This window comes from Cololabis saira, chromosome 10 (assembly GCF_033807715.1).
Source record: "Cololabis saira isolate AMF1-May2022 chromosome 10, fColSai1.1, whole genome shotgun sequence".
Taxonomy (NCBI): Eukaryota; Metazoa; Chordata; class Actinopteri; order Beloniformes; family Belonidae; genus Cololabis; species Cololabis saira.
The window spans coordinates 21308949-21430500 of NC_084596.1; the positions used below are offsets into that span (position 1 = coordinate 21308949).

At 41.7% G+C, this 121552-nt stretch overlaps 3 protein-coding genes across 4 annotated transcripts; 2 read left to right on the top strand and 1 right to left on the bottom strand.

The window, feature by feature from the left end:
* Positions 1 to 16315: 16315 nt before the first annotated feature.
* On the bottom strand, positions 16316 to 23720 carry cryz (crystallin, zeta (quinone reductase)). The gene is made up of 8 exons (XM_061731068.1): positions 23511 to 23720; positions 20844 to 20996; positions 20545 to 20708; positions 18825 to 18876; positions 18539 to 18688; positions 17566 to 17667; positions 17364 to 17459; positions 16316 to 17253 (listed from the first exon to the last, which is right to left on the bottom strand). Exons 1-8 carry the CDS (start codon positions 23616 to 23618, stop codon positions 17092 to 17094), a joined length of 987 nt encoding a protein of 328 aa, XP_061587052.1. The 5' UTR covers positions 23619 to 23720; the 3' UTR covers positions 16316 to 17091.
* Positions 23721 to 28710: 4990 nt separating this feature from the next.
* On the top strand, positions 28711 to 42950 carry dars2 (aspartyl-tRNA synthetase 2, mitochondrial). The gene is made up of 17 exons (XM_061731069.1): positions 28711 to 29201; positions 30340 to 30439; positions 33582 to 33648; positions 33812 to 33913; positions 35286 to 35381; positions 35468 to 35591; positions 35694 to 35740; positions 35827 to 35933; positions 36173 to 36242; positions 37288 to 37467; positions 38378 to 38485; positions 38683 to 38745; positions 39013 to 39165; positions 39289 to 39507; positions 40323 to 40433; positions 40551 to 40626; positions 42373 to 42950. The coding sequence occupies exons 1-17, from the start codon at positions 28934 to 28936 to the stop codon at positions 42564 to 42566; spliced, it is 2085 nt and encodes a 694-aa protein (XP_061587053.1). The 5' UTR covers positions 28711 to 28933; the 3' UTR covers positions 42567 to 42950.
* Positions 42951 to 46049: 3099 nt separating this feature from the next.
* Positions 46050 to 118680, top strand: LOC133452589 (SPRY domain-containing SOCS box protein 4-like). Of its 2 annotated transcripts, none has more exons than XM_061732002.1 (3): positions 46050 to 46200; positions 87991 to 88954; positions 116385 to 118680. In XM_061732002.1, the coding sequence occupies exons 2-3, from the start codon at positions 88222 to 88224 to the stop codon at positions 116510 to 116512; spliced, it is 861 nt and encodes a 286-aa protein (XP_061587986.1). In that variant the 5' UTR covers positions 46050 to 46200; positions 87991 to 88221; the 3' UTR covers positions 116513 to 118680. The 2 variants fall into 2 exon arrangements, with proteins under 2 accessions (XP_061587986.1, XP_061587987.1); XM_061732003.1 differs by lacking the exon at positions 46050 to 46200 and adding an exon at positions 76981 to 77134.
* Positions 118681 to 121552: the final 2872 nt, after the last annotated feature.

Here is a 121552-nt window from a genome sequence, read left to right on the forward strand (position 1 = left end):
ATTATGCGTAAAAAGAGGGTTGCAAATGTTTCCCTCTTTGAAATTCCAGTTAAACATGTGACATACACAGAGGGTTTGATTGTCTTTAACAGCATTACTGAATACCGAAACTTAAATGTTGACATAAGATAACAGATGTGACAAATGTACGATAACAATGCGAGTGGGGAAAAAAGCCATCATCTTTCAGCTGATTGTTTTAGTTTAACAGTCATGAAAAACCTGACGGACACGATGAGTAGCTGTCACAATCCAGGACTGTTTGGTACCTGAAAGATAGATTTATTTAGTCTAGAACAGAGCCAAAAAACAAAAAAGTAAATAATTATGAGGCTTAGTTGTGACTAAAACTGAATGGTAATAAGACACAAATAAAGGGTAATTTTTATTGCTACTAAGAAACAAAGCCTGTGGTGCTAAACTCAGCCGTGGCACCTTCAAACCTGCGTTTGGTAAAAGCAACATTTCTTAGGTTTTCACTTAATAAACTTAATAAACGTATTAAACATAGCCGCTCCGAAGCACTGACGCTCAGGATCTGACCTGCATTTATTCCCAGCATGATTATTCATTACTGTTGTGATTAACACTAACTGCTGCCATGATTAGTAATCAATTAGTCTGTATCCGTGCACTTATGTAGCGTAACAAGAGTGTCTGACAGAGCTGAATGGAAAGTAGCTTTGACAAATCATTTTACATTTCCATTTTTCAGAAGAAACAAGCTTCTGCAGGGTGTGGGGGCGAGTCGGAGCCATAATGAAAACAGAACCACCAGACATTTCTGCTGTGACTTCTTGCACTTGCATTTCACACAGATGCCTGCAGTTACAGTTGTATATTAACAGCATAATGTCCTGGCGGTGGGGAAGTCCAGCTACTGCGGTCTCTTCTGTTACTTCATGTTGCTCTCTAACCCATATCTGTCTTGATTTTTTGCAAATATTCCTGAAGCATCTTCCCTGACAAGATGAATCTCCTTTGGTCTGCTGGCTGTGACAGTAGTTAAATCTCCATTCCTGACTGTTTAGAAAACATCTGGCTGCACACAACAAAGGTTCCCTGCTTTGTCTATGCTGCTCCTTTTCTTATCAAATGTCATAAATTGGTAAGAATCTGTTCTGTCTGACTCAGATTCATTTTTGTTAACTCCAGAATTCATCTAAATCCGTGATAATATAAGCCCTTAACTATCAAGCAGATTCGGGTATTTATCTTCAGGGGTAATTACGTCTTTTTTCAAAAGTCTATCCCAGTTTAAATCAAAATATGTGCTGAGGATCAGGCTGCCTCCTCCTGTGGAGAGACACACTGCCCCCTAACGACCCATAAGAGAACTGCAACCAGTTTACATTTCCTTTATAACATTTGCTTATATTGTCATGCTGTCTTAATCCATCTCTTTGTCCTTCCCCTTGAGCTGATTTTAGTATCATGGGGTTTAATGTATTAAAGAGCCTTTTGTTTGACTGAAGTGCAATTCCCTGGGCAATGTGGCTGAGAACCATTAAAGCTGCACATATTAATGTTAATCATTAAAATTGAAAGGAAGAAAATAACACGTTCTGTCAGCTTAAAGTGTCTTGTTTTGTTCATTAATGAGGTAAAAAAAAAAAAAACCTATGTCCCCATCTGCCTGATATCCTTTTTTCTTGCCTCCAAAACAGCTCTAATCTGTTTGAAGATCCTGAGACCTGATTACAGCGAGTTGGTGTTGACATGGGTCTGTCGGATTTGTTCCAGCACATCCCACTCCGTCAAGTTGTGACATAACTCGACATGTGATGCGATAATCAGGATTACCTCCGTCTTCCCTGAGAGCTGTCATCTCAACCCTTAAAAAACCCAAGAATACAGATTTTTTTAATTAAATATTTCCTTCACAATCTGATTTAATTCCAGCAATGAAACACGAGAAAAACACAGTAAATGTGACAGCAATGTTCAGACAGGAAAGACTGGGTCAGAGATGTTGGGGATTACAATGACTCACAGTTGTGCACCGCAGAGGGAGGAAAGCTCAGATGGTAAAGCTTTGGTAAATGTGAGCTTAACCCTCTGTGGGCAGCACTTATAGAACTGCAATGTGACAAACGAAACCTGACACACAGCAAACAGCCGTCCCGTCGTCAGGGCTGAAACACAATCATGCAGTGACGCACTAGAAATCCAGGAACCAGCAAACTTACTACTGATTCTTGATTATTGAGCTTTCATTTTAGTCTGCATTTTTTTTTTTTATCTATGCACGTTCACATTTCCTTACAAAAGAACCAACCCCTCTCCAGGATCTTTTTAGGAGTAATCCTGAACATATATTTCATAAAGAGACACCCTTATGTCATGTCACCCATTGGTGCTATCTTGGCACAAGCCGACTGTGTTAAAACACCCAGTACATTTTTTTTTTTTTAAAGGAAAAAAAAAAAAAAAGAGTAACTAGACAGAATAAATAAGCCAAGCAGCTGGAGAAACAGGCCCATCTCACCTCAGTTATTTCAGAAGTTGCTACTAAAACGAGGCCTGGCGGCCCTGGCTCCACCCGGTCCTCCGACTAGCCACCCTCTGGTTCTGAAGCTGGTCCTGGACATCCTTTTTTTTCTTTTTAATTACCAGCACAACAAATCATAATATTGAAATATGAATGATTGATTTTCGACTTGTTTTTGACATCCAGCCACGAAACATGTTAAACTACAATGCTGCCGTCACCTAAAAAGCAGCCCAGCATGATTACCTTTGTATCTTTCTATAATTTTCACTAATGATATCCCAAACATAAACTTCCCCAGTACAATTATAACAGCTGGGAATTCTGGCTATGCAGACCAAATCTGCTTTTAGTGCCCGGCTGGAAAAAGGTCTGTTACTTTGTGCTGCAGAAGTGGACCAGACTATAAATATGGCTGCTTGCTGATGTCCGCTAACGTCATCTTAAAAACACTGATAAAATCTTCATCCGACGTCTGGACTGCAGATATTTAGAAAGCAGCACTACTGGAGTAGACACCAGGACTGGTGGAGGTCTTTTTGAGCACCAGTGGGTCCCATGATAAGCTGATGCTCGGCACCGTTTTGGTCCACGTGGCTGTCTGGGATGCTAATAAGTGTTAGCTTACATTCACAAACTTTTCATTTTTGTTAACGCTAGTATAACAACATTTGAAAGTGGTACTGCTAGAGCTGAAATGAGGACTCGTTCTGCCGCTGCAGGAGCAGTTGTTGGGAGTATTGCCTGCAGCCTTTGGGTGCTCCGGCCTTTTCAGAGCTGGTCCTGCTGACGATCTGAGCTGCTGCCAGTGAGCTAGAGGTCATTCACAGGATTGTACAGTTCAGAGCACAACACACCCGTTAACCACTAAACATACCATTAAAATAATAACAGCTGAAGACAGTCAGGTCTTTATTCACAGCTCAGAAGTCAAGATGTATAAACGTGTTGCTTTAGTTTCATCTCATGTGGTACATACAAATCTAAAGCCCCTATAGATGTCATAGAACAATACCGTTTTGTAAACCAGGCTGTAAATATATTTATTTCTGCTACAAACTAGGACACTTTTACATTAGGGTCAATGAAGACTGACTCACTGGGGGTCACTGTAGGACCCGGCCCCTACTGGTCATTCAAGGGACTGCAAGTTGTTGTACTTCCACAATAACTTCAGAGATTAAAGGGTAGGTTGTCCTTCGATTGTGGGGCTCTCATTTTATTTAGTATTTATCGCACCGGAGATCAAGGAATTAAAAAGGAAGTATTGTTTTTGCTCGGTCTATTTATGAATATCATGGTTTTTCCAGTGGAGCTGCTAAACTGACCTCAGGAAAACTTATTTTCACCTTGGATTTTAAGACGGACAAGAGTGCTCTGAAAAAACAAAAACAACAATAATTTAGCCAACCATGTTCCTTTGACAACTTCACAAAATGTCATGTTTGGATGAACGAATTCATGAAAATAGAGCAAAGCTATTAGATCAATCTCAAGGCTTTTTTATGTTTCCAAAAAGTCGGGGTTATAACTACTCTACTAACTTATAAAAATAATATAAAACATTTGTAAAATGCTCTGAAATGTGAAGATGAACATCTTAATGGCATTTCAAAGCATCACATTAATAGTGAACAGGAATGACGGTATCAGTGTCTGCTTTAGTGTAAATGTGATACAGTCTACTCTTTATTCAAATCTCTACCCTAAAGAAAGCTCTGATGGGAGCTGCTAGCGTATTTTCTTCTCCAGCGCGGTGGGGGGATGGCTGGATGTCTTTTCAGGGAGGACCAGCCTGAGCTTCCTCCTCGGGGAGGAGCCTCCCTGCTCCGGCAGGTACTGCTGCTGCAGAGCGGCCTCTACAGAGGAGCCATTGTGCGCCGCCGCGTCTCCAGATGGAGGCACGCCCACTTCCTGCCTGCTCTGTGCGTACCCCTCCACTGCAGGTCTCTCGTTTGGGGCCACGCCCCAAGGGCCACACTCGGCCACCTGACTGGTGTGTTTCAGCACAGATCTGAGGTCCTGGGGCGTCGCCTCCGACGTGTCCTGACCCGGGTCACAAGGGCTCTCGTCGTTCAAACGTGCTTGAGACTGAGGAGGCAGCTGAACTGCAGCTACATGAGAACTGTCAAGAGGCTTGAGGCTCTGAGACGAGAGCTGAACATGTGCTGGATAAGGAGCTGGCTCTGCCAAACTCAAGGGAAGTCCTTCAGTGTGAGATAAATGTAGAGCTGTGTCTATAGCACTTGTTTTCATAGGAGTAGCATGTGTCGTGTTAGCGAGAAGAGAAGGAGCTGAAGACGTAAGTCCTCCTGCTGTTTGTCTGCCGAGGCCTTCGGCGGCATCTCCCGGAGCCGTGCAGGGCACACTTGTTCCCGTCCCAGGAGCGACGGGATTACCTGGCTCTCCCAGGAGCAGCGTGTTAGATCCTGAGGTGGTGCTGTTGAGCAAGGGATTCCCTGTTTTGAGAGGGAGAGTGCTGCCAGCTAGCTGCGAACCAGCGGCTCCCTCCAGGGAGGAAGCGGTGGTCCTGTCAGCAGCACTGGAGGAGGAGGGATGCTGGGTGGGGAGCTGAGCACTGCTGAGAGTCAGTCCAGCTCCCTGCTGGTCCCCCTGCAGGCTCTGAGCAGCCACGACAGCTGAGGCTGACGGGTCTGCGGTGCCGCTCTGGGACGACTGAGAGCAAACCGGGTGTGTGCTCTCGCCCTGGTCCTGACCATCTTGCTCATCTCTGGAGGTTGTTTTTTTCTGATTAGCTGGAGTTTTGCTTCCCGGACCTTTCCCTCCTCTTGACTCCTCTTCATCTTCCTGCGCCAGTGATTCGGTCTTTGAGGACTTCTTCATTTTCTTGCTTTCATTCTTAATTTTCTTGTCAGATTTTCCCTTTGTTTCCTTCTTTTCTCCCTTCTTTCTATGCTCCCTTTTCCCTTTATTCTTCTTGGAACTGCTCATCTCTGCGGGCCCCTGCTCATTTTTCCTCCTCGGATGGACTTTGCCTTTTCGGAGTGGGTTAAGTTTCACTTTCATTGATTGGTTGTATTGGACCTTGTGTGTCCTCTCTCTTCCTCTTTCCTTGTCTCTGGACATTGATGCTTCCTCCTCCAGCCCCTCTTTGAAGTGACTGACTCTCAAATTCTCCAGATCAAATCTTACGTTTCTCATTTCTCTCCTCACCGCCATGTTCTTATCAGACTGATGATGACCATTTCTTCTGTTGTCTTTCAGTGCAGAAGAGTCTCTGGAGATGGAGTGAATCTTCTTCTGTCTTACTTTCTGCTCCCGTTGTCTGTGCGCCTTGTGACAGCCCTCGCCGTGTAGAGTCTTGTTGGTGCTCATCCTCATTTCCATATCAGCCCTCTGGTTGTTTACGTGTCTGCCGGTGTGATATGGCAAGGTCTCAGTTCTCACATGGTGCGTTTCTCTCAGTGGATGAGAGTTCATGTTTCCATGAGGATGAAGCTTGTGAGGGACATCCATGAGGAAGTTGCCTTGCTGAAGGCCCGTCCACCTCTCCTCTACCCTCATCATCCTCATCCTCCTCCTCTCCCGATCCTCCTCCGTCTCAGTCCATCCATTCATCCAGTTTTCCTTCCTGCCTGGGGTTGGCATTAACCCTTCAGTGTTGCAGTGAGGACACTGTAAACATCCACTGGTCTCGTGAGCCCTGGACCTAAACTGGCCCCCGTCGTTCCTCGTATCCGAGATCATGGCTTCCTCGTTCCACGGCTGACCGCTGTCGGCTCGCAAGAAAAACCCTCGTGTCCTCTCTCTCACATTTAGGTGACTGATGCTCTCCTCCTCTTCTTTCAGCCTTTGACCTCCTTTCAGATTTTTCCATTGAGATACTTGCTGGTGGACGAGGACGGCCAGCAGGGTCAAACCAACGCCGCCTTGGGAACAACAGCACAGACATCAAGTTATTTATATCCATTATAGCACGTACATTCGCCCCAGAAGCGTCCTGACACCGAGCATGTTTTCACAGACGGCAATACTCCGATAAACACCATAATCAAAGTAGGACGTACTTTTGGAGTCGTCATGGCATTTTGCAGCGGGTACACACATACGACAGTTTCAAAACATTGGAGAACAAGATCAAAAATCAATACAACAAAAACTAGAAAGCTGCACTTTAAGTGTTTGATAAATCAGGAACAAAACACTCTGAGTGGCGTATGGTATCATTATGTCGACAGACTCGCCTGGTGTTTCCTTTATGTAGCTCAGACGGAGAAACAGAGCAGTTCAAGCAGATCTTTTGGTAGTTGGAGCTGATATATGTTGAAGAACAGTGATTTTTTTTTTACTGACATTGGAGCAATCTCTCTTTTTTCTGCTTTGAAAAAGAAAGAAGAAGCAGGAGCAAAAATAAAATACCAAAATACCAGGTGAACCCATTTGTTGTGGTCGTGTCATAACAATTCTGGACAGGTGCATGTCAGGCTACGGTGCAGGTGACGGCGTAAAGGTCCCACCTACGCTGGAAATACATCATTGATTCAGTGGAGAAGAATAAAAAGGTACAGAGACCTCAGGATGCCTTATTTATCAAACTATGCTCTTTAAAATGTAAATCCAGAATATGAAATTAATATTCTTAAAGAAACAAACACCTTAATCAGAAGACTCCCTTAAGTAGATTGAGGTCAATAATCAAAGCAACGCCGTCCTTGCAGACGTAGCCACTGGGACTGATTTTAAATGGATCATGTTGTGTCAAAGTCATGAAGACTAACACAGGATTTTTTTAGACAACAGTTAAGGAAATGTAACCAAACAGGAGACGGGAAAAGTCTGGATGGGTTTTATCTCCTAGGGCTCTGATAATGGATTAGCTCGTGGAGATCATCTGGAGCTAATCTTGTGCAGAAGGCCATCAACTTAAATGGGATGCTTAGCGTTTTGTCCCGTGTTTCAAAAGTGCCCGACTTGTTTTTAATGTGCTAGTTTTACAGGCCTGTACTCTCACTATCTGAACTAACCAGATGTGGGTCAGCAGGTTAGCAGAGTTCAGGTGGCGGATTTGTTTTACTAGCTCGTCCGTATGTTGTAAAATAAACTCTCCGTCTGGTTTGTAGAGCGGCCTGTAATTAACTGGGGCTTTTTGGTGTGTCCTGCAGTGCATGATGACATGGCAGAGATCGTTTTAAATAATTAAACCATTTTCTTTCACTGTTCCGCTCGTCCGTCTCACCAATAAAGCAGATGACTGCAGTGACGGCCAGATCTCGAGCGTAGAGTTGAGGCGTCACGCCGTCTCTCGTCTCTATCTGCACCGTGATGTTCTGATTGGACGGGACACAGTTGGCCTCGGTCAGCTCCAGCACCGTGGTCACCGCCGGGTTGTCAGCGCTCACACACACCATCCTGCGGCCGTTATAGAGGGTCTGAGAGCAGCAGGGGAGCAGCATGTTCAGTGTGGTTGACGGTGATGGCCGAGGGAAATGTGATCGTACTTTCTTCATATGAAACTGGTAGAACTCCCTCAACAACAGATGTCATCTGTGTACTTTTTGTTTGTATTGAATTTTATGTGATAGTTAAGGAAAAATCAATAGGATAATTTGCAAAGGTCAAAGATCAAGGAAGTATACAGGACTGTCTCAGAAAATTAGAATATTGTGATGAATTCCTTTATTTTCTGTAATAAATGTCATACATTCTGGATTCATTACAAATCAACTGAAATATTGCAAGCCTTTTATTATCTTAATATTGCTGATCATGGCTTACAGTTTAAGAAAACTCAAATATCCTATCTCAAAAAATTGTAATATTCTGGGAAACTTAATCTTAAACTGTAAACCATAATCAGCAATATTAAAATAATAAAAGGCTTGCAATATTTCAGTTGATTTGTAATGAATCCAGAATGTATGACATTTTTGTTTTTTTAATTGCATTACAGAAAATAAAGAACTTTATCACAATATTCAAATTTTTTGAGACAGTCCTGTAGTTACAGTGAATATTTAAAAGCAACACATCTGTCCTTTACAATCCAAATAAATAAAGATTTAACAACTATAAGGAATAGCAATGCATTTCTTAAAACAAAAACAAAATAAATGAGAATGGATTCATATCGAGATAGAAAACGGAGCAGTTTTTTCAGATGTAAATGGTCTGTCTGGGTGTCATACTAGCGGAAAGTCAAAGAGGAAGAGGGAGAGACATGGACACGTGATGGAGATCTCATTCACCTTGTCAGGATGCTGAACGAAGCTGGCCAGGACGGCAGCCAGCTCCAGCAGCTCGCAGGAGCAGTTCCACGAGTTCAGGTCCAGGTTGAGGTCCGTCAGCCAGCCCAGGTATGAAAACGCTTCAGCAGGAGCAGAACTGAGCCGGTTCCTGGAGAGATCCAGTGTCCGCAAGCTCCCCAACCCACGGAAACTAAGACCACAGGGGGACATCGTGCTAGAAATATGTTCTTTAAAAATAAAATTATTTCAGGTGTAGATCAACTAGAAAAGAATATTACATGATGAAAAAAAGACCTGTTTCTATCTAGAAGCTCAATCAGATTATCTGACAGGTCCAGGCTCTCCAGCTGCTGGAGATCAGTCAGAGGGAAGAAGCCATCGTCCAGACTGGTGAGCAGGTTTCCCTCCAGTTTCAGGCTCAGCAGAGCTCTGGTGCCTTTAAACCAGCTGGCCTTGATCTGCACAGAAACATATATACGTTTTCTTTTCTTAGATTGTTACTATTTCAAAATCATTAAAAACCCAAAGCTATAATTCTATGTAGTTGAGAATCTGCACATGCAAACTCATGAACTCGATGCAGTTCAATGTAAAGAACAAAAAAACAGGGATTTAATAAGCAAGTTTAAAGGAGCATGAGGCAGGATTGAGGCAGGATTTATGAAAAAAATTTGTATATGTTTTAAGTTTTCTAGTAATAATGTCAGATAAAGCATTCCAAACCAAAAAGAACGAGCCCTCTAGTGTATCTCTCCTTTGCCTTGAACAGGCTGTGTGCTGCAAAATGTGCTGCAATTCCGGGCCGGAATTTCCCGCGCTGTCCTGCGGATGTGACGTCAAATGACGCTGCATGCGCGTTCTCCCCGTTCTCCCGTGCCGGCTTCACAGTTGGCTGCAGTACCCCCGACGGCCGTCGGGGCAAAGGGTGGCGCTAGAGAGTCTCATTTCTTAAAAGGAGCCTCATGCTCCTTTAAAGTGCAACTTAATATGGGAGGAACCTGGAGATAACACACAGGACCTGGGAAAGAACGAAGAAAAGCTAAGAGCACGTACTGATTAGTAAAATAACTGTCAAGATGAACGTAGATCAGTTCCTTACAGTACACATGGGAAGCAAAACTATATGTATTAAAGCAACACTGGATTAATATTAGAAGTTATACAGTAACTGTAGCGCTGCAGGCTAAGAGAGTCCTCTTTGAATGTGACCTTTGGTATAAAAGCACTTTGAGAGGTCAACAACACTAGAAAAACACTACATAAATACCGTCCGCTATCATTTACCCTTTTAATTGCTGCTGCAAGTTGAGATATCAGTCAATATGGGAGCTCAACATCCTATCTGATCCTGCAGAACCAGGAGTGACTCAAATGGTGGAAGATGAAGCAGGAACCAAACAGCTACTATGCTGCACGTACTGTAGATGCAACAACCATCCCGTTTGCAATAAATATACCTCAGCTATGGACACTTTTAAAAAGAGAAATTAGATGTTTTCCTTGAGTTTTGGGGGATGCCTACCTACCACACTGATGTGGTTATGGCCCAGGGCCAGAACCTTCAGCTGGGTGAGACCGGCCAGCGCCCCCCCCTGCAGAGCCTGACTGGTCAGCAGGTTGTGGTCCAGCAGTAAGGTGTGCAGGAACGCCAGGTTTCTGAAAGCCCCCTCATCCAGCTCTGAGATGTGGTTACGACTCAGGCCTGCATGACAGACGCGCTGCGATGAAATTCAACATTTTGAAACTGCTGCTCGTACCATGCGGTGCCAGGGAGATCCCCTTTACTCTGACCTAGAACGGTGATGTTGCTGAGCTCCGACAGTGACGACGGGACCGAGGAGATGGAGCCCTCTGTCAGCAGCAGAGCCTGGGTCGAATCAGGAGCATCTGGTAAACCCACAACACCACTGGACCATTTAGTAGCTCAGCCCATGCCGACATGCTGACTCAGAGAAAGCTCTTCATTTCACTTTTAGGTTGCACTGAGATGAGAGCTGCAGCTCAGCATCGGTTTATCGCTTCCTGGGCTGTGTAACGTTATTCAGTGATGTGACAGAGTGTGTTTTACCAATAACGTGAGCCAGTCGTTGACAGATGACGGCGTCCTCAGAACAAACCACACAGTGAACAGGACACGATGGTGCTGGAGAAACACGCTGGACTCTGACGACCGGCACCAGCAACATCAGCAGAATACCTCGATAGGAAAGTTAAAGGTATTGTGACATGAAAAACACATTTTTCTTGATTTTTTGTGTTTTGTTGGGTGTCTTGACATCAATTACACCCAAAAAACAAAGAACTTTTAACATTCAGTGTATTGTGTGCTTTCTGGGATTTCCGCATAACTATGCAAAAACGGCGCATGTGGTTTGGTGGCGGGCCGTGACGTCAAGGCCCGCTAAATCACCGCCCCCTCCACCCAGCTCCCTGTCTCCTCTCCTCTCCAACGCACCATAAAGGCTGATTTATGGTTCCGCGTTACACCGACGCAGAGCCTACGGCGTAGGGTTTACGCGGCGACGCGCACCGTACGCTGAACCCTACGGCGTAGGCTCTGCGTCGATTTAACGCAGAACCATAAATGAGGCTTAACACGGAGCTGTTTAGAGCCTCTTTTGTTCTAATCACCAGAGGAAAACTGCTAAGAAGACCCGCGGCCACTGACTGGACTTAAGATAAGGTGACACTGCTGCTTGCATGCCTTTATTTTTATGATTGTTTGCTGTGGTTCGCCCTCCTGCTTTTCCGTGCATGCTTCGCCTGTCGCTCCCGGCTTAACTCTCCGACGCCGCTGTGAGCGTATGGTTGGGTTGGAGGAGGTTTGGAGGAGGAGCGGCGCAATGATTGACAGGAAAGGGGGAAAAGGAAGCGTTTTTCACGGCGCAAAAAAACACTGTCATAAAAAGGACAGAATGGAGTACTAGAGTGAAGTTTTTCTTGTTACACTCTTTTAGACACATTTGAGGGATGTTGGCCAAGACTTTTAATAGTGTTAAAAGCATGTTAAAAATGATGTCACAATACCTTTAAGAGAGTGTTTGAGAAAACCTTTCCTTTAGTCTGGTGTTGCCTGAACTCAAGTCTGTCAAAGTTTCAACAGCATTTACTGCAGGTAACTGAAATAAGTCTGGTTCCTCTTCCACTCAGTAGACCCCCCCTTACAGCCAATCAAATCTGTTCCTGCTCAGTTCTCAGCCGAAGCTGAAACTCTGACAGTCCCACCAACATGTGCCATTGCATTTGCTGCAACTTCACTGTCTGATGGTTGAAAACTTGAACTTTACTCAACTCCGGAGGTTCTGACGGGAACAACGCTTCCACTGCCACACAAATAACCCACAATGCAGTTCAGCACCGTTAACATCACCTTATTCAGTCAATACACAGTTCACAGTTTCTATGCGTGTGAGTGAGTAAGAGGAAGTTTTGATATTCCTATTTTTATTACTTTAGATATTGATTGTAACACCTGAACTCCCAATCTTGCAGACAGGCAGGCTGCAGATATTTTCACACACAGTTTTGATCATCTATTACTTTGATAAGTGGTGGTAATCCTTCCTGTATAACACTCACTGGTCATGTTGTGTTAGACCGGAGGCAGCATGGTGATGGAGCTCCTCTTCCAGGAGGCTGTAACCCGAGACAGCTCCATTATCATCATCAGAACCATCATTTGTCTGTAAACACAACATTAAACACTGAAATGACTTCTCTGCACAGCTGAATGCAGATGTCTGATCCCTCGCCACCCTGAATGGCAGTGATGATGGACGATTGAAGGCAAACGCACAAAGATTTACTGTCACCTTCACCTGCTGTGACATGCGGTGTGTGAGATTACATCACATTCATTCGGCAGACACTTGTATCCAAATTGAATAACAAGTGAGGAAAAACATAGAAGGTCAAGGTGGGTTTCAGAATTGCGTCCAAGGACACTGGAGACGTTTTGAATCAAACCATAAACCATGCAGATGAAAAATGCTCACGTCCTCTTGAACGACAGCTGCTCCCTGAATAAAAACACATCCTGACAACAGTCTTCTTACCCACATCTAAAATCAGCTGCATATTTTCACATTTAGTTGAATCAGGTGTCACGGACCATTATGATGAGGGCTCAGGCCTGAATGTCATTTAGATGTCAAGATTCAGCTTGTAAATATTCATGCGTGGCCTTGGATCAAAGTTTAGGCGTCTTTTTAACGTCACGTTTATCCCAAGTTGCTAGAGGACGAACAAGGCCACGTGTGTTGGCAACACAGAAACACTTAAAGATGTGTATCTGAGTGCGAGTGGTGTCGTCGGGTAAGGTAGACGTCGTCCCCAGGGGACGGTAGCCGATGGACGACAGCCAGGCGTCGTGGCAGAGCGAGGCCTATCGTGTTTCTGCTGACGCTCTTTCACTAACAGACTTTGCTCTAGAGTTTTATCACGAGCAAGTTGTTCATATTGTCCACAACAATCCCCGGCCAGAGCGGATCATCTGAATGACCCGGAGAAAACAGCTTTATTACACAGTTTGATATAGTTTTTTTAATCTACTATTTATTTCAGTGACCTAAACACAGATTCCCTGACCTTAACAGTTACATTACCTACGATTTATACTCCAACTCACAATATCGAGTAAAATGATGTGATTAAAGACTATTTTTGTAATTGATTAAATATTAATCTATCATTTTGGTGAGAAAAATATACATGATGATGCAAAGTGGCACATTAAAGAAGGATTGTGCAGCGATGGACCACCTACTTATAGCATAGCAAGAGGTCAGTGGCGGTGTCGTCTGAACTCAACACAGGAACAAGAAACTGAATATCAGGACGGTTGGATCACAGACGAGAGAAGAACCACTTAGACCAGTGTTTCCCAACCAGAGATCTCTGGGGGGGGCGCAAAACTTTGTCTGCTGAAATTATGCAGTTGTAAAAATTATATTTGTGAATGAGTAATTCATAAGACATTGTTAGGAATAATTTATGAATGTCTTGAATATTATGTGTTTTTTTATACACTGGTGACAAACACAGGAAATGATTTAATTCCTTTTTATTATATCATTACTCAACATTTAATCTACTCCGACAGGTTATTAAAGGAAAAATGTTATAAAATGTTGGTCTCATATTAAAAGAGACATTTTTCAGAAATATCTTTATGTCCTTTTGTGTCCTTTTGTGCATATTTTATACATTGGTGACATTGGAGAAAAACAAAGTCATATGTATACAGAGTAAACCAAAGAGAAATGTATCAAAAAAACATAATTAATATTAATTTCTTTCAATTAAAGACTCTTTTGGTGCTAGTACGTACGGGTTGGGGGGCCCGGGTGGTCTTAGACACAAGTAGGGGGGGCTCCATGGAAAAAGGGTTGGGAACCACTGACCTAGACGTTGGAGCAGACCAGGGGAACATTGTCATTACCATCGGGTGTCCCGTACATGGGAACTTGGTTTGTCTTGTAATTATTTTGCACACAGTTCACTAATGATCCAAACTGCTTCTTTCCGACGGGAACACACCCCTCATTAACGTAAGACCAAGACTACTCGGCCCGATGGGTGTCCACGTGTCTCTAGTCAGGAGGAGCACAACGGCTCGCTCTGAGAGGGATGGTGATAAGGAGATCAAAACAAAACTAAGATGCTATTAAAACTATAATACATGCAGCTGAACGTGTTGTTCACTTGGGTGAAAAAGACAGTTTACTTGTCAGCTGTGAGTTGACGAACTTCTGCTGATGAAATACTACAGAAACATTAGTGCGTCTTTGATTTAAGCGGCGTGTCCCATTGCAGCTTTTCACATAACACATAATAAAACTGTTATGTCCTCTGCCAGATCCCAGACACCATGTCCATGTGGGCCCCATCTGGGTTTAAAGTGGCCTATTTGGGTGCAGATTGAGCCCAATGATAGTAACTCAAATAGCATGAGTCCCTGATGGTTTTAGTATGATGGCTCCTAAATTGGAAACTTTTGTGGGCAAATATATTAGGCCGATGAGGGATAAGTGTGTATTTAATGTGTATGGGCCTCATATAGACACATATGCCTCACATTAGGAAATTAGCCAGTTGGGGCCCCACATAAAAACCAGGTGGCTCCTGCCCGGCCCACATGACTCCAGTCCTCCAGGCCAGCGGTCCTGCATGTCTTAGATGTTTCTCTGCTCCAACACACCCTGACGAAGAAGGCCTGCGTCAGTGACAGACTTGTGCAGACCTTGGTGACATGCTGAGGATGATCCATTCATTTGAATGTCATGTTTGTCATGTTTTGGGTCTCTGGAAAGCGCCTAGAGACAACTTCTGTTGCAATAAATGCTGATGACCGGCACCAGCAACATCAGCAAAATACCTCCAGGGAAAGTTAAGAGAGTGTTTAAGAAACCCTTTCCTTTATCTATTGTAAGGTTATTCGCTATATAAATAAAATTGAATTTAATCAGGTGCGATGAAGCAGAGAAACATCTAATGGCGCTTTTCCACTAGAGGTCTAACCGTGCCGAGTAGATACTTTTCTGTAACTACTTCATAGCTGCTCACGGCTACCAACGGACTTTTCAGCAGTGCGAAGACAAGCTAAAAAAAATTAAAACACCTCGCCGCTTGAAGCTTATCTCACTCTGATTTTTTAGCTTGATATTGAACAGAAGCATAGACCCAGCAGCACATATACAATCTCCTTCCTTCTTCATGTGTGTCACACACTCAAGTACGTCACAGCAGCTTCGCTCCAACCCGCCTACTTCTGCTGCAGGTACTGGATTGTAGTGGAAAAGAAACTAGGTCAAGTTGAGCAGAGTTGAGATGAGTAGAGCCGAGTAGGTACTAGTGCAAAAGCACCATAAAAACAGGTAGAAGGGTGACCCTCGAGAACCAGAGTTCAACACCTGTAACGTATGAGTAAACACAGGTGGAGCTTATAGTGGTCAGAATGTGGCGCCCTGATTTAAAAAAAAATGGCTATTCCTGGATATTGGAGTGTGACCCACCTCAAACTCTACTCTGTCACCTTTGGTTAAGTCAGTGTAGAGGTTGTCAGGTTTCTAGGATCACCTTTGTGAGTCCCCGTCATGTTTACAGCAGCAAAGTTTATCTGCAGCTTTCTATTCATTTCTTAAAGATCCTACTTAAAGTTAAAGAAACCTTTTTAATTAATTTGCTTTGTAGGAATAATTACCGTTAGCTTTTGTAAATCTCTATACAATATTAAATCAAACAACTATGGTGCTCAGATCAGTGGAACACCACCCCCAGATAACATTTCCAGCAGCTTACCTTTTGAATCATCAAGAGTCGCCCCTGCTGAAGATCTCCAACACGCCACTCATGTCGATCCAAAACAACGCTGTGGTTCTGTTGGATTATTAAAGTCCAAAATGGCATCACCTGTAGTTTGCTGCAGGGCTCCAGCATGTCCCGTGTATGAGCGTGCCAAGCTTAGGTTACCTGGCTGACTTCTGAGCATGCTCAGTACAGCAGACCGTCACCTGAGAGCCACAGGTGTTGGAAGTCAGACAAGTTTGATCCAAAATGTGACTCCTTTCATGTAGATTTCAGCTGTGTAATACAAATATAAATGATAGTAACTCAAGTATGTTTTTAGATCACAGTCATTTATTTTCATTCACAATCAATACAAATGCTTTTGAAATAAAAAATACTGATGCTTTTTTAACAGGGACATAAAAAAACCTTTTTCTATTCTTGTGACAAAGTCCTTTTCCTGCCATGTCTGGGACAGTCCAGGTCAGGGAGTTTGTCAATCCCTGAGTTCCCAACTTTTGTAATCCATCTGTCTCTCATCAACCTCAAAAAATACAATCTAATCAATAATCCACATCATCACAAATCTAAAACTCAATACCGCACCGTCAATCTGTCGCCATCAAAACCTCAGCCCATGGTCAAAATCTCTCAAACCCTGAGCTGATGTCACGTCTAAGTGTTTCACCTACACAACGCTGCGTCCCTGGAAGCAGCAGAGCCTCCGTCATGCGACACCGCTGACCTGGACTACGCTTTGGAGTTGTATTTCAAAACGTCTGCGCTTCTCAGGCACAACACAGATTCAAAACATCAGTTTCAATTGTCACGGTAACGGCTGGGAACTGGTTGCCATTGTGAGCAACAACTATCATATCTTCATTAAAACATATCATTTGCATTTCATTAAGATATCAGATTTAAAAAAAAGAGAGTTCATAATAGCTCTCTGTTAGTCTAAAATCAAAATAACAGCTGTCGTCAACACCCAGACAAAGCAAACACGGCTTTGTAGGGTACTGTAGTGGTTTACAGCCGACATCTGTGAGGTTGACTGGATGGAGAGGATGTGTTTGGCGCTCAGCTGGAAACCCGTTACTGATGTCATCACATGGTCAGGACCATCTTCCCTGCAGCGCCGGGAGACTCCACGATGTCGTGGTGGGCCTCGGCGGCCTTGTCCAGTGGATACAGGGGACCCACAACGGGGCGCAGCCAACCGGCTTTCATCCCAGCGTAAAGCAGCGCCGCACACTCCCTCTTCTCCGCCTGAGAGATCGAAAAGAAAAAGGTCTGCGTGAAGAAGTGGAACTTTGTATTTAGCTCTAGCCAGCGACAGCGCATGTGTAGAGCTGTTGTGATGCTGCTGCTGCTCATACCGGTGTAGCGAAGAAAACCGCCACTCCCATGATGCTGCTCTCTTTGGCCATGGTGTCTCTGGGGTTGATCTCTATGGAGCCTCTGGAGCCGACCACCTGCAGGAACAAGACAAACTCAGGTGTCAGGAGGCGGGGGGAGCACGAGCCCCCGCACGGAGACGAGGACGGCCGTGGAGGAGCTCCTGGCTGAGCTCACACTGACCGTCACGCGTCCTCCGTAGGCCAGCATCTGCAGGTCTGCGCTGAGGTTGACGTTGGACAGCATCTCCACGATCACATCCACCCCCCGGCCCCCGGTCGCCTCCTGGAAAGTACAGACATGACCCATGAAACGGTATATAACTCATAAATATAAGGATAATCAGTGGATGTCAAAAGGATTGCAGAATGCGTGCAAAAAGAAAAATACTTTATATAGAGAATTCATAAAACATAGAAACAAAGAGACGGAAGATAAATATAAGAAGTATAAAAATAAATTAACTAATATCATGAGAATCTGTAAGAAAGATTATTATAATAACTTATTAGATAATAACAAGAATAATATAAAAGGTATTTGGAATATTCTTAATAGTATAATTAGAAATAAAACTAGACATATGAACTATCCAGAATATTTTATAGAAAATGATACAATTATAAACAATATGAATGAAGTAGCTAATAGACTAAATGATTATTTTGTAAATATTGGACCTAAATTAGCTAATGAAATTCAAGAACCAGCAATACATAATGATATATATATATATATATATATATATATATATATATATATATATATATATATATATATATATATATATATATATGTATATATATATATATATATATATATATAGTATATGTATAATTGCTCTGGTAATAACAGGTATACATTTTGATAAAGTAAAGCTTGCTGTTTTTATTTTCAAGCAAAAATAGAAATAGAAATAAGGGGTAGGACCAAATAAACCCAGTTTTTTACTTCTTCCTACTCCTTTTCGGGCATGAATGTTTATTTCCCTTTGATTTTGTTTAAAGACTGTTTATTTGTATTCTTTTTTGTTTGGTGAAATAGTTTTTTTGTTTTCTGTTTTTGTATCCTCGAAATAAAGATTTCAATTCAAATTCAATTCAATGTTTGTCAAACAGCCACTGATGGAAGAGGTTTTTAGTTGGTGTGTGAATACCATGATTTTGTCGGTGTATCCCTCCTCCCTGTGGTTGAACACCAGGTGAGCTCCGTTGGTGAGGGCCACCTTCATGCCTTCTGATGTCCCTACTGTACCCAAAATCCTGAAGCCCAGAGCCCGGGACAACTGGCACGCCGCCACACCCACCTGTTGGTCAACGGACGTTGGATTGTACATGTGAAACAATACAATGAGACGTGTTTTGTGCTTATTCAATAATGAGCAAAATCAACTCAGAAACATCTCAAGTCACTGCAGTAGAAAAACTGAAAATGAGTCTCACCCCTCCACTGGCACCATGGATGAGCACCGTTTCTCCTGCTTTGGTCTGAGCTCTGCAGAACACGAGACAGCAGGTTCAAATGAAGCAGGAAAAGCTCATCGTGAGAGGTTTTATATGTGCTGTAGTTCATTTTTAGATTCGTGGTGACATTATAGTCTGAATGTGTCGCCCTAAAATACTGTTTAGGACTCGCTGTTTAATTCATCATGAAGATCTTGGTTAAAATTAACACAATATTGATAACTGGGTTTTTATCAAAGAAAAAAGGTTAATGAATAAATGCATGATATAAGTAAATGCAGCATTTTCTGTTGTATCCAGAAGAAACCAGATAAACTCGAGTCTTTTGTAAGAAAATAATCAGGATGCTGATTTGGATTCATCCTGCTCCCTGGCGTGGATACAAAGACAGATATCTTGAAAGACAATACATTGATTTAAAATGTTGTTTAACTGTTTTAGCATGTAGTATAATTTATGATCAAGCGATGCAGCCAAAATGATGCTCCAGTATTTTCTTTAAATTAACTTTACCAAGTACTGCCATTACACAAATACATTTCATTTAATAACCTGATGTTTGCAATTCACCATTTTTATAACGAAAATATATTTCTTATTTTAGGGGCAAATCTGTTACTGGCGTCTGTCTGAATCCTACAATGACTTCAATCGATATTAACTGTCTCAAATAGGACAAAAACAGGTTTTAACAAACCCGTAAAGTGTCTCTGACGTGTTCAAAGAACAACAGGTTATTTACAGCAGCCAGCTGGAAACACCGACGGTGACAGGATGAGCTTTCAGAACAACTACTGTGTCTTTTCATGTGAAAATATTTGCATACTTGCAGATCCTGCATTTGTCCCGGACGGATGGGGAGGACACGTGGATGAAGGTCGTGAGGCCGTCCGGCCACCAGGGGGCAGTGTTACCCTTTTGCTCAAATAGCTCGGGTTGTTTTGTTTTTTTTAAATAATTTTGGAGGCAGTAGATTGCATATACTCATTTTTGTATCCTTTATAAGCTTATAGGTGTGTTTCAATTCTCCTTTTTTGTATTTTTATTTTCACAAATCACACTTGAATAAGTCTTAAATTCACATAACTCTACGCTGATAACAAAATTGGTAACCAGGTAATTGATGTGATCTCAGGAGTGAATGAAACAAATCACAGACTGCAATTTCACACCCGTTTCACAGATGCCAAACTAAATTACACCCACTCACAGGATATTCTTTATGGTGCAGCAGTAATGAACCATTTCCAGCGGTGCAGATAGCTGGATTAAATGTTGGGTAGATCTTTTTCTGAAGCACTTTTGCTTTGTTACCCGGATTTCTCTTTACACACTGATAGCAAACAATCAACCAAATGCTCTTGCGTGACAACAAATCAATATTAATTGCGTAACATGAACAAAGTCATTGAGCTGTTGGCTTGTCTGTCAAATCTTTTTACTCATGTTTTAAAATCTCACCACATCCCCAATCAAACCTTTAACCAACTGAAAAATGTGGAGGTGATTATTCCTTCGTCCTCATACAGACAGTAATCATTCATCCTTTCTACTTGTTCCTCGTGCATCCATCCACCCATTTTTCTTGTTTATTCTCTTTTGTCATTTAATGGTTTTGAACATTTTTATGAACACCTCCAGACTTTTGCATGCGACCCACTCGACATTCACCTCCCTCCTGGAAAGCGTGCGGTCTTACTTGTGAATAAGTGCTCTGTAGGCGGTGAAGTAGGGAATGCCGATGGCTGCTCCCTGGGGGAAGTCGAGAGCTTCAGGCAGCTTGTGAACGCAGTCGTCAGCGGCGACGGTGTACTCTGCATATCCTCCAGACACCGTGGACGTGGTGAACACACGATCCCCAGCCTGTGAACACACAGACACTCTTTATCTGCATTTATCTACCAGTCAGCCGAGTGTCACCTAACAGTACATGTGGATTGTTTGTATTTCATGTGAAAGTGTTGACATGTGTACATCGTCATGTTTGTCTGCTCTCACCGTTACTGCGGTGACTTCCTCTCCCACAGACTCAACCACCCCGGCTACGTCGGTACCGGGCGTGTACGGCAGGTTGGGCCTCCGGCCGTGAGTCCCTGAGCGGATGTAGGTCTCCACGGGGTTCACGCCACAGGCCCGGACACGGATCAACACCTGCATCACACACACACACACAGAGTCACACAAACACAGGATTAATGCACTTCACACATACTATAAACACACCTAAGAGACAAAAATATGTTTTTTATAGAGATATCATTTAAAGACTTTAAAGCACAGGATCATAAAATCTGATGTTGGGTCAAAGACGCGACGCTTACTTTTTCTGTCCGATGGAACTTTTTACCTAATAATAAACATAAAAATGAATAAAAAATATAACATGTATGTCTAATACGTTCCTTCTACATGTGCCCACTCTTATTTTATTTAAACATGTTGGTTATTGGTCATTTTCTGCCATCTGAAGTGTGAAAACATCATGGGGGGTGACCGTCCAGCCTTGACTTCTGTTTGGACAACTGGTTTTAAATCACATTAAAACAATTTAAAAATAATGCTTGCCCTATTGGGCATACTTTCAAACGTGTTTTAGATTTATTGACAAAGTTATGGAACATTTGTACACACATTTCAATCATAATACACAAACTAATCGTGTCCGAATATGTTCATTGTCTGAATTATCATCTGGGGTGACCATGAAAAAAATACAATTGAAGGACTTTTATATTGACAATCATCTCAAAGAGGATGTTGCATCAGCCAGTTACTCCATGAGGGTCCCAGAGAGACAACCTGCAGGTCAGCAGTCTCTCTCTCCTTTACAAATAAATCCTCTTTCTAACTGCTGCAGTGTATACGTCACATTTTGATATCATGTGGGGTGACCACCCTAAAACTGTAAATAATTAGTTTTATTTGCAAATCTATATTTTGAAGGTAAATTTGTTAGTGATATGTGGTGAGAAGTATCTAGCTTACATCATATAGCTAACTGTTAGCCTGTTATATTTGATTAAACTTGAAAGCATCATGTGGGGTGACCACCTGTCATGTGGGGTAACCAACAAATGGCAATTCTGTATCAAATTCAAAATTGAAAGTCTATCAGTTTTGGTTCAAATATAAATTATTGGTATAGCATGCATAAGTGGATACACCTTGTACACATTTTAAATCAGTTTTATGAATTTTAGAGTAAGTAAGAGGGTGACACTGCCATTATGGATAGAATGTATTTAAAAATGGTTTTCAAAAAATGAAAGGAAAAATGTGTCTATCTTTCTTGAACAGTTAATTGAATTACTGATACTTATTAAAATATAAATTTTGTTATGGAAATCTATTAATTTTGAGATAAATGGTCGCCCCAAATGACGATTTAAAGGTTTAAAAACACTAAAATACCTTTGTTTGAAGTTTTCACATACATGTATGTGTACATTACATTTCAAATGTTTGGAAAATGGCCAAAAATATCTTTATTTTAAGTATTTTAAAAATGGGCTACTCAAAGGCCTTATACGTCTTTGACCCTGTTACAAACTTGTGAGGCATTTACTGTATCCCTGATTTTCAATGCAAACACGCTGTTGTTAGTCATGACATAAAAGATGTCTCAGTAAATGTTTCTGCTGCTTTATGTTGTTGGATTTAAGAACAAAAAACCTTCAGATACAGCATGTATTGACGCTGCGCTGCAACCTAAGGACATCACTGATCATTTTGGAAGTAACTGCATTTATATATTAACTATAAAATGTGCTATTACATATAAACTGTGATACCTACCTGCATAAAGTGTCAGAAACAATAACTTTAGACTCTCGTGTGTCGTCTTGTTTTATAGTACAACCCCAGTTTCAATTAAGCTGTGAAGCTGTGTAAAATGGAAATAAAAGTAGAATCTGCAAACCTTATAAAACCAGATTGTATTTGTAATAGAACATAAACAAAATCAGATGTTGAAAGTGAAACATTTTGCCATTTCAATTGAAATTATAAGCTGTTTTTGACTGGTGAACTTCTGTCCATCTCATGTTACTGGCCTAGCGCCATCTAACCTGTTTACTTGTCAATATGTAATAGTCCTCCATCAGATTTGTACCAGTCACTTTACCGTTTTTTGGTGCTTTTTTATTTTTTAGATGTGTTGCTGCCATCAAATTCAAAATAAGGCAAAATCTCTCAGTTCCACATCTGATATGCTGTTTATGTTCTAGTGGAAATAAAATATGGGTTATGAGAATTGGAAATAATTGCAATCAGTTTTTTAAATATATATTTAAGAGTCCCAGACAGTGTTTGGAGTTTTCTTCCATCTATTCTCGTTTAATTTGGACAATAACAAAAGTGGCTCTGCGTTGATCACCTGTGTCCACTTGTGTGTGTAACACTTGCCAGGAACTAACGGTGCCTGTTTAACCTAGTGACAGATCACTGACACAAATCAGATCAGCAGAAAACACGCTTATTTACGCTGGACTTTGGCTTACCAGAGCCAAACATTTTATTTTCTTTCTCTTCAAATAATGCAGAGTAGTTATATGGGATCAGCAGAGCGTCGGTAGTTGTGTTTTCTCGGCTTGAACCTCCACCAGATTGCAGGTCATAGGTGACCATGATCTGCTGAGCCTCGTGCTCCACCTGTCCGTCTCTCACCTGTCGGTGTCCGGGCTGAGGGACCTCCACGTCCGCGCACAGCTTCAGCACTGACGGAGGTCCGAACTCGCTCACTCTGATGGCCCTCATTAGCCTGCTGCCCGACATGCTGCACAGCAACCCGGATCACAGCCGATCATAGGTCGATCACAGGACCCCCCCCCAGGTCCGGGATCTCCAGGCTGTCAGGCGCAGGCCAGCCCCCTCTTCTTCAGAGGATTGGTTGTTTTTACACGTTTAGCACATTAGCGCCCTCTTTTGTGTTTTTGCCAAATAGATCTTAAAGCAACATTTCAGACTTGTACAGGACTGTCTCAGAAAATTATAATATTGTGATTTTCTGTAATGCAATTACAAAAACAAAAATGTCATACATTCTGGATTCATTACAAATCAACTGAAATATTGCAAGCCTTTTATTATTTTAATATTGCTGATCATGGCTTACAGCTTAAGAAAACTCAAATATCCTATCTCAAAAAGTGTGAATATTCTGGGAATCTTAATCTTAAACTGTAAACCATAATCAGCAATATTAAACTAATAAAAGCTTGCAATATTTCAGTTGCTTTGTAATGAATCCAGAATGTATGACATTTTAGTTTTTTTAATTGCATTACAGAAAATAAAAAGCTTTATCATAATATTCTAATTTTCTGAGACAGTCCTGTATGTATAAAAGTCTGTCATCATATCCACACCCATATTTATATAGATGCGGGTGTCTGTGTGTGTAACCTGTGTGAACTGTAGTATGCTTGTGTCTGTGTGTCTGTGTGTGTGTGTGTGGGGGGGGGGGGGCATTAATAAGTTGTGTTTTTATAATGTTTTATGTAAAGCACTTTGTGTTGCATTTTATACATGCATGAAAATTGCTATACAATAAAGATTAATTTGATTTGATTAGATGGAGACTGGAGAACCTCCTGGACGGAGCAGAGGAACCGAGGTCGTTTCCCCTTTTTTTCTGCCTTTTTTCTGTGCTTTTTATTATTTTACCTCTTTTCTTATCATTTTATTTCATTTTATTTGTTATTTACTGTTTAATTGTGTCTTGCTGCTTTTAATGTTGATGTAAAGCACTTTGAAATACCTTGTGTTGAATTGTACTATACAAATAAACTTGCCTTTCTGTATGTGCAAGTGTATAAAGATCACTGCACCTACAGGCATATCCCTGGAGAGGACCTGGGTGCACACAGAGATCACAGTCTGCACCGTATATATATATATATATATATATATATATATATATATATATATATATATATATATATATATATATATATATATATATATATATATATATATATATATATATATATATATATATATATATATATATATATATATATATATATATATATATATATATATATACAGAGGGTTGCAAAAGTATTCACCCCCCTTGAACTTTGTGACCTTTTGCCACATTTCAGGCTTCAAACATAAAGATATAAAACTGTAATTTTTTGTGAAGAATCAACATCAAATGGGACACAATCATGAAGTGGAACGAAATGTATTGGAAATTTCAAACTTTTTTAACAAATAAAAAACTGAAAAATTGGGTGTGCAAAATTATTCACCCCCTTTACTTTCAGTGCAGTAAACTCTGTCCAGAAGTTCAGTGAGGATCTCTGAATGATCCAGTGTTGACCTAAATGACTAATGATGATAAATGGAATCCACCAGTGTGTAAACATGTCTCCGTATAAATGCACCTGCACTGTGATCGTCTCAGAGGTCCGTTTAAAGCGCAGAGAGCATCATGAAGAACAAGGAACACACCAGGCAGGTCCGAGATACTGTTGTGGAGAAGTTTAAAGCTGGATTTGGATACAAAAAGATTTCCCAAGCTTTAAACATCCCAAGGAGCACTGTGAAAGTGATAATATTGAAATGGAAGGAGTATCAGACCACTGCAAATCTACCAAGACCTGGTCGTCCCTCTACACTTTCAGCTCATACAAGGAGAAGACTGATCAGAGATGCAGCCAAGAGGCCCATGATCACTCTGGATGAACTGCAGAGCTCTACAGCTGAGGTGGGAGACTCTGTCCATACGACAACAACCAGTCGTATACTGCACAATTCTGGCCTTTATGGAAGAGTGGCAAGAAGACAGCCATTTCTTAAAGATATCCATATAAAGTGTTGTTTAAAGTTTGCCACAAGCCACCGGGGAGACACAAACATGTGGAAGAAGCTGCTCTGGTCAGATCAGACCAAAATCAAACTTTTTGGCAACAATGCAAGACGTTATGTTTGGCGTAAAAGCAACACGGCTCATCACCCTCAACACACCATCCCCACTGTCAAACATGGTGGTGGCAGCATCATGGTTTGGGCCTGCTTTTCTTCAGCAGGGACAGGGAAGATGGTTAAAATTAATGGGAAGATGGATGGAGCCAAATACAGGACCATTCTTGAAGAAAACCTGATGGAGGCTGCAAAAGACCTGAGACTGGGACGGAGATTTGTCTTCCAATAAGACAATGATCCAAAATATAAAGCAAAATCTACAATGGAATGGTTCACAAAAAAAACATATCCACATGTTAGAATGGCCAAGTCAAAGTCCAGACCTGAATCAAATGGAGAATTTGTGGAAAGAACTGAAAACTGCTGTTCACAAATGCTCTCCATCCAACCTCACTGAGCTCCAGCTGTTTTGCAAGGAGGAATGGGCAAAAATTTCAGTCTCTCGATGTGCAAAACTGGTAGAGACAAACCCCAAGAGACTTACAGCTGTAATCGCAGCAAAAGGTGGTGCTACAAAGTATTAACTTAAGGGGGATGAATAATTTTGCACGCCCAATTTTTCAGTTTTTTATTTGTTAAAAAAGTTTGAAATATCCAATACATTTCGTTCCACTTCATGATTGTGTCCCACTTGATGTTGATTCTTCACAAAAAATTACAGTTTTATATCTTTATGTTTGAAGCCTGAAATGTGGAAAAAGGTCACAAAGTTCAAGGGGGGTGAATACTTTTGCAACCCTCTGTATATATATATATATATATATATATATATATAAAGCCTTTATATATATATATCTATGGTCTGCACGACCACAGTCTGCAGCAAGGTGCATTTGGGTTCCTGCCACCTTACAAGTCCGAACTAGTCGATTACCGATGTCGGGGAATCAAACTACTATCAATAGACCCAAGGGGAGGAGAGTTTGTGGTCTCTGCTTTAATCAATTACCTACTTTGTCATAAATATTCAAATACAGTCCAGGTACCAGGTGCCCCTGATGGTGATTTTTTTCTTCTTTCTTATGGGTGACAACATAAACTGAGCCAAAGTTTGTAGTCTGTCACCTTTAACTGTGGGAATGTGAGGAAACATGTGACTGTGTGAGGAAATGTGGCCCAACACTGATGTGGACCATGCAGGACAGTGTTTGAGGACCAGGGTTGATCACTGGTATTAACTACTTATTCATTGTTCTGTTTTGTTTTTTCAGTATCTTACCTACAGTGTCAAAGGTTGCAGAGAAATTGCTAGCTGAGCAAATCACCTGCCATCTGAATACTAGTTCATTTGCCCTGCACCCAATGCACTTTGGCTTCAGAGCCAATTATTCAACTGAGACAGCCAACTGTTTTTTCACAGAAAACATCAAATCTCTATTGGATAAAGGTGGTGTTGTCGGAGTTGTGTTTCTTGACCTCAAGAAGGCATTCAACACTGTTAATCATAGAATTCTCAGTCTAAGTTGTCTAGCTTCAACTTTTCTTCGAATGCACTAGAATGGATTGAATTATATTTGTTGAATCGATCTCAGCATGTCCGAGTACAGAATCATCAATCAGCTGCCCTCCATCTGTCTACAGGTATCCCACAAGGATCTATCCTGGGCCCATTGCTATTTACATTATATATCACTGATCTTCCAAATGTATGTCCTGACACCAATATCCAAATGTATGCGGATGACACTGTAATTTATGTACATGGAAGAAGCATGACACAAGTTGCCGATGAACTTACAAACTCCATAGTTCATGTAACAGCATGGTTAAAGCAATGCTGTTTGCAACTAAATGTGTCTAAAACAGTATGTATGTTTTTCATCAAGACAAACGGTTCTATTGTAGAGCCTGATGTCTTTGTTTCAGGGGAGAAGTTACAGGTTGTATTGCTGATTGATTCAAAACTTTCTTTCAAGGCTCAGGTGAAAAAGGTCTGTAACCGGGTCAAGTTCAATCTTTCAAATTTCAGGTTCATTCGAGATTACTGTACATGTCAACAGAGGCAGCTAAGATGTATATGCATTCTATGGTCATTTCCCACATCACTTACTGCTTAACAACCTGGTCGCAGGCTAGCACCACTACTCTAAAACCATTACAGTCTTTGTATAAACGAACACTGAAAATCCTTGATAAGAAATCAGTAAATTTTCATCATTGTCCAATACTAAAAAAATAGAACTTGTTGAGTTTGGGAAAATATGATTAAATATGTAGATGTTTGTCTTATGCACAAGATTATATACGGCCTGACTTCTCCTCCACTCAGACACTTTGTCAACATTAGAACGACTGCTGATCGGTTCACAAGAGGTGCAGCAAGAGGGGATTGTATTATTCCACTCAGAAAAAGTGCTTTCAGCCAGTCAGCATTCTCTGTTAAAGCTGCACTAGAATGGATACATCCCTGCAACTATCAGAGAACTGGACACATACAGTTTATTTAGAGCTCATTTAAAGAAATGGTTGATTAATACTCAGCTCTGTCAGCACTAAAACTTAATTGCACCTCTATGTCCTTCTGTACTTTTCTGTACTTTCTGTACCTTTCTGTACTTTTTCTGTATTCTTACATCTGTCCAGGGACTACAGATGAAAAATAGCCTCCTGGCTAACTCTGGCACATTTACAGCAATGTTTTATTGATGTGCATTGCCCCTGTCAAATAAACTAATAATAATAATAAAAATGTAATGTTTCATTTTTTTTTTTTTTTTACATTTCAGCATTTGTTTTGTCATCTTTTTACAGACTTTTTGTCCTTTATAAACTCACTTGCCCTGTTATTCCCTTTAAATCGACCAGGTCTGTGATCAACTACTTTAGTCCTAAACTCCTACGTCATATCCGCCTGCGGGGCGCGGATCTCCACGTGGGTGGATGAAGCTGAATGGGTGGATTAAAGGCAGAAAAGCGCATCCACATGAGCGGAGAGCCGCGAAGGAGGAGGGACGGGACCAGGAGCCGGTTTCCTGACAGCGGGGTCGGACTGACTCCTGACATAAGTCCTCTCCACTTCAATAATGCTCTCACTACATCCAGAAAGCCCATTTAGCGGGGTTTAGTCATTGGGAGGCGATTTCTCTGTAAGTCAATCACGACGGCCGTGATTCGGACGGCCGTGAATGCATCCTGCAGGGTTGTGTTTCACATGAGACATGGCGACAAACAGCAGACTCCTGCTGAGGAGGATCCTCGGTGGGGCCAGAGCCCACGCTGCCTGGTACCAGTGGTACCAGAGGTCCCCGGTGGTCTCCAGTGAAGGACGACAGCTGTGGAGAGTTCATGCGGGACACCTGAGCTGTTCAGGCAGACTCCACGAGCATGTATCTGCATCTGCATCTGTATCTACATCTGCACCTGCACCTGCACCTGCATCTGAATCTGTATCTACATCTACATCTGCACCTGCATCTGCCTCCACAGGTACACAGCATTGAGTGGGTGACAACTACGCTTTTAAGACTGTATACTCAGTCTTTGATTGTAGTTTTTGCATGAACTACTCCAACTGTCACCTGTGTGATCTGTGTGACACACAATTATATGTATCTGTTACTGCCAATCATTTGAGCCCAGTCAATGACCTCATTCAATGCATTACAGATATCAAGTATTGGATGGCAACAAACTTTTTACAGCTAAATGAAGAAAAAGCAGAGATTCTTTTAATTGGTCCAAGTGCTCTGAGGCAACATATTTTCTCTCTATTAATTCCTCTGTCAGTAAAACCGTGTGAGATTGTCAAAAACCTGGGTGTTATTTTAGATGCTGATCTTAACTTCCAGAAACACATAGTTAATGTCTCCAGGACTGCATTCTATCACCTCAGAAATATATCTAAAGTAAGATGCTTTCTCAATCAGACTCTGAAAAACTGGTTCATGCCTTTATCTCCAGTAGATTATTGCAATGCACTTTTTGCAGGACTAACAAAGCAAGTGTTGCATAAACTCCAGCTTATTCAAAATGCTGCAGCCAGAATTCTAACAAAAACCAAGAGGTTTGAACACATCACTCCTGTTTTATCCTTTCTTCACTGGCTCCCTGTTAAATAAAGAGTAGATTTTAAAGTACTTCTTATTGTCTTTAAATCTATGAATGGCTTAGCTCCCTCCTACATGGTTGACATGCTGACTGAATAAATACCGGACAGATCCCTTAGATCATCAAATAAGAGTCTTCTAATCATTCCTAGAGTCCACACTAGATCTGCTCATGGTGCTTTCAGTCACTACCACACTCTCTGGAATTCCTTCCCACAGGAACTAAGGTCTGCTCCTACAGTGCCCACTTTCAAAAGCAGACTAAAAACTTACCTTTTTGCACAGGCGTTTGCCTAAACTCATGGTTGGCTGGGTGATCGCACTTTTGTTAAAATGGAATTATGGTTGTTATTATTGTTTTTTCTCTTGTCATACTCGTTATCTATTTCTGTTATTGTAAACTTGTAATTTTGTTTATTTGTTTGTTTATGTATTTTTGAGCACATTGAGTCCATGCTTGTAATGTGAAATGTGCTTTATAAATAAAATTGACTTGACTTGATCTGTGTTGTGTTCAGGTCCCAGCAGCCGGTCACTCAGGAGTCACACCTGCGGGGAGCTGAGAGCATCACACGTGGGAGAGAAGGTCACTCTGTGTGGCTGGGTTCAGTACCTCAGGTAGTATTTTCTTCCAGCTGTCAGTAAAGAGATGAACGTTAATCGATCCATTTTGGAGCTCACTGCCTTCAACAGGATCTGCTAGTTTTGCCAGGGGTTAGATTGAATTAGAGAAAAAGATAAACTGTAGCAGATTTTAAGATTCAGTGGCCGGGTTTCCCAGATCCAACCTCTCTTAAGGATTTAAGAGAGGTTCAAAGAAGGTTTGAACTAAGAGAGAATCCTAAGATACGGGTGTTTCCCAGATGACTTCTTAACACCGTCCTTTAGTTTCGCTCTTTCAGACGCTCTTTGGAGCAGCTGTACGGTTCTGAAACCAAATGAATCGATGCCAGGCAAATCGATCACCGATCACTATCAGCGCATTTTCACACGCAGCACTGCTACCTAACGCACTAATTCACTGCTGCCTGTGCGTTATAATAAAAAATTAAGATGATAAATATAATTCAATGACCCTTTTTCATCCAAACGGTGTGTTACTCCGTTATTTCTGGCTACAGTGAGGCTTTTTTTCCCCACACACGGAGACCGGGAGTAAACGGGGTGGGCGTGTGTGTGCGTTCAAAAACATGAGCCAAGAGAAGGCGAGTTTCGCAAATCGCAACGTGGAATTACAGCAAACCCTGGTTTTTCGCAGGGGTTATGTTCCAAAAAGAACCCGTGATAAGTGAAATTCTTTTTACAATTATAGAGGGCTTCAGATTGCAGAGATCATCCCCGCCTCGCACGTATTCCTCCTCTTCTGAATGATGCTGCATCCCGACTCGCGCTGTATATAGCGCGAGTCGGCAGGTGGGTTTTTTCAAGAGAAGAAAATAGTTATGGGTCGTTGTCTTCGCTCTTTTTTCTTCTGGGCAAAAAGATTCTTTAATATAAACCGACACCATTGATTATATTTGAGACTGTATGAACGATTCATCAAAGGATCTCGTTCTTCAGCTGCTGCTTCCCTGTCATCACATAGGGGCTCGGGCTCGGGCACGGCGCAGGTGTCCCGGCTGCCTGACAGCCCGGTCCGACAGCACGTCCAGGGGACTGAAGTGCTGACGCACGAATGCGTTCATATAAACAGTTCTGCTTCGCGCACGGTGACGCGGTTGATTTGCAGCGAGAATATGCTGTATAGCAGCCAAATTATCAAATAAATGATATTCATGATGATCGTTTTATTTGTGGCCATAAAGCATATACAGGCCAGTATCGGTCAACACACAACGTTTACCTGTATATGAGTTATCCGTGTGCAGCTAAACGTGTCCTGACAGTCGTGGGTGTGGACGTCAGCGAGGGCGTGTCCACTGACACCAGGACAGAACAAGTGCAGCTACCTGAGCTCGACTTCAAACACGTGCTTTAATCAGGGATCACATGCTCACAATAACAACACTAACATGTGTATTCTATACTGTCATTCTATACTGACATTGGCCCGGTTTCCCAGATCAGTTAAGTAGCTCTTAACAGCGAAAGACTTCTTTCAAACCTTCTTAAGGAGCCTGTGAAAGAAAATTGCGTTTCCCAGAGTCGCTCTTAGCTTAAGAATCTCTTTCATTAAGAAGGAAATGAAAGATGCTGCTGACCCAGTCTTTACAACCATCTTAGTGAACAAAGACTCACAGATCCAGATCCGTCAGGCAAATCAATGTCACACCAAGCAATGAGATATTAAAACAATGCACCCCGCACAAATTTTTATCTATTTTATACTTTAGATTTATATTGTTTAGCATTCATTGGTGACAGCAAAGGGGGAAAAAAAGAAAAATAAGGAATAACAAGTGTGTTCCTGTATATGCTTTATGCATTACGCACAAATAAGATGATCATCATGAATATCATTTATTTGATAATTTGGCTGCTATACAGTATGTTCTCGCTGCAAATCAACCGCGATAATAACCAATGGTAGCATGTCGGTTTATAAGAATCTTTTTGACAGAAGAAAAAAGAGCGAAGACAACGACCCATAACTATTTTCTTCTCTTGAAAAAACACCTGCACCGCGGCTTTAGAAGAAAAAGACGCTACAGAGTCGGGATGCGGCGGCATCAGAAGAGCAGGGAAATATGTGTGAGGCGGGGCTGATCTCTGCAATTTGAAGCCATCTATAATTGTAAAAAGAATTTCACTTATCACGGGTTCTTTTTGGAACATAACCCCTGCGAAAAACCAGGGATTGCTGTAATTCCACGTTGCGAAACTCGCCTTCTCTCGGCTCTTGACCATCATGTTTTTGAACGCACACACACTACGTTTCCTCCAGTCTCCGCGTGGGGGGAAAAAAGCTTCACTGTAGCCAGAAATAACGGAGAAACGCACCGTTTGGTAGCGGTAATTGCGTGACTGAATTTAAACAGTAATGCGTTAGAGTATTAGTTACCGCAAAACTAACAGCGTTACTGTAACCCGTTACTAAATAACGTTAGTCCCAACACTGGTCTCCACACCCGCTGTGTCTCCAAACATCCGCAAATACAACGTTGATAAATGAAATAGTGAAAACGGTCAAGCAGCTAAATAAACTTCAGAATATTTTTTTGAGGTGAAGGATTCTGTTTTACTAGTCAGGAGGATACAACGTGGTCCTATATGCTGAATGATCATTAAGTTAATTTCTCCTTTCGTCCATCTTTCACATTTAATAAAAACAATAGGCTACATTTCCTCATTATTCTCTTACCAAGACTACTTCTTATTTAGTTGCAGCCCTTTTTTCATCATGAAAAAGGGTCATTGAGTTATATTTATCATCTTCATTTTTCATTGTAACGCACAGGCAGCAGGGAATTAGTGCGTTAGGTAGCAGTGCTGCGTGTGAAAATGTGCTGAAAGTGATCGGTGATCGATTTGCCTGGCATCGATTGATTTGGTTTCAGAACCGGACAGCTCCTCCAAAGAACTTCTGAAAGAGCGAAACTAAAGGACGGTGTTAAGAAGTCATCTGGGAAACACCCGTATCTTAGGGTTCTCTCTTAGTTGAAACCTTCTTTGAACCTCTCTTAAATCCTTAAGAGAGGTTGGATCTGGGAAACCCGGCCAATATTAATTAGATAAATGTACTGACACTCTGTTTGTACACATTAACTGCACACAACACATCCATAATGTTTATTTAACTGTTTGTTTCTGCTTCCAACAGACAGGATCTGTTTGTCATCCTGCGAGATTTCAGCGGCTTGGCTCAAGTCCTGATTCCTCAAGAAGAAGTAAGAAAGATGACAAGTACAACGAGCTATTTAGCAGTCATGCGTTGGTAGTGGACGGCTTTGTACAGAGGAGTTTAATATACTACTTTCCAAACAAGAAGAATTATGTGAAGTTTTAAAAATTGTCTGATCAATTTAACGTATTACTCTGTTCTGTTTTTAGTCTGCGAGCAATTTAAAAGCAGTTCTGTGCGACCTCACCGTGGAGTCGGTCATCAAGGTTACAGGAACAGTCCAGAAACGACCGGCAGGGCAGGAGAACAAGGTTTGTGGGTTCCCTCCATCCATCCACCTGCTAACTTTTACCTGTCTAGGTTTGGGTTTGGGTTACGGAGACAGCGGTCTTAGCAGAGAGGTTCTGGACCTCCCTCTCTCTTGGCACTGCGGCCAACCTTTCTGGGGGGACACCTGGGTGTTCCCAGACCAGGAGACTTCAGCATGGAGATCCCAGGACCAAATCATCAGCAGAGTTGAAGTCCTGACACCACTGAAGTGGAAACCCTCTGCTCCTTGGTTGGGCCACAGATCCTGTCAATAAAGGTTCTGAACAAAATTGGTTAAATAGAGTAGTGCTGGGCGGTATGACCAAAAATTTATATCACGGTATTTTTCAAAATTATATTGGTTTCACGGTATATCAGTATTTTTTTTTTCATGCACAACTGGCTGTTAACCACATTTTATAATGATTTGGAAAGGAATTGCTGCAGTAAATTGGCTTAGAATGACCTATTTTACTGTCAAATCAAATCAAATAAATTTGATTTAGGCATGCTTTTCAAAGAAAAAAATCTTTTACAAAATTACAAGGTAGAAAATATTTATTGAACATAAAAAACTGAACATTTTTTAATTTCCCAGCATTATGTTGTTTTGGTTCCACCTCCTGGTGAATGTTAGGTAAAATTCTTATGTGGTTACTTTTTGGTTGTCCAACGATTTATGTTTGTGGTGCACAACAGTTACGGGAGCGGCCAGTCTATTTCCTTATATTACAACGCCGCTATTAATTGTTCGTTTTTTTCCCACTTATTCCACCAAACACCGAAAGTGTTTTTTTGCCATTTTCGGTGGAACAATTTCGGTTACCGAACAATCGGTGCATCACTACTGCTAAACAGTCCCCTCACAAACAGTGTCCAGCGGCGCTACGTTCCACTGCGTGGCGCGGCGGAACGTAGCGCTGCGCGGCGTTCCCAACGTTGTGTACGCTACTGTACATATTCACCGGTATTACGGTATATGAAAAATTCATATCATAAGAAAAATAAACACCGGTATTCGGTATGAACCGGTATACCGCCCAGCACTAACATAGAGCAGCCCTGAGTCCTTCTACTACCTGGAACAAAACCAGCTGGCGATGGGTACCAACTAATTCCCCGTCTCTAACTTTGAAGATAGCCTGTTAGTCTGTCCAGGAGTCAGTTTTCACAGATGACCCTAGACCCTGAAACCCTAATCATTAAACCAGGTGGGATCCCTTTTAATCCCTGTATCAATAAACAATCCAACCACGCTAGTGTCCCGTGATACAGAACTGTATGAAAAACATCCTGAAACACTGTGTGGTCAACGTGGGTAATATTTGAAGCAGTCATTCCTCATCAAAGAGCATTGTTTGGTTTGACAAACAGGGGATGCCGACAGGAGAGGTGGAGGTGCTGGCTGAGAGGGTGGAGGTGTTCAACGTGTGCCGGAAGCTGCCTTTCGAGATGAAGGATTTTGTGAAAGTAAGTGACGACACTTGCTCACATTGATGACATGCGTCATTTATTAATCCGAATGAAAATGAAGAGTGTTTATTGTGATTGTGCAGAAGTCGGAGTCTCTACGGATGCAGTATCGCTACCTGGATCTCAGGTCGTCACAGATGCAGAAGAACCTCCGGCTGAGGTCTCAGCTGGTGATGAAGATGAGGGAATACCTCTGTAACGTCCACGGTACGGCAGTGATGTTCACTTCTTCTGCTTGCTTAGTGTTTTCTTAAACCAGGTCCATCCCCCTCCCACCTCTCTTATGTTTGAATATTCTCTGATTTGTAGGTTTTGTGGACGTGGAAACGCCCACTTTGTTCAAAAGGACACCAGGGGTGAGATGAAGAAGACCTTCACTCTTAAACACGGGGGTGTCAGGTCTCTCAGTGAACCTAAGTGTGTGTGTGTTTGTGTGTTTCAGGGGGCCAAAGAGTTTGTGGTTCCCTCCAGGGAGCCGGGCCTGTTCTACTCTCTGCCCCAGAGTCCGCAGCAGTTCAAACAGCTGCTCATGGTGGCCGGTGTGGACAGGTGGGTGCAGGACGTGCGTCTCTCCAGCTCATGTTTTCTGTGATGGAGAACTCTGTGAAACGGACCCAACGGAAGTTATTACTTGTCAATAAACTGCATTAGCCTGCCCTGTACGTTATTCTGATTCCTGTGTATTTGGGCGGTAAACTGAACCTGTAGATGTTGTAAAATGTCTTCCAGTTGCAGATTGTGTTTCACGTAGATGTAAACTATGTATTTTTTTTTTTTTGTCTTTAAAGGTACTTCCAGATGGCCCGGTGCTACAGAGATGAAGGATCTAAACCTGACAGGCAGCCTGAGTTCACACAGGTGAGGTGGGAGATTGATGGGGAAAAAAAACATCTCCTCTTTCTCGACACATGTGTTAAATCTGTAATTACAAAAACAGTTTTTAACCCCACTCTGCCAACCGTCTTATAACAAAATCACTTATTGAGGGATTTTACATAGGCCTGTGTTGAAAAAATCGATTTCCCAATTCTAAATCGATTCTCATATTAATTCCTAAAAATCGATTCATATGTCTAAAGATCGATTTTTCTTTTTTCTTTTATTTATTTATGTATTTTTTTTTTCATCATTACATTACAACTTTTGGTTATTTTTTTGTTTATCCCCAAAAAAGGAGTGTTTTGTTGGACACGAGAATAACTGGTACCATGTTTTTGCCTTTAAATATGTTTAAAGGTATGAAAACATTAAAGTGTTAGGTTATAATTGCATAAATTGTCTATATTTCAATACTTTATATACTGTCTTGGGGTTACATTTGCAAAAAATGCTAAAAACCAAATGCTCAAAAATTAAAAACCAAAATAAACAGAAAATGGAACAAATAAAAACGGAATGTGGGAAAAATTAAAACAGATTTCATCCGTCTCTGTTTGCTGCCCTGGATCTGTTTGGTAATTCTGACCCACATGATGTTTCTGAAAGCAGTTCTATCAGCATTCTGGGAGGTGATTGGTCCTTACACCATCATTAGCTGCCAATACTTGCTGTTGAATCTCAATATAATACTAGTGGTAATATTTTTCATAACTACAGTCATATAATTCATGCAACAACTCAAAAAACTGTTTTAATAACACTGACCTAAATCAATATCGGAATCGAATCAAATCTTGATAATCGATTCTGAATCTTAAGAATCGGAATCGAATCGATTCTTGACATTTGAATCGATCCCCAGCCCTAATTTTACATCTATTTGTGGTCATCACATCTCTGGTTCACTAGAAGATGCCCGGATCAGTTAGTTACTTTTGTCCCATCTTCACTCCTGGTCCTTGGTTAAAGAGCTGTGATCAGCGATTGGTTCTCCCAGACTGAACCCTCTCCCCGTCTCCCCCAGGTGGACATAGAGATGTCTTTCGTGGACCAGGCAGGGATCCTGTCCCTGGTGGAGGGCTTGCTGCAGCACTCCTGGCCCGAGGAGAACGCTCCCATCCAAGCTCCTTTCCACACTATGACGTACGAAGAAGCCATGAGGGACTACGGTGTGGACAAACCTGACACCAGGTTCAGTATGAAGGTGGGTGCTGGATCACAGGACTGGATCACGTTTGCGTGAGGAAGACGTGAAACCGTTGAAGGTCTGTTGTTACCGTTAGTGTTGTATCTTAAGTACTAGATCAGTGTTTCTCAATCCTGGTCCTCGAGTACCACTGCCCTGCATGTTTTAGATGCTACCCTGCACCAACACACCTGATTCTAATTAAAGGTCCTAATTAGCTTGTCACCAAGGTCTGCACAGTTCTGTTGATGACACAGGTACTTGTATCACGGTGCGCTGAAGCAGGGTAGCATCTAAAACATGCAGGGCAGTGGTACTCGAGGACCAGGATTGAGAAACACTGTACTAGATAGACCAACAATCTAGGAATCAAAAGATGAAGTACAGAGTTGGAAAAGTCCTTCCTTTTTCTTTCCAAATGTGGAACTTCAGCAGAGCAAGAAGCGAATACCCCCCCCACAGTTGAGAAAACAGAGCTGTTTCCACGCAAACAACAATGTAGTTCTAAATGCAAAAATCTGACCCGAAATTGTATTTCGGGTCATTATTTTCTTCTTCTGTGTTTTTTCTCTGGCAGCAGATAGGAACCCTGATGCAACAGCCAGCAGGATGTTGTCATAGCGTCAAAACCTTGTCATAATTCCTCCAGTGCGTTTTAAAATGAAATAAATTGATCCATCTCGCTGTTTTATGGTTTGTTTTCATTCGTGTAAAATTTAGTTTTTATTTTTGTCGTATATTTTTGTAACAACGGTTGCTTCTGTTGCTTTGAAACAAGGTCAGCCGGCCACCGTACGTGGCTGGGGCTAGTTGGGGAAGTAGCTACACTCCAGTAAAAGATATTTAAGAGTTACAGGAGCTAAAATGTAACACATCTCCTGTACTTGTTCTAAAAACTAAAAGTGTTTGTGTTCTTCTGTCTTTCCAGCTCACAGACATCAGCGACCTTTTCTCTTCCACACAAATTGAATTCCTCAGATCGGCTCTCAGCCAACCAGGCGGCTCGATTCAGGCCGTCCGTGTCCCCAGTGGAGCGGTAAGAACAAAACCACTTTCTATGGGAGAAAATGCTGTTTAATGTACATGAAATTTCCAGTTTTGTACGGTGAAAAAAATGTTTAAGGCTGCTGGATACAACAAAGAAATGTATTTAGTTCAGCGAGATCTCTGCTTGGCTGTTCTTGCTTTTGTTTCAAATGATTTTCTCAACCGTTCTTTGTTTGTGTTTGACAGAAACTTTTCACAGGAAAAGACCTAGATGAACTGAAAAAAACGGCCAAAGCTCAGTTTGGACAGGTGGGTTTGTTCCTCTGCTGGTGTTTTTTCTCTTATCTGGAGCTTAATCGGGACTTTTAAATGCTTTGATAGATTTTAAATTAAAATGTTAAGTCTTAGTTAAATCTCAATGTTCTGCTATGCCTAGTTCATTTTGAACCAGTAAGAAGTGGTCAGTGCACAAAATAAATAAAATAATTAATTAAAAAAAGCCTGATGTTACTCAGACAGAGCTATAGAAACCTGACACAGGCTGATTACTGTTTCTCTTTTCCGTCTTGTGTGAAGGAGGTGAGTCTGGTGCTGGTCCGGCCAGACGGGACAGTAAAGTCTCCCCTGAAGAAGCTGCTGTCTGCCTCCGTCACAGACGACCTGCTGAGGACGACTGGAGCCCAAGCAGGAGACCTGCTGCTGCTGGCAGCCGGCTCCCGCCACACCGTGGTACAGGAACACGCTGAGAGCGTTTTAGTGATGGGGGGAGGTGGACATCACAGCAAGGGAAGATGTCAGAGGTGACTATATGTACATTTGTCTCAAGTCGTCCCTCTGCTTTTCCTCTCTTAGCGCCCGTTGCTGGGGAACCTTCGCCTGCAGTGCGCTCAGCTCCTGGAGTCTCACGGCGTTCCCGTCCGGGACCCTTCAGCGTTCCACTTCCTGTGGATTGTGGATTTCCCTCTTTTCTTACCCAAAGAAGGCGAGCCAGCGGAGCTGGAGTCGGCCCATCACCCATTCACCGCTGCGCTGCCCGAGGACACTCACTTGCTCTACACGGAGCCACATAAGGTGCTCGCTTCCAGTCATTCTAGATCAGGGGTCGGCAACCTGCGGCTCCAGAGCCGCATGTGGCTCTTTAGCGCCGCCCTAGTGGCTCCTTGGAGCTTTTACAAAAATGTTTGACCTTTTTTTTTTTTCCCTTTTATTCTCTTTTCTTTCTTCTTCTTTTTTTTCTTTTTTTTTCCTTTTTTCTCTTCTTCCTTTTTCCTTTCTTTTTTAATCTCGACATTTCGACTTTTTTCTCGAAATTTTGACTCTTTTCTCAAAATTTCGCCTTTTTTTCTCAAAATTTCGCCTTTTTTTCTCAAAATTTCGCCTTTTTTCTCGACATTTCGACCTTTTTCTAAAGATTGTACTCCAACATTAATCTTGACATTTTGACTTTTTTCTCTGAATTTTGACTTTTTTCTTGACATTTCGACTTTTTTCTCGACATTTCGACTTTTTTCTCAAGATTGTACTCCAACATTAATCTTGACATTTCGACTTTTTTCTCAAGATTGTACTCCAACATTAATCTTGACATTTCGACTTTTTTCTCAAAATTTTGACTTTTTTCTCGACATTTCGACTTTTTCTCAAAGTGCATAATAATTCCCCCAGTTATAACTAATATAGATACATGCAGCATGTGTTTCCTTCATTCTAAGGCTTATAGAAGACTTTTCATTTTTTGCGGCTCCAGACATATTTGTTTTTTGTGTTTTTGGTCCAATATGGCTCTTTCAACATTTTGGGTTGCCGACCCCTGTTCTAGATTCACGTGTAAGAGATTTGGATTTCTGCTCCGGGAAGTCTCGTGTGACGGTGTGTGTTTTTCTCAGGTACGTGGTCAGCATTATGACCTGGTGTTGAACGGCTGTGAGATTGGAGGAGGCTCCATCCGTATCCACAAGGCCACGGAGCAGCTTCACGTGCTGAAGAACATCCTCAAGGTCGGTGGTCAGAGGGAGTCGGGCCCTTCGCAGTCTGGAAGCCATTAGTGACTCGTCTGTGAATAAAAAGACTAAATGTTGTTCTTCACTGAAAGTGTTCCCACTTTTTTGCTGCAGGAGGATCCGAGTGTCCTCTCACACCTGCTGGAGGCTCTGGACTCGGGAGCTCCACCTCATGGAGGTATCGCTCTGGGTAAGTTCGTCTCTCAGCAGCATCCTGCTCCAGGTGGTCCTGGAGTTAGTTTAGTATTATTATTATTATAATAATGTGTTTTTCAAGAAACCATTTCCCTGTATCAATATAAAAAATAAACCAGCTATTTGTAGTTTTGCGCCGGTGTGACTCCCTGACGTGGTGGTGCTTTGCCTGGTTCAGGATGGCGTGTCTTGCAGAGGAAACATGGGTTTAAGCAGTTGTCACCTGTGACCCCAGCAGAGACCTCCAGGGGTCACAGGGGCATGTGAGAGATCATGGACCTCCAAATAGAAAAGGCTGGACTCTCCGCTTTGGTTTAGCGAGGATTTTCTGTCTCGGGTGGAGGAATTGAACGACCCTGAGGTCTTGTTACAATCAGGGGTAGAAAGGAGCAGGAGATGATCATCTGCACCGATGCCAACCGACCTGAGTGCAGCCACAAAGCAAACTTCTTGATTTACCACTCGGTCCACATTCTGACCCTCGAATATCTTCATGAAGTAGTGAGTAAAAAAGGTTGTGAATACAAGCTAATGAGCTTCCTCATCCCAGAGGATTAGGTTAAGGAGCTCAGAGTGGAGTCGCTGCTGGACCATACAGACCAGTTGAGCTGGTCTGGGAGCTTGGCCGGTACCTGCTGGACAACTTCCAGGAGGACGGATGGATCTTTTCCAGACAGCTTGACTAACTGATTTATATATGAGTGCTGCACCGCTGCCGCTCCTATTAATCTGTGCAATCTGTTTACATATCTTATAATGAGTAACAAATTACAATTTGCAACTTTTAATCGTCCCCTCTGGTAAATGGCTGAAAGGATACTGACTTGGACCGATCTCAGATTTAAGAAACCTTGTTGGGGAAATGCTGCGTTAGCTGAAATGAAATATCAATACATGTAGGAAGGAGGAGGCCAGAGCTGATACGTCTGTAAACGACTAACAAGGACTGTCAGAACAGTGTAGACACTGGTGTGGGGTCAACTGGGGACACTGGTTTCTGCTTTGGTGGGTCCAGGAGCCGCTGTGGGGACTGGCTGGAGGCGGGATACTGAGGAGGGAGTGGGATCATAAACTGGACCACATTACACCGGTCATGAAATCGCTCCACTGGTTTCCAGTGAGTCAAAGGACAGAGTTTAAAATCTTACTGCTGGTCTACAAAGCACTGAATGGTCTTGGACCAAAATACATGCTTGATCTGTTAGTTCCCTATGAAGCTCCCAGACCCCTGAGGTTCATCTGGATCTGGTTTGTTGTGGTTCCCAAGAACCAGAACCAAGCAAGGTGAGGCAGCGTTCAGTTATTCTGCTCCTCACCGGTGGAACAAACTTCCTGTAGACCTGAGGTCTGCTCCAACTGTAGATCCTTTAAATCAGGGCTAAAAACATTATTGTTTACTTTTAAATTAAATACTTACTTGCTGTACTCTACCGCCCTTACTTTTTAACAACTTGTGCTTTTTATTATTTTACCTCTTTTCCTATCATTTTATTTCATTGTATTTGTTATTTACTGTTTAATTGTATCTTGCTGTTTTGAATGTTGATGTAAAGCACTTTGAATTACCTTGTGTTAAATTGTGCTATACAAATAAACTTGCCTTGCCGTGGATCGTGGGCAGTGTTGGGCTGCTACATTTTAGTTATGGAGAAATGTATTTAGGATCAACACCCCCACTTGAAAAATAAAATAAATCCCTTTTAAAAAGGTAAAAACTTGCTATTCTTTCATTCTCCTCCAGGTTTGGATCGGCTGGTCTCCATCATGGTGGGAGCTCCCTCCATCCGGGACGTGATCGCCTTCCCAAAGTCGTTCCGTGGTCATGACCTCATGAGCCGAGCACCGGACTCTGTGTCCGAGGAGGAGCTGAAGCCGTACCACATATCTGTCAGATGGCCCACAGAGCGAGGAGGAGACGGAGGGGGGGAGAAATGAGGAGACATTTTACCAACTCTACCAAAACTATGACTGCTGGGCAGAGCTACGATGACAACAGATGTGCTTTCATGCAGCAGCAGCGTGATGGAGACGCTGCCACCAGGGACGATGAAGCGAAGAGAATTTAAGGAGGAGGAGATGGTGTGGCTGCCCCGTCGTACTTGTTGCTCAAATTAAAGAAACAAAGCAACAACCGAGTGGCAGTCTGAAACACTGACGGCTGTAATAAAGAACAAGATTTTATACCAAGTCTCTGTGGGTGGACTGATCCGTTATTCATCATATTTTATAACATAATGTTTTACAGGAAACGTTTGAGGCCTTGAATCTCTGGTGGTTCTATCGGACGATGTATCTTACGTTTATTTGTGACTTGTTACTTTCTCAATGAGAATAAAGCTCTAGAGGAAAACTATGAATACGCCGTCATTTAAGGATTCCTGACCAACCACCTGGTGTATTAGAGAAGATGTTCAGTCACTGGAGGGAGAATGGTTGGTTCTTGAAAACTCAAAAATCTAAATTTCATACACTAATATGAACATTGTTTTTGTTAAACGTAAAACCTCACCTGCACTCATTGTCCACAAGGGCAATTTACAAATTCCAGCAGTAGACTATCCACAACTAAAGACAAAACTGAAGTAAATTTGGTATACGTAAATAAGTGGCCTGTGAGTGTACAAAGGCCTATTGAGTATTTATTATGAGATATTTGAAGAAAGAACGACCCCTGTATTGTCGGGCATCTTCCACTGAAGCTGATGGTATAAATGCACTCAAGTACAGACAAAAATATATATATTTTTTTTTTATATGAATATAAGATCAGAATTTCACTTAACCTGAAGGAAACTTCCATCCATAAAAAAATAAAATAAATAAATCTGCATTCATAGTAAAAAAAACAAAAGTAATAATGTAGCATCCCTGACTGAATGATGGTTGGCACACTGTTTCTCAGCCAAAAAACGTAGTCAGACTATCAGCATCCACTTGCTTGAGAGCTTCATTCAGTTCGTTTTTAGCTCCAACGAAGTTTGTTCCTTGGTCACATTTTATGTCTCGTACTGCTCCTTATAGCAATGAAACAACGAAGCCCATTTATGAAGGCATCTGTCAACATGTCAACTGGCACTCGGGGACGATGGACGCGTTTACTTCCCTGCCGAAACCACTAGAGGGAAGCATTTACTTTTGCCCGAACTAACTGATCGATTGAATTAATGGCATAAAGACTAATTTACTATGAATACTTTATAAAAAGCTTTTTGTTATTTATTTTAAGTGTTTTTTATACTGCTGTGTTAACAGTTTTTTAACTTATTTTTCTTCTTTCTGCAGTGAAAATTGAATCGTTGGAATATAAATTGGAGGCAATTATGTTATTTAAAAATAGAAGAAGCCACAAATACCTTTACTCCCATAAAATAGCTTGAACTTCAGATGAAGAATCACCATCTTTTGCGATCTAATGTCTTAATTGACTGCTAATGAAAACACTGCTGATTTATTTTGTAACAGAGATTTAGCTGGAAATCACACACAGAGTGGAGATTATGATAACTTCATGTACTATTGGAATTCTGGGGATTATTTTGTAACAACTGTAGAGAGATGGGGAAGAAAAGGTGCAGGTCATTTGTAACTGATAAGTGTCCTCATGAGATTTTTTAATGTCTTTAAAGTGCAACCTTCACAACAAAGCAGTTGCACATAGACTATAAATCATAGATAGATGGATACTTTATTAATCCCGAAGGAAATTTAGGAAATCATGCATATAAATGAAATGGCATGTACCATACTACTATATACTATATATACTACTTATTTAGCAGATAGAAGTAGGTAGAAGCAGATTTCAAACAGATAAATAAATCCTGGTTATTTTCTCTTGGTTCTGTCCCGTTTTAATCAGCAAAGTTCCTGCCGTGGCCCGTGTTAAAAGACACTGTTAGGAAAGGATCTATTTAGGTACAAACATGTACATCATTTACAGTTCAAAATCCTTCTGTACATGTAGTAAATATCTAATCTAACAAAATAAATATCTGCGGCTTGCATATCTTTTTTTTTTTTTAAATAGAGCGGATGTGGCTTGTATGCAGGTGCGGCTTATAGTCCAGAAAATACGGTAGTCATGTCATGAAAGCACCACATATGTGCTCATATATGAACATTTGCATTCATCAAATTTAGCATTTGAGAGGTAGTGGATGTAAACAAGGTGAAAACTGATCTGAAGCAAGCTGAGGTTGCAGTACAAGGGGAGAGTCGGTTTACACGCTGTGTGGAAACTGTACTAAAACCGGTGCTTCAGAATAGGTTTAACTCTTGTCGTAAGTGATACAGTGAGCTGTGACAGCCGTGGCAAAAGTGGTGGATCTGTAACTCAATGTTTCACAGTAAAAATCAAATGTCAATCATAAATAGTTGTGAGGAAATCAAGAAATAGCACTCTGTGATGGAGTGGTGAACCCCAGCCCATAGACGGGTCTGGGATAGTCAGAAACTGAACCCTGTGACCTAAAGTAGGATTAAGCAGGTACTGATAAAGGGATGATGGATAGGTGAAGAAATAGCTCTTAAAATATCTTATCATATGGTGTGTGTTTATTTAAAAAAAAAAAAAAAAAAGATTTGAAAAATAAATGTGAAAGTAAATGATAAAGAGCAAGGCTGCGGTCCATCAGGACCAAAACCTCACGCCACAAAAACAGTTTTTTCCCGTCTGCAGCTGTCCTCATCAACAAGGCCCCGGTCCCCCCTCTCCCCCGTCTACCACTGCCTCCCCATCCCACTCTACCTTACATTAATGTACATATTCCAATCCTGTAACTTTTGTACAGACTCATATCCGGCACTTTAAAAACATCATATTGTACATTTCTGTTTATACATTTTATATATATACTTTTATATATATTTATACATTTTATCTGTCCTAAGTCATCCTAAGTCACTTTTTTTACAGACTCATATCCGGCACTTTAAAACCTCATATTGTACATTTCTGTTTATACATTTTATTTTATCTCTTATATATTTGTTTTTTTTGCAAATTTCCCCTCTGTGGGACTATTAAAGGATTTCTTATCTTATCTTATCTTTTATATTTGTATTGTATTGCACCAATCACCACAACAAATTCCTTGTGTGTGTTAACAAACTTGGCAATAAACCCTTTTCTGATTCTGATTCTGATGACTGGTACACGGTTCTACCAGTAAATAATTATAATGATAATAATACTAATATTTAACTATTAATATTATAATTACTGTCTCGGTGAGTTTTGCAGCGCTACTGGCACTCGGAATCTCCGAGCAGCGCTTAAACGCACCGCCAGGGTCTGGACCAATAGCGTCAGAGCAAAATGTTGCGTCACGGAGGAATCGACCAATCAGCGTTCGCTGTGAGAAGTAAACCCAGCTGGGACACGCCTCCCTGCTGCCTGTATGTGTCGGGCTGTCGTTTACTGCAACAAAGACATGTCATTATCTCGTCGAAACATTTGTAACACCGCTGGAGTAACTTTGTTTTCAACCCCTCAAAAGGAAGAGAGGCTCTGGTCCTTCTTAGCCGGGAAGAGATGCTCGCTGGCGGGGACGAATTGAGTTTGTGTTGGGTACGTGCTGCTGTGTTTACACCGGGCGCGGAGCCGCCGGCTCTGCGGCGCTGCGTTTGCTGCACGGTGTTTTATTTTCCTCCACTTCGGGTCTTCAGTTACTGTTGCAGGATTGAAGGAGTTTAGACCTGTTCCGGAACAAAAGACGCTCCTCTCTGTGTCTGTTTTTAGTTTGACGCCTTTAGGCGCGGCGGTGTAAAAGTTTCCACAGCTTGTATCAGAAATACTTTGTAGTTCATCTTTGCAGTTCAAAGTTACCTGAACGCTCTTGAGCTCACATGCAAACTTGCATTTTGATATCTCTGTGCTCATCCTGCTAATGTCATCAGATCTGTCCTCTTACACCACAGACTAACAGTAAAGAGAGGTAAACCTGTGATAATACAGTATGTGTCCATGACTGTGTAGGATATAACAATCTGCTACAATTATAATACATTTTATTTATCTGTCTCTGAACTGATTGACTGTTATTTTTAAAAACTTAAATGTGTTTCACTGATCTGCTCTAAGAATTATGGTGCTTTTCCTTCCTCCGTGAATGTTTGGCAACACCTTGACTTTTACTAGTCAAAAGATGGGCAACGTGACAAGGACATGAAAGATGGGGAGCAGACTGTCAGAGCAGGGAGGGGAGGGAGATGGAGTGAAAGGAGAGTTGGAGAAATACTGGGAAAGAGAGAAGGGTGGCGCATCTTGAGATCAGCATGAAAGAATGAGAGCGTGAGGTAAGAGACATGTAATGTCTTACTTTTGGTGCATCAGTGTGAGGTGGGAAAAGTGGTGGTCTGGTTAGTCTCCCTGTTGATGGATGACCTGTCAGAATGAGGGATGGGGCTGCCATGTGGACGGGGAGGTGGAGGAGGAGGAAGGGACGTCGAGGTGGTGACTGAGGGTCATATATCTGTCTGTGGCCACTATCTCACCTCAGTGTTTTTTTCCTCTTCACTCTTTTTTTTTTTTTTTACCTATACTTCCTTTCTCTCTCCTTGCCCTGTTTCCATGAGTCTCCTCTAGGGCTGGGGATCGATTCAAATGTCAAAAATCGATTCGATTCCGATTCTTAAGATTCAGAATCGATTATCAAGATTTGATTCGATCCGATTCGATTCCGATATTGATTTGGGTTAGTGTTATTAAAACTGTTTTTTGAGCTGTTGCATTAATTATATGACTATAGTTATGCAAAATATTACTACTAGTATTATATTGAGATTAAACAGTAAGTATTGCAGCTAATGATGCTGTAAGGACCAATCAGCTCCCAGAATGCTGATAGAACTGCTTTCAGAAACATCATGTGGGACAGAATTACCAAACAGATCCAGGGCAGCAAACACAGACGGATTAAATCGGTTTTATTTTTTCCCACGTTCCGTTTTTATTTGTTCCATTTTCGGTCTATTTTGGTTTTTAATGTTTGACTATTTGGTTTTTAGCATTTTTTGCAAATGTAACCCCAAGACAGTATATAAAGTAATGAAATATAGACAATTTATGCCATTATAACACTTTAATGTTTTCATACCTTTAAACATATTTAAAGGCAAAAACATGGCACCAGTTATTCTCGTGTCCAACAAAACATTCCTTTTTTGGGGATAAACAAAAAAATAACCAAAAGTTGTAATGTAATGATGGAAAAAAAAAACATAAATAAAAGAAGAAACCCCCCCCCCCCCAAAAAAAAATTAAAAAAATTGATCTTTAGACATATGAATCGATTTGTAGGAATTAATATGAGAATCGATTTAGAATTGGGAAATCAATTTTTCAACACAGGCCTAGTCTCCTCGTGTTTCCCAACAATTATCTTGTCTATGTTACCTTTTGCAAACTAGTTTATCCCCCTAAAATAAAAATCGTCTTCAGGAAAGCTGTGTAAATGTGTGCATTTTATCCTGCAGATGGAGTGGGAACAGACTTATACTCAGCAGTCTTTTGTTAAGTCGGGGATGGACTGCTGAGTTTTCAGAAATGCTGACAGACACACGCAGCAGCAACTACTTAAACACACTGCTGCTGCTCTGTAAGTGGCGTTAACTGCTCCAGTCGGAGACGGCCGGGGAGGTGATGCGGGCCTCCTGCCCCTGACAGGTGCTTCCCCTGTAAAAGCAGTGTGTGAATGTGGATCGTGTGGATGTGCTGGTGACTCACGAATGCCGTTAGAATGACCGGATAACCCAAGCGAGAGATGAATACACAGTTTTCCAGAAAGCCAGTGTTCGCATACACCATTCCCGGTCTGTGTCCTCATGTCTAGCTCACCACTTATCATTATTGTGAGGATGAGGCTCACAGTCATCTGACTGTCACGCTGTGTGGTGGTGCCGGTATGTTTTGGAGAGATTGCTGCAGTGAGTCATTAATCAAAGCCCTCATCGTGGAGAATATACGGCCCAACAAGCCAGGAGAGTTGCAGCCACAGCGGGATCACGAAGTCATTAGTGTTGTGACAAACAGACCTTGTTTCCAGTTGGCGTCCTCTCCTCGTAAACCTCATCACATTAACTCATTTCATCTCATCCTCCCTTTTATAATGTATCAGTTGACTCCCAGTCGACAACAATCACCACGTCTGAGCTGATTGAAAAATTTGGACTTATTTTAGTTTCTGGGGACTGAAGAGGCCTGCGTGGAAGAGGGAAGCAGCGTGCTGATTTGCATATAAATGGCATCCTCTTGCTTTATCGTCACGTTTAAGTTGATGGAGAGTTCATGTCTGTGTGTCTCTTAGCGTTTGAATCGATTCGGTTGCGGCGCTTTAACTAGTTCTGAATCACCTTCCTTCCTGTTACTACAGTCTGCCTTGTGTGACACTATCTGATGGTTTTTCCAGTAGGATAAAATCAATTGACTCATCCTGGAATGTAAAGCGGGCATGTGATGGCTTCAGATAGGGGTGATAAAGTTCAGATGCTTGTTTGAAAAATACAGTTACTCAAGTCTTCTTGGATGTTGGATGAAATGTTGTTCTAAAAGGGGAACAAAGAAAAACTTCCTGCCTTTTATAAGATCTTGGATCACTCTCATATATCACCTCTCGGAGGAGTTTTGTAACGGGAATCCTCACAGGCCTACACATCCAAAAATAAACCAGACAGCATGATAAAGCCTGACTGCCGTACATCATGTGTGTTCCAACAGCAGATGCAATATTTTTTTCTTTAAAAGGGAACATGGGGGGCTGAATAGTGAGTTTCTTGTGGAAAGCCGAGCCTCAGATGGTTTTGTTTTTAATTGAAAGGGGATTGTGAGTCTAGTGTATGAAGTCATGACCTCTAATAAATTGCCCGGTGTTCCCTCCGTTCATCCCGCCAGGATGAAATAACGTAACCCAGAGATTGCATTTTTAAACACTCTGTGATTCCATCCTGTTGCCACTCATGTTGAAGGACAGGCAATCATTGGATGAACCAGGAAATGCAACGATGGCTGGAGCTCATAGCGGGTGACCTTTAGAGCGCAGGATCTGCTGGAGCTGCTGGTCGGGGTTTGCTTCCAGCTTTACGTGGATCACCGGTGCTGTGTAGTTCTTCTGCATCCCTGCACGCAGCGTGCAGCATTTCTCTGGCTCATGGCATCAGCCGATTTGAAATGACCCTTACAGTCAGCATGAACATACTTTGTTTTGTTTTGTTTTTTTTTTACTTGCAATTTCACACAGTTAGTTGCAAAAGTATGTTTGTGATTAGTTTATACATCACCACATTAAATTAAGCACTGTCCCGTCAGTTTTGAAGCAGTTGGCTGAATGTGAGCAGGGACTACAGCCCTATTGACTTCAGACAAGCTTTCTCAAGCCCCTTTCACACAGCCAGTTCGAGGCGGGAACGTTGCGCCTCTAAGCCGCCTCGCTGTTCTGTGTGAAAGTCACGGAGGCGGAATGGGGGGGCCAAGTGGCCCCACCAATAAGCCGGCAGCGGAGGTAGTCACAGAGCCGTCACAGAGACGGAACGGGGTCTGTGTGAATGACACAGCCGGCATGCCGCTGACATGACGGTCGGACTGACGCTGTCGTCACGCCTCTGATTGCGGAACGCCGGGATGCTGTGTGAATTTACAGACGGGAGCGGCGTTATGCCGGCGTTGTATGGTTCTGTGTGAATCAACAAAGGCGGCGTATTGGCAGGACTTCTTTACACCAATATTGCGGAATCTCTGTGTGAAAGGGGCTTCAGTCTAACGATGGCCACATTCACTTGCCCTCTGATCCCTTTAGGCTTCATTTATTATTCATATTTCATATTTTCATATTTCCATTGTATGCTGCTGTGGTACTGGAATTTCCCCTAGGGGGATCAATAAAGTATATCTTTATCTTTATCTTTTTTGTTGGTTTTTTCACGCAACCAGCTGACAAATGCCAACTCAGTACCTGGCAGTAACTCCAGACCTCTTATCTGATTTGTCAAAGTCGGAGTTAACTTTATCCTCAATCATGTAACGTGAATTACACAGAGGATCAAAATTGTGTTTCCCCAATCTCCAGGTGTGCAAGTATTAGTTTAGCACACAACATATAACATAGTGTACACACATCAACAATGAAGTCCAAATATTTTTGAAAGCTTAAAGGAGCTTGAGGCCGGATTGTGGCAAGATTTATGAAAAAAATCCGTATACATTTTAAGTTTTCTAGTAATAATGTCAGATGAAGCGTTCCAAACCCAAAAGAACGAGCCCTCTAGTGTATCTCTCCTTTGCCTTGAACAGGCTGTGTGCTGCAAAATGTACTGCAATTCAGTCCCGAATTTCCCGCGCTGGGCTGCGGATGTGACGTCACATGACGCTGCATGTGCGTTCTCCCCGTTCTCCCGTGCCGGCTTCACTGTTGGCTGCAGTACCCCCAACGGCCGTCGTGGTGAAGGGTGGCGCTAGAGAGTCTCGTTTCTTAAAAGGAGCCTCAAGCTCCTTTTAAATGGTGAATGCAATATTTTTGTAAAACCATATAACGTTCAACATCAATAATTTGGGGCTAAAATGTGTCTGAAAACGAGCCGTAGGGTCTCCCGAACGGTTGCTCACCTAACTGTCACACGCAGTTGGTTAGCGCTATGACCAATCTGGGCAATGAGTTCGGTGATGTATTCAAAGGGACGAAAATGAGTCAATGGGACAGTGAGTTGTGGAGAAGATTTTGATGGAGAGAGGGAGATGGCAATGTAATAATGGAACCCAACGATTGTCAACATTTGTGCAGAATTTGAAAGGAAACGTGCGCTGCATCACTCAACCAGTATTGCCAGAGGCCGTGTGGACCGCGTACACGTAATCACGCTCAGATTACTTTTTGAATAACAACTTTATTGTTGGAGCGAGTTTAGTAGAGGCTTATTACCATTTGTAAATGAGACAGGGCTCATCCACCACAATCCCGAAGAGGTTGTTACGGGAGACCTGGATGGCCAACATGTCTCACCATTTCATCTGCAAAAGCCAGGATGCATGACTGCTGAATATGAGCTGGCTTCGCGCACTTCGAATCTCACTCTCGTTGTGGATGGCAAGTTGCTGGACTGAAAGTCCAATTTAATTGACCTTGGTCTTCCATCAGGGTGATCAAAGGGGAGACAACAACCACTTAGCTACCAGTGAAGCCAACTGGTAAATTAAACCTTTGGTGTAGCCTCCTGGCAAAACAGCAGATACATTTGCAAAGAAATGATTTAAGTGTTGTCAGAAAAAGTCAGAATTTTAAACTGTTGATGCCAAAGCCGTTGTTAATCAGCTGCAGACATCTTACCTGTTTACATGTTGTATTACTTCGCCACTCTGTTGTCATGAGGCGTATTTAGAATGGATGGCGCTAATATCGCTGGATGATGAACGTGTATTTAAGGCGTGTCGGCAATGTAAATGCAAGACGTGGTAGTTGTCACCTCCGGCCTGAAGGCGAGTTGAGGGGAGGGAAGGTTAGTCGGGAGGCGTGTAGAATGACGTGTTGTCTGTACATCAGCAGAATTCATACGCCAGACAGGTGTCATTTTCAAAACAAGGATGGACGAACATCTGGATGAGCGTTTTGGCTGGGTTCTGCTTCTTGCAAACGCCTGGTTTGTCATTTTTGTGTCCAGTTGTTCAAACAACGGACCATCCCTTGTGGTTCTGGACATACCGTGGTTTATGGCGTTATCGCCTCTGAGGCTGAGTAACTCGTGGATCTCCTCGTCTCCCCAGTTACTCATCTTGCAAATACAGATCCTACCGGTGACGTCCTGCTGCTGCTGTTGTTACTCTCATCAGCAGTTTCCTTATTTTATAAAATAATAACAAATAAGTAAAAACCTCCCCTGGTGGGTTGTACTGAGGTTACGTGACTTACAAATCCGTCCCAGGACCCGGCACCCTGCTTTAGCTCTGTTAATATTAGACCTGACCCGCGGTTAAGAGGAGGCGGTTATTTGCGGGGCAGCTCAACGCGCCACCCTTCGTCGGTCAATGTAGAAGATGCTATTGTGTTAAACCCGCCCAGAGACTCTCTGAAGATAGACTGATTTCATTGGCTCCCCAGTTCTTTTGCATAGTTAATGAGCCCTAACAGATGGTAACCAGACAAACATGGAGAGCCAATTCAAATCTGCTCCGAGTACGTCTAGATTTCTTGAGTAAAGCAGGACAAGGCTAATGTTCTTGCAGTCAGTGAGCATCAGGAAACAACCTTTCCTGAACAGATATTCATGAGTACAATCCTTTCTAGGTCGGCTACTCATCTAAGTTTTGGAGCATGTTTGGGTTTTCACAGAAATCGACTTTGTAGATAATCTTAGCCAAGTGTGAGTAAACTGATAGCATCTGGTTTCCAGATGATCTGAAACATGTGTTTACTGGGAACTGATTCTTAACTCTGTTGTTTTTGTTCAAAAGATGTTTACAAGCAGCTGTTTAGATTGCTTAGTGATGATTCTGCTGCTCAAATTCTGTTTCGTATCATCAACAAAAAACCTATGAATCCAGTGAATCAACACAACCAGCAAATGAAAAGTGATCCAGCAGCAGTGTAAATGATGGGAAACAATGAAAAATATAAGCTGTAAATCTGATGCTTTTCCTTTTCTTCTTCGAGTGTCAGCTTGTCGGATGACTCCTGTTTTGTCAGTTTATCTTTCTTCATCTCGCTCCATCTATTTTTCTGCCCATAATTACGAGGTTCATGAAAGCGTTTAGAAGCTCATGAATATTTAGGTCTTGGAGGGGAAGTGTCGGGGGAGACCCTCGTGTGACTGCTCTGGCCTCATTATGGAGATGGTCCTACCACGCACACACCCACGCACGCATTGGGTACTAATCAAACCTTGAATAACTTTAATGATGGCCTCAGAGCAGCGCCGCTTTAATGCTCAACGGGTGGTGAAGTGGCTTCGTCATGCCATAAACTACAAGAGCCCCTTTCACACAGAGATTCCGCAATATTGGTGTAAAGAAGTCCTGCCAATACGCCGCCTTTGTTGGTTCACATAGAACCATACAACGCCGGCATAACGCCGCTCCCGTCTGTAAATTCACACAGCATGCCGGCGTTCCGCAATCAGAGGCGTGACGACAGCGTCAGTCCGACCGTCATGTCAGCGGCATGCCGGCTGTGTCATTCACACAGACCCCGTTTCGGCTCTGTGACTACCTCCGCTGCCGGCTTATTGGTGGGGCCACTTGGCCCCCCCATTCCGCCTCCGTGACTTTCACACAGAACAGCGAGGCGGCTTAAAGGCGCAACGTTCCCGCCTCGAACTGGCTGTGTGAAAGGGGCTAAGGAAACTTCCTCGCTTCACCAAGTGTACAGCCACAGTTTGACCGACTGACATCTAAAGTTTCAAAAGTTGAAAATTCACTAACTTCTGGTCTGGGTAACTCTCCCGCCACAATCTATGGAACCCAGCAATCAGTTCATTAGGACCTGACGTCACCCCTATTCAACAACGGACAGTAGGTTTAAACCTTTGACAAGAAGCTGCTCGCATGAACATCTCTAATACAGCCATGTCAGAAATAAAGTACCCCCTGTTTGAGGTCGGAGGTCTTGCATGTTAATACATTAAATAAGAAAACAATAATCTGCTCCCACGAGGTCTTGAAATGGAGAAAAAACAACTTCAAATATTTAGAGGAAAATAAATACAAGACCTGAACTCATAATTTAGTACTGCAGTTTAGACAACCCAACATGTGATGTCTAGTGTGTATGCCAGGTCTTAAGAGGATCCATCGATCCATCCATTTTCTATATCCGCTTTATCCTTTGCGGGGTCACGGGGGTCTACTGGAGCCTATCCCAGCTCATCACAGGCTAGAGGCAGCGGTACACCCTGGACAGGTTGACAGTCCATCGCAGGGCCAGTCTTAAGAGGACATAATACTATAATTAGGGCCCGAGCACCTTCAGTGCGAAGGCCCTATTGTATCTGTAGGAATTTTTTTTTTTCTTTCTTTTTTCTTCTGACAAAAGGAAGGCCTTTTTGCCCCCCTAAACGTGCCCAAAAAGTCACCAAATTTTGCATGCAAGTCAGGCTTGGCGAAAAATGTTATATTTAATGGTTTGCATTAATGGGCGTGGTAAAATGGCTCAACAGCGCCCCCCGGAAAACTTTGTGCCTCAAGCCCCACAATACGGTTTGACCTACATGCATGAAAATCGGTACACACCTGTATCTTGGCGCAACTTAAAGAAAAGTCTCTTGGCGTCATGTTGAGAAACCAAACAGGAAGTCGGCCATTTTGAATTAATCGTGTCATTTTGTTGAAATTTATGCCATTCCTTCGGCAGTTAATACGGCCCCAACCGTAACGTGCCCCCAGGTATGTTATACATCAAAATGTCAGTCTCCATCCTGCGACTACACGCATTACTTTTCTCTTTCAAAAGCGTTACCGTGGCGACGCTAGACGCCAAAAAGCGCGCCCACCCTTCATCTGATTGGTTCAGATAGAAAAAACTTTGCGCCTCAAGCCCCACAATACGGTTTGACGTACATGAACGAAAATCGGTACACACCTGTATCATGTCGCAACTTAAAGAAAAGTCTCTTGGCGCCATGGCCAAAACCGAACAGGAAGTCGGCCATTTTGAACATTCTGAATTAATCGCGTAATTTTGGAGCAATATATGCCATTCCTTCGAGAATTAATACGGCCCGAACCGTATCGTGAACCCAGATGTGTTATACATCAAAATGTGCGTCTCCATCCTGCGACTACGCGCATTACTTTTCTCTTTCAAAAGTGTTACCGTGGCGACGCTAGACGCCAAAAAGCGCACCCCCCTTCATCTGATTGGTCCATATTTGATAGTTCCCCAAAAGTCACCAAATTTTGCATGCAAGGCAGGCCTGGCGATAAATTTGATATTTCATGGTTTGTATTAATGGGCGTGGCCTAACGGCTCAACAGCGCCCCCTAGAATACTTTTCTCTGCAATAACTTTTGAATGGTTTGACATAAAGAGTCGTGGGTGGTGTCATGGGACTCGGTATTGAGTCCTTGACCTTCATTGGCCTGAATTAGCCCCGCCCCTTCTTCTGATTGGTTGTCCCGATTTTCTGCTATAACTTTTGACTGGTTTGACATAGAGAGTCGTGGGTGGTGTCATTTCTGATATGCTTATGGGGGGCGGTGGACGTGAGTGCGAGGGCCTGTTCATCGCTTGCAGCTTTAATTTCTATTGTGTTTCTTACCAAAAATAATCTACAGTTGTTTCTGTGACGTTTCTAAACTGCTCCATGAGCTTCCCAGTGAGACCAGGGTCAGTAGCCCCTTTTACATGTCCAGATTATTTATTTCCTATTCCTTCAGTTAACTGGGTCGTCTGTCTTTTTTTACATTAACTGACACGGGGTGGCGTGCTGAACTGGCCCCGCCAATAAAACGCCTCCGAGGGTTCACTTAATGCAGTGCAGGTCTAATGTAATCAGAATGATGTGGGATGCCGGGCCTTGGGTGTGATTGATTGATAACAGGACGAGGAGGTCTGCATGCTCCTTGTCCTCAGAGGACGGCATAAATTAGCACATTACAGAACTGTAATGTTCAGCTGCTGACTACAATGACAGACTGTGGCTTTGCAAGAAATTAAATCTCAGGTCAAAACTCATTAAGAAATTAAAGATCCTTTAGAAAGAACTTCTATTTGCAGCAGCAGGGCTGGCAGAGGAAAACTGGGCTGGTTATATTTCAGCTTGTGCTACACGATTCGAGAAAGCCAATCTGGAGCCGTCATGTGACGCAGTACCACTCGATTACCCCCCCGACTCCTCTTCCCTCCCGACGAGTCTAACACACGTTCTTCATACAGGGGAAGTAACGGGATCTAATCTAAAATATGGTCATTGACTAGAACAGAAAAGACGGTGGTCAATTTACACACAGCGGCTCAAGCTGGCAGGAAGTTAGACATCAGACTAGCGTTGAGAATTTGGTGAATTTTCAAGGTGAAATACCCTGAGAGGGCTCCAAACATGGACTTTACATATTCCTGCGGGGTCTGTGGGTGAACTGTTGACAGGATTTAAGCTGATATTTGAACTTTGTATGAGGAGAGGTTCAGTTTAGAAGTAGAAAAGCAAATTTTACTTGACGCCACTCATCTGTTTTTATATGTATAATCGAAAAGTGAACATTACTTGACAAGATATACACTCAACGGTACCAATAAAGTAATGAGTGTGCACTAACATTCACTTCCTGTGGGACTGAGGCAGAAGACGTTTTTATTTTATCGTAATGTATTGATTTAGTTCTCAAACTCATCAATAATTAAAAAACATAATAGTTTTTGTGTTTTGTAATCATCGATGTAATGTGTGCATAACTCCATGCTTGAAAGATAAAAAGGCACATAATTGGTCATAATGGATTATGGTCCCGCTGTAGCATATCAGTCAGAGCCTAGATTGTTGCTACATATCACTGCTGATGTCTTTCCTCCTTGACATTGTGTCAACAAACACAACCATCAAAGGGCCACAACTTCTGTCTTTATAGAGGCCCTTATGCTTTACTTGAACATTTCAAAGATCGATGCCTTTTTTTTTTTTCTGCATTTTTTTTTTTTGAACGAGTGCAGCTTGCAGCTGCTTCTCTCTGCTCCTCACACCGAGTCATGACCGAGGAGCAGACCTGTGACTCATTGACTCTGCAATGGATTCAGTTGAGTCGAGGGGAAAGGGCGGCAGGGATGAGCAGAAAGTTAAAAGACTGGAGAGAGTAATAAAAGCTGACTGATATGTCGCAGGGAGAGCGCTAACGTGAGGAATCAAGGAGGTGGGTGGGCTTAGGGAAGCTGGAAGAAGTAGATAGAGAAGAAAGGTAAAAGAAGGTGAGAAGGAAGCAAATGAGAGCTGTGGAGGTGGGGAGAAGAGCTCTGCTTTTTGAGAGATACTTGCATCCCTGCAGATGGGAGGAGAAGGCAATGGCGGGTGAGAAGAGAGGAGAGAGGTGGGAGAAATACAAGAGACTTAACCAGCATATGAGGAGGATCAGAGAAGAGGGAACAGTGGAGTGTCACTGCAGATGGTGTTGACTCTGTGAAGGTGAGAAGCAGGGAGGAGGGTGCCGAAACCCCACACAAGAACACGTTTATTCCCAGACTGGAAAAGAGCTTGATAGGAAGTAATCGTTGCTTTGTTCAATTCTTTATGAATTCATGAAGTTCTCACTGTAGCATAACTTGGATAAAGAGTTAAAATGATTCCTTAAGCCATTCACAGCATCAGTTGTTACCGTGACATCAGAACAAAACTATCAGCAAGGTAACCCTAGTTACTGCATCATTGACCTGAATGAATTCAGAGATTGGGACAGATCATGAAGGCTAAGTTTGCTGCGCTCATGAGCCTGAAGTACATTTTAGGTGCTCTTTGATAAGAATGATATAAATCTATAAAATTGGATCAGGCAGTTGAAGGTGGAGGTGAATGTCATGACCTTTGACTAATTTCATTTTTGTAACAAGCCATTCCATCAGCCTTAGCTCCTTACATAGGAACATTTATATGTTTTATTTCTTTCCTCCAACATATTTTAAGTCCTTCATGGAGAAATATTGTGACTTGTCTGGTGTATATTTGCTACACTGCTACAAAAGGGAGCTTTTAGAGGCTCACTGTAGCTGATGATGACTGAATGAAGCTGTTCTTTATAAAGTGCAACAAAAGCCAGACGTTTATTAACCTTAATGTATCCACTTCTTCTGCTCTACTATGAAGTAATATATTTATGGATTTAGATATATGTTTTCTCCAGAAAGTAACAAGTATATAAATGTGTTGTTGCATAACAGAATGTTATTTTCATTTGAGGATATTTATTATTGTGGTTAAGTTTTTAAAATGTCCTTTTTCCTTTATTAATAACATGGCTGATGTAAAAATGCATATATCTGTTAAAAAACACATTGTATAATACAATGGTTGTATTAATGTTCAGTTAGTTTATTTTATGATCAATTGAATGAAAGAGCTTTTGAATACATGCCAGTCTGCTAGATGAGCTGTGATGTCATCAAGTACAAACTACGCTGCTGTTCCAGTAGCAGAAGGACCGAAATATGTTAGACCCCACTATTATCCCTGGATGAAGAACGTGTCTCTAACGGGGACTGGCTAATGTAAACGCCAGGCGTGTTATTGCCTCCCCGTGCCTGAAGCCGGGTTGAGGGGACGGATGATGAGTCGGGAGGCGTTATCGACTGGTACTACGTAACATGACGGCCCCCTGCCTGTTTGATGGGCCTCGCTGGCTTCACCAACATCAGAAGAACTGGCTGACGCCAGAGATGGAGCAGGTGGTGGATCCACGCGGAATAACAGTGGGATTTGTGTAGACCGGCAGTCTCCCTCTGCCACTCCTGCTGTTGTGTTCGTTGGCCGCAAAGTTCTTTCTGCGGCTCTTCAGTTTGTCAATGACCCAAGTTTCCTTTCTTGAAAAGTCTGTCTGTCATTTTAGCCGCCAGTTGCAGAGGACGGTTTTGTGAATAAGCTGAGTAATGACGACCACGGCTCTCACGGACATCCTCCTCTTGTCGACAACAAATCCCACCCAGGACCCGCAACCCCATGTCAATTCTGATTACATTAGGCCTGACCTGCGATCAAGTGTACCCTCAACACGTACGGTCGACACGCCATCCCATATCAGTTCATGCAAAAAGGACAGGCACACGTTAGATTCAGGGTATCCGCCAGTGTAAGAGGGAAATGAGAAACGGCTCTACCTCACACGCATGCGCTGTAAGTGTCCTGGACATCACTGTCCTTTTACTTTGAAAGGGATGATGTCAAGCTCGAGTGTCAGCTGGTCCAATTGCAGTTACATTGGATGTCACTGGTGCTAGCTGATGAAATAGTACATGGGCGTGGCACAGCTTCAAAGTATGTGGTTCATTTGTGTAGCGGACACAAAGACACTTGGTTAATTGTTCATAGTATGACATCAAGCGTTAAGTTGATGCTGCTGTGCGAGCCTGCGATTAGGGGCCTGTGTTAGTTTGGTCACTTTTATTTCAGCTCCACTGTCGCAGCTGGGGTTCAGCCTCGTTTCCCCACCACCATGTGCAAGCTTTCATCAGGCCACTTCAGAGTCCTCTGAGCGGAAACACGACTGCCACCATATCTTGTGAAGGCACGCTGCTCTGCACACACTTGAATGATTATAAACAAGGCACAACACAAGGCAGAACAACACTTAAGCCACAGTTTGATGAGGTTTGTCACCAGTTCAGAGCAGTAAACCCACTCTGAATTACTGTAAATGTCTGTGAGGGAAGGATAGTAAAAATGTCATGATCACTTTATCACATAAAAGCAATCATTGCTCATAAGCCAGTCCCAGACAGTTGTTGCACTGCAGGCTCATGATGTTATTCAGCAGCTGTGAAATTTTATTATTTATGTCCCTGTAAAGTTCCCGGTGGAAGGTGGGAGAAAGTGGCAAAAACAAGATATTTATTAGTCATTCATGTTTATTTATGCATGATGTGTATTAGCCAAGGATTGAAATGAATTAATTCCAGGGTGGTCTGGCAGTCTGTCACTCACTGTGGAGTGTTTTTGAGAGCCCTCGCCGCTGTGCCTCACAGTTTTGTGCTTAGTTCGGCACTGTTGATCCTTAATTGTTAGCCAGTGCGTGCCAAATACCCGCCACTCGTTTTGCCTTCACAACATTTTTGAATTAAATAGCCACAGTCTCCCATGTAACCACAATATATATTTGTTTTATCCGAATATCCCAAGCTATGACTTTAATGCCTTTACAGTAGTAAGGTGGACAACATGCTCCTCAAATGAGCCCTAAGAGTGTATCATCTTCATGAGCTACAGGTTTCATCACATGCTTGTTTTGCTATTGCTTTAGGCTTTAAGATGATAGCATCATCTTGTCTTCAGTGTCCTTTGTGCTCAAAGCCACTCTTTGTGGGAACATTACTTTTGAGCACAAGGGAGGAGTTCATGTGTCATCCAATGGCGTAAGAGTAAGACACATATTTTAGAAAGACAATGTTGCATTACAAAACACGTGAGACGGACTCCCCCCCTTCCCCCCATTTGCACATTATTGTCAGTCCAGCGTGTCTATATTGCACCCATGTTGCCAGAAGTGGCTTTATTTTTTTGCTAAAACATATGAACAAGCCATAAGAAAATGTGTCCATAATGTACAAGTGTCACAAGAAAAGTGCAGAAAATCTGAGACCGTAATGTTTTTTTGGGGGGCAACATGATGCCAACCTGTAACCATGTAATTTTTTTCTAGTCTAACTCTAATGAACCACAAATGACATGGAAGTACGAATGTGCACGATAATACTTTAGTTCAATGTAATAAAATGTTGGCACGTTTCCAGTTGGAAAGGAAAACATATGTAACAGATGTATAAAACATGATTTTGCCTCCCAGGACGTGTTGTAAATGTACCAATTCCTGAGTTTTAGTTTTTGTGCAGCGGAGCGACGTGGCTTTAACATATTTAGATTTGAGACTTTGTTGTTTGAGCTCATACCAAACTTGAAAGGATTGCAGGAGCGTTGTTTATTATGCCATCTTGTCAGTACTTTTTACTCTCCTGCTGAAATTATTCTGTGTGAATCGAAGTGAAGAGAAAAAGGAAACGAATTAAGAGAGAGAGAGACGAGAGGGGGAAAAAAAATTGCATTGGCACACACGATGAGGACCCACTTGGGTATAGATGAGTCACTCCTTTGGAAGGACGGCCCGATGCACGGTGTAAAACCGATGCAGAGATACGAGCACAGGCAGCCGTGTGAACCAGCCGTGTGTCCTTCCCTTTTCCATGGTACTTGTTTGAATTCCACAGACAGAAACATTTAAGGAAGCACATGTGCTGCAGAGTGATACGAGGTTGCTGATTTGCATTTGTAACAGATCTGACGGATCACCTTGAAATAGTCAACGAAACCGGAGGTGGCAGTGATACTGAAGAGTCTACGTCTGGCTCGCTGTGTGTGTTTCAGTGTGTAAGAGCGGCAGAGACTGGAAGGGTCTCACATGAGGGAAGTAACACTCAAACAGTTAATCTATATTGATATCAATTCCCTGTTTAGACACAACTTTAAGCCATAATGGCACAGTATATTTGTTGGACTAGTTTGGATTGGATGGATTAAAGAGCGGTTCGTCTTTTCCTCTGGTTCTGGTCAGGTTCTTCCTTGATTTCCCGGAGGCAGTGCCAACGGACGCCGCTGGGTAAAGGAAGCATGTGAGGTATGCAGTGCAACAATCAGACTAATGTGGACTGACAATATGATACATGTTTCTTGCCTTTGGCTGATTCCAGTGAATTTAGTTTTCCGTGTATCAATACATTTTAACCAATGCCGTGGTCTCTGATGCTACTGATTTAAGACAGTGGAGCCTGGAAACGGCTTTGACCTTTACACTGATATCCTCGGCCTGATCGGAGGGAGTTGTCCAGTTTTACTCCGCTATCTTCCTGTCTTTGGAGAACAAAGCTGCTATCACGTGATAAAAAATACTTGAATCAATATATTTCTTTAGTCAGGGGTGTGGCGCTGGGGAAGTGTCTGGGCTTTCTGTGGCTGACGGGGAGGAGGGACAGGAACAGGGTGATGGAACAATGGGGACATGAGGAGATATGGAAACGATGGAGCAGATGATACCAGCTCATTAGTCTGTTCCTATATTTGGATCTCCGTGTTGTTCCCTCCTTTTGTGTTACTAACAATAGAGATATGCTCTGTGTAGGCCTTCGTCCTACCGTTGCCTGTGTATATGCCTCATCAGTATTTCTCGAGTCGTCATGGGAACGTTACAGCGCCTGGCATACAGGCGGTTGTCAGTGCAGTTCACTTGTAATGAGCCGAGGTCTTTGTTTTCAGAAAGAGATACTCATCAATTTGACTTCTCCCTTCGTTTGATCAGAAAGTGTGAGGCTTCTTTTTCTCCAGTGAGTTGCAGCAACTAATTAGATTTGCCTGTTTACATCCACGCCTAAAGATGTTATATAACATAATGTCAAATCCAAATACTTTTTGCCTAAAAAAACGACCGTGAGCCCCTTTAGTAATTGAACATATTAATTTTGAAGAGTCTACAGTGGTCATTAACATTTGAACCATGGCGGTGGAGGCGGTCCGTTTCTTGTTGTGGTGCCGTCACTGTGTCCCATCTTAAAGGGCGGTAAAAAGTTACCGCAGCTCATGATGATGGGATGTACACCGAATGACCTTCACATTATAAAGTAAGCAATACCCATCTTAGTACAGTCTGCGTAAAGCCTCTCTTCTTCTCGTTCCTCTCGTTTGTCACATTACGTTCTCATCATCTTCTTGTGGCTCACAGAAAACATCCCAGTCTGTAGTGTTGAAAACACCACCTCCTCAGTACTTTTGGTCCCAGGTTGCGTCTGAACAACGGACTTGTAGGTGGTGGGGGTGAGAAGGAGGGCAGGCTGAGGAGCTGTGCATCTCATTACCTCCTTACAGTCCTTGGTCTTAGGGATGTTCCCTCACAGCTGCTTTATTTTGTAGAAAAATAAACAAGTCACAAATATTGTACAAAACTTATTTATTTACCAGCTAATTTGGGAATCTTTCAGTCATAATGAAAAATTAAAGCTGCAAGCAGCGATGAACGGGCCCTCGCACCCTTGTGCACGTTCAGGCGTGCTGCAGTGAAAGCGCTTGTATGACTTGCATGTAGATTCTTCAGGCCTGGACATTTAGCAGATGACACCGTGCACGACTCTCTATATCAAACCATTCAAAAGTTATGGCAGAAAGTAGGAACTATCAGATATTGACCAATCAGATGAAGGGACGGGGCTAATTTGCACCAATTATGTTCAAGGACTCAAAACCATGTCCGATGACACCACCCACGAGTCTTTATGTCAAACCATTCAAAAGTTATGGCAGAAATTAGGAACTATCAAATATGGACCAATCAGATGAAGGGGGGTCGCACTTTTTGGTGTCTATTGTCGCCACGGTAATGCTTTTGACTGAGAAAAGTAATGCGCATCGTCGCAGGATCGAGACGCACATTTTGATGTATAACACAGCTGGGTGCACGTTATGGTTCGGGCCGCATTAACGGCCGAAGAAATGGCATAAATTGCGCCAAAATTACACAATTAATTCAAAATGACTTCCTGTTCGGTTTCGGCCATGGCGCCAAGAGACTTTTCTTTAAGTTGCGACATGATACAGGTGTGTAGCGAATTTCGTGCATGTACGTCAAACTGTATTGGGGCTTGAGGCACAAAGTTTTCTAGGGGGCGCTGTTGAGCCATTAGGCCACGCCCATTAATGCAAACCATTACATATCACATTTTTCACCTGCCCTGGCTTGTGCGCAAAATTTGGGGACTTTTGGGGCATGTTTAGGGGGGCAAAAAGGCCCTCATTTCGTCAGGAAAAAAAAAAAAAAAAAAAACCTCCTACAGATACAATAGGGGCTTCCCACTGTCAGTGCTCGGGCCCTAATAATAAATTGTGAAGCACAGAAAGTGGACGTTATGGAAGAATATTTTTCTTAGGCCCCACCCACCCTAAGACGTAAAAGTATTTAATAAAACCAGTGTATCATCCACACAACGCTGGCGTTTTGGGGGTCTGTAAAGAATCATTTTTAAAATCAGGTTCCAGAGTGGAAAGATTTGGAGACGCCTTTCACGTGGCTCCGTTGTTACTGCCTCTCTGCAACCTTTCTGAGATGCTTGCGTCACACCAATGTCACTTGTTCTTCTATGTTTACAGATTTCTGTGTTTGTGCACATGCCATGACTGTTTTCCGTCATAGCATCACAGCACCACTATCAGGCCTGGTGTGTACTTTACAGTACATTCGTGTGGACACATCTGCATCTTTACAAAGAACGTTTTTGAAACTATGAGCGTGTCATCTTCCTGTGGATAAAGCCTTAATGTCTGGTGTAATTTTATAATTTTATATGATGGGACTCGGTAATAGGACTGTGATCAAATTTGTCCCTGTGTAACACTGGAAATAATAAAACTTTTACGTGTCCCGCATTTATATTTAGCCTAATGCAAAAATTAATGGAATTCCATAACAGATGGAAAATATATTGAAACCAGTTATTTTTCTCTGAAAGATAAACATCTAAATTTCTAAGAAAAAGGAGATTAAAGTTGTTGTTTTTTACAGCGAGGCCACCCATTAGTCTCTAGTGTGACAGTTTGAATGTTAGATATTTTAAGAGACGTGAGAACCAGAAAGGCAAACTACATTGACATTTATTGTGCATTTTTCTGTATTATGATTTATTTCTTTATCTAAGAATTACATGAACTGACCTGATAATCATTTTATGTTTATTTTTTTGTAGAAGTAAGATGAGGAGAAATGCTGTACATACTCTAAGCCACAGAGGTCCAGTGCTCGCTCGTCGTTGGTGTTTTACCAACGACGATGTTCATACTGTAATGTTGCTGACACGTGGAAGTGCCCTCAGAAGTATTTCTAACCATCAGTGCTGCATTTTGTAATATGCAGCCTTCTCTTGGTAGAGTCAGTGTGTTATTGGTCCTTCACATTTGCTTCAAAGTGGAAAAGCCCAGATTGGACCAGAGCTACTTTGTGGTGGTGTTTTAAAATAATCTGGATTGTAAACTGGATTGTTGATGGGCTTTTCACCCATCTCTCTTTTTCACCTTTATCAGTTCTGGTGCTTGAAACTCTTTGTGGTGAAAGTGGGGAGTTTTCAACCAATCAGCGTAATTTCTGAGAGCCATGTTAGTGTTTTGGAGGACTTCACGCGAGGCTGTCTGCATGAGTTGAATACCCAGTAATCCTTCACTCCGTCTGCTGCGAGAGTGACAGATGGACACGTACGTGTTATCATAAATGAGCTCTGAGGGTGCTGAAGGAGTCATGACAGAGATGGACGGACAGACGGACAGAGAGCGACTCCTGCAGAGAGCTGCTAATCCCAAAGTAAAGCAGATTACAAGCAGTCTGTTGCTCCCTCCAAGTGGAGGAAATGGAGCTGCCGTAAGCCGCTAAATTGCGGTGAGCTGAGAAGCTGCTGGCTGGGCGTCCGTGTTTACCAGCATCAGCTCCGGACTCTCATTTAACAGGTCTGCTATTACCTGCGAGTCACACGGCCCACTCTGCTCAGCCCTGCTGTGCCTTAATGTCTGCACCCGCGGCTGCGTGCAGACGGTTTCAGCCTGTTATTGAATAGTATGTGTTGATATTTTCATAAATGCACACTGTATTTCTCAAAGGTATTAGGAACATTTTCTTCAATTCATTTTGATGTACTTTTTGCTTTGATTTAATATTTGAACATGCCGGCAAAGTGGGAATAGTTAGTTAATTTGTTCTGGTGCTAACTCCTGCGCACCACACCTCAGGAGGATGGAGTTATTTATTTCAAATATGAGCTCTTTCTACATTTAATTTGTACTATATTTATCAAATATCTTTTATGTTCTATTTTGTAATAATAATAAACAATGCAGAACAGTGAAAAACATAGCAGTGTAATAAGATTAAGCAAATACATGAAAATCATTCATGGAAACATGTCACTAAAATAATTAAGAAAATAAAGAAATGCCAAAACATCAAAGAACTATTCTAAACATTTTTTCATGTATTATTGTATGTATTCCTGTGTACATTTATATCTTTAGCCTTTTTTTGTTTTTCTAAAGTAATTTTATTTGAAAGTATTTTTTGATCCCTTATTCTTTACTTTAATCCTGTTTTCCTTTATGTATATCCCCTCTCTTGCTTTTTTTCTTACCACTTGGTGTAAGCCAGTCTGCTTTGAGTGAAATATCATTAGGCTTAATGTAAATTTGCCTCAAAATCTTAGAAGCCCTGGGCTCCGACGTCACCGATGTGGTCCTGCAAGCGGTCCCAGGTTTTACAGGAATTGAAAGGGTTTTCAGTGAGCCTGAAGCTTCCACTTCATAAAGGGGAGATGTTCTTATACACTCTCTGTTTCAAGGACATTACATGAATGAAGTAGAGCACATGTACGTGCACTAAAAGTAAGCACGTTAACAAGGTCTAATGTGGAGGTGAAATAGATGGTTAAATGTCTACTGAAAGGCTGGTTTCATCTTGGGAAGTTTCAATCAACTGACGAACAGATAAAAGGAAGAATTCTTCCTCTGACATGCTTCAGTTGTCTTCCTCTAATAAATCAGATGAAAACCAACTCAGTCTTTCATATTAAAATTTATCTGAAGCAATTTAATAAGCGGGAGCTGCCAAAGACGAGCAACAAATGCCTTTTCAAAATGCAGTTTAAAAGAAATACGTACTGTTCAATATCCTGGACATTTGTGAACCTGTTTGCCTCTCTGGTGGAAGTCCTCAGATTAAAGGATGAAAGATACAATTATCAACGAATCGTTAATTTTAGACATTAAATGTTAGGTACAAGGAAAGGCTTTTCCATCATTTTGTAATCTTATCTGAGAATACATTCATCCTTGGCAATATTTACTAAAGTTTGACATGATATGAAAGGAAAAGTCTTGTTCCAGCTCTGATTTATGCTGAAGGACTGAAGCTTCCTCAGATTTTCTGATACTTTTCTATCAATAATTGTGAATCTCTATTGTTGAATCTCTCTCTTTGTCTGTGTGTGTGCACACAGACTCACTGAGATAGTGTATCAGTGTCTCCATAGATTACCTCAGACTCCGTCTCTTTTTTTTGTCTGATCGTCTGTCTGCATGACTCTGACCTGGATTCTCGTTGTGGAGACATGACTCAGAGTTTGAAGCGAAGGCTGATGCAGCTGAAATTGGACGCGTGCATTGACTGGGTTTCACAATGACTATTTCCATGTGTAAATGTTACCCGTAAATGTGAGGTCGCCACCTGTGTGGGGTGCAAACACAAAGACGCAATGTTTATCTGAGAAAGATTAGTGTGCCAAGAGACGTTCGTGGTGCGATGATATCTCTGAGAATATTAGTTTCACATTACACAGCAGAACAGCATTGTTGTTATCATCTGTAGTTTTTCAAATAAAGTAAAAGACAAACTTTTAGTTCAAGAAAATAATACTTAAAGGGGACCTATTATGGCATCTAATACCTATTTTAAACAGGCCTTGAATGTCTTAAAAACAAGCTTTTGATTGTTTTTGCTAAATAAATTAGAAATTCAGCATCTGAGCCATGTTTTTATCTTCCCCGGGAGCAGAATCTGAACGGCTCGTAGAAGCCACATCATACTAGATGGCTCATCCGGGCGGCTGTACAGACACTGCAGAATTTGGTTGCTTTCCTCCTTCTCTGAGTTGGCAGGCTGAGGGGAGACCACTTTATGTTAAAGCAAGAAAAAAAGTGTTTTTCATAATAGGTCCCCTTTAACCTAGTTGGAGCTTAAGTAGAAATGGTAAATGATGAATAAACAATGAAAAACTTGATGAGTTTCTCTGCATTTCTTTGACTCACGCTCAGGGAGATTTTCGCCCAAATTCCCCTGATGTTTTAGATTCCTCTTAAATATAACTCAGATATCTTTTATTGTCCTTTTAAGCAACTCAACCACAGCCTGAGTTGTGAATCTTACAAAGGAAGAGTTATGCCTGACCCGCAATCTGACCTGCCTTTTTTCAAGTGTTTTCTTGCTTTCTTGGGGATGCCTCAGGGTATGTAACACTCAAAAAAACCGAGGTAAACAAACCAAAATAAGTAGGTAATGAAAACAAGATCAGTGCTTCTGTCACAGCAGAGCTTTGTATAACTGAAACATTCACAAGTTCAGCAAAGGGGTTGATAAAAAGCCTGTTTTGAAATGTCCCTGTAGAGGAAATCAGTGATACAGATGATCAGGATTGAGATGCCACCCATCAGCTGCATTTGAGCAGACAGCATCTCCACGTAAACTTCAGAACTCAGTAGCTGCTTGGATGATCTCTTTCTACCCTGCATGTGCGTTTTTCTTTCTTTGCAATGCAATAATATTAAACAATGAACTTGTTTTTTTTACAGAATGAAAACTGTGAGTGTGCTCTGGTCTGGGAGAGTCAGTTACCTGAGTCTCATGTGTTAGTCCTCGTAGGGCTGTAGATAATTATACTGCACTTGTTCATAGGAGTCCAGTTCACACAAACACACTCTTTTGCTGACTTGGATCATTGCTTCATTAAAGTCTTATGACTATTCTGTTTCTTGCATTTTAGCAACAAAATAAGGATCACACAGCTTTGTGAGAATATCTGCTGTATTAGTTGTCCATTTGACGTGTCTGGGTGGAAAGTTTGAACATTTTGTCTAGACTGTGCACTAGTCAGCTACTCATGCTGCTTGCCTAATATTGCAGTCCCCCTCATGCTGCCAGGAAATCTTGGACCTATCCAAGCGTTGGCGCGGGTCCATTGGGTATGTCTTGTTGTGTGACGGTAACTGATGGTAGGGGGTCCTGATGGTCCTGTGTTTCTGGGCGGGGCTTCTGTGAATCAGGCTTGATCTGATGGATGGGGAAATGAGGTGTGTTTTAGATGGGGATCCCTGAATGCCTTTCTGCTGTGCTCTTGGGCAGTTTTGACACCTCGACAGGTCCTGTTGCAGATAATTTGAGACACAGACAAGGTGGGGATTTCAGTGATGCCCCACTTTCCCCACATGAAGACCTGTGCCGTAAAGCGTTGATGTCTAAAAAGAATCTCCACCAACTTTAAAAGTGGTAGGAACTCTTTTTCTTCTAACAATTAGACTGGAAGATACCCCATACATCCAAGTCTCCAGCTGGAAAAACTAGTTGAACTTCCTGGAAAGCTTTTTGCTCACCTAGCAACTGCTGCCCTACGTGGATGAGATCCTGTTCTAATGCCACGTTCCATTTGTCCTCGGAAGTGGGGATTTCCCAGTTCCCAGTTGGTTTTTTCAACTGGAACGCCCCTCGAAGTGGGATTTCCCACTGGGAAAGTGGGAGAGTCTTCACCACCCCCGAGTTCACAATCCAAGATGGCTGCCCCGGTTGTAAACAGTAGAAGAGAGCTCTGTAAAAATCCGTAGCACTTCATTCTAGTTTTGGTCACACTAAATCAGTCGTATACAAGTATTGTTCGGCATATATATGCTGCTATAGTGTAATTTACATTTTTCATGTGGTATATGCGAACTAAAAACTTGTTTACCTACTTTGTAACTGGAACGCTGATAACTCGGCTGTGACGTCATTCCCAGTTCCGAGTTCCGACTTCCGAGGTAAATGGAACGCAGCATGAGTCCTAAGCCCCGCAGCAAAGCCCAGCACATCACACATCCTACCTGGAAGGCCCTTTAGTCATTTCTTCAGTCACTATTTTTAATGTTGCGTCTGATCAGCATGTGCTGTCCATGTGTTCTGTTAAATAGCGCATCCTCTCTCTTTTTTGATTAAACGTTTGTGCATAATGTCATCCCCCTAACCAGCTGCCATTGTCAGTGCTGCTGGGTCTGTGGCCGTAATCTAATCGGCACTTAAGAGTGACTGTCCCGTTGAAATTCAGTGCACATGTTGTGAAGGTCCAGTTAACTCAAGTGTTTGGCCTTTTATAAAGCTTTTAATTGACAGAAGAGACAACTATGTCATGAGAATCTGGAATCAAAGGGTGAATTTGTCTGCGTTTCTCACTTTCTGTGGGACAGAGACAGCTATCTATCGTGTGTGTGTGTGTGTGTGTGTGTGTGTGTGTGTGTGTGTGTGTGTGTGTGTGTGTGTGTGTGTGTGTGTGTGTGTGTGTGTGTGTGTGTGTGTGTGTGTGTGTGTGTGTGTGTGTGTGTGTGTGTGTGTGTGTGTGTGCACTTATGCTAATGATTTAGGGTCTCTGTGGGGGGGACTTGGCGCGTGGCAACGAGGGGTCAGCAGTGACAGACGCAGACCGGCAGCTGTTAAAGGAGAGGAAAGAGGGAGGCCACAGAAGGGAGGAATATGGGCGAGTATAAAAAGGAGGAATAACAAAGGAGGTGCTGGACTGATAAATGGCTGAGCAGAGATAGAGGAGGTGTGGAGCATGGAGAGAGGGAGGAGTGGGTGGAGATGAAGGGTTGGAGGGACTGACTAAAGGACTGAATATTAGTTCCGGCTTTGTAGACACATTCATGTGTTAATATAGACAAAAAGTCGTTTTTTTTGTTTTAGTTGTGAAAAATGGAGGTTGACGGTGGTTACAACAGCTGAACAAAGGTTTAACGTGACAACATTAATAAAACATTCTGGCAGGGCCTTAAACAGAGCTTAGCTTTGCATTGAGGAGAGGGTGCAGACATGATACCCGTCAGTGGCTGTGTAACCAGAGTCTGATAGAGAGAAAACTGCGTGAGTGCTGCACAAAGTCAGATTGTGACTCATTAAGTGAGCTTTCCTGTAGTGAAACAAGACGTGGAAAGGATGTTCTAATGGATGGAGGGAGAGATAAAGGGGAGGGAAAAGAAAGTGGCAGATCGCTGTCTGTCCCCCCTGCTGCCTCCATTTACCATCATTGATCGTTGCAGCCAGGCTGAATTGATGCCTACCTGCTGTACTCAGACAGTAAGACTGTATTGATGTGTGGGGAGAGAGACGAGCAGAGTACCAGCGTGTTTCTGTGCACAGCCGAATGTTTGCATTCTCATATTTCTCTTTCTAATAAATACTTTCACAAGGGCTGCTGAATCGTTATGAAAGACGGAATCCATCCAATCCATCAGTTGTGCTAGCTTTAGGATCAAAGAAGTGCTTGTTATGCCAGGGTCTTTGGATAAAATTTGATTTATGTTTCGAGGTAGCACCTAGTCATGCGTGCAGAGACTACGCCTTAGTTGGTGTTTCTAGCTGTTTGTTGTTGCCGGTGTTGTTCTGTAATTATACCCCCAAACACTACCCTCCTGCAGTACTGAGTTTGTTTTCTGTTGTTTTGTTTTTTACATTTATGTCTCTCAGGCGCGATAACAAGGTAATATTTACGTCTATGCACCATCTGATACTACATCATTTATATAAAGAGGATCCTTATTCTTCTCTGCTGCACTAAAATCCAGCACAACAAGGTATGAAACACAACAACCTATCTTTCTGTCTGGCTTGGAAATGACAAAACCAAAGTAGTAGCTGGAAATGAGCAGAAGGAAATGCAGCTGTACCCATGAGACTGAACGCGTTTGTTGCCGTCCGCATCAACCTGATCTGGAGTTACATTTTTCGGGAGGTGACAACAGATTACATCACTGGTTCCTCAGCTAAGGTGAACCTACATTGTCAGTTCGACATAGAAGCATTTATCACCCTCGTCTCTGAGCTGTTTTGCACATTAGCTCTGAAAGTGCCTGCATTGCCCTCCAGTCATTCACTTCTACAATATATTACTGGCTGCATGCTGCTTTCTTCCTTAGCTTCTGGTGGAATTTTGAGTGTTTCATTTGCAATGGACTATAATTATGTACTTTTTATTTATAAATACCACTCTCATATGAGCTTCCTTTGTTTGTGTTTTTTTGGGAAGGATTAAAAAACAAAAGTTGGCCTGTCATCACCAGCAGCTCTAAAGCATAATGATAAGTTTCATGCCTTTTTACATATTTGCAACAAAACCCAGTAAAATGATGTTTCGTTGTCACTTCAAGACTGTTTGTGATGGGTCCCTTCTTCATCTTATATGTTTGGATTAATGCATAAGAATTTAAGCCCTGTTTTAGCTCAAACAAGCTGATGCATGTTTATTATTCACCTTTATCACCCCGTCCAGCCTGACATTCCTCCTGTCGCTTTTTTTGACATCACTCTTTGAAATGTGATATTTTTTTTACCTTCCACTTCCTTCCTCATCCATCCATCCATCCATCCATCCATCCATCCATCCATCCATCCATCCATCCATCCATCCATCCATCCATCCATCCATCCATCCATCCATCCATCCATCCATCCATCCATCCATCCATCCATCCATCCATCATGGCTTTGTTTCACACATGCTGTGGAAAGGTACACACCCCCACAGATGCGTCCAACTCCTTTTGTCAATAAGATGCTCAGCTGTGGAGCCCGTAGCTTTAATACCCAGTGTATGGGGTGTGGACTGGACCCCATTGTCCTGCAGATTAACTCATATGCACACACACAAACACACACGCATGCATGTTCCCCCCAGGCTCCACTGAGTCCCTTAAGTGTCGATGTGTCTTGAGGCAGAAAATCAGGGGGCAATTTACAGCAGGGCCCAGCAGAGAGGATGGGGGATGTACCACAGCCCTCAGTTTGAGGCTTTAATGTCAAATAGTGTCTTTTGTCTCTTCTTCAGAAGGTGAGTCTGAACCCCTTTATCTTCAGCAGAGTAAAATGTCAAGGAAATGATACAAGAATTTACACAGTAATATCAGTGAACATGGAAACTAGGATGGAGGAGAAAAAACCCCCATAAAAAACACACATTATCCCTGTGAAACAGGGATGGTCAACTTATTATATCAACAATCACCCTCAAAGGTATTTGCTTGCTGAATTTTACTTTTTTTTTAAAGTACGACACCACATCCAATATTGGTAATCACTGATGTGAAGAAACGCTTGTCTTATCTTGTCACTATTATTGTAATTAGCTTGTTAAAATTGTGGCTTAACAGTCAGATGATTGAAAAGATCCCTCTTGACTTGTGCCAGAATTCATTTAAAGCTGATCCTTTATTTTAAGTGCAGGGTCACAATGTTGTCAAATTATAAAACGTCAACAATCCAGTCTGCTGCAGGGTTCTTGTAGGAGCCAGAATGAAAAACAATCAGGCATGTTTCTGAGGGAAATATTGAATTTCTGTAAAAAGCAGGACTAGAAAATAGTATAGTGGCAAGATTATTGGAGAATGTTGCAAGGAGATGGTCGAACTGCAGGGCTGTAAATGACGGTCTATTATATTTCCCGGCGCTGCCCATTCTCACTCTGAACCTTATAGTATTTGGCCAATTATATGGACTCTTACTGCTCTAGATGTCCGCCCTTTTGAGGTGCTACAGTACACAGAGAGCTGCGAGCAACATGATGACAGAAGGGAAAGAGAGGATCGAGGAAAATGTGAAAAAGGAAGAACCCGTGACTAAAAAGAACAACACACTTACAGTCCATGGCTTTGCATATTAACATTACATCTTTTTTCTGAATATTTATTTTTAAAAGTCTCAAGTTAAAAGGCATATTTCTTTTGCGTAGAGATGATTTTTTTTTTTTTTTCCAAGAGTTAAAACGATCAGTCGAGTGTTTTGGACTGCATTTCATTTTTCTTACTATTAAATCCATCTTGTTGGAATGAATTTTAATTGATTTTATTCTATTTTGTCACCGTTTGGTATGATATTCCTCATCAGGGGTCTATGTTAACAGAAGAAAATGTATTTATCTTCCGTATGTTAGATTATATCATCATTGCAGTACTCGAAAGAGATATTGCATAGTTTCCTATTATGGTGCAGCTCTACCTAAAGATTTCAGCCCCTACCTGTCTGTGCTTGTACTACATGGGCAACAGTGCCTCCTTTGTCTGCCTGAGCTACTAAATTCATCCTCCCTGTTAATTGTAGATGTCTGAGAACAAAAGTCAGACAACCCCTGAATTACCGCCCCACGAATGTCTTACTACATCTTACATTTTCACGCGTGAGATAATGTGATGTAATAATGCTATAATGGTACAGTAAGACGTGGTTCTTCTGGGGATTATTCAGACTTCCTGGACGGGTCATGCCACTCTTGAAAAAGGGACTTTCACAAAGGAAGTGAACTTGCTGATCGTTATTCATGCGCGAGTTAAAGGCTCACATGTTATGTATGTAAAGCTGTTTGATTGATTTGGATTTTAATTCAAAGCGGTTTCGACAAGTCACCGTGGTCAAAGACGAAGATTCAAGGACAGCGTGTGAGGAGGACGGCGTGTTTATGCGATTTCTTTCAGTTTCAAATACTCCGCTGACTTCTCCCACTTGAATTACTGATGTCATTACAGAAAAAAAGTAATAAAAGAGCGGCGCGTCACCTCAGAACTGAGTTATGCAGTAATGTGCAGTTGTGGGCAAATGTACAACATGACAGCAGGAAAGGGCAGATGGTCATAAGAGCGGTGGAGCAGAACTAAAGGGAGCAGGTCATAACTCAGACACCACAGACCGGGACATGTTAATGGCAGACATTTAAAATAAAGAGACTCCTTTTTACTTTTAAGTTTTGGACATTTGACAGCAAGCAAATGTCATTTATTTACCTATAAACATCCACTTCACACATGATGAGCCACAGCATGAACCTCCCCTTGTCTGATAATTGTGCTTGTGCTGCTACAATGGTTGTGACTCACCGAGGCGTGGACGGGCTCTGAGCCGGAGCCGTCCTGCGGTGTCTGTCAGCAGGACAGGCGGCTCTGCTGCTGGGCCGGGCCGGGCCGGGCCGGGATGTCCCATCAGCTGAGCTGCACTCCACGACCCGGACATGGAGGAGACCCGGGGTGTGCAGGCCCGGCTCCGGTCACCTCCTGGCCTGCTCCTGCGGTGCATGGGGCACGTGTGAGTTGGTGCGTGGCTCTGGCGGCGGGGGAGGGGCGGCTGCACCGGTCTGTGTGAGCTCTTTGTGAGGAGGTGTGTGTGTGTGTGTGTGTGTGTGTGTGTGTGTGTGTGTGTGTGTGTGTGTGTGTGTGTGTGTGTGTGTGTGTGTGTGTGTGTGTGTGTGTGTGTGTGTGTGTGTGTGTGTGTGTGTCGGCTGGTAACTTTGCTTGATGACATCAGAGGCGATTGGCTTTCAGGCCTAATTTCTCTCTCTATCTCTTTTTATTTATTTATATATATATATATATATATATATATATATATATATATATATATATATATATATATATATGTATATGTATATGTATGTATGTATGTATGAGTTTGGGAACAAAAGAGCTGAAGAACGCTCTTTTGTGGACGTCATTAACAGAATTGTGCAGCCCTGGATGACAAGCTGATGACGAAGATTAATAGAATCAGGTGTGTTAAAGCAGGGAAACATCTAAAACCTGCAGGGACACCGGCCCTCGAGGACCAGGATTGCCCACCCCTCCTAGATCCTTGTGAATTCTAACCCACTGAAACTACACAGTCCTGCTAGTGAGTGGGTATATATATATATATATATATATATATATATATATATATATATATATATATATATATATATATATATATATATATATATATATATATATATATATATAATCTTTAGCTCTCTCGCTCTATATATAGATAGATATCTATATATTGAGAGAGAGAGCTAAAGATATATATGTATATATATATATATATATATATATATATATATATATATATATATATATATGTATATAGATATATATTTTTGTCTTTATTATTGATAGATATATACAGGAAAGGTACAAAACATCAGGATAAAATGCACAAATTAAGAACAGTAAATTATATATCAAAATAAAATAGAAGGCTCGATGTTTAAGGAGAAAAAAAAAAAAAAAAATCAGGAAATATTATATTTTTTACATAAGCTTCTCGTTTTAACCGCTTTGGGCTTGCTCTGTTTAAGACTGTCTGAATATGATATCAATATAGCTTTGAGAACAATTATATTTGGACGTTGGCTAGCAAATTTAGTACAGTGAATATGATATTTAGCAATAATTAAGAGAAGGTTGATCAAATATACTTTGTCTGGGCTTGTCATATCATTTTTTGATACACCAAATAGTACATGTTGAATGCTCAACTTAAAGGAAGAATCAACTTTAGCATTTATAAAATTATTAAGGTCAATCCAGAGAATATGTGTACATGTGCAATTCCGGAATAAGTGAGATATTGTTTCATCCACACCACCACAAACCACAATCCACCACAAAAAGAACAGAGTGTGTCAATGTTTATCTTTTATTTAACAAGATTGGTCTTGACTGGATAGCATCTATGAAGTATTTTAAAAGTAATTTATATATTTATAATATTAATAATAATAATAATTTATAATTTTTATATATATATATATATATATATATATATATATATATATATATATATATAGACAGAGCTGACAGTGGTTCTGTGGGGCTAACAGGGAGGTTCGGAGCCTGTTGTGGCGGCGTTACCATGGAAACGCTCAGCGGAGTTCAGCACAAGTTAGAGGAGGAGGAGGAGGAGGAGGGTGGTGGTGGTGGTGGTGAGGAAGAAGAAGTGATAGCCTTGGGGCAAGATAAAGTCCAGGGAGGGGAAAGAGGGAGGTAACGAGGGAGGGAGGAGTAAGAGGTGAAGAGAGAGAGAGAGAGAAAGAGACTCTCCCTCTTTCTGTTTCACTTATTCGCCGGATGCCGGTCTCCTCTGGCGGTGCCGTCCTGGGGTTCCTCGGTTCTGACAGCGGGCTGGAGGACTTGAGCTCGGTGAATGCGGACCTGGGCTCGGACCGAGCGGGCACACGCAGCCGGACGGCCCGGGAGCCCCGCAGACCCGTAGGGAGCCCCGCAGACCCGTAAGCAGCCCGAGCGGTGGCGCGTCCTCGCCGGAGAGCCCGGGACAGCTGCTCCGCTGTGCGGGACGTCCTCTGTAGCCTGATTTATGGATCTGCGTTAAATCGACGCAGAGCCTACGGCGTAGGGTACGCGGCGACGCGCACCGTACGCTACGCGTCGCCGTAGGCTCTGCGTTGGTGTAACGCGGAACCATAAATCAGCCTTTTGTCTCAGTTGTTTCCACTGATGGGCACTTTCTGTGGGTTAAAGTGGCAGACTGACTGCTTTTTATTATGTTTACATTAGAGAGGATCAGCCTGCTTCTGCTGTCAACCTGCTGATGTACTGTGTCTCCTCCATCTCCCTCCTTTCCTCCCCTTCTTCTCTTCCCTCTCACCCATTCAGACCTAAGGTCTTGTATACGGATCAATTAAAAAACACGAGGGTTTTCTGTAAAACTTCAAACTTTCCAGTAAAACCTAAATGAAAACCATTGGAGAGCCTAAAACCCTTCAGCATGTATTTACTTTGTCCTTCTGCCTGAAATGTGGATGTGCTCCAGGCTTGAGAGGTAAATGCACACACATGTCAGGTCATAATGGGTTCATTTTCCTAATGGCCTCCTGGAGGCCTCAGGTGGCCCGCTAGGATACCCCCGTGTGTGTGTGTGTATGTGTATGTGTATGTGTGTGTCTGGTGTGTGTGTGTGTGTGTGTGTGTGTGTGTGTGTGTGTGTCTGGTGTGTGTCTGGTGTGTGTGTGTGTGTGTGTGTGTGTGTGTGTGTGTGTGTGTGTGTGTGTGTGTGTGTGCCTTTGTTCAGGAGAGAGTTCTGGGATAAGCTACCCCTTTATTTAATCTGCTGCTCACATACAATAATAGGACAGATCCCGCTTTCTATTTTTAAAAACACTGCTTTTGTGTGTGTTACAGGCACCTCTGGTGCGAGTGTGTGCTCTGTGCCGTCTGCAGCAGCTTTTCTCACAGTGCAGTGTTTAGTCTATGGGCTGGCATGGCCCTGTTGTGGGATGGCGATGGCAGCTCTCCTCCTTTCTGACTTTATCCCTTTGTTTTGCCAGCTGCTGGCCTCAGTTTCAGTCTGTGTATCTTCCCATTTCTGCTGCTGTTTGTTGTCATTTGCTTTCTCTATCAATTTCTATCACGGCCCGCTTTTTAAAGTTAGTTACTGCTGTTTACTTCCTCGCTTATTTCGGTTCTACTTTAAGATTCAGTTTCACTTACCGTTTCTCTTTTCCTGATAGCAATTTGAGAACTGAAGAGGTTTTTTTTTCAGTTTTTTTTTTTATTCAGCATCATGCTTTCTGTCCTGGTGTATAAGTTTTAAGGTTTGTGTGGATACACTTTTCTTTATCAAAAGTCCTGAAACAGTCAAAAAAACGACTTACATTTTACCTTTGCCTGGCCAAGAATGAATCAAACTTTTGTTTGATAATTCAGTTATTGTTTGATTGGATATTGGGGAGAACTGGAAACTCCCCTTTGAGGAGTTTAGCACTTCAGTAGGCTACATGTAGGGGTTGGGATGTGACGACAAAAAAAAATTGGATTATGTTATAGATGATGATCAGAATCTATGATCTGAATGAGTGTTATCTCCCTTGACTGATGTGATCAAATAATTTGTTGTGAACGTTGATACCTTGAAACAAATGCCTCAGTGCAAGTCAAAGCTTGCTACATGTAGTCTCTGAAGTGAGTAAACCCTTACTGTCAAGGATGTAGCCATAATCAACCTCAGACGATGCAACCGTAAGGGTGTCAGCTGTGAAAGCCGTTCAGGCTCAGTCATTTATCAAAGTTATCAACGCATGAAGTAAAAACAACTCAAGCAGAACAGTTTTTTGGCATAAAAACGGTTAAAATGTGGCAAAGACTTGAAACTTCCCTGCGGGTAAGTACAGCAGATGAATGGCAGTGATGAGTTTACGTCATTCACTTCCAAAGAAAGTTGATATGATGACTGTCTGCTTTCACGCTGCACAGTCTTTATTTTTAAGCATTTTAAGTCTTAGAAATACTCTTTCCTTATGCTGCTGTGGTGATTTATAGATGTTGCATTTGGAAGATTAAGCATGAATGATTTAACAAGTGTTAAGTTTGGATAGTAATTTATCAACAATTTCACTCTCAGCTCTGACGTGTGTAAAACCACCTAGTGAGACAAGAGGAAGTGTGTGACCCAAGCGCTGTTGGAGATCCTCATCTCATCATGCAAGAGTTCAAAATTTCTCAGTTGTGTTGAATCTGTGTGGGTGAGACACATTTTATCACACCTGTGTGAGTGGTTTCGTGTTGAATGAGTGAGGCAGCAGCAGTGATGCGTCACATCCAGGCAGACTTTGATTCAGTTTCATTACTGCTGAGGTTGTGAATCTGCCACCGCGATCCCTGAGAGCATTATAGATGACATCGCCAAGGCCCTGTGGGTGCACGTATGCGTCAGTGTGTGTGTGCATATCCATGTTTGTGTGAGACAGATGAGCAGGTTTTGCCTATTTTGATTTAAGGGAATGCTCAGTCACTGTAGCAATAACATAGCGCCCTTCGGACACCATGGATTTTCAGGTGTCACGGCACAGAAATATGGGAAAATGTTCTCAGACTTTGGGGATGAATGTGCATCTTTGTGTGTGTGTGTGTGTGTGTGTGTGTGTGTGTGTGTGTGTGTGTGTGTGTGTGTGTGTGTGTGTGTGTGTGTGTGTGTGTGTGTGTGTGTGTGTGTGTGTGTGTGTGTGTGTGTGTGTGTGTGTGTGTGTGTGTGTGTGTGTGTGTGTGTGTGTGTGTGTTTTCCTGCGGTCTATTAAAACACGCTTACTTGAATATTTTAGGTAATGGCCCTCTTTCAGTTCCTTGATCAGCAGCGATTCACTTCAGTATTTTAGGTTCGGGAGTTTTTATTGGATTTTTGGTTTTTCAAGAGAAGAGCAGTTAAATACGTACTAAAGAGGAGATGTGGGAATGGGAACATGATTCATTAGGGAGACATCAATCACCGAGTTACTCTGAAAAGTGTTCAGACAGTGATGGAAGTGAAAGTGAATGAATTCTGCTTTGGGAGCACATGGAAAGTTACACATCAGGGAAATTTCTCCAAATGCAGCTGACAACCACCATGATACATGCATAATTTCATTTATGTGTGAGTGGGTTTGTGACAGTTGGTGAGCGTTTGCAGCTTTGTGTGAGTTTGCTTGTGTTGTGTGTTTCTCAGATTTTCTTCTTTCTTCCCTGAATGCTGGCTTGGACTTATTGCAGCATGCTAGACTCAGCCGTTTTGTGGCAGGCCTGAGATAAGATGTACCAACTGGTACTTTTGTGGTAGTCTCCACAATGGCAGAAAAAAGCATGTATAAGCAACAAGGAAAGAATGTTAAGAAATAGCTGAAATGTAGGAAAGGCACAGAGTTTGGTGAAAAGAGCTGTGTGAGGAGACTGTCAGCAGAAGTCGAACCTTCAAAGGGAGATGGTGATGAAAGGATTCTGATATCTCCTCCTACAACTGTCTAATAAGTCCAGAAGTTCCTTTAATAGTGCACTGCTTCTTTTCATCAGCTGTGAGACATGTTTAAAGTCCCGATCTAAAGGTCTGCTTGTAGTTTGACGTCATGTTAGGAGCCAGACAGTACAGTTTATGTCTCCCTCTGGGTTCCTCAGCTACACAGGGATTCCCTCAGTAGGAATGAATGTCAGCGATGTTGAGAGGATGGCAGTTTGTTTAACCTATTCAGGACAGCTGTGGCTATGAAGGGACACTGTATCATACGTGTGTTTGTGTTTGCCAGTTGCATGCGAGCTCTAAGTTTGTGTACACTGCGGTGCCCACATGTCCCCCTGAGAGTTGGAAGAAGTTGCAGCCGGATGATTGACAGTTCAGAAGTCGTAGGAATGAGGTGAAGTTTCTCTCATGCAGCACCAAAGTTGAGGTTCACATTAGGCTGGGCTTGTTCCAGACCAGTCAGGTCATGTTAGTATCGTGTGAAATCGGCAGTTTAGACCAAGTAATGACAGTATTTGGATTAAGAAGGCAAATAAAAATTAAAAGTTGAAAAAACAGGGTTATAGGGCTGGTATTTTTGTGAGTGGAATTAGATTGTTGATCATCCATCCTATCAATCATTAATTCATTTGTCAAATTTTAGATCCATACCTCTTTCCCTGTGTTACGTGATTGTAGGAATGTCGTTCAGCAATGGTGGGAAGCATTTATTCTCATAGGCCCATATTCTCACAGTTGTCGACAAAAGGTCACATTAACAGTTTAATTAAAAACATGACCTCAGTTTCTATCATCTTTTTTCTATTCTTTTTTTAAAAAAAAACTCACTGTTGGATGAAGAATAGCGCCCAATCTTGCATGGTAGCCTTGAGTCAAATACTCCTGCTGATTTTGATGTTGAGCTGCTTTGTTTTTATGCATGAATATTAAATTGTAACACTTTCTTCTTTTCCCATCAATGATAAGTTTGTGCTAAAGTTAGCATACTTGATGAAAAATGCTTTTCTGCTCTCTTTGACCACACGGATAGTCACCATCAAACACACTGCCAGCAAATCAATATTTCTAACAAATGGTGAACAAAGTCACAATATTCTGGGTCATCTTTTTTCCTTTTTTTCCTTTTTTTTTAAAGTATTGATTCCACGTGGTGTTCTGCCATCAACATAGCCGTAGGGGGAGGTTGATTGAGAGACAATCCTCCGAACGGAGACTTGTACTGAACAGACTGAGGTAAATTTGATTAAAAAAAAAAAAATTAAGCATAGTTTCCAAATTGTAAATAATGTGTGTATTATATCAATATTAATGATGTGAGGCAACAGCTGTTTGATTTACGGTCATTAGCTGTTTTCCCACTATTGGTTGAAGAACTGGGTGGGACTTTCTGTTTCTATTTTGTGTCTTTAGGGAACTACAAATCTGAGGTAACAAAAATAATGTGGAGTTTCCCAAAGCTCAACTCTGGGGCCTCTGTTGTTTAACATCTATCTGCTCCCACTCGCTCAAAGTATGAAAAAGAACAAAATGTAGTACCATAACTATGCAGATGACACCAATCTATATAACCATCTCGCCAGGAGACTATAATCTAATTCAAACATTGATCAAATTAAAGAGTGGATGTGCCAGAATTTCTTTCTAGTGTTTGGAGCCAAGAAAGAAAGATTAAATGTCAACACTCAGCTTCAAGCAGTGAAGCTATAGTGAACCAATAAAAAGCCAGATATCTGGAAGTGGTTCGAACCTGAATTTTTAATTTAGCCACATTAGGACAGTAGTGAAGTCGGCCTGTTATCACCTAAAGAACACATTGAGGGTTAAAGGACTGATGTCTCAGCAGGACTTAGAAAAACTTGTCCAGCTTTCATCTTCAGTAGACTGGACTACTGTCCTCACTAAGACTAAGAGAGTGGACCATATAACTCCAGTTCTTAGATCTTTACACTGGCTTCCTGTCTGTCGGAGAGTAGATTTTAAAATCCTGCTGTTGGTTTATACATTTCTGAATGGCCTCGGGCCAAAATACATCCTATATCTGCTGGTCCATTATAATGAAAACGCTCAGGTCGTCAGGGTCCCGCCTACTATCTGTACCGAGTTAGAGCCAAACAAGGTGAGGCGGCGTTCACCTTTTATGCTTCTCACCTGTGAAACAAACTCCCATCATGCATCAGGGCTGCTGAAACTCATTTGCTTTAAGTCAACGTTTAAAACCTTTTTATTCACTGCTGCATTTTAGTAATCCACCATAATGCACTGTTACGTTTATTGTTCACATCTCATTTGTTTTATTGTTTTTCATTAGTCTGTCTATCTTTTACTCTGCTTTTAAACTGTACTTTTTAATGCATTTAAAAAAAAAAAGATTTTATGTAAAGCACCTTGAATTGTCTTGTACATGAAACGTGCTATACAAATAAACTCAGCTCGTCTATCAAACCAAAACGAGCCTGTGGGGGCCGGGCCAGTTGTTTTCCCATTGTCACTCTCAAAGCATAACAGGTTCAACAGGCCTTTGAATTCTGGCCTCGCTATTTTCCAGGTGGGGCTTAATGAGCCAAGGGATGGTGTCAAAGTAAGAGGGAGGCTTTTACAATGCAGCATTTCTCCAGTTTATGTTATGGTTCTTTTCATAAAATTCTTTTGGACAAACTTACTTCACTTACAGTTGCTGTTATCATTTGTAATACATATGGTGGATTTAGTTTTACATCAACTCCAGTAACTATTTGCATGTCTCCCATCATTTCCTCATTTGCTCCCTCTGTGTTGCTTGTACCTTGTGATGGGGAAGGCCGTCGTTTTCAGGGTACCGGATCATTAGAATCCGTTCAATAAAAAGATATGTTCACTAAATCTCACCATACTTCATTTGAACCCTGATCAGACTCTGAAAACAGAAACACGGTGGAGAGGTTCGTGATTCGGCTCACAATTCCCAGCTTCCGCAAGTGCTCTCACTTTAAAAAACACCAGAATCCTCTTACCCTTCTTAACATTATAGCTTTCCTCGTTGGATGTTGGAGATGAACGCTAGTTTTAAATTATTTTTGACTCTCTATAACTCATCCAATGTTTGGCATTGCTCTTAAACTTGTTGAGCCTGATTCTGGCAGTTGAAGGCAGTGATAATCAGTCATACACTTCAGTTGTTTTTTTTTATTTAATAGGTTTACTGATTGGAGCACGGATCCTGATGCAGCTGCACTGACAAGACTGTGCACTTTCTTGGGTCGTGGGCCAGCATAACAATATCTAATTTTGCGTTAATTGAGAAAATCTGTTTCAACTGTGAGGAACTAAGACATATTTGTGTTTGTGACTTTGTAAGTGAGTAATCAATTTTCATGCAGTCAGTCCTTCAACTACACGAGCTGTTAGCTCGGGGTATGTGGGGATACTTATTCTCCAAAGTCATTTGTTTTCAGAGAAACAATCTCGTTCGTTCAGTCACATTCAACTGACATCAGCTGAATCGTGAATTGAGCAGATCATTTCAGTAAGTGATTCGGTTCTGTTCATTCACTCAAAATATTTTTTGTCATCGTTTGTGAGCCACACACTTGGGATATTCCACCTCATTAAAGACTCTGGGGTGTGATGTTTCCACCACGAACATTACAGGAATGTCAAAGAGGTAGCGCAGATATACTATCAGCTCAACAGCAGGAACAGGATTGATTATTCTGTGAGCGAATTGATGCCAGAGGCTATTGGCACGTTTAATCCTGATAGTTGGAAACCGGCTATTGTCTGCAGGTGGCAAGGATATGACTTTGTTTGAGCTGATTCAGGTACACACATACGCACTTTGAGACTTGGCATTCATGAATGAAACAAGAAACAGGAAGGCTGAATCACCGACGAGCTATTTATCCCCGTCCTTTTTGGCTCTGACGGTCACTGGTTGTCCTTGATTGACCATCCGATACACAGATTTACAGGTTACATACACAAAGTAAATACCAGAGCATTTACCAGAGCTTGAAAAGAAATACAAAAAATCAAGGAAAACATCACTTCTAATTATGAGTTCATATTTAAACACAGTGCTCTGAATCCTGTGGATAACCTGGCAGGATTTCTGTGGAAAAGCCCGCAGACATTTCTGGTCTGTTGTCAGAGGGGGGTTTCAGTATGAGTGAGTATTTCCTTCCCCGTGTGTGCTGCTGTATTTCTGTGTGTGACTTCAAAGTCTGTCTGCCCCGTCAGCTTGCTGGACAAATTTCAATAAAACACAGTCTGTGAGACACGCAGACGGGCTCACACGGTGTCCTCCTGTCATACAATGTTACACGCTAGCTGCACACACCTACTTCACAAGCTTTCTGGAGCTTGTTAGTACTGGTGCAGCGGGAGAAGCCAGATGAAGCCAGCCCACACACAAGGTGCACAAAACAATCTGTCTGCCCTCTATCTGCCTTCGCATCTTGTGCTTTTTGGCAAGGCTTTTAGTAAACTTGTAATTTGTCAGCTTCTTTTCATCCCATGTGCAGAAATCGTTTGCTTTCTTTGGGTCTCTCGCCTCCATCGTGAAGATCAATCACTCAGTTAATAACGGTTAACTCATACGATCAAATGCCATTTATATTCATATGTGCATAGAAGTTCACCGTGTGAACTTCTATCCACCCCATACCTGTCGAACCTAATGAAGGTACAGTTGAGGTACAGTGGAGTGCAATCTGAAAGAGAGAGAGCTGCTCAAGAGGGAGAGAGAGCAAGATGGAGGGAGGGAGGCAAAGTAAACAACAGATGGCAGAAGCATGTTGCTGGTTTTCCCAGCAGCAGATGCGGCGCCGGCCCACCACCAGCTTCTTGAAAGGTTACTATGCAACCATGACCGTGACGGCACAGGGTCAGAAGTCAAGTGCTTCCTTGATGGCGGGGCAGAATGCCAGAATGTCAGCCACATGCTGTGGCACACTGGGTCACCTGAGAAACGCGCTGGAGTTGGCCAGTTTGGCGGGGACTCAGGAATCTTCCATGAAGCGTCCAGCTCGAACCCACGTACCTGCCTGCATGACATGCACTGTGGCAGCTGTCCGACGTGTGTTTGTACGTGTGTGTCCAAACTCTTAGTCCTCTCGTGCTGAGTGGTGAACTAAGAAGTGGCACGCATTAACCATGATGACTGCCAGCTGCAGCGACCTTATTCACTGTGTGGGAAAAGAAGAAAAAGAAACAGAACGTCAAAAAAAATAGTTGAAGCTCAAGTTGAGACTCTTGTATTGGTACTATAGCTGCCTTTCAAAGAAACTGCTTTGTTTGAGACTTTTTAGTACATTTTGAAAAAGAAAAGAGGACATTTTCTTTGAGTGTACGACGGAAACATTCCCACCACAGTCTGTGGTGGGAATGCTCTTGTAAACTTTGGATCGGCCCGTTGTATTGTCAACACCACAGACATTCATCTTTTATGCCTGCACTTTTTAACACATCTGTGTCAGCTGCAGTGTTGACACACAAATAAAATGTATATCATCATGTTGACGTGTCAGACATTTACCAGAACGAGCACCAATTCAACACACACACACACACACACACACACACACACACACACACACACACACACACACACACACACACACACACACACACACACACACACACACATAAAGAGAGAAAGGAGAGAAAAAGGAGAAATCTGCCTCGTGGCTTCTGATGGGTGAAGTCATCAAAAGCACCCTCACAAGAGTTGTGTCATCCTTTTGTGCCACTGACTCTATTTCCCGCATACAGGAAGCACCAGCTCTCCTTCCTGGAACAGATCAGTTTTGAAATTAAAGTGAGAATGACAAAAAAAGAAAAACTGCACTACAGGAATTGAGAAACAAGCTGGAAGTCTGGAAATGAAGTAGCGACTCCACAAAGGCTTTTGCCTTTATTCGGATTCAGCAAATTTATGTAGATAACAGAAAACACTTGGCCTGCTGCCATGACACAAAGCAGATCATCTATACATGTGATACAAAAGATGAGTTTTAGTCCATATAAATGGGATTGGATAATAGATTAACTGATAATCCTGGATTCTAAAGAGAAAAACAACCGTGCAACTCTATTGTTGGTTCCTGAAGGCCGTTAACCTCGCATCCAAAAGGTCGGGTGTCTGCAAAGACTTATTACTTGGTGTTTTTGTTGTCGTTTTTCTCCTGTTGATGTTTTTGCAGACTCAGGCTCATTAAAATTACATTAGCTAAATGAGAGCGTGCCAGGTTCGGCTGTGGGCAACACTGCACATCTGGGGAATGTTGGGAGGGAGAGAGGCATGAATTGATATTGGAAAATGAGTTGGGGAAGGTATGATGAGTCTGAGGAAATGTGCCCGCATTTATGTGTGCCTGTGTGTTCACTTTTTAACATTTTAATCAAATAAAAACTCGTGTCACAGAAAAAGCTTTGCTAAAACTTGGCATGAGCGTGCCACTCATTAAGTGAGTCTCTTTCTCCCTCTCGCTTTCTGTCATTTCTGTTTGTATCATGTAGGGGTGGGTATTGGGAAGGACCTCACGATATGATACGCATCACGATACGATACACATTGTGATATCCCGATTATGCGATATCCCGATTATTATATTCTACATAGTTCACCGAAAAATTTAAAAATGCATTACACATCTTAAAATCCAAGTTGTATATATGTACATCAGATGATAGTGATGGATCTTAAAATCCGAGTTGCACGTTCATCAGATTATAGTGACAATTCATGGGACAAACTGAGTCAAAACAATGTTTTATTATAACTATACAAGCTAAAGTTACAACATATTTGTATATGGTTTTCATATTATTTACATCATATGAAATTAACATTAAATTTAGTATGAGGTTGCTTTAATTATGTGGCAAATGATAATAAACACAAGAAAGATGGTACTAAAACCAAGGACAGGCACAGTGATCAGTCAGTATAGATATAAATCCATAAATAAATAAACCTCTGTCCATTATTTTAAATTTTTTAAGGACAGGCAATTGTGTTATATAAAAAATAAATTATAAAATGAAATAAAACGTGAAATAAAACCGGAGCTCAGTGCAGGGCCCTCCCAGGGTTGATAGAGAGTGGCAATGCCCAGGACTGTCACTTAGGTAGGAGCACTGGGTGATATAATGGGAAAAAAATCGGGGCTAAAAAATATTAAAAAAAAAAAAAAAATCGATATTCAAATTTTGAATATCGATATTGAATCGGCTGGAAAAGTATCGCGATATATTGCCATATCGATATTTTTGCCCACCCCTAGTATCATGTACCTTCTCTGATTAACTGCTGGAAACTGTAATCAGTGAATTATGATTTTATGTATTAATATCTTTATTTTCTCTTGTTTCATCTCTCAACAGGACTGGCAGCTGCTCTGTATGAAGACACTTGTGGCATGAAAGCGCAGCCCATACATCAGTCATTCATCATTTCCTCCTCCATCTCCCTTCATCACTCTCCAGTAAGGAACTCTCGCACCAGCTTCACCGCATTGATGAGGTAACGTCAAGCTCCCCGCACCGCAGCGCCCCCCCCTGCTCGAACGCTCCCCTACACCAACCCATCCTTCTGCCAGCCCTTCCACCGCAGCCATGGGCCAGAAGATTTCTGGTAGTATTAAATCAGTGGATAGCCGCGGCGAGAGCGGCGGCTCCCCGTCGTACCGCCCCACGGCTCATCGTCGGCAGCACCTGGAGTTAAGGGGGCCAGATTTTTCCAAGCCTCCCAGGTTGGATCTCCTACTGGACATGCCATGCGCTGGACCGGAGACCCAGATCCGTCACGCCTGGAACCCTGAAGACCGCTCACTTAACATCTTCATCAAGGATGATGACAAATTGACATTTCACCGCCATCCCGTTGCTCAAAGCACAGACTGCATCAGGGGACGGGTGGGATACACGCGTGGTCTCCACGTGTGGAAAATCCACTGGCCCATCCGGCAGCGGGGCACTCACGCCGTGGTTGGCGTGGCAACCGGGGAAGCCTCTCTACATTCTGTTGGCTACACAGCATTAGTGGGTTCAGACTGTGAGTCCTGGGGCTGGGATCTGGGGCGTAACAGGCTCTACCACGACAGTAAGAACCGGGCCCACGGCCTGACACCCTCATACCCTTGTTTTCTGGAGCCCGAGGAGTCATTCACCTTACCAGACTCTCTATTAGTGGTTCTGGACATGGATGAAGGAACACTAAGCTTTATGGTAGATGGACAGTATCTAGGAGTAGCATTTCGAGGCCTCAAAGGAAAGAAGCTGTATCCCGTCGTAAGCGCTGTGTGGGGACATTGTGAGATATCCATGAAGTACATCAACGGCTTGGATCGTAAGTAATGGCATCCCGAACACTAATATCACAGCATGATCGTCATTTATCACTGTAGAGAGATTCTTTAGCACCGACTATGTGGTCGACAAGCCAAGATCTCATCTTGCGTAAGTGGCTGTGGATCCTAAAATAGGAAACTCACTGGTTGCGACATATCCTCACACGTCAGAGGTTTGTTTAAGATGTTGAATTTATTGCGTAATTCTGTTAATTTTGCAAGCTTTCTTTGGTAGTAGACATGGTGGAAGTTATTTTGAGCACATCGGTAGGAAGAATTTACAACTTTCATTATTGACCACATAACAGTGGAAGTTAATTTTTTTGTGAACTCACAGTTATGATGCATCCTGTTATCCTGTTGGGTTTTTTCCTCCATTTTCTAGGTACTAGTCTTTGGTTTTTTCAGCCTAATTCCATTGCTATGTTGGATTGTGATATTTCTGCTAGGTTCAGCTGTCAAACACACTTTTTTGGGGTCTCTGTCATTAATAGATGGGTTTGCTCTGGATTTGACACTTGCTGATTGCAGCCACATGTACCATGTAGCTGAACTGTCTCATGAAATTATTGTCTTTGCCACCAAGCTGTCAGCAATGGTTCTGAGAAACCTTTCACGTTGTGTCGTCATGTATGCCTGAGAAGAGAGGCTGTCCTTTTCATTAACAGTGATGTTATTAAGCTCATGCTTACACAGACATCATGGACACGTACGTGTCAAGAAGGAAAAAAATGTCTGCTGTGACAACAAGACTCTGGCTGTCTCTCTCTTTCTCCTTCTTCGTTTGCAGAACCTCATGGGTCTTATTTGATTTCACAACACCAGGCGTTTTGGTCTAAAAAAGCCCCCTCTCTCTTTGTAGCTTGCTACATCTGATATTTCCTCACCCAGTCATCTTGAATTCCTCTTTTAACGCTTTTCCTTAGAAGTCCGTGGCTCTCAAGGGAAACCATGACATCAAGAGCTGTTTTTAAAGCAGGTCAAAAGCCTCATCTCAGCATTATGTTCGATATTTTTTCCTTGAAAATGGCAGGAAGCCAAACTAATATTTGAATCGGAACGAAAAGGAATCTACTACTCTCAAGATAACTTCAAAGAACGTAGCTGCTGACAGGACGTCAGTTCATCCATTTTCCATTTACGGAACCACCTACAGGATTTCACGGTGTTTCTCTGAGACGGACCATCAGGAAGAATATGGAGAGCATCGAGCGTGTTCAAAGTGCTCACTTCCGCACGCATATAGGCTTCGTGGTGTGAGATGAGATTTTACTGTTGAAAATGTGTAAAAGCTTAATGCTGGGGGGCCTTTCTTGATGGGCAAGCAGGGATTTATGAAAGACAAACAGACAAAGAGAGCGAGCACCTTTTGTTGTCAGAGAAAATGAGCAACGTCCACTGAAGGTTGCTGTCCACATGAAAATGTTGAACACATCCCTTCTATGTTCTCTGTATTCTACAAGATTTCAATGAGTAGCCTGGCACGGCTGAATATTTGATTTTCAGCAGACCCTGAAGCTATTGACTCATTAGAAATCAGGTAAAACTGGTATTATGCAAACATTCATGCCAACACGCCAAAATAAAATAAAATGAAACTGTGTATGTGGGAGAGAGAGAGAACACAGACAGATGTAGAGAAGCTTTTCTGAGAGATACTTGAGGGAGGCAAAATCCACTTTGACCACCAAATCCATAATAACGCATCTGGGTTCTCCTTCCATTTAAACATTCATTGCTGCGAGGTCTTTTTGGTTCGCCAGAGGTTCAGTTTTTAGTTGCTGCTAGAAAGCAGTAAAAGTAATTCCACAATTCAATTACAAGGAATAACATTGGTCTATAAGTTACTTTCCCTCTCAATGTATAATCATTGCAAACGGTTTAGGACATCACAGTGGCTTGGCTTCAGCAAGTGCTGTTGCCTCACAGCAAGATTGTTCCTGGTTTGAATCCCAATAGGAGTCTTCCTGTGTGGACTTTGCATTATTTTCCCATGTTTGCATGTGTTTTCTCCAGGTGGTTTCCTCCCGCAGTTCCGAAACGTGTATAATTTGGCCGACTGGTGATTCTAAATTGCCCACAGCAGTTGGAGTGTGTGTTTTTTCTTCTATATGTGGCCCTGTGATGGACTGGAGAGCTGTATAGAGATTGTATCCCACCTTTCGCCCCGAGACAGTGGGCATAGGCCCCAGTATATCACCATGACCCTCAGTAATCAAAAGCAGGTATATTTAATATATGGATGATTTCTAGAAATATTTGATTAACGAATCAAAGCAAAGAAGCTCACAAGGACAACATGCCAGCAAATTCAGAGCCATTACTCACAGGAAAAAAAAGCATTGCAGGCCTTGATCATCCACCCTATTCACCTAATTTAGCACCATTTGTTTTTTTTTTGTTTTTCTTAATTGTATTTTTTATTCATGCCTAAGATCAGGTTCAGTTTCAGGGAAACAGAGTGTGCCACAGCTTTTAATAGCTTACAGGAATAAACCCATTGCAATGCTTCTGATCAATGGAAACACAGGAGGCAGCAGTTTGTTGCTGCAGAAGGAAGACAACCGAGGTGCCAGATTACATGATTAAAACTGAACGGCAACATTAGTCAATACCCCAAATTTTAATGACTAAAAGCCCGAATTGTGCTGTGTTTGTTGCAAAGTGGCCGAACAGAGGAAGATTACAGTATTTGTGTTCAGACATTATGGATTTTCTAGACTGACTTAGCTTGTCTGCCCTGCCGATGACTCAATAAGTGCTCAAGTAGTGAGAATTAAATCATAATTGTTATTTTCTTTGAGTGTTTGTGAATAGCAGGCAGTCACCAGATATTGTATCACATGCTGTTTATTTCAATATAATTGCATTGTGTGTTTGTGAACATGCTAGTCTCTCCACTTAAAAAAGAAAACATGCTCAGTACTTTGGTGAGGACATTCTTAGCGCTCCTGGTAGTTGCTTCTTTTATTTTCTGAAGAATTGTTGTTGAAGGAGAAGCAGCACGACTGTGGGGTATTAGAACAGATTTATGGATGCGTAGTCTGCTTATCACACTGTTTGTTTTTCTCATCACTCTAGCTCGGCCGCTGCTGCACCATTATCAGCATTTTGCTCCATCTCGGATCATTGCTCTCATTCCTTCGTTCATTCAACTCTCAGCAGCGAGAAATAAGGCAAATATGACATCAAGATCAGGGTAGCTTTTGTAAGATGAGATGTGAGAGAGCTTTAAATTTAATTTAGCTATAAGTGTGACAGAACAACACTGGAATGATGCAAGATACATTTTTCATCTTTTTAAGTGTTCTCACTTCAAAGTATGTCTCTTGCTCCACCTACCTGTGAACTGATTTCTTTTGTCCAGATATACTAAATTTATCTTGAAACCTTTCATCACCCAAGTCTAATATAGGCCACCTTGACTTATTTTGTTATGCTGGTTGTAACAGAATCTGAAATCATGAAAGAGGGGCTTTGCTGTTTTCAATAGCTACTGTAATGTGACGTGTACATGGTGAAATCTGGGCGGGGCTGATTTTCCTGCCTGTTTGCAGATCTTGTGAATGCTTTGTGGTGCCATAATCGGCCAAATAGATATCATCCTCTACTTTCAGAAACCATTTGCCTGTAAAACAGGCCCACAAGGGGCCCATGGTAAAAAAGGGGACACGTTGAAGTACATGTTTAACCCTTTTATTTTGTTATCTTGAAGGTCCCTACTTTAGCTTGATGTACGCGTGTGTGAATTTTTTTGACATTAGAATATTTTGCTATTCTGATAGTTGGTTAGCCATCGAATACTGAACGATTAGTTGACTAATTGCATCATGAACGTCATAATTATTAATTGGCTCTTATTTATCTCTCAGCTTTTACATTTTGACGAGGTTGGCTATATAATGTGCCAATTAAAAATAATGGACAAGAAAGATGGACACTTCATTCAAAAATCCATCTTTTAATGAACTTTGCTGCCAGTCGCTGTAGGGTTGCATCGGCCGCCACCAATTTTTCTTTTGCTTGGCACTATACTCTTCTATTTCACATTATGCAATTCTCAGCAGAGATAGGACGGAGGTTGATGCCTCACTCTATTTAAATTTTCTTTTTGCCAACAACAGTCGACAATTTAATTCGTTGGGTTATTTTTATTTCTGTTATAGATTTTTGTCGACAACGTTGTCTAATCGTTGCACCCCCTCTTCACACCCATAGCACTTCTAAACAGTTATTACTTAGAACGATAAAGAAAAATATGACCAGTAACACTACTACCTTGAACAAGATGATGATGCCTGAAGTATTTTCTTATTGGTCTCTGGAGGTTCTGAAGGGTCTTCTGATTGAGCTGATTTTTGCAAGGGGCTGCAAAACTCTGAGAGGTCACTACCAAAATTGTACTGCACAAAATTGCAGAGAGTTTTTCCTTCTTATCAGCTCATAGAAGATACTGCAGAGCTCCATATCCAACAGCTGTAATGTGATTCTCCAGAACCTCAGCCACTGACAAGATGACTGGACCAGTCATTATTACTGTAGAGACTGAGGGAAACAGAGAGGGGAGAGAAAACCGTGAGTACAGTGACATTAGAGGGAAAAGAGGAAAGATGAGATGGATAAGAACAGAATGAGCAAAAAGCGGGCATGAGGGTTTCCGCAGACGTACAGTCATCCATAAAAGCAGGATAAGATCTAGAAGTAGCAAGGATCATCGTGAGGAGATGGATGGAGATGGAATTCAAAGGCAAAAGGCTTTAATAGTCAGGATGTAAGGTAAGAGAGGTGATTGTGGGATCTGGTGACGTGCAGCCGTCTGGGATGATTATGAGAATAAGGCAGTGTGACTGATACTCTACTAATCACGTTCTGGAGCGGATTTACAGGGAGATTATGATAGTCAGAGGAGCTCCCAAACAGCATGGCTACACATGCATGTCTCTCTTTCGTGACTTTGCTGTTTCCACATCCTGCAGTTAAAGCAGACACATGTGATATGGCGAGACTCCCAACCCTGCTGAATGTGATGTTTTTGTGGCATGCAGACACAAATATGGCCCCTGGATTTTCTTTGGCTTGGACCTATTCATACTTAGTCAATATCCCAACTGCAAGTTTGTTCAGGCGCCACATTCCAGCAGATCTGTCGATGAGAAATTACCCACTTTTTTTTTTCTTCTTTTCTTTTTTCTCTTGAGCATCTGACCTCCCTCTCTCAGCCCAACTGTTTGTCTGTATCACCCGAGCTCACACACTCCGGGTCAGACTTGAACCAGCTGCTGCAGCATACGGCCACATGTTCACCGCAGGACAGAGATCCATTCATGTTCAGCTTTTTCAGCACGCGCAGCGTGTAGTTTTGTAGTTGCCCCCAATTGAGTTGTCTGAAGTTACACGATCTGAAACCAGACGGGCACTCTGAGAACGCGATTCTCCACCAAGAATTATTAATGACACAGATCTAGTTCTGCACCGCTTCCTCTGCTCATTCTCCTTTTTATCCACTCTGTTTAATGACATTGTGCTTGGTGTGTTTTCTTGAGTGGTAGGAAGAAGAAAAAAGAAAAAGAACTGTTGCCTGTTTTGATGTGAAGCGACAGATGAGCACAACAGAACGGCAGTGTGTCATTAAAAAGCAATCCTGCTAAAGAAGTGGGTCCAAATGGTGTGCAGCTGTTCACAGAAGGGACCAATGAACTGCTCTTCATTCAGGTGGCACCAAGTGTTTTAAACATGAACATGTCAAAACTTCAACACGCAAATGTGTGGGGAACTAATATCATGCAAGACCAGATCTCAGCTGTTTGGTCTCTGCACTCGCTTTCCACTTCTTTCCCCTAAAGACGAGCCCATCAGAATATTGGACTTAGAAATGTCCTCAGCTCCTTCATGGCTGCTTGGCAGCAAACTACTGCTCGGCGCTTTACACTAACTGCTGGCTTTGTGATATGTGGGTTAGTGGGTTAGTGCTTTAGCTTAACTTAGCCGCTAGCCTCAGGGGTAATGCTTGCACTCTTATGCTTCTCTGATTTATGTCCCTCTGCATTTTAATGCCATGTGACAAACATGTTTCTCTTAGGCTACTTTTCTCTCCGCTATGCCCTCCCTGGAGTGTTGTTTTTTTTTTTTTTTAAAGCACATGTGCAGAAATTACATTGCACAGATGCAATAAAGAACAATTCCTGAAAACCTCCCAACAATCATTCATAATTTATTCAATATATTATGATGAACGACTAGTTAATCATTTTAAAGTGGCTACTAATCTTCAGCTTGTTGATGATGAATAGGGTTTGCACGTGAGCAATCTTAATTCGGTGTCTTGTCCACACGGCAGTGTAGTACATGCTTCACAAAAGTGCAGGACTTTACCTATAGGCCACTTGTAAATGAGTTCACTGGTAATTCCTGCATCAAATAGAAAATTAATCTCTGATGAGGACATGCCACTTATGCTCTTGGACAGCAACAAAGGACATGCTCACTGTTCATCTCCCTTCTGGTGACACATAACTTTTTTAAAGCTTGCTGGCAAGACTGTACTGTGTGGCACAAACACAAGGTTTGACATGAATGTTGTTTCCAAGTTAATCACAGAATGGGTCAACCAGATGGGGTACGACGCAGAAAACAATTGAGCCTGTTCTTAAGCAAGGCCCTGCCATTTTTAGGGTTTTGGGTGACATATGCAGTCCGCATTTAACTCTGACGTGGCAGCACATTGAGGTCCTGGAGTTGGTGAATGGAGCACTGAAGAACGTGGCAGTTTTCACACACGTCTTTGGAGAAAGCGGTTCCTTTCAAGGAACGTGTCCTACAGCCCATAAATCAGCAACGCAGACAAGGTGAAAGGTGCACTTATGCACAAGGTGCTGGCAGTGCTCGAAGAGTGTCGCCCTGACATTTGTGGAGGTGAAGCAAGTGCACCAACCCCCTCTGAAAAAAGAAATCATAGCATACGTACTCTACCTTTGAGAAAACAGTGTATTTGTATGTTTTTTTTTAATGCTGTTGTTATTCTAGGACTTTGAGAGGCATTAGGCTGACGTCTTCAAATGGCTCACAGATGTGGTCATCGACAGGCAAGAAACCTGATGGTATTAGACCATGTTGAAGCGAAGAAAAACAAAGGGGAAAACTGGTAAAAGGAAGAGAAGTGAGACAGAACTTGAAGAAGGAAAAATAAAAGCAATGTTTATTTTCTTTTAACTAACTCATTGACTTGGCCACCTTGTGAGAATTGAAGTGCTGCTCTCAGCTTTGTGTAAATATACCAGGGTGGCTTTTTTTCTCAGTATTAATGTAAGTGGGGAACCCCAGTATCTAATATTTGCGAAGAGTAAGTTACTTGATGCTGGAAACATGATCATAGCTGGTCTATTTTTTGGAAGTTTTAAGAAAAGTATCCACTAATATCAGTATTGTCAGTAGTGTCATGTTTAATTGTGAGCTCTGACCTTTTCAGCCAGCAGTTATTAAAGCTTCCATATATAATAATGACAAATCTGTAATAAACAACAATGTACTTTGTCAAAGATTAGCAGGGATTAGCAAGTAGCGATTATTGTACTTCATAAACTATTGTCTCAGATCATCAAACAAATTTAAATATTAGACAAGGATAACACAAGTAAACACAAACTCTCATCTACTACACCACTACTACAGTACAGCAGGGACGGGCCGCCAGCATGGATGCTTTGCATGAATTTTAACCCATAATTAGTTTTCTATGGACCATGACTAACCAACTCAGCCACAGGGCCACCTTTTAGAGCCGTAGTCTATGACATACAATGGAACAAGAGGAGCTGCGGGGTTAGTTTTATAGAACCAGATGTTCAGCTTCCTTACTCATTCACATTAACAGACTTGTGATCACTTCATGCTGAGTTGAGCGTAGTGAAGTGCACCTGCTCTCACCAATAAGCGATGTAAGTGGGCCTGGCCCTTTTTTTTCCTTCTAGTTAAGGACATATGGTGTGTAGCAAATGAAAAGATATGATTAAATGAACACAGGATGAAATATTCTTGATATACCCTGATATACCAACCTGGTCAGGAAACCAGCGGCTTTGTAAACAATATTAATATGCAGATGTGTTCGTAACCATTGCAACCTTGCTGCCCAGACAGTATCCTCCGTTCAGAAGGGATCTTAACAGTGGTATTAAGATGAAAGTTCTCCTCTTCCATAATGAGCCACTCAGCCTCTTTCATTGAAAAAACAGGGGTTAAGACTCATAGATCCATAAAGGTCCACGTTGGAGTAGGGAACCAGCTTTATCTGTGCTTGGCACACATTATTAGAGAGTTACAGTATGTTTTCTTCATACATCTAGTGGTTATAAATAACATATTTCAGTTTGTGTGGTCCATACATTTTATTCTGTTTATTAGGCATTTTCACTGTACACCAGCTTCATTGAAATCTCATGATCAGTTTCTATTAATCAGTGTTAAAGTTTGGTAATCTGGGGGAACATTTTCCTGCAGAAACCAGAAGGTTTTTTTTGTATTTTTAACTGTAGTAACGGATACATGTACGCCATGTAATACTGTTATTGCGCTCTGCCACAGCAGGTGCATTGTATGCAATTCTGCAAAAGCAGTTAGATGGACTGTCTCTGTTGCATGTGCATCTAAACATCTGCGCAAACCTGCTATAGCTCTCTACAGACCCCATGTGCAACACAAAATGTCTTGTTTGCTTCCTGCCAGTGTGTTGCTTCACAAGCAGATCAGGCCAGACGTCATAGCTTACTTACCAGCTGTCGGTAGTGAAAAAAAACGTCTCCTAATTTTAGTAGTCTTGAATTAAAAATGAGAACTTCAGAAAATTGCCTGCAAGGAAAATAAGAAATGTTGCATCACTTTTATTTTTTTTAAAGCTTGAGTAATAATTCCCACTTAGCTTCGATAATAAGTGGAGGATAGAAAGTAGTGAAAAGGTGAGGGAAAGAGAGGAAATGGTTCAGATACAAGGTAAGGAAAGGATGGGTTGCTCACAGTGGTGGAAAGAAGACACGAAAAGTATGAAATATTGAACACTTAAGGTTCTTAAGGCATAATCACCAAACCTAACATGCAGCCAATATGAGTGTTTAACCCCATTATTTGCACTGGTTTTGTGCAAAGTAGAATCAATTACAGGTAATGTCTGGAAATCTCCTACTAATAATAGCAAAAAACAGGTTGTGGTTGATCCTTTCTGCTTTCCACTCAGGAGTGCAGTCCATCGCCAGACACGAGAGATCCAGAGTAATTTATGCCGGCAAGAGAAGCTTAGGAGCCGGAATCAGTTCTGAAAGCTCAGCACTTGCTTTGTGCTAAACCATAAATCCCAAGTTTAATGCTGCCGCAGATAAGACTATACATGAGCGCTCTGCTTTTCCCAGACGCAAGTGCCCCTCTTTGATGACGGTTTTGTGCGACAGAACAAGGAAAAAGATCATCTTTTTCACACAGACAAAAAGAAAAGGCGCGTCCTGCCGCTGGGGAGCAGTTCATTTATTCAAATATATATATATATATATATATATATATATATATATATATATATATATATATATATATATATATATATACATACACAACTGACTTACAAGAGTGTTTTTCTGTTGGTTTCTATTTTTCTTTATCTTTCAGCCACACACACACACACACACACACACACACACACACACACACACACACACACACACACACACACACACACACACACACACACACACACACACACACACACACACACTCCAGGGGTATCCAATCATTCTCTGGCCTTGTTATGAATGAGAGAAAGATAATCAGAAATGGTGAGTTCAGCCTCCAATCAACGCTTTAATTTGGCCTCCTGACAATTTGCTCACAGGCCGGATGTCTTTGTGATCTCTGCTGGTGCTGTTCTGTTCACAGGTCTCTCGCTGGCATTTCCCCTTGTTTAGTGAAACTAACTCAATTCATTCAACTCCCCATCGTTTTTCTATTTTCATTTTTCTTACCGGCCTTATTTTCGTGGCAGTGCTTAATTAAATGTGTTTTCAGTTAGGTGAATGAACAGTGTTATTGCACTACAGGCCAGGAGATCAGTTAAAGGTAATGAAGACAGAGTTTGTGCCTCAGTACAGCACTTTGAACCACAGATATCAGTTTGACTTTGGTTCCTTAACAAAGCAGTGAAATGTAATGCACATCGTTTTTGTTTTACGTCCTAGAAAAACCCGCTTTCATTATATTTATCATAAAAGTTGACAAAAAATGACTGTTCCTATTTATAGTCATGTGGTTTTACACATTGACACTTAAGCTGCCACTGAGCAGCTTTACTGCTGTTTCTGGTTGTGTAAAAACATACATTACTCTTTTTTTAAATACTTTCTTTTCCTATCAGTGGTTTAGCAATTTTTTCCGTCCATCCATGTAGGTAGGATCATGAGGTCTTTTTCTGAAAATTTGTGGTCCATCATTTTGCAGTGAGCAAGCCTCTTCACCGGAGGAAAACATTCAAAGGTCAGAGAAATGGCAAGAAAACACAAGCTACAAGTCGAGCACGATAGAGCTCAGTTAGCGTGTTGAATGTTAAAGTTCATGAAAGTAAAGTGAAAATAAACAAACAAATTAAAGTAACTCCACTACTTGAAAGGGTTGCCAGTGGAAAGGATTTTCGTCTCTAAAAGGAAAAATTAGAAATTGCATCTAGAAAAATGCAACAATGTAATTTGACCAGAAGGAACCATGTTTGATGAAACCCAAACACAGAATATCGGCAGAAACAACGCTTTACAACTGTCAAATAGGGTGGTGGAGAAGTAGAAATACGGGCTTGTTTTACCGCCACAGAGCCTCGGTGCTTTACGTTCTCTGAGTTGACCACCAAGTCCTCTGTGGAATAAAGTATTGCTGAGTCAGACGAGTGGCCATCTCTCTGAGTCCAGACCTCAAGCACACTCAAGTCTGCGGCGGGACCTGAAAGAGACTCGCATGAAATAATGCCTGCAGACATTGACTGCAGAAATATTGTGAAGAACAGTGAGCCACAGTTCATCCACAGAGATGTGGGTGGCGAATAATGTTGTGCAGAAAACAATTACATCAAGTGATTGCTGCTAAAGGTGGTTGTGTGAGCTGTTAACCTGGCTGAGTTTTCCACCTCCCCAGCTTTCAATTAGTTACTGTTGAACACATAGTGAGCAATATGTTGTGTTTTGTTCGTCTAAGATCGTTTTTACCTCGTTTTAAGACCTGGAAAAGACCAGATGATGATTTTTTTTTTTTATTACACACATATAACCATAATATTTTTTCAATTATTAAGGTTTAGTTTCTTTTCCACGTGACTAATATTTACACCGCTTCTTTTAGCTGTGAATTGAATTTTGTTCGGTTTATTATTGCAGTTTCTCCTGTTTGGGGTGTTCATGTCATCCCAGATGTTTGATTCGCTGTGTTTCTATAAAGGGTTATATATGATCCGGGAGGTTCTCGTCCTCACACACAGAAAAAGAACAAGCCTGCAAGCAATAAGAGAACTATAAATCATTTCTTTGAGAATATTATTTTACTATCTGGCACCAGTCACTGTAGGATCTTTTTCTGGTGTCATGATCTCCGGAAAAATCTATCTTTTGTCTGTATTTACAGTGTACTGTTTCCTTTTTCTGTGTTTACGTGGTTCTTCCGTCATTAGAGCGAAGCTGGGATGGAAGTAGGTAACGTGAACAGTGCTATTTGTCTTTTTTCCCTTCTTGTAAATGACATTACACCAAAATTACCAATTGATTGGGATTACTCGCGTCAAAGCTGTGAAATGCTCTGGCCTTGTTGCAGGAAGTGCTCTCTGAGGTTTGTCATTACAGCTGCCGTCTCTTTACTTTGCGTTTTTCTTTCTCTGTTGTCCTCTATGCTGCTCTCTAATGCACATTCTGTGTTTCATCTGTCACTTGAGATATCCATAACTTTGTTATTGTCTCTGTATCTAATTTGCATGGTTCTTTTGTTCCTAACCCTCATCTGGACTCTTTAGTGAGCAATCACTGCCACAGTCTGTTTCAACCTCGCAGTGCTGATGGGATTGTTTTTTAGGACTGCATATTGGTTGTTTAACAGACCGTAGTCACCACGGTGACTGTTGTTTACTACAAGCATTGAAAAGGCCATGCCACCTCACTGTCTGCACTATGTTTTGTTACAATACCTACTAAAAGCCTTAGGGAAGAAAAACAGGTGAAAAAGGAGAGTTGCAGTTAAGGATGAAGGACATTTAACGTATTGATAATGTTTATTTTTCCAGCATAACGCAAAGAGATGAAAAGGATGTACCGCGATGTGCACGAGCATGGAGACGGGTCCCCAGTACAAACGCAGCTGAATCCAGTATTGAAGCTTTGCTGATGGTCAACCAGAGCATGACATCAAAGTAATGGAACTTAACACAATGAAGAGAAAAAAATCGTGCAAACTCCCAACAACGTAGGCCTTTATATCCATAAATACTGCTGCGTGAACTTATAAACTCAGTAAATGACTCAGACTTAACTTTGAGCTTCTGTTTTTGTGTTTGGTTTTCTTGGTTACTGACCTTTGCACAAGGATAGATTGTAACAAAAATGTCATCAACATTTATTATTTAATCGACTGTGTTTGATGGATGTCTTGGGTGTAGTGAGGTAATCCATTACAGTGTGCTCTGGAGCAAAAACAGCAGCAGGTGTCACCTTCTACTGAATCATTGTGGACAGTATGAAGCTGCACCTCAGTGGTTTTAAGTTGAGGTGCGGGTGATTTGTTTTTGAGCCTGAAGCTATCTGAAGGTAAGTGAGTTTAGGAGGACAAGTCACTAAATTTATGTTCCAACATCGTGTTGTTCTGATGGGTTTCATATATCAGCACATAGTGACTGTCATACTTTTGTGTAGAGCGCAAGGTCTCGTATGCAGGTAGGGGAAATGACCTGCCGACCAGTGCAGATGTTTCTGCACAAGGATGAAGTTTGCTGATTGGACGGAGATATGGATCACTTGGTCACTGGAATAACTAGTTTCCTGCATCATGTTATCCAAGCTCCAATTTATAGTGTCTATTTTCATTAGTTTAAAGGCTCCAACAGTCAATCCGTGCCTGTAGCAATGTTTGCTAAATTAAATTTATGTCAAACCACTGTTAATGAAGGCCCGGTAGTAACGGCCCGTATAGCCACAAAAATCTTTAAAAATCCAAAAATGCATGAGGAAAAGATCAACTCAAGCAACAAGAAGGCCACGGTTGTCAGCAGCTCACTGGTTGCGGTGGTGATCAAAGGCAGGTCCGTTACGCTTTTAGCTGTAAAGGATTTATGGTTCTTGGCTTGTTCAATATAAACTGACGTTATAGACAGAAAGCGCGACCGTGTCTTTTCCTGTCGCAGCACATAAGCCAGCTAATGAGTAGCAGGGGAGGAACCAGTCAGAGGGAAATATTCTCAGGCCAGAGCTAATGTCATGTTTAAATGATTTGGATCAGATCAATGACACCTCTGAGATACTTTTCACTCAAATAAAAACATTTATATGGAGCTCAATTCCTGGTCAGTCTGCAGTACTAGTAACTGCAGTATTCAGTTATTTTATTCATGTATTTAGGATTAGAATGGTTTATAGGCAACACTTGATGATCCGGGAGTTGTGTATACGTTGAAAACGGGGACATCTGACTATGAGATAACCAGAGGTTGAGTAGTTTTCCAGGATTGACTCTGAAATTACAGCTTCATCTTAATTATGATGATCTTAAATAGTGAACGGAAATAAATCAAATAGGAGTTTTTCATTGATTGTTGATTTATTTTTTTTTAACAGAGATCTGTGGTGGAATGTTAAACCTAAAGAGAAATAAAACACCATCACACAGAGCTGGGGCGTTATCGGGCTGTGTTCAGAGCCCAGTCACCCCGCGGAGCTGTTTTAAAGGGTAACTGGTACTGACATGTGTCATGTTTCTGCAGTGAGAAAACAATGCGTTTTATACTCAGAGCTGAAAGTTAAAAATATTTCAGCTTTTAGCTTGAATCCTGCACATCAGATGCCGTGTCAGCTGTGTCATGGCAACAGCAGTGATGACTCCCCCAAAGCAGCTGTTTTAATGTCGGGGGTGGGGTGGGGGGGAGGGGTTGCTTTAGAGCCAAAGTTGTTTTTAGCGTCACGTTAAAAAGTTTTTAGAGAGCACACTATTATTGACTTGCTGTTTGAAGGGAAACGCTGTTATTTCTCTCGGTAATGCTTTCCACTTTATGTTCTTCCATTACCCGCATTTCCCTTGTGCTTTGCAGAAGAAGATTCCAGCGGTCGTAATCTTTGTTATTAAATAAAACTTTGACTTTGAACACTGGTCCTCACATAAACGACTGTGACAACTGTATCTATTGTTTAATACATGAAAACATTCATAAATACATTTGTTACTTATAATATTTACAATGAGGGCCTGCAGTATTCTCTGGCTCTGTTCCCAGAATTCATCTTCAGCAATGAAGCCCAATAAAAATGACAGAATTTGAATTTAATCTAATTCCACTTAATTCAGTCATGTCAGATATTTCAGTTCAAATCTTTTGAGGGTAAATGCAGGGATGTGCACGCAGACATGTACAGTCACCCGTTAAATGCTAGTAACTGTTAGCTCCACAAAAGAGTCCATCTACAAACGTAAGCCTACAAACAAGTAGCGTTTATATCATACAGTAATCAAATGTTTAAGTCAGTTGCGTAGCAACCACACGGTGACCTTCAAGTCTGAACCGCTCAAGCATTTGTAAAATTACCGCACAGCGTCAATAAACTGCAGAAATTCCAGCATGAGGAATGGAGAGATTTTTATTTGATTATGTGCATTTGGATTGGGAATGTCTGGTTTTGCGTGACGTTGCAGTCTGAGAGCGTTTACCACACGTCTGACCTTGTGTGGCATCATGACTGTGAGCTAGAGACGAGGATTAACGGTTTGTGCCAGAGGAAGAGAGAGAGAGAGAGAGAGAGAGACACTCCCTGAAGCCAACTGAGATGCAGTGCATATTTGCAATTTGAAAATCCCAAAATATTATATAATTGTAATGACCTCAGCGTTAAACCATAAATCTTCTTTGTCACAGTTAATTCAACTTTTTTATGTGTCTGCCTTCCCAAAGAAAGAGAGTTGGGTTTTTAAGAAAGTTGCAAAATTTCAAGATTTATAAGTGTTCTTACTGTTTGGAAAATATGCAGAACAGAAATACAGACGTTGAGGTCAGTGATTACAGAAAATAGTCCCTGCTGTGCACACAAGGAATGTCTGTCTTTTTTTATTGTCTGTCTCTTTAAATGTTTTTTTTCAAAGTTACATGAACCTCTTGATGTCACTGCTGTATTGTAACACTGGTGACTAAAAAGGTGCTAAATATGATGCGTAACTGAAGTAGCCCAGAAACTGTGTGGTTGAATCACTGAACTTTACCAGCTGATGTGCAAAATGTAATTCAAAGTATACATATTACAGTTTAACAGATTATGACCACTTCTTCAGATGATTCTGTTGTGGTGCTTCAAGACATCTACGGTACGGACACGTAAGCGCCGCGAGTCTTTACGTCTGACTGGGGACGTGTTCCTTTAATCTTTTAGATTTTCTCAGAACCTGAGATTTTCACTTAGCTAGAATGGGTTTATAATGTAGTATCCCATCGCTTAACGTAAATTGACATTAAAATTTAAATTAAAATTTCTTATTACGCTTCGTAACACTTTTTCATGCACCTTTCTTTTTTTTTTTTTTTTTTTTTAAACATTGCTCCTTCCCCTGCTCCCCTGCCAATACTCTCTTGATCCCTCTCTAACCTTTCTGTTAGAGCTTTTATCCCACCGGTCCTCCTCTCTCCTCAGTCTCCCGAGTTCCAGCTCGAAAGCCCTCCTTTTCTTGTTTTGTCTTCCCCTCTTTATCTTACTCACAACACATTCCTCCTTGTTCTCCGGCTGCTTCCTCAGGCTTCGTTCATGCTCTTCTGTCTTCAGCCTCTGCTTCTCTGCTGGCTTCACTTCTGACTGTTTTCATTCTGCTGTGTTTTGTTTCTCTGTGCATTTCCCATGTTGCTCTCTGCCTCCAGCTCTAAACCAGGCAGGTCTAGAAAGTGGTAGTGCCCCCCCCCCCCATCCTCGTCATCTTTCAACAAGTCCACCTCATCACACAGCAGCTGTATCCTGCTCTTACCCTTCGTCCTTCTTCTGTCTGTCTCCCTCAACTCCTGTACTTGTCTTTCGCGCTGCCTTGTCATCTGTCTTCTTCTGCTGAATCCTTCCCTGCTCCCTTCCTCCTTCCTTTACCTCCTGCTTGAGTCATCTTTGCCCTGCAGTGACGGCTACATTGGTATAAATAGTGATGCCTTTCCATGAGGCAGTGCAGGATGGAGATACGCCTGTCTGCTGTGTGTCCAAATCTGCAAAAAATGAACACCAGCATTAATGAAAAACAAAAAGAAACTGCTTCGGCACTGCCGTGGAATGGAAGCTGCAGTTAAAGAACAAGTTTTAAAAGTTTTAAAATCAGAAGTCAGAGTTTGTGAACATTGAAGCGCTACGGACTGGCCATTTTAAACTGAATTTAAAAAGTCTTCTTCAGTATCACAGTGGGGATAAATCTTGTTTCTAGCTTTCGTGAATACTGGTCAACACAGAAAAGAACACATACAAATTCAATTGTTTATAGCAACCTTTACAAATGCACATTAGTCTGAGGGGAAAACCAGATCAACCCTGTAATCTGCCCTCTTTTGCACTAAATTGAGGTTCAAACAACACTGGAAGAGATGTAATGATGCAGTAGTTGTGTAGTTGCTCTGTGTACAGTATCTGGGAAGTTAAAGTGGTTCTTCGCACACTTTGGATTTGAATTTGCCAGAGCACCTGGTTCAAATTGGTTCATAAGAGAGAAGGACATAAAAAAAAAACACAATTTTCGTATGGAGCGAACTTTCATGCTTTGATCAGAGGATTTTTTTTTTTTAGTTGCTATGACACTAGTTGAAAGAGTTAAGGCAAGAGAGCTTTTAGTCGGAAGACCCGAACGCTTTAAGACTTGATTTGTGAACATGACTTCCAGTGTTTGACATGCTGCTTACAGATTCATCAATTATCCAAGTCGTGAAAGGCAGAAGAATAATGAGTAAAAGAAGTGACTCACACCCACCCACGAGCAGCTGTATTGTTACCCGCTCATGAATCATCTGTCTTTATGCTGAGATTTCCTCCAAACTTCATGCTCATCAGATATTTTTTTCTTGCCTTACATGATTTGCTCTGATTTTTAACTGGCAGTATTTTAAAATGTGGATGATGAATTCTTAGAATTTGTAAGATTTCTTAGGAAAAGATAATTATATTTATATCTAAGCTTCTTATTGTGAATTCGTATTACAAAGTACTTTTACATTTCTACTCCGGGGTTATAGCTGATTCATTGTGACAGCTATGTTTTTCTTGTTTCTTTCTCAAAAGGCATGTATCAATAAGATCATTCAACATTAATGGCAGTCCGGCTTAACTGAATCTGGACCAGGGTTTTTATGATTGCTTTTAGTCACTTTTTGGTTTTTGTCAGTGTTGTTTGTCATTGTGGCATTATCTAATGGGTATTACTTACTGGGCATGGCTCCGTGACAGCAGATCCATAGATTACACAGGAACCGGAGGGATGACTGGTGCATTTGTTGCGTGGCAGCAGGTAGAGCTTAAAAACTTTCTGGAACATTGGGATCTTGCAGGAAAAGCTGCAGGAGTGTTTGAATTCAGTGCCTCATGTAGAGGTTTTATGTAGAATGGAAAATGTGCAAAACCTTAAGACTTTATGTAGCTACCGTAATAATAGCAAGCTTTACATGTCACAAATTTGTGTTTTAGAGTAGTGAAACATAAAAATGGAAAACAAATGAAGGGATGAGTGCAATCACAATTGTTCATTTCCTCGCTCGTCTACAGGAGCCTCATGCTGCTTTCTCACTGGCGCCAACACCTTTGAAGAGTCATTATAACAGTTGAGCATATCTTAAGGCTCGTCTGCGTAATTTGTTTCTGTGAATTTACTGGTATTCACCGCCATTATTTGCTGCTTTTTTTCTTCTTTTCTCTGTGACTTTCCAGGCTGTTGCACCTCAGTTGATGAGTTGGCGGCTTGATATCCAGCTCATTAGCTGTCCCCGTGCACGTAGCTCCCGGTTGCAAGCCAGCGCCTCGCATGCACGTCGTGTTATTTGTGAGTTGAATGAGAAATATTCTAAAAGGATTACTGGGGTCATTAAGGGATGAACGATGCTACGGACCGTGTGGTCCATATCTGTCTCTATCCCTCCCCTCTGACTTCTGTATCAGGACTCACATGTTTGATCTGTCGGTAACCTTAATCTGAATTCATTCAGCCAACAGATTAAAGTTTACTGCGACGCAGTGCATGTGCCTGCACTCACACTGTCCATCCTGTGTGTGTGTGAATACACTCATTTGCTTTGTTTTTGTTTCCCTGATGAGACCTCACGCAGCTCTAGACGCGTCACCGCCTGTTTTAACAGCATTGTCCGACGTTTGCATCAGTTACAGGATTAATACTGGCATGATACTTGAAATGGTTCAGCTTAGCGGCTTATTAAGTGTCCAGTACATTAGTTGGTGATGAAACTATTCAGTGAAATTCAGTGTGTGTAAGTAGACCTGAAACCTGACCTGACACTTAAATCTGGTGAAGGATCAACCGGCTTTTTACCACGGTCTGTTTTTGACCCACCTGCTGCATGTGCAGGTGACAGCTCACGCTCATGCTAATGCACGTGTTTGTGTGCAACTAGGACAGCGTCCCATCGTCTTTCTTAAGTAATCTGTGAAGCTGAAGCAGCAGCAACAAAGTCTCCCCCTGTGCCTTCCGGTCTGCATTTGTCTCTTCCTTTACTGTTTTTTTTTCTTTTCTCCTTTTTCGATCTTTGTTTCATCTGCTTTACCTCTCTTTGTCCTTTTTATCTCACACATGCACATGAACACACTGACCTAAACTGAGCTCAAATAGGTTAAAAATATAAATGAATAAAAATCAGACATTACTTTTCACATTGTCTATATACTCTGACTGAAGCTTTTCTCCTCCCTCATGGGGCATCCCCAACTCTTTCTTTTCCTTTCATTTGTCAGGAACAAAGGGAGCTGCAGAATCGCTTGCAACTTCTCCTTTTTTTTTTACTTAGCAACTTTCTCTGCATTTTTTATTCTTCTCTGGAGAGAGCAAGTGGCATTAAAGAAAATACTTTAAAACTCCATTGACGTGTGCCGCCTCACCAGCTCAACAGCCCCGTGAGTGAGTACATTTGCCTGCAGCCTGGTTGTGAGGCGGTTTGTACGAGCAAACACTTGTGGAGTCATTTTACTTCTAAGTTCAGCTACAATTAAAACAAAGACTTTGTCAAACAAGATTTTTAATGAGAAGAGCTGCTTTTGTAAATTGGATAACGAGTCTACGGTACTTATTAAGATATTATCATCACAGTCTGTTCTAAGTCATTGTGATGTCTGATACGTTCAATTTAAATATATGAAAGGGGATTCAGTAGAAGAGAAGCAGACGGATAACTGCCGAGTACGGTTGTCAGTAGGAGTAATACTTAGTAGTATACAGTACCATTGGATATTATGCTACATAGAAAGTACAGGGATATATCAAATCAGAATTTACTTATATAGCACTTTTCATACAATAGTCACTTACATAATAAAATCAACATTTAACATAGAAAACTCACACACTCATGGTGAAAAACACTCCACTCCAATTTTCCAAGTTTTTGTCATTTCCAGGTAAACATGAAACATCATTACCAGTGAAGAAATTCTTTGACACACGGCCTCTCAAATATTGCACATGAAATACATATTGCAAAAGAAAAATGCACATGAAGTTTAAGATTAAGATAAATATTGAGATAAAGATAAAGGATATCAAGTCCAGGATAAAGTGAAGCATCAGAATTAGTGAATCTGTGACAAATATTTTGCCCTGACAAATACCTGGTGACTGAGAAAACGTGAGGTAAACGTTGTATTTCACTAAAACTCTATCATTCTCCTGTAACTAGTCGAGTGCTTTCATGGGCAAAAGCCCCGAACCGAAGATCGACAAAAGAAGCTGTATCAACCGTTAAAGGTGGTGTAACAAAACTAACATTCCTGCTCTTTCCCTGGGACTTTATCTCACTTCACTTGGCGTAGAAGCTTGACAAGTCAATATATGTGAATTTAATGTCTTGCAAATTGGAAAATAGTGTTAAGATGGTACCTAGTGAAGTCCAAAGACGATTTTTGTTTTGAGTTTGAGTTGTGAGAATGAGATATTAATTTAGGCTTGTATTCATGGAAAACTGGTGATTGTTAGGTTGACCTTTTTAAAAATCTATCTCTTTATTTGCTAAATTCTTCTCTGGTCAAAACTAAGTTAAAGTGCTACATAGCGTTAGTTGGAAGTGATTATGGGGTAGTACCCGGTGTATTTTACAGATTGGATGGAAGGAAAAACGTGAATTAATTCACTATATATTTAGTAAATAATGCGAGCAGAGCTCCTTTAAGGTATCCTCTTTTGAGTTCAGGCCCGCTGCAGTTTGCCACCGTCAAGGACATCTATTTCCTCTTCCCTCCTTATCATCCCTCCTTTGCCTTTAAGTCCCTTTAGTCCTCTCATCTTGTGACCTTTACACAACTTTCTCCGCCTCACCTCCTTTGCTTTCCTCTCCTCACCCTCACCCCTGTTGCCCTCCTCCGCTACCTTCATTTATTTTTCCACCTTTCTTTCACATGTTGCCCTCTCCTCTTTCTCGTATCTCTGCCTCCCATCCCAGAGGAGATGGTGAACATTGAATTTACAGTATTTCAGGAAGGTAAATAGAGAGCATGCTTTAAAAAGAAACACCACCACAGCTTGTATTACCACCAGCTCGTCTCTGTGCGCTCCAGATCTGCCCACAGTAGCGATCTCGGCGTGTGACAGTGAGGTGGCGGATAAATATGAGTCATGCTAAAGGATCTGCACAACCAATTGAGCCACCAGCTTTGGACTAATATTTCAAGATGGAGTTTGTTCAGGGAGAACTTGAGAAAAAAAATAAAAAAAAGAACGTTCACAAACACGTCTCGGTAAATCTGTGTGGGCTGTACTTCATTTGTTGCCATTAGTCCTCCCACCCTGTGGCTGCATCCCTTTTTGTGTTTGTAGCTGAAAAAAAGTGTTTTCTAACAGTTCCTTTATGGACTGTAGCTATATTACTGCATTAGTTCTGCACAGTGGATTTTATTAAAGTGCAATTGTGCTAAAAACTGTGGTGTTGCATGGTGAAGCAGTGGAGGAAACACAAGACACCACCGGAGGTCCATTAGTTATGGATAACCCAGCTTCCCTCTGCGGCCGTGAAGGACATACGAGTTCAGCTTGTAGTGAGCTTGAAAAGGAGGACGTTGCCCTCAAAAAGACAGATGAATCCCCGTCTCAGCGGGGTTGAGGTTTTCTTTTTTCTTTTTAGATTAGATATGATCATTTTACACACTTTCACAGCATTGTGCATGTGAAGTGACTGCTGTGTCGTTCTTCTGATGCCAAGGGTATATTTGAAGCTGAGGGAGATATAAGTCAGACATTTTTAAGTCCTTGCTTTACCAAAGTACTTTCATGTAGACAAACGGTGGTTGGATACACGTTCTGTTGCTGTTTCATTAGAATATCAACAGATGTCACGTACTCCACCTTTAAACCTGTCCCGCACCAAATTAGAAATAGATATCGCATGCAGATCTTTGGGATCATTCTTGATTTGTAAAATTTGCATGTTTGTACACGTTGATTTCCATTTATATGTCCATTTTTCCTCCGAAACAACATGTGTGCAGGACAGGCTTGTGCAGTGTCTTCTGCAAAGTTTGTTGTTTTGCATGTTTGTTATTTGCAAAACCCACTGGAGCGGGTCAGACTTAATTGGCAGAATTGAAAAAGCCAGTAGGTGTGAAAGAAATCACGGGGTCAGGTTATTTTAACATTAAATCAATTGCTTTGTATGTGTAAACAACTTCAAAGCAATTTAGCATTGTGCAACAGCTGAATTTCCACCACTCTTGTCATACATAAACCTTGCAGCTTTAATGTTTTTCATTTTCATCAAGTATTCTCTTTAATTAAAGGATTAAAGGATTACATGTTCCTCTTAATTTTTCAACCTCATGGGCTTAGAAAGCACTCTCAAAGCGAACAGAGTAATGACTGTAAATTCATTTTCATCAACACAGACCAGTTTTTTTCTGTCTCTTATTGAGCATTTTAAGATGCAGCTTATACCTGACAGTTATTTTTATATATGTATATATATAGTTTGTTTTACTGTGGCAGATAATATAAAACGCCACAGGGAGTAGTAAGATGGGAAAATGTAGAGTGAGAGAGAGGAGCAGCAGAGGAAAGCAGGCAGAGGAGGTTCTTGTCTGCATCGCTGAAGGAGGAAGGTTTACTGTTACAGATGAGATGGAGCGGTGGTGAAAGCAAGAGGAAGACTGGGGGTGTGGGGGTGGAAAAGGATCACATTTCCCTCAGAATTCCTGTCTGCACTCTCTGGTTAATGAGGATTGAGATGTCACACAGCTCTGTTAAAGTGAGACCAGGTCACCTGGTCTCACGTTTTTGTTCTTCGTCTTGAGTTGGGGACATATTTTGTAAGAGCTGTTAAATATAAAAAAGGAGGGAAAAAAAGTGTTCTTTATTCTTGTGCATTATCGTATCCATGTGTTCGTGCACTTAAACGTGTGTTGTTATTTTAGTTTCAGCTTGTGCTCAAAGCGTCTTCCACCTCCTCCTCCGAAGTGTTCAGTTATTTTTATGAGGCAGTAATTGCTGAAACTGTTCAGCCTCTCCATGCTGTGATACGGAGTAACTTCGGCTGTCGGTTCTGCATCCTTTTGATGTGAATGGTGAAAACTTCACAGATTAAAAGCAGCAGGACAAACACAAACCAACTGTATTTTTGGAAGAGCTTTGAAAGAGCTGGACCCACACCAGAGGAGTCACACACCGCAGGGTCAATCAGCCGACGCTGCCGACGCTCACAGGCACGGCTGGAGGACAGGGACTCTGTCTGAGCCTCTCTAAATTATTTTGATGATTATTTTGACATGTGCGGTTCTGGATCAGTCAGAACTCACCGACCAGCACCTCGGTGAGCAGTTTGGATATAAAATTAGGCCTAAAGAGACGAGTGACAGGCGCAGCCAGTGATCTTCAGGAGGAGGAGGAATGGATATAGTTATGTCGGCTTCATCGCCAAGTCTGTGCTGGTCTTATAACTGAATCCTGTTTCATTACCTCACGGCTTTAATTATACATGCTGCTGATGGTTTTACTGATGAAACATTTGTCATCACAACAACGGTGACATTAAAGAGAAAGTGTAGATAGTCGTGTGACTCTTAAGAGCCAACATGAGCGGCAGGTTTGACGCGGAGGCTAACCGGCATCGCCCCACAACAATCACTGACTTCTTCTTATTTTTACAATTCAAACCACACAATACACAGATATTTTGAAAGCCCAGCATTGCCATCCGTCTGCTTTATCAGCTGTGTTAGTGGAGTCACATTAAATTCCTCTGAAAAACAATAAAACACAATGCTTCTTCCTAAAAGCGTCAGAGCTGATGATTGAACAGAAGAAATTGATGATCCCTTTGTTTTGTTCTCAGGCTCACAGATTTCAGAACGTCAACTACTTTACCTTCTTTTAGTCACAATGTTGTAAGAGAGTCGGCTCATTCTCACATGACTGAAGAATTTTAACTTTAAGCATTTATTCTCTCTTATCAAGGCTCTTTTGCACTAAATGTCTGTATCTCTGTCAGGGTTCATTCAGCTTCTAGTCGTCCCCTCGGGTCAGTTTTTTACGTTCATCATAAAACTGATGCTGCAGTTGCCACGTCTACACTCTCTCTCCCATTATCACCCACAGGGAATAAATTCTGCCCTTTCTAGTTGAATCTCATTACAGCCGTCGTGTCACATTCCCCCGATCCCTCCTTGTTCCCAGCGACCGGGGCCGTTCATTCACACACGTGAAAAATGTCTAATCACGTCCCTCACCGTCTGTGATCACGCTTACGTGTCAGGAGTCTGATTCTAACAGAACTTATCATAATGTGCCATCTTTATTTAAATAGATCGGTCACAGCAGAATGTGGGAAAACTTCATTTCAAAGAGCTGTTTAAACAAAAATTAAAAAAGTTAATTAAAAATGTCTTTTCAGATGATATTAATTCACCTGGAAAATCCATCCAAGCCCATTGGGATGTAAATCATGATGCTTAATGCTTTGAAGAGCTTGAACAAAACTGAAACAGGTAGAAACAGCATTTCCAAACTGAAGGACATGTTATATCCGTAATATATTCAGGGATATTTAGAGATGATCATTCTGCTTGTTTTATGAAGTTCAGCTTACTGCAATGACGGTGTAATGATGCACATGCAAATGGCCTCGTGTTGCTGATCCACAGCGGATTACCTTATTAGCTTTTCTCACTTGAGGAGATGCTTATAGGATTTTAATTTTTTTTTTTTTTTAAGCGAGAACGAAATCATATGATGTGCTGAGTGTTCTTAAAGAAGTTATTAAGACAGACTCATTACTAATATAATGCAATAAAGGGCCACTATAAACATCTGGAGGCAGCTAATGATTAATGTGGAGCCTTTTTCTAGCTCAGCGTCAAGACAGCTACAGGCTCACCGCGACTTATAAGATATTTTTATTAGGAACAAACGCTTGAGTAATGTCTCTTACTGAAGCTCTGGCTTCGCTGTTCTGTACATCGTAAAACCTGGTGGGAACGTGTACATACAGTGCATTAGGCTTTAGATTGCAGGCTGATTGAGTGTGTTTTGGAAGTTAAGAACTCATAATAAAGAGTTAATATTGACTTATTTTTGCTAAAGTTTTCAGTGATTTACTCTAAGGGCAGAAAGAGGAAGGGATGGACTGACTGTCTCCCTCCTGATAGCATCCACGCTGCTGAAATTCTCTCGGCGTAAAGAAATCTGCATCGTGCAGCTCACAAGCAGGCTGACATTAATTGGATTTGGTTTAAAATTGCTCCCTCTGATAAGTGCGCCCACAAAGTGCACGCTGTGATTTAAAAACTGTAGCCACAGCAAGCTCACATGGAAGCTCTCAGTTGCAGTCCTCTTTGGTTTAATGAGTCTTATACAAACACGCAGTGGTTTTGGGCTGTAAATAAGCACAATGAATAAGCTTTTCCTTCTTTTTTTTTTTTCTTTTTTTTTGTGTCCTGAAGGGTAATGGGCTGAGCCTTGTTATGTTTATCCACCGCTCTGGTGGATAATGTTGATCTGTCATGTCTGTTTTTAACGCGTTTTTTCTCAGCTTTCTCAGTAAATTTTGAGTTTTGTTTGATTGATTGTTTAAAAAAAACTTCAAGAGTTGTACGTGATTATATTATGTTCCTAGCAGATGGGAAACTAATCAAAAGCAGGTGTCAATAAACACTTTTGTCTCTATTTCTGATCATCAGTCAGCAAGACACTAAAGCCAGCTTAGCATCCCTGTTTATCTCATCAGGCTCTATGTTTGGAGCCTTGTTTGCTCTTCACAAGCTTTTAAACCATGAATACACCAAAGTCCAGTTTTTACCTGAACCACTGCTGCTCATCAGCTATTTAATTAACGTTAAGGAAACAATCAATTTAGGAAATATTTGCACACATTTTTGTTAAATATTTGTCAGCTAGAGACTTCAGAACAAAACATGAATTTCCTCCATCAGTTAGCCGTGATGCCGCTACCCCGACAGATGACTGCAGATAAAATGATGGTGAGAGTACAGTTGCTCCTGCGCTAGTGACCACCTGCTCCCACATTTAACCCTTCAGTCTCTCAAAAATGTAGTCTGTTTGTTTATTACGTAGTTAACGATCCATGGAATGATGGAGACATCCGTTATTGTTGGCTGGAGTTTTTCTCAACAGGGCAGGGTTTTCTTCTGCAGCACTGGAACCTGCTCCTGACTCGGGTTAAAGAGTTGCTGCAGTGGAAAAACAGGTCTCAGTGATTCACGATGTAGCAGCGGGAGACGACGAGTGATTGCCGTCATCAAGTTCCTTGATGAGAGGAAGAGGTGTATCAGGGAAATGGTTGGACCAGGGAGAGTAGGGGTTCTGCAAGATCAGGAGAGTAAATGAAATTAAAGAACTGCTGCAGGAGTTGTGAATAATACACTAAAGGCATGTAAATGTGAACGATCTGCTGCAAAGTCATTGTCATGGTCAAATGTTTATTTCTGCGTTGAGTGATCTAAAAGTTTCATCGTGTCAGATGATGATTCCTCTCACGACCACATAACAGCATTCAGATACTGTATATTCCAGGAGCAGTAAGTACATCTGTCAGGACAGCAGCCTGATACAGAGTCAAACAGAGGTGAAATGGAAGCTAACGCGGTGACGGTGACGGGGACACTGCAAGGGCACACATCCAGGAAGAGAGGGTATTTGTGCTGTGTGTGTGCGTGTGTGTGTGGAGGCTGGCTGGTCTTTTATCCTGTTGGTTTAACCTTGATCCCGCACACAGATGCACACATGCAGACAGAGCGATGCAGGGACAGGTGGTAGAGGACGTCCGGTGTTACAACAGGTGATGCCAGCGTACGTACGTGTTTCCCCAACAAGACGAGCGGGGAGAGATGCACCGATACACCTCCCAAAACACTTCACACTTTAAAATGAGACTTTTTCAGTGTTGACAATTTGATCTCGGAGGATATTGCCAACAAGTCTCTGTTTTTTTGTTGTTGTTGTTTTTACTAACTTTCAGGATGTGAATGGAGATTTTATTTGTTTTTCTGTCGGTTCAAACCACATAACACCAAACAGGATTCTTCAAAGAGTCACTTGACTCCAAAAGTGTGTCAGTTCGCATTTCCTCGGGGTATATCCAGGGAAAAATGAAATCATTACGCAAGTAGAGTGAACAATAGTTTTATTGATAAAATGTAGAGAAATTGAAGTCGATGTTTTCATGCATGCAAATAAAATTTAAAAATAAAAAAAACTCAGGCGTACTTAATTTTGAATAATTCTCTAAAAGCTTGTACGAGAGCATGATGAGCAGGTTGGGAAAAGTGAAAATAAAGCCCGTCTCTGTGTAAGCGGGGTCCGTGTGTGTGTCTGCTGCACACATGCCGTCAAGCACAGGTGATATTTGTGGCATGGGACTTTAAAGGTGTTCATTGTCACTCCCTCGACCCCGGCCTTTCGCTGATTTATTCACCCGGAACAAACACAGATGTGCTTTGGACATCAAAGTGTTTGGCTCAAGACTTGTAATCACCGAGCTTCTCTCTTCTCTCTCCTCAGCCGAGCCGTTGCCTCTGATGGACCTGTGTCGACGGGCAGCCCGCCTGGCGCTGGGCCGGGACCGACTTCAAGAGATCGAGAGCCTTCCTCTGCCTCAGTCCCTCAAAAATTACCTCCAGTACCAATGACTGACACCAGTGAGACCAGCTGGAACTACAGGGCACACGCCAGGTCACCGGGGAGTCTGTAGACCAATGATAAACGGATGAATCTAACGACTGACGGAGGGGGTGACTGACTGAAGGATGCCCACTCTGGGAGCAACGTGCCTCACGTGGATCTGTGGAAGGACAGATGCTATGATGGTGGATGAACTGACAGGGGCTCAGGCTTTCAAACAAAACAATTGGATAGAACCAGCTTCATTTTTTTAAATTTTATTTCAAACTGCTTTTAAATTTGGACTTGAAAGAAATTATCGACGACAGTGTCCCACCAGTTTCTCACTCATCCACGGTGAAAGCTCATCCTCAGATGGCACAGTGTGGTTAACTGGCGGTTGCGACAGCTGTAAACAACTACTGCCACCTGTTGGCAGGAGCAGGAACAGCACAGAGTAAGCACACTAATCCCATCCACGGAGGCCTTTCTGACACACAGTCAGGGACCATATCATTGCTGCAGGCGTCTGCTCGTCGTCTCCGCCGGCACAGGTGGCCGGCTGCAGAGTTCATGCCACCGAGGAGATTTTAGCACTGATGTTGTTTTTGTATGAACGCCTCGGGGCCGGTCCACATGCTCACGCTGCATACAGAGCACATCAAGACATGGTAGTGAGGTAATATATCTGCTGGTTTTATGTAAACACTCGCTGAGAGCCAGGCCTTGTGCAGGCAAACATCACTATTGATCTGCCTGTTTCAGTAGCAGCTCTTTTCCATGTTCATACCTAATTGACTGTACTCTGTGATGCATGCATGGAATTTGGTACCTGATGGAGTAGTGAGTCTCAGAATGAAGCAAAACCCCTTTTTTTTAATTCCAGGTGAGAAGTAATGATCACTGTTAGTGTTTACACATTATCACTGATTATAACATCCCAGCAGTGACAGTGAACTACAAGGTACAAGTGCAGCAATGTTGAACGAAATGTGACGAATTCTAGAGGTTCTAATGATAATTGTTAATTTGCTCATTTTTAACTGTTTTCGTCTGTATCATTTTGTGTAACATAACATTTTCCAAATTGTTGTGAGATGATTTGAGCAATCTGTGAACATATTGTGCACAAAATGAGGCATAAAAGACGAGCCTGCTGCAGTTCGTACATGGAGTCACACTTGTGTCCTGTGGAAATGTTTTGCCATCGGGACTTTTCCACGATGAGACTGGCGTCTCAAAGCTTCTTTATTTAATCACCAGGCAGGACGAGCCTGCTGGTGTTTTGTGGAGTATTGTTTTACAGAACAGGGACCATTCCTCACAAGACACTAACTCATCTTTGATGATGTCAACTTGCAACCAAAGTATTTCATATTAAGCTCTACAGTGTGCACCCGTGTCCTAGACCTGTGGGCCGCCGTCCCGCCGACCCGCCGGGCCACTCGTGCTGTTGGCTCAGAGAGACGCCTGCTGTTGTTTGTAGCACCCTGCTGTAGCTCACTGGTGGCAGACAGCGTGCGTCTGCTTTCCACTCAACCGTCTTAATGACCATAAATGACAAACTAGTACCCTCCAGCGAGTCTTGAGCAGATCCAGTGCTCAGCGGATCTGAGAGAAGCAAGCAGGATGTCTGAACATTTCTGCAACTGTAGCAGCAGTGTTGGGTCAGGATAGGATACTGATGAGCACTGCACGACCACGCCTATGTGCACACATGCACCCTGAAGACCAATCATGTTTTATTTCCTACGGATGACTTGAGTCACTTTTTAAAAAATAATTTATGCTTTTATCCTCCATTATTATAATAATTATTCTTATTGTGAGTATGGGGTCTGGATTTTTTTGATGATAGAATGACGGCGGCGTTTATTTATCACAAACTAGTTTAGTTCTGTGTTTGTTAAACTGATCCGTGACGGATCATTCATAATTCATTCATAAATTTAGTACAAAGATGCTGGTGATGAAGGGAGACAGAAATCAACTTGTTTCTTCAATGCTGCTTTTTATATTTACATTATTATTATTATGATTAATTATTATTATTATTATCATTTGCAATGGTGGTGGTCTTGTCTCCTGTTTTTATCATTTAGCATGAGGAGAGAAGGACCTTTTATTTCTGAAAGTAGTGGAATGTATGGACAGACGGTGCAGCTGAGATGTCAAGACGTATGAAATGTGAATAAAAGCCAAGTGACTTTGAACGTGTGTTTGTGTTTCTTTAACTTTACCTACTTCTTCTGGACAACTGGGCACCAAAACAACTCAAAGGAGGCCCATCCCACTGAAATGGAGGGTCCAGTTGACTAATGTGGCCGACTCCAAACTCTAGAATCCACGGCTGTGAACAGAAATGTAAAGACGTGGTTGAAAAGAGAGCTTTTGTACCGTGTCCTTAGGCTATTTTGTCTAAATGGTCTCACAGGCGTTTCATATGTTTTGTGTACTACTTCAGTACACTACAGACCAAAAGTTTGGACACACTTCCCCATTTGTTTGAATGACAAGGTGTGTCCAAACTTTTGGTCTGTACTGTACATACAATACAGGTGATCGGATCACCGCATCAGTTTATCGGGATGGCCTGCACAAGTCTGGTAATGACTCATTCATCTGAGCCAGGTGTTTTGGAGCTGGGAAACATCTCAAATATGCAGGACAGTCGGTCCCAAAGACCACGACCAGGACCTGCCGCGGTAAAGTCTCAGAAAATTGTAGCAACTTTTGAAAAAATCTCAGTCTATAGTATATAATTAAGGGAAGGAAACCTGAGCTGTAAATAATCTAAGTTTGCTTTTCTCTTCAAATGTGCTGTTGGTACCTCAGAGGGTGACTGCAACCACCCAGCCATGGAAACGGTCATCGGGCTTCAAGCGTCATGTTTCACGTGCTCATTGATGGATAAAACTCCCATTAAAACAACTGAAAGTCCACCTCACAATATCTGAGCTCCCAGTGGACTTTTGCCTGGAAGATCAATAGCAGACGGACGCTGTAATGATGCTGCTGCTTCATGATCCTAGCAGAGATAGAGCCGACTGATACGTAAATAGCATCATGAACGGAAACAGACACACACTTGCTCGTTTGTCTACCTCTACAGGGATTCTCTGTTGACAAAGTATTCTTCATTTCCTTTATCCTAATCATCAAAAATAAATCCCTAATTCTACTTTACCCTTAGTCCTTAACTTTGAGTGTAAAATAGCCGTATACTATTTATTTGTTGCAGGGATGATGAAAGCTAATCTTGGAGCTGGTCTTGGATGAGGTGGAACAAATAGCTCAGGTTCTTATGATAATTCTTCTTGAAAGGCCACAAACATTACTTCTTGTGGCTGGAAACTAAATAAAATAAATATAATAAAATACATTAAAACTGTCTTGTGAAAGCAGCTCACACATCTGTACATTAACAGTGTTGGGTGATATTCCTCAATCATAAAATCTGTTTTTCTCAGTTCAGTCTCAAGTTTCAAGTTTTCATAAGCATTGTAGATGCAGGATTCTTGAGGATGTGATGATAAAACAATAGAGAAGGTCTTTTGTATCAATATATATATATATATATATATATATATATATATATATTATATTTCCTAATCTAACAGAGTGGAAAAGAATATACCGGTACATATTTTTGAAGGCAACATGTGACTTGTGCATTTGTTTTATGTAAAAATAACTGTTTAAAAGAGACATATAAAGAATATATGAGGAACTATTGTTTTGCAAAGCACCTGGGCACAGGGACTGATACTGAACCTTCTGATTCACTTACAACTTGGGTTAAATCTTCTTTTAGAAGCAGCAAAAAAACAGAATTAGTGATTTGTGAAACCTTTATTTATATGTATGTGTAGTAGCCATGCTGGAAAAAATGTGATAAAGGTGACATTGGTTTATGCAAACTTATAAATTGGAAACTAACTTTACCATTATGGTGTGACGAGGCATTTGCCACCACTGATGCAGACGGACATTGAATGCATTTGCTGCAACAAATGACGCCAAGTACTGACATCGATAGGAAGACTCGACATTTCTGGAGGATAGGAAACATTCAACAGGGTTGATGGGCAAATACACTAATGTTTCCTTTTCCTATAAAAAGACATGCAATTTATTTTTTATTTATCCAGAGTGTATAATACTGAGGTCAACAGTGTTGGCAGAACTGTGTTACATAAAGATCTGTGGAAGCATGATAGGCTTTACAATATCTTGTTTAGGTGGAGATGAAAATGAAGACAGTCAGAAAAGATAGATGCAACATTCTTCAAACGCTGTCCTTGACTTTGGCATATAACTTGTTGAACTAGTGTGCTGCGGGAATTCAGCACCGTCATGTAGCTGACTCATCAAACCCACTCATCCAAAACTGCTGACATTGTGACCATCTAAATTACTTTATATATTTGGTGTACTCATACTGAGTCAGACTCAGTTTAAACACCCTAAAACAAGGGGGATGCCAGAAGAGAGAAGACACAAGTGTCATTTGCAAGTCAGGTAATACGTTAAAGAGTTGTACCTCTTAAATTCGGGTAATGTACTCAGTGATCAAACGGCAAATTGTAAGGAAATATAAGTACAGTAAGCTAAAAATTCCAGGATAAGCTGGAATATCATTAGTCTACTTTGATGAAAGTTATAATGGTCCCAACATTGTCAGATCAAGGTCAAATTTATTTATAAAGCACATTTTACAACAACTGATATGCAGCTTGAAAAAACACTGATTATATTTTCACCTCTATTAACGGATTGTTTCAATTCTATCCCCTTATTTAGAAGGTGCGTTTCATTTATTATGTAATAAGTCATACATTTACACCTGGCACACATTAAAGCGATGATTCTATAGCACAGACGTACACATTGTCAAACACTCCAAAGCCTTTCTGAGAGAAATATGTAAAGCTTATTGTTGATTAATGGCTATAGATTTCTGTGCTGGAGAAGTACAAGACAAACAAAGAAGAAGTAAATCATAGAAAAAGAGTGAAGAGTCAATAAACAACCAAAACAACAAAAGGAAAACCAAAGAAAAATCATAT

Bases quoted from the DNA above. Each gene is read 5' to 3' on its own strand.
- cryz (XM_061731068.1), bottom strand. From the start codon at position 23,618: ATGTCGGGCAGCAGGCTAATGAGGGCCATCAGAGTGAGCGAGTTCGGA. The intron at 17,668-18,538 runs GTATTCACACAC...TGTACTTTCCAG, and splicing joins GATACACCGACAAAATCATG to GAGGCGACCGGGGGCCGGGG. The intron at 17,460-17,565 runs GTCAGTGTGAGC...TTGTTCCTGCAG, and splicing joins CCTACGGAGGACGCGTGACG to GTGGTCGGCTCCAGAGGCTC.
- dars2 (XM_061731069.1), top strand. From the start codon at position 28,934: ATGGCGACAAACAGCAGACTCCTGCTGAGGAGGATCCTCGGTGGGGCC. The intron at 30,440-33,581 runs GTAGTATTTTCT...TGCTTCCAACAG, and splicing joins GGCTGGGTTCAGTACCTCAG to ACAGGATCTGTTTGTCATCC. The intron at 33,649-33,811 runs GTAAGAAAGATG...TTCTGTTTTTAG, and splicing joins TCCTGATTCCTCAAGAAGAA to TCTGCGAGCAATTTAAAAGC.
- LOC133452589 (XM_061732002.1), top strand. From the start codon at position 88,222: ATGGGCCAGAAGATTTCTGGTAGTATTAAATCAGTGGATAGCCGCGGC. The intron at 88,955-116,384 runs GTAAGTAATGGC...CTCTCTCCTCAG, and splicing joins GTACATCAACGGCTTGGATC to CCGAGCCGTTGCCTCTGATG.